This window comes from Notolabrus celidotus, chromosome 22, assembly GCF_009762535.1.
Source record: "Notolabrus celidotus isolate fNotCel1 chromosome 22, fNotCel1.pri, whole genome shotgun sequence".
Taxonomy (NCBI): Eukaryota; Metazoa; Chordata; class Actinopteri; order Labriformes; family Labridae; genus Notolabrus; species Notolabrus celidotus.
Window position 1 is genome coordinate 17,901,509 of NC_048293.1, and position 108,644 is coordinate 18,010,152.

The 108,644-nt window shown below is 39.8% G+C and overlaps 6 protein-coding genes across 10 annotated transcripts in view; all 6 read right to left on the reverse strand.

The window, feature by feature from the left end:
- Positions 1–3,061, reverse strand: part of gnmt (glycine N-methyltransferase) — a 7,367-nt gene extending 4,306 nt beyond the window's left edge. Inside the window, exons 1-3 of the mRNA XM_034674749.1 lie at positions 2,616–3,061; positions 269–396; positions 12–125 (exon numbers count right to left, since the gene is read on the reverse strand). Coding sequence (XP_034530640.1) covers positions 12–125; positions 269–396; positions 2,616–2,836 — 463 coding nt within the window. The 5' untranslated portion in view covers positions 2,837–3,061. The remainder of the gene's footprint in view (positions 1–11; positions 126–268; positions 397–2,615) is intronic.
- A 2,189-nt stretch (positions 3,062–5,250) lies between these two features.
- On the reverse strand, positions 5,251–7,184 carry LOC117806078 (thrombomodulin). Its single transcript, XM_034674748.1, has one exon. The coding sequence runs from the start codon at positions 7,168–7,170 to the stop codon at positions 5,878–5,880; it is 1,293 nt and encodes a 430-aa protein (XP_034530639.1). The 5' UTR covers positions 7,171–7,184; the 3' UTR covers positions 5,251–5,877.
- A 56-nt stretch (positions 7,185–7,240) lies between these two features.
- LOC117806076 (complement component C1q receptor) lies at positions 7,241–9,483 on the reverse strand. The gene has a single exon (XM_034674746.1). It carries the CDS (start codon positions 9,459–9,461, stop codon positions 7,674–7,676), a length of 1,788 nt encoding a protein of 595 aa, XP_034530637.1. The 5' UTR covers positions 9,462–9,483; the 3' UTR covers positions 7,241–7,673.
- Positions 9,484–11,522: 2,039 nt separating this feature from the next.
- On the reverse strand, positions 11,523–20,198 carry tpo (thyroid peroxidase). Its single transcript, XM_034674745.1, has 13 exons — positions 20,063–20,198; positions 18,640–18,721; positions 18,368–18,528; positions 18,122–18,251; positions 16,817–16,946; positions 16,196–16,399; positions 15,424–15,909; positions 14,458–14,716; positions 13,875–14,045; positions 13,010–13,247; positions 12,660–12,868; positions 12,392–12,565; positions 11,523–11,691 (listed from the first exon to the last, which is right to left on the reverse strand). The coding sequence occupies exons 1-13, from the start codon at positions 20,148–20,150 to the stop codon at positions 11,678–11,680; spliced, it is 2,346 nt and encodes a 781-aa protein (XP_034530636.1). The 5' UTR covers positions 20,151–20,198; the 3' UTR covers positions 11,523–11,677.
- A 1,820-nt stretch (positions 20,199–22,018) lies between these two features.
- Positions 22,019–36,323, reverse strand: sntg2 (syntrophin, gamma 2). Its single transcript, XM_034674747.1, has 17 exons — positions 35,973–36,323; positions 34,916–35,053; positions 34,745–34,801; positions 34,541–34,598; positions 33,842–33,885; positions 32,997–33,038; positions 32,027–32,114; positions 30,960–31,042; positions 28,171–28,295; positions 26,735–26,858; positions 25,721–25,759; positions 25,331–25,447; positions 24,748–24,819; positions 24,311–24,520; positions 23,634–23,726; positions 22,791–22,901; positions 22,019–22,576 (listed from the first exon to the last, which is right to left on the reverse strand). Exons 1-17 carry the CDS (start codon positions 36,090–36,092, stop codon positions 22,448–22,450), a joined length of 1,650 nt encoding a protein of 549 aa, XP_034530638.1. The 5' UTR covers positions 36,093–36,323; the 3' UTR covers positions 22,019–22,447.
- Positions 36,324–40,742: 4,419 nt separating this feature from the next.
- kiaa1109 (KIAA1109 ortholog) lies at positions 40,743–107,533 on the reverse strand. Of its 5 annotated transcripts, none has more exons than XM_034674619.1 (89): positions 107,383–107,533; positions 104,915–105,050; positions 103,342–103,458; positions 101,522–101,600; positions 101,365–101,429; positions 101,033–101,207; positions 100,798–100,879; positions 100,512–100,705; positions 99,727–99,806; positions 98,387–98,537; positions 97,916–98,072; positions 97,449–97,527; positions 95,595–95,686; positions 95,315–95,432; positions 95,038–95,193; positions 94,680–94,777; positions 94,371–94,555; positions 92,869–92,975; positions 92,430–92,662; positions 91,988–92,206; positions 91,108–91,245; positions 90,302–90,478; positions 89,820–89,948; positions 89,350–89,469; positions 88,853–89,184; positions 86,343–86,593; positions 85,814–86,054; positions 85,134–85,625; positions 83,837–84,104; positions 83,526–83,663; positions 83,175–83,245; positions 82,528–82,701; positions 81,851–81,971; positions 81,420–81,569; positions 80,714–80,841; positions 80,368–80,570; positions 79,795–79,995; positions 79,489–79,700; positions 78,981–79,132; positions 78,050–78,200; positions 77,738–77,890; positions 77,375–77,615; positions 77,002–77,150; positions 75,568–75,799; positions 75,036–75,197; positions 73,600–73,784; positions 73,093–73,268; positions 72,373–72,961; positions 71,226–71,424; positions 70,776–71,039; positions 70,164–70,257; positions 66,928–67,134; positions 66,104–66,339; positions 65,767–66,011; positions 65,550–65,655; positions 64,717–64,814; positions 64,341–64,529; positions 64,055–64,223; positions 63,531–63,742; positions 62,428–62,505; positions 61,305–61,503; positions 61,068–61,127; positions 60,264–60,490; positions 58,854–58,984; positions 58,600–58,723; positions 58,372–58,484; positions 57,287–57,377; positions 56,898–56,954; positions 54,966–55,069; positions 54,591–54,806; positions 53,396–53,576; positions 53,108–53,297; positions 52,657–52,818; positions 52,407–52,546; positions 51,919–52,114; positions 51,068–51,268; positions 49,597–49,773; positions 49,344–49,481; positions 48,856–49,098; positions 48,607–48,760; positions 47,183–47,340; positions 46,541–46,730; positions 46,176–46,393; positions 45,545–45,796; positions 45,205–45,408; positions 44,730–44,924; positions 43,995–44,129; positions 43,276–43,441; positions 40,743–41,690 (listed from the first exon to the last, which is right to left on the reverse strand). In XM_034674619.1, exons 2-89 carry the CDS (start codon positions 105,018–105,020, stop codon positions 41,474–41,476), a joined length of 15,165 nt encoding a protein of 5,054 aa, XP_034530510.1. In that variant the 5' UTR covers positions 105,021–105,050; positions 107,383–107,533; the 3' UTR covers positions 40,743–41,473. The 5 variants fall into 5 exon arrangements, with proteins under 5 accessions (XP_034530510.1, XP_034530506.1, XP_034530511.1 ...); XM_034674615.1 differs by having other exon boundaries at positions 54,966–55,234; XM_034674620.1 differs by lacking the exon at positions 56,898–56,954.
- Between the last annotated feature and the right edge of the window lie 1,111 nt (positions 107,534–108,644).

Here is a 108,644-nt window from a genome sequence, read left to right on the forward strand (position 1 = left end):
CTCCCCGTTACCTTTAAAGTCTGGTAAATGGGCAAATGAGTTGCCAAGGCAGATGACAGCATCAAAGCCAGCCCCAGGTTTCTGAATATCTTCCGATAATGTCAACCAGTTGGCTTCTTCAATCACTATGATGAGGAAACCAAGAAGAAAAGAGTTTGAAAAATGCCTGATGAACACTACAGAATATGACTTGACATTTGGTCTGAGAATACACAATTAACATGCCAGACATAACAGTTCAATCTCATCATGAAAAATGATGCCATACCCCACTGGTCAAAAGCTGTCTCTTTTCTCCTCTCCCATCTTGACTTCAGGGCGTACTTGAGCATTTTGTCGCTGGCATCCACACTCACCATGTTAAAGCCCTCCTCCACCAACATAATGGAGTCAACTCTAGAGAAGAAAAACATTCGTAATTACATAAGTGAACTTGAAACTGCCTCAGCTGATCACAAGTAGTATTTTGTACTCCAAGAAATTGAGACACACCTTTTTAAAGAGTTATGCCATCATGATCTTATTGTTAAGCAATCATAACAAACAAAATTGTTGTTTAAAGCAATAACCTGTCCAACAAGATTGTCTGGAGGGGAAATATTCAGATAATCCCTCCAAGTTGAGCTAGTCTGAACAAGGGTGTTTACGTGAAGAACACCTGAGGTGGTTCATGTGAACTAGGGATGGGTTTTGATTTCTGAATAGTTAGTTAATCTGTGACTTTTAATGTGAATGTCATTTTTTTTTCAACTGTTATAATCGGTGCCTGGTTGTGATGCTCTACAACCGCAAGACGTTGGTGTCTAAAACTCAATCCTGCAGCCGTCAGAGTCCTGTACTTAAGTTCTTTGACAATATAAATGCGATGACAAGTGAAACACTTCAAGGAAAACTAGCATATCTAGATCATATCTTTACCTATATGTAATAAGCATTTGTACAACAACTATGCACAGTCATAAGTCTCTTTCTCCCTCCTCATATATCTGTGTGTATGCAGGGTTTGGGGTGTTTGCTTGATAATCACTGAATGATTTTAGTGACTATCAAATAGTTTTCTTGCTAATAACGGTGACCATCCCTAATTCAGACATGAACATGAGCTTCCAGGCCTGTCATATTTGCCAACTCTTTGTTATTAACTCACCTTATCTCTTTAATGATTAATGCAATAAGAAGCAAATAATTTACAGGTATAAAAAGCTGGTTGATATTTGATGGCAAGTAGCTCTCAACTCACAGATAGCCTCACTGGAGAACATTAACCCAAGCCAAAACCTGATCTGACCTTAAGCTATTGACTTGTTTTGACACTCCTTGCAATTTAGTCTGTAACGCAAATTATAAGTATTACGTCCTACTAATGCTGAAAACTTAAGAGGGAATACAGGTGGGAAATTTAGTGTGAAATGAAATAAAGCAGTTGCAAATTATCACTAGTTAAAACCTGGTTAGTTCATGATGATTCACAACAGCAAAGAGGTGCATTTATAAAATAGAAAAAGTAACAGTTTCTCTTAGAGCATCTGATCCAACTGAGAGAGGAGCTTAAATTGTGGCTTGTGCATTCAGTTCTGGGGAAGATGTGTATTACTTTTAAGTAAAAAAACATAACAAGGAAAACAAAAGGTACAAAAAAGTTATCATCCACAAGGAGTGTTTATTCTTTAATCGTTATCTCATTTGCAGCATCTTCTACTCATTGCAAACAAATCTGATGACAGAACAACTGGAAAGCTTGGAATTGCTTGCATGTCTGGACAGCCAAAAATAGTGAGGCTATTTGTAACCTCATTCAACTTTCTACTGAGACATTCAATGCAACGGGGTTAGAGTCCATAGTGAATGATCACACCCCGGAGATTTGAAGCTTTACATTTACTTGTGAAAAACAAATAATTACAGAGTTCAGCCAGTGTCCTTGCTGCTCTGCCTGCATGGAGATAAACTATCAGCAGAGGTAAACAGATTGCAGGGAACCAGTCAAACCTACCCACAGCAACCCTGAACAAGCTTCATAACAAGCCCATACCTGATAAATCCAGTCAAGATTTGACACACCTGCACATAAAATTAGGCTGCTTCCATTTGGGGCTTTTAAAAAGCAAACATAATAAGTAGCTACCTTTTTATTTCACCATGGTCTCAGCAGTAGACTGCTGCTTAGGGCTGAAGCTGGCACAGGCGGTGCAACTTTGCACTTTCATTCATTACAAGCCAGACTAATCTGGGTTTTGTTCAGATTCCTCAATGTCAGCATTTTGAAATTTCGGGTTATCCAAACTAGGACTATTTATAAAGACATTATAACTTCATGTATAATGTAACCATTGTGACTGAAAATAACAGGACAGCTCCATGATCCATGTACGATTAGATTTCTAAATAATGCATAGCTCAATCAAGGAGAAGTAGATTAAATAATGCATCTATGAATGCGTAATGGCACTCTATAAACGTGGCAAAATTGGCACATTCATAACCTCTGATATGGAGCAGCTTTATCCACATAAATGAAGCTGATTGATTGCACACAGCAAATCAAATGAACAACAAGGAGAAGACGAGTTAATGATGTGTTCACTGCCACGCCAGCCCAAACATGGAACCATTACCCTGTTCCGCAAGCCACATCCAGGATGGACCGCGCCCCCTGCTCCTTCAGCAGAGACACCACCCAGCTCTTGTATTCCTGCGTCCTGCTCTGCGTGTCCCCGATGTACAGCTCCCAGACTTTGGCTGCCTTGCCGTCGGCATATTGATCAGGCAGACCCTCGGCGGCTACACCGAGAGAGCGGGTCCTAAACACGCTGTCGACCGACATGCTGCTGCTCATTTCCGGGGGAACTCTTCCTCTTAGCTCACCAAACAAACGTGAATTGAGTGAGTTTTCTAGAGATGTATATATCGCGCAGCTTCTTCCACAGGTGTTTGTTCACATGCTTCGGTAAAGTTGGGTTATCTATATGAGCAGGGAGGGGTGGTGGTGGTGGTGGTGGTGGCAAGGGGTGGGCAAACTTGTAACCAATGTCACTTTAGGATTTACTGACGCCTTCTTTCTGATAGGACCGGATAAAGGAAGACGCCCCTGCTTCCGTGTTTACCGTCTGCAGACGTCCCTGACGCCCCAAAAAAAATGTACTTGGTGCAAACTGGAAATATGGGGCCGGGGTGAGACCACAACGTAGACAGATATTTATACATGTGAGGCTGAACTCAGGGAATAAAACATAGGATGAAATGTCCCTTCTTGTCCCTGGATGATCTCCTCCCTTAAATGTGTAATTGCTCATTTTTTTTCTCAAGTAGCAGCTTTTATTTTTTTTGGGCAGCTGGTTGTTTGTGAAATATGTATGTAAAACTTGCATCAACAAGCCTAGGCTGAAAGCGATGGGTGGGGCTATTGTAAGTGTAATGCAAAAACTTGGCATCTTCATAGCACACTCTTAATGTTCAGGCCAGTGTGATGCAATTTTACTGATTATTAACATCATGAACCAAATCAGGACAGGATGCAGAAAATGAATAGATGAATTTTACTATTTTATAACCAGAGGTTGTCAGCCACTTAAACATTGTACAAGCATCCAAACCTTCATTGTTTTATACTATAAAGGGGAACTCCTCCTGTTGTGATTGGCTGAATATTTTCACAAGGGGCTTTAACAACTACCAAATGTTAGGTTATTTCTGCCAAAACCATATATACTGTGTGTATATATAGTGGGTGGTTCTTCAGCTTAAGTACATTTTAGATGTGGAAACTTATTGAAATACAACTCATCGTTTTACGAGAACACTGACCCTAACCCAGACACAACAATGCATAACTCTAATCTTTAAATATTAAACACATTTCCATTTATTTTTGATTATTAAGAAGTGTATTCCACCAGTCGGTCTACGTTCCAACCCTCACCTATGGTCATGAGCTGTGGGTCATGACCGAAAGGATAAGATCGCGGATACAAGCGGCTGAAATGAGTTTCCTGCGAAGGGTGTCTGGGCTCGGCCTTAGAGATAGGGTCAGGAGCTCGGACATCCGGAGGGAGCTCGGAGTAGAGCCGCTGCTCCTCCGCGTCGAAAGGAGTCAGCTGAGGTGGTTCGGGCATCTGATAAGGATGCCTCCCGGACGCCTCCCTTTAGAGGTGTTCCGGGCACGTCCAACTGGGAGAAGGCCCCGGGGTAGACCCAGAACGCGGTGGAGGGATTATATCTCCCGCCTGGTCTGGGAACGCCTCGGGATTCCCCAGGAGGAGCTGGAAAGTGTCGCCGGGGAGAGGGATGTCTGGGTCAATTTACTTGGACTGCTACCCTCGTGACCCGACCCCGGATAAGCGGAAGAAAATGGATGGATGGATGGGAAGTGTATTGTTAATGTAAATAAGGTGCTCAATGTGTATAAAACAGCATCAAATATAGGTTGATTATCTGTGTTTTTATTTCTGCCACCTTTTTAAGCCCAAATTGCTTTCTTGAAGATGCATGAGATGGTCAATGGTTGGAATATGGACACTTTGATAATCTGTTGTGTGCACAACCAAAGTGCTGAGTGCAGCAGATTATTACATTTAAAATCATTTTTTAAGGTATTTCAATTTAGACACATGATACAGAGTATGAAACTAAAATCTAAGAATGGTTGGTATCTCATGCAGCATAGCTAACTTAATGAATTAAAAACTTGATGGTGAAAATTGAAAACTTTACTGACTGACCTTTTATATTAGTTTAAGAAAGTAAAAGAGAAATTCTTTATTGATAAAACTTAACACCATGGCTCTTTTCCTTTCAGGTGTCCATTAACCCCTGGAAATGCAGCAGTAACTAAGCAGTAAGTCCCTCAGCATTTTTTAAATCACATGCAGACAAAAGCCTGATTTATGTTACTGATTTGATTATTTTTTCAACCAGCAAATAGTCTGTTTGGAAATGTATTTGCAGGGAACATGCATGTATGTCGATCAATCCCTCAATGTGACGCTTTTATGTAGAAAATATCAATTTTAAAAAGATTTGTTAGGAAATCATGAAGCCATGTGGGACTGAAATGTGTTTAAATGAACACCAGGGGGCACTATAAGGATAAGAATGATGAGAACAATAAATGTTATAAAATAAACAAATTTAAGATTAAATCCCAGTTTCTTGAGTAAACACAAAATGAGACATGAAACCACTTTGAATCAAAACACATATTTAGTACACAGTTCAGTATAAAAATATATATAAAAACACCAATGTCTTTAAAGAAAAATATATAGTTTTTTTTTTAGAAGTGTTTTACATTCACTTAGGTAACAGAAAGAAGTAACATTTTATAAGTTGGCATTTTTTTCAGGATTCTCCTTTTATGTGAAATGCTCTGCTTCATTTCTACTTAATGTTCATTGAGTGCTTATTGTGTATCTGACACATTTACTCATTCATTGGTTTTCAAATGAAACATGTCAAAGAAAAACTCATACAATGAGAATATTTGTAAATATATGACTACGTATCAACTCAACAAATAAACTCTCAGTTCAACATTCAACAAAAGCAACATGAGGTACTATCATTCAAGTAATTTAGCTTGTTCCATTTAAATGGAATTTGGACTTTGTTTTAAATGATGGATTTTCCTTTATTGCTGCTTCCAATCACACAAATAAGAAACTGCTTGACCCAGTCCTTCTACTTCAGTGAAACAGCTTGCTTCTGAATTATGTTATTAATAAAAAAATAATTAGTGTTACACCCGGACTTAAAAAATCAAGGATTTGCTATCATTTTGAGAAGCTTCCCTATGTAGAGTAGCCATCCAACAAATGTAACAGAACTACACAAATATCCCAAAATGTAAAATCTCAAGCAAACATAATTGTAAACTCATTTTTAACACTCAATATTGTCCACAGGAGCAGCAGATTGTTGCATGAAGTTTTGTTCTCTGCCTTTCTGCCACTTCACCACATAAAACCTTATGACAATTATTAACACAACTACAGCCAGAGCCAGGAAAATCCATATCCAGAGAAAACCACCAGCAGTAGAAGACTCCTTGAATGTGTTATTGTTTGCAGCCGGTTGTGCAGAACCTATTACAATAGGGGTTGTGACCATATAATTTTCACTGTGCACTACTTTGATACATCTGACTTCATCTTTAAGCACAAATCCTTCTGGACAGGAGCACACAAAGCTCCCGTAAGTGTTTTTACATCCTTTAGAACACCAATCCATCGAACATTCATCAATGTCCTCACAAACTTTATCAATAGCTATATAGCCATTAGGACAGAAGCATGCACTATCAGGGTTATGCTGACAGATTGCAGGACATGTGTGTTGAGAACAGTGCATTTTGCATTTCCGGGGGTTGACAGTGTCTGGGATATATCCCTTGAAACAAGAGCATTTGTATCCTCCTTTTACATCAGTGCATAAATGTTCACAAGGGCCAAGTGAGCAGCCTTTAGAGCTCTGGAAAACAATGGGATCTGTTAGTTTCTGAGCCTGGCATGCATCTTCGTACTTCATTTTGCACAGATATCCATCAGCTCTGTCAGTGCACAACCTCTCCGTCAACTTTTGATCATTTGAAAGAGACACGCAGTGTGAGGAGCAGACTTCAGAGCCGTCGTTCCAGTTGCAGAGGGATGGAATAAAGCTGCTTTGCATACTACCAGAGGTCCACTTATAACCTCTCAGTGGTGCTGATAGGTTGCTGCACGTGCCAGAAGGTAAATAGAGTCCAATCCAGAAGTTTCCATATAGTTCTTGACTCAAAGTGTGAAGGATGGTCTCATCTATCTTGGTCTGAAAGGTCATCAGTTCTCCATTCCTACCATGGCATGCTTCTTTGGCTGTTTTAAAATCCACCCTTTCATGGTTCAAAGTAACACAGTCACTCCCAGAACAAAAAGGTCTACAAGTGCCTCCCTGCTCCTGGCCAAATCCTGTCCTAACTGACAACAAAAAAATCATCCAAATAGTCATTGTGATTACCTTCACTGGCAAAAACACTGTCAGCTGTGAGCAGTTCTGGATGTGGTGACTTATAACGTCTGCTGAAAAAACTTGTGGAGGATGTAGGGTCTGTGGTGCCCTACTCCGGAAGCAACACCCCTCTGGACAATGACAAAGAAAGGAAGGAAACGAGATAAAGCTGGACTTCTTTTTTTCCATGGTTAGAGATACAATATTCACAAGTATACCAATAAATAACAAACACCTTCTTTGGAGTAAACCATTTATTTTCTTTTTAGTGTAAGCTAATAATACAGATGCCTATTGGTTTGACACGCACAATATTTACACCAGCATGAAATATGATGAACACAAAGTAAAATGTGATTGGAGGGGTTTGTTCTCTCAAACATTTTCTTTGGAAATGCTAGAAAGAAGGCACATTTGAATATTAAACTGTTTAACCCATATCAGAACATGAAAGAAAAAATTAGCTAAATCTCATATCAGTCCCCGATATCACCAGAACAGCCTAATTCTTTTAATGGCAAGGCCCATCAAATTAACTGCTTTGCTTGTACAATTTCTAATCCGCCTCTCTCCATATATACAGTATATATACATAATATCTGCATAAGACATGGCCTAACCCAGAGAAGTTGCATAACAACATAAACAAAGTTATAACACTTTGAAAACAGTCTTTTCTTATCACTGGCATGTCATAGGTCATCAGTCAAGATAGACTCGTATAGTTTCTCCAAACGCGGATCCAAACCAGAAGACACCCAACAATATCCGTCTGTAGTGGTGTTTTTCTTGACTTCTTTTTGTGAGTCCCTGCATCGAAACAGTGCGATGGCTATAGTTACTGCGACCAAAAGCAGCAGAGGAACGAGTGAACCGAGGACACAGATGATCACCCTGGAATAACCAGTCTTGGCAAAACTTGTCACCAATGCTGTGTTGTTGCTCTGCTGATCACCATCTGTGACATTCACAAGGGTTGGAAGTGTTGTGTAAGCATGAGGGGGCTGGTGTTGGAGCTCATCTGTGTCTCTGGTTAAAAAGTCTGTGATGTTCTCTCGTGTTCCCTCTTTGACTCTGTCGTCTGATGAAGCAGCTGATGTTTCTGTCACGTCTGGAGCACATATGGATCCATTGGTGTCCATGTGGAAGCCTTGCTGGCAGGTGCAGAAGAAGCTGCCTTCAGTGTTGACACATTGTTGATGACAGACATGACTGACACATTCATTTATGTCCACACATGAATAGCCATCCTCAGATAAAGTAAAGCCTTCGTTGCACTTGCATGAAAAGGATCCGATTCTGTTCAAGCAGATGTGTTCACATATTGGCTGCACACACTCATCAATATCACTACACTTACCCATGTCCATTTTATAACCATCTTTACACACACAGCTGTAGCTGCCATGAGTATTAATGCACAAATGATGCTCACAGATCTGTGACTGGCACTCATCTATGTCAGAGCAGTTGTGCTGGTTTACATCTAGTTTAAATCCATCTGGGCATTCGCAAGAATATCCAGACTCCCTAGTGACACACTGATGCTCACAGGTGTCAACGCTACACAAATCTTTCATCCTGCAAGTGAGTCCATCCTCATCCAGGTTGTAGCCTTCTTTGCAAATACAGCGTGCCTCATCTACATCCTGAGAGCATAGATGTTCACATCCACCATTGTTAACCGTGCAATATCGCTTTGCTGCTTTGCAATATGGACCGTGGGCCGTCCAGTCATAGATGTTGTCCTTCTCCATGCACACAGAGTAGTGAAACGACTGGTCACTACATTCAATTTGAGCATACGTTCCAAGAGGAAATAATTGCATTACACTTTTTTGTGGCTTGTCAGAGAATGGTGCTGTGTAATTTATCTGTCCAGGCCCCAACAGAGCTAACGGTTTACACATTCCTCTAAAATAAAACTTACATACATAAAAAGCAGAGCTTTTACAAGATCCATCAATCCATTTCAGTTGTGTCTGACCTAATGAAGTATAATGAGCTCTTACACATCTCTCCTCTGTGCAAGTGGTGACGGGTTCTTTAATCCAGTTGGAGTAGTGGGAATCCTTCTCCCCAGATACCCACTTAAATCCCCTGAGAGTCTCATCAGCTGACGAACAGTTCCCTCTGTACAGTTTTAATCCAATCCAAAATTTAATTGACCTGTCCTGATGTTGTCTTTTGATCTGTGAAAGAAGCAGCTGCAAAACATCGTCTTCTTCTCTCTCTCTGATGGACATCAAATAACCTCCATTGTGGATACAGCTCTGGCTAGCCGTCTCAAAGTTGGCCAAGTCCATATGCAGTGTGAAGCATGCATTAGAGCTGCACAGCGTCTCATGTTCAGCTCCAGATGAACCCTCAAAGCTTGTCATTAGCTGGAGCACAAAAACCCAAAACATAATTGCCCTCAGTATCTCCAAACGGTTCCTGGGAGTTTTGGGGTAAAATGAGTCCACTATGTGGTGGTCCATTCGTTGCCAAAAACAAGTGGTGTGAGTCTGAAACTTACATTCATACTCGTGTATCCTGTCTGGTATACAAACTGAGGACGGAAACCATGTTTAGTTGCAGTATGGGCCACCACCCTCCCCCACTGTGCTGACTGGTTCCGTTTTGGAATAGAAAACAATAGCAGACTCTGCTGTGTTTTGACTGCCTCTCCAGATGTCTCCAGCCTCAGTAGGTTCCAGGCATTTAAGAAGTAAACCACTGAGCCATTAATCTACTCAAAGTAAAAATAAGAAGTACTTTATTTGAAACTCAAAGTTACCAGTATGAACTTTAAGTCTTTCGAAATACTTTCATATTCCATATCTAACATTTTGGCCCTGTGTGCATTTTCATCAGGAAGCAGAGAGGTTATGGTGACCATGGAAAGGAATGCACTTGACCAAGCAGGAAACTTAGAGGTTGATGTTAAAAATACAGACCAGAGAGGGAACTTTGACCTTTAGCTAGATTGAGAAACAGAGGTATCATATTGCTGACCGCAAACTCTGATGTATGAAAGTTGACCTTCCTCAGTTAAAGCTGCTGTTGGTAGTCGTGATATAAATATCAGTTCAGAGAGAGATTTCGAATGTCAACACTACCCCTCCCCTCTCTGCTCCCGTGACCCCGCTCACATAAGATCACTGTGCGCGTTCTATGAGGAAGAAGTGGCTTCCTAGCCAATCAGGGCGACAGAGGGTCGGGGAGTAGCTCTGATTGGTCTGTGATAACGGGAACGAGAGGAATAAAAACATTGCTTGATACAAAGGCCTTGGAAAACACAGAGATTTAGCCATAATCTTAAATTACTTCACTTACACCGATGGGTATGACCTTTTCTCCAAACCCAGCAGAAAAAAAAGTGACGTTTTTTACACCATTCCTACCAACAGCAGCATTAAAGTTGAGGGTTTGCTCCTTTTGGTTTAAGTTTAAATATCCTTATCTCCAAGCAGTATTTAAGAGAGCTGTTAACTTGTCTTTTTCATTACCTTGCCTTCTTTGATCTGGTTGTTATCAACCATGATGCTGTCATGAATAAACCATTGGATAAAATTCCAGTCTGTTCCTCTCTGTGCCATTTATTGAAATCAAAAGGTAACATCTGCACTATCAAGTGTTGAATACTTACTTTTAACACATTGCTTATGGAGTTAAGGGAGTACGATGTGTCCTCAAAGCGATGTAATAGCAAATTTTCCCAAACTATTTATGTAATATAACAGTAACTAAACTTAACTGACTCCATGGCATCAACAGTCTGTGTTTAAGAATCCTTGATGTTTTGTTTTTCAGTGCTTAAAGCCCAGGGCACTCATGTTAATATAGGCATTTCCTGAGTTTGTTTAAACACAGGAAGGGCCACAAAAAGAATGACAGGAAATAGAGTGAGATACCCCTCCACCCTCACAAGTGCTTACATGGAACTAACTTGAAAGAACTCTTGAGATATTTACTTATTTTCAAAATCATCATATGAGATCCCGCCCTGAAAAACGAAAATTATATGAAAGTCTAACTCAGGGGTGCCAAAGCTATTCTGAACCAAGATCTACTTTCAAAGTTGCCACCCAGACAAGATCTACCAGTCCGGTTTAGGCACAGGAACAAACACACACTAACAAACAAACACATAAACACAACAGAGTGGGGAAGTGTTAGTACGCATGCTCAGCACATGCGTGAATATTTGTGTGATCGTTTCATAAAAGTCCAACATGCGTCAATGCCTCGTAAGTAGTACAAGCAGCCAGACTGCTGTTCTTTCTATATGTAGCATGTTCTTTTTTCTTTATGCAAAGCAGTCTGTGGATCTTCAGGATGCGGGAGAGCCAGGTTAGATTCATTATCTATTTTTATTATTTAATTTTGTAATCAAGTGATGCAGTATAGTACAGGACAAGTGAGAAATATGACTGCAGCAATACTACATGGGAGATGTGACTATAAATGTAAACACTTACAGAAACAAGCAGGAACTAATGACATAATACCCCAAAAATGACTTCAGTTAATCTGAAAGAATGAATGTCTTACAAATGTAAAAAGGGATATCAGGAATTTATTTTACATTTTAAATGTCTCCATGTTCGAAATAACAAGCACTTCCAATCAACAAATTCCTGAAATGTAACGTTTTTCTGTGCTTGGTTTTGAAACCGTGAAGCATTTCAGGACCTCCTGCACCGTCAAAGAATTAGGGATGACTCTCTGTAAAAGACAAAAGAAAAAAACAGGTTATTTTTGCATGGTATTGGGTTAATAGTTGTGTTCCTATCTTCACATCATAGTTATTTCATCTTTGAAGTCCATGACCTGGTTGTACACTTCACCCAATATCACGTCATAGGTTTCTCAGGGATTTAAGTTCTTCCTTGCCATGACACATAAAGAAGAACAAATATGTAGGGACAGGGGTGTCATAAAGCTACCTATAAAAAAAAACGTTTTTTTATGTCAAAGAAGTCATTAAGTATGGGATAATGTTAAAGCGAATCTTTAAAGATCCATATACCACCAGTGTTCTCCATATTCAGTGAAGTAGAACTACTTTTAAATTCAAAGTGCATCTAGCTTTATGCTTTTTGTTGTGGATGAGGTTTGAAAAAAATAATCTAATAAATTTACTCAGGATATAACTCCCTGGTAGCTGGTTTCAATTCAATAGAAGCTCAATAACTAATCAAAACATTTTCCCTTTTCCATAAAATTGCCATTAAATAGCACAGCATGCTCAGGAATAGATATGTGTAGGGCACATCTGTGAGTTATAGCCACAAGAATGTTAACCCTTCTAATTCTCAAAATGTGTTTGTTCCTACAATCAGGATTTTCAATTAGTCCCATTAAAATGGTGAGGAACTCTTTACAAACAAATATTTTGATACATATCCAAAAGACAATAATGTACCTGTACATTGTGGGGCTTGATCACTCCACCAACTCCCTTCACAAACTATAGCAGCGGAACCTCTTAACTTGAAGCCATGGTAACAGGAGTACAGAGCAACCAGTTTGCCAGGAAAAGAGGACAGAATAAAATCCCCGTTCTGTATCACCCTCGGAGAGCCGCACTGTCTCAAGTCTGCAATCGATTGATAAAAGTTCTTCAAGTTAATAAGTAGCTGAAATTCAAAGGCACGAGCCTCAATATCAGGACTACGGAGTCTCAAACCCACCTTGACTCCTCTCCTCTCTCCATGCTTCTAAGTTCATTGATGGTATATGCTCACATGGGAGGTAATCAAGGGGATATTTCCTGAACCTGAAAGAATCAGCGAGGACTTCCTTTAGGTTGCTGTTGTCACAGATGATCCGTGAGAGAGAGCCCTGTAGAAGCTCAGCCTTCTGTTGGTGGCTGAACATTCCTTCAGCCAGCCACCAAAACCTAGAAAAAAAGAGGATCTTTCACTTATTTCTTATGTTAAGTCTTTGCCAGCATACCAACAAATCTGTTTTCATTTTTGATCCTAGGTTATACCAATACTCATTTATGGATGTTTTTTAAATGTAGTAAATATGACTGTACCTATCTCCATCTCGAAGCGCTTTCATCTGCTTTCCTATCAGGCAAGCAAACAGAGGACCAGTTCTGGAGCCTGGCAACACAAGTTCAACAAGGCCTCCGAGCCAGACATCAATATTATCAGGATGTTTGTATATTTTCAGTATCTTCTGAGCAATTTTGTAATCACCTATAACTTCTGTGAAATCCTCCAGTGTTCTTATGGTTTTGAGTCCACAGAAGGCTCTCCAATTATTGTATCCTGAAAAATAACAACATTAGAGTATTACTTAAAAATAAACACATTGCCTTTTGGCTCTCATACCTAGAGTTATGCTGGGGCAACATTGAACTACTATACAGTGCATGTTAGTAGTTGAACTTAATTCAGCTTCAGCCACACAGCACTTGTGAACATTATTAGTGTGGGTGTGAAAACTGCAAGTCACAGATAGCTGTGTGCTTTTGTTTGTTTGATGTTACTTCTGGATGGCACCAGACAAGCTGTTTACTACTGTTACCACTCTTAATGCAAAAAGAGTTAGAAACATCATGCTAACTGTATTGTCCAGTGCATCATGGAAAAGAATAGAAGACCAAAGTTGATGGAGTGGAGTAAGGGATGTGGCTGTTTCTTTTTTCATGCATCCTTCTTTCTTGTCAAAACTCTCAGGGCAGAAGGCTTTGGCTAAGTTTGTCCATACAGAGTACCTGTAATCTGTATTCATGGACTTCATGCCCTAAAATGAGTGATTAGCTCCTTCAGAGACAACCTAGATGGAAACATGATCACAATGAACTGCCTAAGGGTAAGGATTTATTTTGATTTCATTGTCTCTGATTGGACTGGCTTTCTTCAAAGTTGCTTCTAGTCATTGACATTACTTACCAGGAAGAGCATGATCTCGTCCTCTTTGCAGGTTTAGTGATGCAAGGTCCATTTGCTGCTGCGTTTTAAGGACTACCAGCCTCTCTGTTAACTCCTCTGTCAACAGCTTGTCTGCACTTGCAGCTTGTGCTGGAATTCCAAGTGTACCCCTCAGAATTGGTTCAATTCCACCTGAGACAAAACCAATATTGATTACATTAAAGTAAATCTTTGAGACACAAAAATACTCCTCTCAGAGTAACAGGATAATGTTTTTGTTTCAATTCATTTTGTGGACAATTGGAGTTTAGCAAACAAAATGTCTAATTTTCACAACCAGTTAAAATGAACAAGAGCATGCTGCATATATCATGGATTAGGTATAACATATTGACACAAGCTTGCATTCTTCATAAATAAAAAAAAGCCTATGTGTTAGCCTTACTTACAGTAAGTTGAACTGCTTGAAACACACTGCTTAATGCAGAAGGCTTTCAATAATAAAATCTACTGACAATCTTTCTTAATTTTTTTACTGTGTATTTAGTGTGCATGCAGAATACTTTATTAGTTCTAATAGGAAACATCATTAGATTATACTAACCTTCTCTCACTATTCTCCATGGACTAAAGAAAGTATTGTGGAGTTTCAAGGTCGGGAAGTGCTCATGTTGCTGGAAGCTCTCATTAAGTCTCCTGACAACCGGACAGATGGTAGCGTGGCCAAACCTGAATGCAGCCGTGGCAAACACATTGGAGGCTGATGGGTCAGTATTTGGATCATATCCAAAATAGGGTCCGATGTAGTGTTCATAAGATGTTAAGCCAATGATTTTTGGAAGATAATCTCTCATGGTAATAATCTGAAAGTCAGAGATGAAAGGGGAGATGATTACACAAGCAGAATACATTTCTTAGATTAAAATCATAATCAGGTTTTCATCACAAGAGTTTGAATATGTCTGTAACTTGAAGGATTACAGCACATTATTCTTGGACATTATTGACATTCTCTTGTAGCTTAAAGGGATCCCTGCAGGGTTGATATGGGTATTTCTGTGTTATTCTTTAGATTTTGTATTTGGACCCTCACAGTTTACTGCAAAACCCCCATATGTCCTCATCTCTATTTATAAAGAGTTCTCAACCTGAATCTTAAAACATTTTTTACAAAAGTGCAACGACACAATGCAATCTGAAACATTGGAACCAGACACAGCGACCCATGTTACCAGGGCCACCCTTCCCTAAACTGAGAACACACAGTGTGAACAGGGTCCCATCAACCGTGGGGGACCTCATGGTTGTACTTGTTTTTATTACTTATCAGCAGTTGTCTCCAAAATTATAAATGTTACTAAAATAATGGAAATCAAGCATTTACCACACACAGATGTTACTTGTGCGTCATTGCTTCATTTGCCAAGTATTTAAAATAATTTATGACACAGTATTTATCAGTTTGTTTCTTTAAGCTGTTTTAATTCTGCTGTCTATGTCCTTCCTGTTTTTTTGTTTGTTTGTTATATATTTAGGCATACTGAAAGTATTTAACTAACGGGTCACATACCTGGTGCAGTGCACCGACAATCTTGCGGGTTTCTTGGTAGATAGTCTCTGGACTCCAGTGATTGTTAATGTGTTTCAACGCTTCTGCAATCCGATTGTGTTCCCTAAGCCACAAAGTATGTAAAGTAGTCAGGGGCAGACCCTCATTGACCCGAGTGTCTCCAGCACTGAAACACTCCACTCTATGTTCATCTGGGGCCTGGCGGCAAGGTGATGGTAGAGTGTCTACATATGGGAGGTAGGGTCTTCCTTTGACATCCCTGAAGTGGGTGTTAACAGCAAGTTTTCCGTTATGACCGGAAAGGTCACGAAGTTGGCTCTCCTGTTTTGGGGTGTTTCCATACACAACTGAAGCATCCATGAATGATGTGATGGAATTCATCTGTTGTCTCTGCAGAGCTTGTCTAATATCAGACCTGAAACTGACAAAGCAGGCTGGAACGGAGCGGAAAAATGGCATGCAGTCTTGTTCACCGGCCACACCTGTCTGTAGAGAAGAGAAAACTTTGTATTAGAAGCTTCACCAGCATGTTGAACTTCGTTTGAAGAGTAGTTGAATGTTTTTGGAGATTTGCTTTTTTGCTTTTGCAGTTAGGTGGTCCCTAAGGTCGTTCTTTGAGGTAAACTAAGCTGGTAGAGATCTTCTGATTTCACATTCAGGAAGAAAGCGACTACATGATTTTCCCAAAATGAGAAACACTTCATTTCATTAATCCAACACAGCAAGACTGCACAAGTAAGTCTGTAGCAAAGCCATTTTCTTCTTAGTTTACCTTTAGCATAGGAAAGCATGGATGCATATTTTCACACGTCTTTGAACAGTCCATGCCGGTCCAAAAGGATGAGCTGCTCGTGCTTTGAGGGGTGAAAGTTATATCATGGTCAATGTACTGGCCCCACTCCACCAGCATGTGAGAATAGAGCTCATCTTCCTGTTTAACGGAGCTCCTCAGTATTTTTATGCTGACCTCTCTTGGCTGTTGGAACAAGACGATTTGTTATTTTGGATTAAAATGAGAACAACATTTTACAACATGGAATTAATTTCCCCCAGCCATCTCTGTAATGATTTTTCACTTATAAGTCCACATGTTTATCATTAGGTAAATTGGTGCGTATAACAATGAAAGAAAGCTTTAACCATTTTATGAATTTCTACGCTATAGCTAGTTTATACTGTACTAAGTGCAAAAATTCAAAACGAAAATCTGTGCAAATATTCTTCAGAACCAAAGGCCTTGATATTCACATGTAGTAGAATTAAGAGTCATCCCTGACACACTTTGATGTTTTTATAATGCTTTTTTTTATCTGCTTGTAGTATGAGCAAGTATTGTTGCTTTTTCCCCCCACCAAGACTTTAGTGCCCATTGAACAAACAGTCTGTAGATTACCGGGGGAAGTTGGAACCCATTGTAAAGCCACCCTCTGTTCCAACCCTTAGGTTCTCTCTCTCCGTCTTCATATTCAGCTGGAAGCCATCTGACCAAAGGAGTGTTGGTTGCTCCCCAGAGAGGATTTTGCCTGTCAAAGAATCAAGAAGTGTGTCAAACTTGTGCAAAGCAGGATATACCCTTCTTAAAGAAAATACAATTTTTCCTCTCAAAGGTTAATTTGAGTTTTAAATACTAATGCTGCATCACTAATGTAACTAATGTTGTGTTGTCAGATGCAATAACATTGATTCACTAAAATACATCTTAAAAAGAAGATGTCATAGTCAAAATGTGTGACTTTTGCCACATTTATTTTCAAATGTGCGACACCTGCAAAGCTTTGAGAGCTGAAGAGGACACGGCAACGTTCTTGCAGAAGACTCATTTAAGCTAATTGAAGAAAGTAGATCTTCCTGGGAGTCCCTGAGCTCCCTTGTCTCGTAGGTTCCTGGTGTGGACCAGGGGACCAGGGGCTCCCAAATTTTTCGGCTTGCAACCCCCAAAATATAGGTTTCCTTGCGGCCCCCACTTTCCCTCGAAGTGATAAAATGTAGCTTCACACTTAATGTAGCTAGTCTGTGGAAAAGTAGCTACCTACATGCACATGTGGCTGTGTTTCCTGTGCTGTTATATATTAATTGCTGCTACTGATGCTTTTGTTATATTAACTGTAAACTAACCCTACTCTAACCTTAACCTTAGGAGTCATCTAAAGAAAGGCAGAAAACTAATGAAAAAATGTATCTGAAGGTTTATTTCTGAATGATTATTTTAAAACATATATATTTACAGTAATGGCAATATACAAAATTTTAGATTACTCATAGAAAATAAAAATCTTGTAACCCCTAATCAGTGTCTGGCGACCCCCAGGGGCTCCTGACCCCCACATTTGGAACCCCTGTGGAGGCAGACGACCTGCTTCGGACTTACCATTATCATTTCTCTCTTTCTGCATCTTCCTCTATCCCTCTAAAACTAAACCTGTGATTCTGGATCAAATCCATGACCAGCTTGCAGGTAAGGTGGACAACTAAGAGAACAACTAAGCAGAAAATTGCTTTTAGGAAATGTCTTCATTAGTGTATTTTTATTCACCTTAAATTGTTTCAATCATGTTTATGCAATAATCAAACTAAAATTATAAGTAGAGACAATTAGAGACTATCTACTTCAATTATTTCTTCTCAAACTATTCACAGTTACATTATAATAATAGGATCTTTGTTGTTTTTTTAAAAAGGTATGAATCAACTCTACTACCTGTTGTTGCAGAGGCCAGATATGGAGCGGTACTTGTTGAGATGACTGTGCTGGCAGATGGTTGGATGTGTCGCAGGAGGACATTTTGACAGCTCTGCAATCAGCTCTACATCCTCCCATGAGAGCAGTGCTGGCATGGTGAAACAGTGAAATTAATCAGAAACTCAACAGAATTTTATTTTGTCTCAGAGATCACATAAAACCTTTTTAGAATTTGATGTACAGGAAGAAAGAAAGCAATATTACCTGGCAGCATGGCAGCCCTTGGATCTCTTTGTTTGGCTCTGTTCTTTAAGACATGTAGAGTCGTTTGAAAGATCTCTGCCGCTTGAGAGAGCTCCAGAGTCTCTGGCTCAGTTTGCCGAAGGAATGTAAACCCATTTTTTGAAGACGTTGATGTGCTTCGCCTGCGTACAAAAGTATCCACACAAAGGAAAATGTTGGTATCCTCTGTCCTCTTTTGGACATGTACTGTTGTTATCAAAAGAAGAAGCAGGTTATCTGTAATAATGTGTTACCGTTGTCTTGAGTTGGCCAAAGCTGCATGTACTGTTTGACGGCTTTCTTGATATGAGAGGAGCAGTTCCCCAACAATTGTGGCTGGAAGACAAACAGTGTAGGATCATAACACAACAACAGAAAAATGAAGTTATCATCTGTATGGAATGTGGAATAGACTCAACACATGTATTGTATTTGCTTGGACCAGTTTTTTCCACAAGCAGGTCATTTTATACTTTATTCCTCTCTGTACTATTTAAAGACTTTATATTTTTTAGTCTTTGATTTGCATTTTACATTCACTGCAGCTAATATTAACTCTAATATATTACATTTGAAAATCTATCACAAATATGACACATTGTAATTTATTAAAACAATAATCTTCAGTCCTTTCTGCTTTTGAGGCCATATCAGAAGCTTCGGGTGATAGAAAAAGAACAAAGTACATTTGATGAAGCATCAAGTACAATTATAAACTATAACATTTAACACTTAATGTTTCCAGATTGTTACTTAATACTTCAACTGCACCTCATTTCAGAGTCAAATATCATGCTTTCTATCATCTACAACAGTCAGAAGCACTTTGATAATTTGCAGATATATTATATATAATTCAAAGCTAATGAAAAATAATGACATGATGATATTATAACAAAATATTTTGTGAGATAACACATTGAAAAATAAGTTTACCAGCCGTGTATACAATAATTCAACATTCAATTGGTTTTTTTAATGCATCAAAAAATACAAATATACAATATAATATAATTTTATGAATGTTCTTGGACATGGAAATGGAAATGGATATTTTTCTCTTTTAATACTATTTTGTATTTTTATGCTTAAATTTTTTAAATCTACACCTATAAATACAATTAGAATTCAGGAATTTGTCATGTTTTTCTTTTTTTATACAACAGCCCTAAAATTTTTTCTACCTTTGCAAAATTTAAACACCTGAAAGCCTTTTCCACCACTGCAGGATGTTAAAATCTATGAGTTATTAGTTGATTAAAAATTATTTTATTCATCTCTGCTGACCTTAGTCCAGTCCACCTGACTCTTAGGTTGATCTCAACTGTCCTAAGCTTCATTATCTCCACCTTAAGAGTAACAATGATGAATTTGACCTGCATCAGTAATATTAATCTGATGATTTGATGAATCACAAAGACCATTTGATGCAGTTTTATCCCTCTTTTTTTAATAATAGTACATCTTTGATTTTATATAATGAAATATTAGATTTTTAATGAAGAATACTTTCTTGTCTATATTTCGATGATTTTATCTTTCTTTCTCTCAGTTCAATAAAGTGAATAATTGCATTTATATTTAATTAAAATAAGGTTGTTTGAGTATAAGCTCTTTTTTGCAGCACTTCATCTGTTTTATGAAATAATTAAGTATAAGAAAAAAAGATTTACTCACAGTTAAAATGTCTGGCTTCATAATTTGGAAATCTTGGAATAATAAGAAGAAGCAAAACAAGAAACAAATCATTGAAACAACGAGTCATTTTGTCAAAACTACTCTCACTGCTCAGAATGAAATCCTGTGTGAACTGTCAAACCTGTCCATGTGTATTAAGATAAAGCAGGAAGCCCATTTATAAGGTCAAGTAACCCAGCTCACACTTCAGTATCTCAAAGATTCTCAGGGTTTCTCTTATCCTCAGTTGACTGATTATTTTCCTTCCCCGCCCTCAGTTGTGGACAACCATTGGATGTTTAGGAGATCTCTGAAACTTGAGGACACAACTACAGGAAAGAACAAATAGATAACACTCATAAAGTGCATTGGCAAATCTTGCTTGTATTAAATGATGTAGCCACTTTCTCTTGTAGTCCACTCAGGGATGTAAACTGACTATTTTTTAATACATTTTTATTTTTAAGTTATATTTTTTGGAGGGCTTTTTCACATTCAATGGACAGGACAGCTGAAGAAAGACAGGAAATGTGAGGAGTGGAGAAAGAGGGGAAGACATGCAGCAAATAATCATGGCCTGAAGATGATCCTCCGACTGCTCCACAGCATAAAATACTTGCAAAATGATGAATGGTTAGGTGATGTATTAGACAAACTGTTGGTGTGATCATTTGTCAATTTGAACTGATGCACAGCTGACATATTCTTACATTCATATGATTCATCATTGCTGAAGCCAATCATGCCTTACTTAGATAAGACATACATTTTAATACACCATGTACATTTCAGTACATCATGACTGCTAGTGTTTTGACTGCATGCATGACATTGTCGAAAGCTTGATCAAAGACAATGAGTTCCAGCTTACTGAAATAATATTTTGTCACTTATTTTACATTCTAGAGCGTGGTTGATATTAACTGTAGTTGTAAAACAACTTTAAAACATTTTTGCAGACAACTGTACTACAAGTAGGGCTAGTGAGTGATCCTTTTAAGCCAGTTACATTAGCCCCCTTTTTAATTTTATTTTACCACAGTTTTGGGCCACTTACTCAAAGTGTCTCTAAAAGCTGTCTGATTTGGTGATTTTGCAGACAGCATGTAGCAAAAGAGTATGTGGGCTTGAAATCCCTCTTAAGCCTCAAGTTCTCCTTAAGGAATAGTTCAGGAAAAAAAGAAGACGGCATCATCAGCCGTTATTAAACTCTCCATGGGCTCATTATGGTTTTAAGGCTTCTTCCCTGAACATATTGGGAAACTTTAGGATGCAGACTCTGGATATGTGAGAAAGGCCATGGCAGCAGTCTTGTTGATACGCAAGAATCTTCTTTTACTTTGCATTCAGGGTCCAATGCCACCAGTGGAGTCGACTCGGAAGGTCACAGCCCACTGATAGTTGGAAAGTGTGCTTGAAATTCATGCTTGACATGTTTCTGATGCAACCTCATGATGCTACGTGTGTGTGTGTGTGTGTGTGTGTGTGTGTGTGTGTGTGTGTGTGTGTTTACAGCAGTCAGCAGTGATTGCTATAACGGTTCATAGAACATTTCAGTTAAAGCTCTCTGCACTCTTGTCGTCACTCAGTCTGGTTGAATCTTGACAGAGAATATAGTAAATGACACAAAAAAACACACAAAAAAGAAAGAACTCTTTCAGATGCTGCTCTGAGCTTGGTCATACAAAGACTACACACTACAAAGAGTTCTCTAAATTATAGCTGTATATAACACAACAATATAGCAAAGACAGTGCTGTGGTCCAATGTAAGTGCAAAGTCTGCTATATTTTTCCTAAAGTGAAAGTAGCAGACCTAATTTCAGTTCCTGTCTGTACTGACTGAAACAGGGGTAAATATTTTTCCCTGGCTCTGCCTAAAGATAACAAAATAGGCCAAAAAGCACATATAAAGCTTAAAGTCAGTTTTACTCATACAAAAAAAACAGAGACAAACTTTGAAAACTGATGGTTTTATGACTTTTTATGAGTCTGTCATGGTTAAAACAACAATCAAGAAAATGATCTTGTCTGTTCATAAACAAACCACTGATAACTCTTTCAATAAGAGGGTTATGAGTTCATATAAGTTAATTTTCCAAGTAACACATGGGGGCTAGGTCAGACTTTAAAGATTTAGACAAGAAAGAACTTTAGAAAAGTATCTGAACATACCCAGAAATCAATTTAAATTGTTTTTTATTCTACCATTTACAAAAGGAGTAATTTATACTTTGTGAAACTCTACTCATTTTTTTCTTAATACAAATACTCGTTCAGCAGTTGATAGAAAAATATCAAAAACAGGAAATACACATCCTTTAGTAAAGTGCACAAAATACTGCTGATTTGCCGCATGTGCATCTGAGGTTGAGGGAGAGTCTTTTCAACCGTTCATGTTTTTTCCAGGGAAGGTCTGACTGCCAGTACAGAGACGGTCCATGGAGGCCACTTTGGCAGCGATAAAAGAATGTATACAGTGAAGGACGGCTGTTAGATTAGCAAACTCTAGTTCCTGAAAAACACAAGTCAAGGACAGAATTAGCTAGAACAGGATTTGAACACAGTCAACACAAGTACTCTGGAGAGGATATTACTCACGAGACAATGAAATAAATGAAGGGACAATCAAATCAGTGCTTGATGTAGCTGATGAAAACGATCTCCACAGAAAGTCTGCGCCATTGAAGTTTTTATGTTATTATGTGAAATATGAATAATTGCATTACCTTCATATCTATTTGCTTGCTTTCAGCGTTCTGGAAAAGGAGTTTTACTCTGGTTTTTCCATCGTCAGAGGATCCTTTAAGTTGAGAGAACTTATATTGCCACAGTATGGTCTACAAAGGAAGGCAAAAAAAGCACAACATTTTAAGTCCGTGTCCTATTACAGAGAGCGCTAATTTTTGTAAACAACAGTAAAGACTGTACATTAGTATGTAGTGCTTTATCTGGTCTTCTGACACAGCATGTCAGACTCTCCCATTCTTACACTAATGGCAGAGGCTGCTACATGAAGTGCCCATCAGACCAAACAAAGGCTGGACACTAATATATAAGGAGGAGTGTGTGTTCACCATTTTAATTTCATCCACAGGTCTGTAGTTATTCCAACACTCATAATTAGTGCTCTGCCAGCTTTTTAAAATGTTGCTTGCTGACATCAGTCTGATTACATGCACACGAATGCTTAGCTCATAGGTGGTAGCTTGAACTTCAATGATATTTTAATGTAGTTTGACACTAAGTACATATTACTTTTGACTTGCAACTGAGACATCTGAGTTTTTTAAAGTGACGTGCCATTCTAAAGCATAGTGGTGCTGTTTTCCATCATGGGAGCAGCAGAAAGCAGGAAGACATCAGACTGTAAGGGGCAAAATAATGTTTAACAAAAATACTGCATTCATTTTGAAACATAATTACATTGCCATAATCTCAAAATGTACCTTTAATGCAAAATGAATAATGATGATATACTGTGTATTAATAACGGAATGTCCGACTGCATTCCTAGAAAGCAGTTTGGGTTGAAAGCACAGATTCAGGATCTCAACACGGTAATACCTCACCTTTGAAGTATTCTCTGAGCAGGTGAATCCTGATCCAAAGTCTATGTTGAAGCAAAGCAAATGACCCTGGCTGCTGCACATGTAGCTCTTAGACTGTTGAGAGGTAATTATACATTATACATTAAAACAAGTTACTTGTAATTATTGCTAAACTGTATGTTCAGTAAGGTGGCCGAGAAGGGCAGACGATCTGCAACTGACGAGCAATCCACAGAGAGGTTTAGGAACATCCATTTGATCTGTATCAATGTTGACTATTGAGATCATTGAGTTGAATAACAAGTCAGTGAGAGGAGGAAAAAAAAACGTGCTCTTGTTGAATTTCAGAAAATGCAGTAAGCAATCTAATCAGCACAAACAGTTAAATAAAGGTCACAGTGACTCTTGTTGATCTAGGACAATTTAGATAAATACACAGAGCATGTACAGACATGCAGAGTACATGTATTTTTGTTAAAGGTTACACAAAGATTATACAGTTATTCTTGATGAATAAAACTACATGGTGTTCCACATTTGTCAAAGTGTAAAGCTATGAGAATAAAGTCACATATTTACGAGAGTAATGTTGACATCTGGTCCCAGGTTGGTCCTAAAGAACACACTACAATAGATCTACAATAAATAGAAACAGTTTTACATTTTAGTGTGACATGTCGTATGACTGGAATACTCACTTGTATTCGCTGCACCTCCAATAAGCCTGCTCTTTGGAAGGACTTCTCCCATATAGCGAGGTCTCTGGCCAGCTCGACCCTGAAGGTGTGGCTCTGGCCGTGGCCGACCAGAATACTGAAGCACAGAGACTCGTCGTCCTGTTGCTCTGGTGAATGCTCAAGCCCCAAGTAGAGCCTCGCCTGGAGCCAGCAGTCCTCAACCATCCACAGCTGAAACACAACATTTGAACTATTACACGCTGTCCCTCCACTTTTTTATGATTTACTCAGGGGGTTGAGTTTAAATCAGGACAGTCGCCCCTGGTCTAAAGAGGTTAAGCAGGCTCAGCGACACTCTTTTCCAGAAAGATGAGGTAAAAACTATCGATGTATTCTGCAGGTAGAACTCAAATGTTGAACATCTTCATTGCCCATCACAGCAGCGCACTTTGACATACCTTGTGGACTTTGAAAAAAACCTCATAGAGGTTATAAGTTGTTTCAGCTTGTCCCCAGTCAGCAACACTGACCTGAGGGAAAAAACATGATGTTAGACACAGAAACTAGGTATCAAAACAAGCTTTTTCACTTGTTTGCTAGATCCAGTATCAAAATGAAGCATTGTGGTTCAGGAAAACATCCCCTATGTAACGTATTGAGTGTGACGTAACCTAAAGTAACTGGACATAACATAACGATATGAAACGAAAGAAAACTTGTTGTATTTAATAATATATGCAAACTAGATATATGATTTACTCATTTCACAGGTAATAATCTCAAAATATAAGTACTGGCATTGGTATACACAAGCTCATTATACTTAGCTCAAAGAACATATTAAATGTCCTTATGCTGATTGGCTGCAACTGCATTTCTGTCTCCAATTATTCAAATATATCTCAAGCAAGCCCTTCTCACATGAAAATGCATGGCTCAAATTAGCTTATAAAAGATTTATCAATTTATTTTCAAGCTTAAGATACATTTCAATATAAAATGTGTATATATAAATAAATGAATAATATGATCAAGGATTACCGGAGGTCTTCTGAAGATATGAAAATATGGTCCTCTCAGTGCCAGGAACTTGAATGCTAAGGTGTTCCCAGCAGTGCAACCCTCTTGGCTTTCATTTGCCCAGCCCATGTGAACAATCTGCAGAAACATTAACATTCACTTTACACATTATACATACATATATGCATATATTAAAGCTTGTTGAGTCACAATCGGTAACTTATTTACACCTGATATTGATTTATTCTGTAAAAACAGGAGATGAACGAGAGGTTCCTAATATCGTATGTGAATGAGTTTAGTTTCATCTACAAATGAGAGCGGGCCGCTCTGAATAATGCCCCTCACGCCCCCTCATACAATGTGACTTTTGTGCTTGCTGACACATAGAGTTAGGCCAGAGTTACACACCTGATCATCAGATGAGCAGCATTTATTGATGAGTTTGATCTATAAGAGGAAAAAGCAAACAAAGAGTTATATTTAAAATAACTCACAAATCATACATGTTATCGTCTTTGATGAACATTTCTTTTTCTATATATATTCTTGATGAAATTCTTGTACTGTACACCTTTTTGTTTGCTGCTGTAACTCCATGAATTTCCCCGTTGTGGGACGAATAAATGAGTATCTTATCTTATCACAAATAAGAACCAGTGGCACCTAGTCAGCATATCAGAGGTCAGCTCCTGTCCTCCCTGCAAACTAGAGGTAAATTGTCACCTGATATTCTTCTTCCATTAGTCACTGACAAGCTGCTCTATTCCCTCTGTTTAGCGCTTCCTACAAATGGCATCAAATGATTCTCCAGCATGCCAGATGATAGTCTTCACTTTAAAACACACGACATCCCAAGGGTGTCACAAAGTCCATCAAACAGAAGTTCTGCTCTCTGCCATGGCCAGTCACACACCATCTCTTTAATGAGGTGCTGCAGGCATGAATTAAATCAAACATTTTAAAAAGGTAGCTGTGCGATCAACAGGCATGGACCTATGGTATCTCTTTAACCTAGACAAAAAGCCATCAAGTCATCAGAGAGATAGTGAGAGTAAAAAATAGACGGACATTAGAGAAAGAAGTGCACATAAGAGAGCCTTTTTAGTCAGCAGGGTGAGAGACCTGCCGCTGAGACTTAATGAGAGGTTGTCAGGCAGGATCTAATACCAAACCACTCTGTAGTCTGTGACCACGAACATCAAACTTGACAACTTTGTATAATGACTTTGGTGGAGAATAATTCACTGGCTGAAATTGCGTTGTGGTTCTGTTTCCTCAATCTGTCTGTTTGATTGATCAACCCAAGGTTAAAATGTTTATACATTTTAAAAAGATGACATAGAAGTTCAGTAAGATTTCAAATGATCAAAGTTTTTCATTTACTTCTCATTTTCAGACTTTAAAGCGTAGAGGTGGACTTACATTCTCATGCGTCAAGTCACTGATGTTTGTAGTTATTGCCTGGATCCAGTCCGTGCTTTCTGCCGCAGAACAAAACTGAAGAATATTGGCTTCATCCAAGGTGGAGACTTCAAAACAGTTAGACCTGAAGGAGCAGAGAAGTTAAATTTAGACAGAAGCAATGCTGAATACTGAAAGCAAAACTGTCAAGACAGTCGTGGTTCCTCATTAACTTGACAGTTATTTACACCTAATTATAACAGTACCCTCAAAGCAGACTCTCTGGGGAGTGAATGCTGATCTTGCTTGACAACAAATTGACAATAATTAGATAATCATATAATTTGTGTAGCGCGGTTGCAGCTATTGTATACATCTAAAATCCCAAGATGAAAAGCAGGGCTTAGCTAATGGCACTTATTAAATTTAAACATGGACAGATGCACTGTGTTTATGACAGCGGGGGAAAGTGTGTGTTTAAAGTCATTTGGCTATGTTTTAAACCACATCTCTCTCAAATGAAAAGAAAGTCACAATAACTCCAGAAAAAACTGTGACAATGTTTAAAAGAATAGAGCCGATTCAGCAGATGCTGCAAAGAAGAAAGCTGTGGTGTGTCAACAGCTCCAGGAGGGCAGAGCTTCAAAGAGCACAATCTCTAAGGAGGAGTTATACTGGAAGACTTACAATGCTTAACACAAACATTCATTGGCACAGTGTTCCGGGCTACAACAGGCTAAATCATCAGGACCAGCCTAGTGGTTAGTGACAGTACAACACAGTGCAGTAAAACTAAGGATGATGCCAGTCTGGTTTCAAGTAAGCGTTATTATACCTGAGCAAAGTTTAAAAGGTCTTCATTCTTTTGCATACCTTTTGATTTAAAGTTGTATTTTTAATGGACCTTTAATGGATAGGACAGCTGAAAATAGACATGAAACATGGGGAGTAGAGAGAGGGGGACATGCAGTAAATGGTCGAGACTGGAATCGAACCTGCGACCTCTGCAACAAGGGCTATAGCCTCTGGGCGCCCTTGGACCGCTAGGCCAACGGTCAGAGGCGACACTCGTATTGAAGTAAACTATTGGCTTTGTATTTAACGGGCTGCAAGTTGCTTTTTTGCATTCCAATGTGGAACATTTTCTTTTGTTTGCTGACTCTGGAAAATAAAATTCTTTCTAAATATTTAAAGAATTAAGTGAATAAGATTTAAATGTTGCCACTCTGCTGAGTTACCAGTTTTTGTGATTCTTATACCAGAAGACAAAATCAAATGAATCTAAAAGTACTTTAAGCCAATGTCTCATAGCTGTGTTGACCTGTTCAGCCACTATGTGCAAAGATAGACGCACTGACATCCGTCCATGTGAATGATAATGACTTGCAGAGCTGACAGCTATGTTCAGTGAACTGTGCACTTCAGAGGTGAGACGGATCACTTTGGATTACTCTTACCTTAATTCATCTGTGCCAGCTTTGTATCTGGAGACTCTGGCCATCAACAAGGGCAGTGAGATCGCATCCAGCCAGCGCTTCTCATACATTGGTTCATTAGCTGGGGGTAGAGGAGGTGATGGAGCCTGCGTGAAATATACATGTACATAAGGATTAGCTGTCTGCTGTTAAAGTCCTGGCTATAACAGAGGGTCTAGTTGCAGCACTTGGGAGATGTATAAACATAGATTTGCTTTCTTTAACCAGGTTATAGACAGCTGCACAATACAAGGACCCATTTTGAAGCTGCTAATCCTGAGCAAATGACACAAAGAGAAACTGAGTACATCTTGAAGGACATGCTTGGGTGCATTGTTGCTGTTTGCACATATCCCATCACTGTTAGACCTTGGAAAGAGAGTTATCCATTACTTCAGTCTTTAAAAATACTTGACATAGTTTGTATTAATAGAAGATATATCTATCTATAATATATCCAGAAACGTGTAAGTTGCTACCTGCTCTCCCTGAAGCTTTCTTTGAATTATATTTGTATAACAACAAATACGTGATGCCATATATACGTCTTAGTGTCACTGACAATCATACACCCACTGGATGTTGAGTGTCCTATGGTGGAAATGTGAAAATTAAAGATTCAACAGGGATGTTTTGTCTGTGTTATTTAGGCCTACAGGGAGCTTTGCAAAGCGGTCAGCTGGCAAAGTGATTAGACAAGCAAGACAGACAAACTACACATGTGACCCAGAACAAAGCTTCAGCATCATATTTATTGGCAACACCGAGTAAAAGATCACTGCATCCTTGAAGAAGAACAGTGAGCTCTTTACAGCTAGATCATTGCCGGTTCCTTTCACTCCTTAGTTGTCTTACTTCTCATGTGGAAAAAACTACTGGAAACTCAAAGTGAACACTTTAACAGGACAGAAGACTTTGATGCATTTTCATTTCACTTTAAGGGGAACTAGTGTGTCAGTATTTTTTTTAGAGAGACATGACCTAAAGGTGGAGGATCAAGTGTTGAATGAACTAATCAGACAGTTACCCCTAAACTGTAACAATCAGTGACCATAGACAGTGTTGGAGCTCAGGCTACTTTCTGTTTTTTTCACGTGAGCATCAGAAACTCAGATGAGCTTTGAGTCAGTGAAGAGGAAAAAAAGACTCAGATACAAAATGATTCATGGGATGAAAGTCTTGGTTACATACACACTTTTCCTTTAAATGCACATACAGTTTAAAGATAATGAATGCTCAGATTAACCCCTTATTAATAATTCTGGGAATATCAGTGGATTTAAGGAAGGCAAGGCAAGGCAAGGCAGCTTTATTTGTATAGCGCATTTCATACACGAGGGCAACTCAATGGGCTTTACATTAAAACATTAAAAGCATTGGAGACATTCAGACAAGCATAAAAGAACATAATTAAAATGACAAATATGATAAAACAGAAAAGAAAAGAAAAGGAAAATTAGAAATATATTAAAAATTACATTACATTTTTAATTTAAAGTGGGTTAAAATGAGCTAAGATAGGAAGGCAGTGGCAAATAAAAAGTCTTAATCTTTGATTTAAAAGAGGTGAGAGTCGGAGCAGACCTTCAGCTTTCAGGGAGTTTGTTCCAGATATGTGGTGCATAATGACTAAACGCTGCTTCACCATGTTTCGTTCTGACTCTTGGGACTGAAAGCAGACCAGTACCTGATGACCTCAGAGGTCGAGGTGGTTCATAAAGTAGTAGCAGATCAGCCTAAACCATTCATGCTTTATAAACCATCAGCAGGATTTTAAAGTCTATTCTCTGACAGACAGGAAGCCAGTGTAGGGATCTAAGAACTGGAGTGATGTGGTCTACTTTTTTGGTCCTTGTTAGGACTCGAGCAGCAGCATTCTGTATGAGCTGCAGTCGTCTGATGGACTTTTTAGGGAGTCCTGCAAAGACCCCGTTACAGTAGTCTAGTCTGCTAAAGATAAATGCATGGACGAGTTTTTCTGCATCCTGCTGAGACATGAGTCCTTTAATCCTTGATATATTCTTAAGGTGATAATAGGCGGACTTTGTAATTGTCTTAATGTGGCTGCTGAAATTAAGGTCTGAGTCTATGATTACACCAAGGTTTCTGGCTTGGTTTGAACATTTCATCATTGCAGATTGGAGCTGAGCAGTAACCTTTAACCTTTCTTCCTTGGCTCCAAAAACAATCATTACAGTTCTTCCTTTGTTTAACTGAAGAAAGTTCTGGCTCGTCCAGTCATTGATTTGTTCAATGCATTTACTCAGTGTTTGTATGGGACCATAATCCCCTGGTGATATGGTGATGTAAATGTGTGTGTCATCTGCATAGCTATGGTATTTTATTTTGTTGTTACAAAATAAAATACCACTCATAAGAAGCTACGACTGTCTCAACAGCGCCTTCTGGGATATGGATTACCATTGCATGGGAACGTATTCTACTATTTTGGAAACATTTGAAAATGTTTCTCTAATGTTCCAGTGGATGGATTACAATTTTCAGTGTTATGATTGTTTTTACAAGTTTTGCATTACTTTATCAACCGTAGATGTACGTTATCAATATACTGATTTGATGTATTCAGTATTTATGTGATTTTTTTTTCAAATGTTATCCCCATGTCCCTGAGACTGTCTTTAAGAAAAGAGGCAAGGCAATGTTGTTTTGTTAAATTGTGATTTGATGTCTGAATGTAGACAGCAAAGATCCAGGTACTGATCGGAAAACAAATCCACATGATGCATTTGTTGAATGGATTATTTACTTACTGTGTTGTTTCCGTTTCCATTTAAGTGGAGGCCAATGAGTGGAGAGGACGCCTGGCTGTGATCAGAAGACGGACCAGGAGAACCTGAAAGATAAGGAACGGCTTTTCTTTTACATGAAAAGGTTTAGAGAAATAACTGTTCAAATGATTCAAACATAATAATGTGTGTAATACTCATGATTTTCGATAATAATTAATATTAAGAGCAGCAGTTATGCAGATAAAAACTGTACAAATTGCAGGAAACTTGACTTCATTCTGCTGCTTTGTCTGAAATCCCTGACTGGATCATTGACAGCATCCAAATTAGAACAAATGTCGTCCTTTGATACAATATTAGCTCGGTAGAGAACCGCTTCAGCCCTCTCCTGTTTGTGATTCGCACCGTGAAACAAAGGATGGCTCATCTGCTGAAGAAGATAATAAAACAAGATAAAAGACATAGTACCCTTAATGCATTCCTTTTAAAAAAACATTTATATTGTTTAAAAGAAGCTTCAGATATGTCCAGTCTGGCTGCAGTCAGAGGATGTTCCACAGTCTGAGGGCTTGAACTGCAAAGGCCTGATCCTGAATTTGGAATCTAAATTCAGTGATAAATACTTAAACATCCATCTATAGGTAAAAATGGAGTATAACATTCATGTTTCACTGTGAGATTATCACAAGGAAACAAATGTTTTTGTACATTTTTGAACTTTAGGGAGGAAGTCTAAAACAATTTCCCTCCCTATTGTTCCTGACCTGACCTTCTTCTTCACCTCATTCCCCACCTTTTGCTGGCCCCATACGGAGGATTTCAGTTTCTGCCTTAAGCTGATAAGGGTCACAACAGGACCAGGGTGTTGCAGCTCTTGTGTTTCTCTAGCCTTAATGTTTGCCTCAGGCAACCAAGCATGCCCAGCTTTTACTATGGAATCAACAATAGTCGATCAAGCTGCATCTGAGTGAGGACTTGGATCTATGAATCTGGTTCAGTTCTTTATTTCAAAGGTGAAAATGTTTGATTTTTCAGTGAAATAAAGTAGATTGTGATTTGCCAGAGAGTCAAAACTATAAGACTCTTACCGAGAGGCAATTTTAGAAAAGATGGAACTTCTCGCAGGAACCGCACAGTGATGGTGACCTCATCTCCTGCAGAGCGCAGGAGATGAACCTTGAGATTGAGATAGAGAGAAAGAAGTACCATGAGCCGTGCAGCATGATAAAATGTAATCTCATATAAATGAAACAAGTCACATTCTTCTAAAGCTTAGCAGCTAAAATATCACCAAAGATTGTTGAAGAGGAAGAAATTAAAAGTTAAAGGCTCATAAGTGACCTAATCATTAACGGCAGAACTTAAAGCTCCGTCCATTTTTGCGGTCCCCCTGTGGACAATGTGTCACCTTTTATCTCTGTGATGATTTTGTCCTGTTCTTGTGTAAGTTGTGTTTTCTGACAGAAAATCGTATCCTTCTTTTAAGAGCCAAATGAAGCAAATCTTTGCTGTGGAAAAAAGACAAGTCTTTTTTTTCAGCATGCTGTCAATCATCTAGTCTGATGCCTATCCTATCATAGTAACTTTAGCATTAATATTACAATGTAAAATGTGTTAATCTTTATTACTAATGGTCTCGTTTACTTTTGTTTGTCATGAAAAAAGGAGCTTTAAAGGCCTTAATTTTTCTACAGTCACAACTGACACAAAAGAGCAACAACATTGTGAATATCTGATTATCTGGTGTCTATCTGATATATGATACAACCATATAGATGTCAGTCATAGTTCTAAAGAGACTTGTAAGGTTAGGCCGATAATTCCTGTGAATCTTGAAAAAAAGAAACCTGAGACTATCCTCTCCAACATGCTGTGACAGCCCTTGTAATTTAGGCTTGAACGTCTGTTTGTGCAGTGAAAGTGACATCATGAGAAGCTCTGAGTTTTTTATTCTGAAGGGAAACTTCTCATCATGTGCTGAGCTCCAGAGGTGAACATATTGAACACCTGTTGGGGGAATAAGCTTTACAACATTTCATAACAATTAGACATACTTACAACTTCTTTATGAGTACAAGGCTCTACATTTATGCCATTGACCTAAAGAAACCAACAGAGACAGAAGAAATGGAAGCATGTAAATATATTATAGAAAAAAATAGTTTTCTATGAAATCTACATATTTAATCACTTAGCATTACTTAGGAAAATAAAATAAATAATTCCAAATAAATTAAAAATACAAAGAAACATCAAGATGCAAATGGACCACATCACTAATGCACAAAAAACGACCACAAAGTGAACCCAACACAAAATCCCACAAAGCAAACACAAAGACAGGTAAAAGTTAAAAATGCCAGCAGTCTTTAGTAAGAGCAGCAGAAATATCTCAAGATAAATGCTTTACTTTGCAGTGGGACCATTCAAATGTCATGAAAAATACAAAATAATAATAATACATCCAAGGAGGAGCATTAGCAATTTAATTCTTAATATATTCCTTCTGATGAGAAAGTTAATATTGTTTGACTTCACAATGAATCCAATATATCTCGCTGTACAGCTCCTCTAATAAACTTGACATTTTTTTATTAACTTAACATCAGTACACACAAGTAGATGATCTTTGATTTTCTTTTTTAAATGAATTATTTTTTTGTTAATGACCTCAGACTTATCCTACCACAACATATGAAAATAAGGGATTGAAATCATGTTGTTCAAACTGTATTGTTGCTGCTGTATTCCTACAATGGTGTTCTTCCTAATTCCTTCATGAAATTACATTCTGCTAAAACACAAATGTTAAAATTAAGATGCAAGAAAGTTGTCAATCCTGGCAGTGACCTGATTTGATCACAAAGCATATAAGCTAAGAATTAACAAATTAATGAACCGACCTGCAACACAGCGTCCCCAACGAATAGCTTCCCAGTCTGATCAGCTGCAGGGGTCAGACGTCAAGAGTCAGAGGTTAAGTATTTATGGAAAGTATGTGATTATATCATAATTGGTTATTTTCAGTGTCTCCACCTAATCTCTGCAATACCCCAAAGCTCAGAGAGAGAACAGAGGAAAGCATGACATTTTGAAACTCACTAATTTGGGTAAAAATATAAACTCATTTTCAGGGGCAAGAGAGAAATCAATGAAGGCTCTCGTGAGAAGAGTAAAGCTCTGTGAAGAGAGCCCTTGAAGTCCCCAGGGACATGAAGACATGAGTCTCTCATTTCTGAAAGGCATTAAGAGGGATGTAGGCAAAAAGACAAGTAACATGGAACATTTTCACTCACATCACACTAACAAAAGACTTACATATTGTCATTTTTTAAAACAATTTTAATGACAAACATGAGTTAAGTGTTTTCTCACCATCTAGAAAGTTTTAATCCAATCTCCTTGAAAGAAAGGTAAACTGCATGAGAGAGCTTTCCTCTGAGTTTCTCTTTATTTGATTAAGTGCTTATTTATCTGGGAAAACAATCTTTTTAAAATTCCGCCAACACTTCTTTAAGGAACTTGGTAAATGGCATTTCATGCTGCAATCAAAACATTTTCCAAATACCACACAGCAGTAGGAACATAAATACTTTTCTTACCGATTTGATCTTTAAAAATCTTTGAAATAACTACAGGCACGTTGTGCTCTGCACCCCCCTGAAAAACAAGAGATAGAAAAAAACAGTGTTGAAAGTCTGTCATGAAATTTACTGGAAACCTGCTTCCTCAAAGAGTCATCCCTGCAACCCAGAGCCTTTTCATATCCACTTTATTCTCCCCACAATCCATACTTATCTGCTTACTTTGATGCTTATGCCCAGACCGCCGCTCGCCTGTCTCCTCAGTACAACAGTTCTGTGCTTTAGAAAGTGTGAGTTTGTCAACGGTGAACAGAAATCATGAACATTGAAGCAGTATTTGGAAGTTATGCAGAATGAATAACAAGACAGTCTTGAGTCCTCCGGCACACTTACATTAACATGAGGTTCACCTCCGCTCGTGCAGACCACATCCAGCTTCTGAATAATTAAAACCTCTCTGGTCAGTTTCAGGCAGACATCATAGGTGTTGTTGGTCTCCTCGTTGTACAGTAAAGCAATTCCAGATTTTGTCTGTTAGAGTTCAGAGGAACATTCACATCATACAAAGCAAACAAATATGAATACAATGAAAATTTTAATCCTCTTGTCTTAATGATTAGATTAGATTAGATTAGATTAGATTAGATTAGATTAGATTAGATTAGATTAGATTAGATTAGATTAGATTAGATTAGAAAAACTTTAATGTCCTCCAAGAGGCAATTTGTGGTACAGCACAGCTTAAAGAACACAACATGAAAGGTACATCAGACACACACAACAAAATGATCCAAACAACCCATAGTAGCTGTTTCTCTGCAGTTGGATTGAGTGAACTTCTGGGTCTCTTTTTTTGTATGTTGAAATAATGAAATATAAGGATTACACTCATTTACACAGCCTAAAATTATATTCAGGTTGCATTGCAAGAATATTTGCATGATGTGACAGTATGCTGGTAAGTGTACCCAAGTTTAGGCCTACTTAAAAGATATTTTGGATTAATGAAAATCATTATGTGAGAAAATGCACATTGGTGTGTTACACATCAGATCCCCTTTTCAAACCACCAGCGCCACAACATATGGAAAGATACCTGTAAGCTTGATGTAAACCTTTCTGGACATGCGTAATGTAGAATCATGACGATAGATATCATTGCGCAATTCATTAGAAGTTATGTGCAACATTATTTCAAGTGCAATCAGCATTTTTCTCTTAGCCTTTGAGGTAACGTGCAGCAACCCTGTGAATCCTAAAACACATCCAAACGCATGCCATGTGTCGATTATAGTCCAAATGAGTCGTTTATGGAGACTGGAGATCCCCCAGAACATCACATAACAAAACGTCAGTGACGCGCGCTCTCGGAGATCTCCTTGGAACATAACAAACAGATCATCTACAATCCGTGTATTCAATTTTAATCCAAATGAATATTTTTACTTGCCGAAGTTGCAATCAGAAGGCTGTCGGGTCGCTCGATCAGCTCAGCTGGATGTCTCTTGGATTCATTCATTTCCCATGAAGCCGCTGTCTCTGTCTGCTGGCTGAGAGTTCCTCCAGTCATTCAGCCTTCAATAGACTGCGGTCAACGAGAGCAGAGGGCTGAGACACAACAGCTTTAAAATGCTGTCTGTGTGCTCTGCAATTATAACAATGTTGCTTGCTGAAAAACCAAATTAGAATGAACCATCTCTGCACGCAGCTCAGCACACACCGGCTCTTCCTCTGCTGCTCATCTGCCTCAACACTTCCTCGACGTCAAACTACTGGACATCCACCGTTCAGTACTATAGGCTGTTATTACAATCCTGAATGCTTATCAGTGAGTCATCCTTATAAGTCGTGCATATATTTTTTAATTTGCAACAATCAGGAACATATGTAATAGATTCAGTGCTGCCTCTTGCACAACAATCAACACTAAACTCCATTAACCCTCCAGTCCTTCATCTCTGCTCCACGTGCAGTCCCCTAACCTCCCTGAGCATGTAAACACACTACATTATGGACATGGGAGTTCTTTTTGATCTAGGCATGATGTGTCAGATATGACTTTGCAAGCCAGACTGAAACACCCAAGTGCAAACAGAGATACTGGATGTATTTACATTTGATCCTGATACCTTCTAAAGACAATTTGCTGCACAATACTGCAATTTAAATAGAATTAAATCCACTAATAAAGGTTAACCCTCCTGTTATGTTCGTTTCCAAGGGACAGCAATTATGCTCCTGGGTCAACTTGACCCAAGGCATATTTATTGATTTAAAAGTATCAGAACCCCCAAATAATCCAAATTTAATTGTTCTTAAATGTCATTATTAACTCCATTAATAACCATTTAAATCAATATTTAGTGCAATGGTGTTCTTTAATTTAATTCTCAGAGATCATAGTTCAAAGTGGATAATTCAGTTGTTTTAAAAATAAATAAAATTAATGTTAAAACTTATTTTGTGTACATTGGAAAGTGATTGGGGTGAAATATGTAACACAGTTGCAAAGAAACATTTAGTATTTGACACTTCTCAAATTTAATTTCCCCCCTGGGGATCAATAAAGTACCTTTCTTTTCTTCTTCTGACTTCTTTTAGCCTCCACTTTGAATGCAGGGTCAAATTGATCAACGAACAGTATCTATGTAATATAAACATGCAGGGGGGGGGGGGGGGGGGGGGGGGGGTTGCAAATGTGTGTGATGATGTTGTTCACGCCAATTAAGCCAAGCAGAAGAATTTTCATAGCGAAAAAATACTTTTAACATTTTTTAAAAATGGGTCAATTTGACCCGCAACCTAACAGGAGGGGTAATGCACAGAGAGATTATATAACTCCTGGTAAACCTTGGCTAGAAAATAGCCACAATTCTGACTCTGCAATATTAGAAAAAGAGTGTTTGAGTTGTGTGTGTGTTCTGGTTTCAGTATTTCTGGGTGAAGAGGGTCAGGGTCAGCTGCTGTAAGATTAATACAAGCACAGATTTTATTTCTAGCTGTCAAAATTCATTACAAATGCCTCAGGTGAAAGCATTAAGTGATGCAGCATGGCCTCCGATCATGAGGGTTGATATTTGCTGAAAGAATCATTTGGAGGAAAAAGTCTCTCCATTGGAAGATTGAGGGTTAGATCCAAGGCCCTGCTGTGCTGTGCACATTTTCAAGTGTCCTTTGGCTAGACGCTCTTTGTATGAATGGTACTTTATAAATAAACTTGCCTAGACGCTTAACTCAGATCTGCCCCTGCTGGTGGTTATGGCAGCCATGTGTGAATGGGTTAATGTTATGTTTAAGTGCCTTGAGTGGTCAGAAGACTAGAGAAGGTGCTAAACACAGTCCATTAACCAATTACCATAAAATAAATGCATTGTAGTGGTATGTTTGGACATTTGTGTTGCAGGCAGAGTACAAATCCTAAACTATGTCCAGCCCAGGCCTGCAGAAGCAAAGACTTGAATTTACTGGATTTCCCCACCTGACACTGGTGTAATCTCACTGCAGATTGCACAGAAATGCCCCCCCCCCATCCTCACCCCAAGGGCTACCAAACCAGCATGCTCTTCTTTATCAGCCACAACCCCATCAATAATACTAAGTCAGGGTATTGTACGAAAACAGGTACAAAGTTCACGGTCATAGGACACCACATACAGAGAAGTGTATGTGATGTCAGAGAATTGCATTACGTAATTAAACTTTGTGTTAACAAAGCCAGCTTTCTATGAAGAAGATTGCAAAGTGTTTTCAAGGTTTTCTTACAAAAGCCTTCAGTCTGATGTATCCACTTATTAATAGATTTAAATTCTCAGAAAAGAAAATCACATTAAAATAAAATACTGCTGCTGTTAAATAAAGTTTCATTTGAATTCATAGACACTAAGCATGTCTGCTGTTTCTTACAGTATTTCTCAATCTCTAAAACACTGCCCCCTCATAATTATAACACAGATTAAGCACATTAGTGATGTGTCATGATCAAAAGCTGCGGCTCTGAGAGACGATGCTTTAAAGTGAATCAGAAGAGCCGGCTCGCATTGAGAGAGAGCCGGCTCCCAGTTTTTTCCTGCTTAGCTCTCACAGTGCTCAGCCCCAGCTCTGCTCACAGCAGAACTTTGTTTTGATTGGTCAGCATGGCGGCCATGTGGCCAATCACATGTGAGGATATAGGATACAGGTGATGGAGGGGAGGCTGTGTATCGTGGCTTCATCTGTTCCTTAAGAGAGAGTCTTCTTGAAGACCGGGCAAATACTCACTGAGAGGAGAAATCGGATCAGCCCATCCAAGCTGAGGCATCAGATTTTTCTCAATGCCAACCTGAGGACATTAATAATGTTTGCTTGAGTTGGTTCTGGTTCTGTTTGCTTGAGGTTGGTTCTGGTTCTGTTTAATTGAGTTCGGTTCTGGTTCGGTTCTGGTTCACTTCTGTTTTGGTTCTGGTTCGGTTCTGGTTCGATTCTGGTGCGGTTCTGGTTCGGTTCTGGTACGGTTCGCGGACCCCCAGGGGTCCCAGGACCCCACTTTGAGAACAACTGAGCTAGAGTACGGTAATTGAGCTCTCAGCCTGCAGAGAAAGTTGTGAGGCACAGACCCCCAAGCTCTCTGCCCAACTCCACTGGTTGCACTATAACTTAAATATAAGACTCTTTGAATCAAAAGAGCACTCTACAAGGTTAATGTACCATAAAACATAAACAATATACCCCTGTTTTCTGTGAATGCATGATTATGAAGTGAAGGAGAAAAGATGTGAAAAAAGTTGTTCAGTGTCGCTGTCTTTTCCAGCACAGCGTGAACTCAACTTTCAATGAATGGGGATGTGTTTTGTTAATAGGGTCAGGTCGCACGCAGCCATGTTGGAATAATTTTCCAGGACTATATGTGATTTTCCAGGACATTTTACTTTTTCTCCCATTTTCCAGGTGTTTTCCAGTACTGGAAAACTGGTCAACTGTTTTCCAGGCTTTCCAGGACGCTAGGGAACCCTGCCTATTGTCTGAACCAAACTCTTAGCGGCCTGAACCCATGTATTGAATCAGTCTCTCTTTTGGCAAAACCATCAGCACTTTTCACCTGTTAGACACAACTTGCAAACACATTCTCACTCACTAAAACACATGTTGCACTGTGATGCACTGTGATGCATAATGGTAAGCACAGGTAGCAAAAGTTAAACACATTTGAAGCATAGGTGTCACAGCTTAGACACAACTGACCACACTGGTGGCTAATAATGCATTTTATTTATAGGCGCCTTTCTTGGCACTCAAGGTCACCTTACAACATTAAAAACAGTATAAGTCAGTTCAGAGAGCACTGGTTGTTGAAGGTTGTACAATGGACAGAAATAATCTAAGAGGCAGAGGAAGAGTGTGTGTAAGAGGTGGTCGAAAAAGACAAAGAACAGTAATTTCTGATGAAATCCAAGCTACTGTGATAGACCATGTTCTTCTCATTTATATTTGTTTACTTTATTTTTACTATATAGAGGAGACACATTCATTTAGCCTAATGTGAACAATAAACACCATTTCTACAGCTTTATGTCCTGAGCGTTGTGTTTTCAGTTTTTTTATGTAGTGTGTAATGACTGCTCAGTATTGTTATCAATGTTGATTGACTTGGGGTATGATCTGACAACATTGTTTGGTTTTGCAGGAAGAGTCAGAGGTTTGGTGAATGTTGTTTGAAAATTGAGTTTTGTGCTTCTAGTGTTGAGAAAAGCGTGGGGGATGTCAAGAAATGTGTTTTAGCAATTGAGAAATACTGTAAAGAAATCTCTTTTTCTCATGGTTGAAAAATGAGCAGCAAAAGCCAACATTTAAAAAATGTCAATTTGAACACAAAGCAATACATGAACTGAAAATAAGAAATCAAAAAGCTGTGGTATCACACTGTAAATTTGGGGACTCAAAATAAAATAAAAGTAGTAAAACTTACCGGACAGGGTCTTAGTTGAATGTTTCTGTTGAAGGTGAGGGTTGAAAACAATATGGCATCACACAGAATGTAACCAATAAGCAGTCGTATTTGGACCCTCACCTATGGTACACAGACTTTGTAACTTTAGCTTTATGTTCAGTTATACATTTAAAAACTAGGACCATTCAGAGCTGAGGAATCATTTCCATTAGGAGGCTAAACTACTAAATTAACAATCCCCTTCTAAAACATTCAGTTTTAAAAATCAAAATCAAAATACCACACATGCTTCTGTAATTAAATGTCAATATTTTTTATTAAGTTAGGAAATCAGCACATTTACAAAACTTAATTATATACACTGGCTCTACAGAATGGATTAAAAAGAAAAACAAATGTAAGCTTGACACACCAAGCTGATACATATTACAGACTTTGCATTTCACATATTCATAAATAGTAATGCAGGTTAAAATTCTAATTACAACTCATATCATCCGCCTGACTCAGTGGTTGATGTGCTGTAACCTCCCAGTGTTCATTTGTTCACATTAAAAAAAATCAAGAAGAGTCACAGAACTGCTCTGACAGATCTCAGAACTACACTATAAAATACATAAAGCATTTCTACCATGTGTTCCATGGGAAACAAAGAAAGGCAATGGTTTGAAAAAAATCATTTCTCATGAAATACTGGTAAGCCTTAAAATAAACTTTCAAGCGGTTTCAGTAAGGTAATTTACAACAGGTAAAGGGGGCGGGGTTTACCATTAAAGCAGTCAAATAATTCTAAAACGTGTTACTTTGTTCAAAATATACAGATAATAACATCGGTGCAAAATGCTTCCATCAGAGCTGCTTGTGGCTTGGACTACAGTAAACAACCATGCTGAATTTTACAAGGTAGTAGGAAAAATATGTATGTGTGGCAAATAAGATGTACAGTTTCAGCCATGGTACTACAAGAATCCAGTGTTTGACTGTAGGGAACGTATGCACAGCTTTGAATACAGTGGTATGAGTGTTCCTTAGTGTTCCTCCTTATCTCTGCCTTTCTTTTCTTTCTCGTCCTGCAGGGCTGTGCCCAGCTTCTTGATCAGCACTGACAAGACCTTGTCCAGAGGGTCCATCACACCCCTCTGCAGCCATTTGGGAATCGTAGTCCTGGCGTGGTGGAAGCCCAGTTTCTGCAAGATGTAGTCTACTCCCACTGGGTCAATCTTTCGTCCAGTCCAGGAGATAAGCCTGAAAGAAGAGGGAATAGGCAGTTTTAGGTATAGTCAGTTATGCCTCAATTCAAATGTTGGCGGCAAATTCTCAGCCCCCACAGTCCACAAGCCAATGTGGTCTTGAGCAAGACACTAAACCACAAAGTTTTCCTGGTGACATTGTAAGCAGTGTGATTGCATATGAATGGACTTAGGTAATACAGATGGTCCTCTTTGATAGCATCCTCTGCCATCAGTGTATGATTGTGGTGTGAACTGGTTATAACGATGCACAGTGTATAAGTGCTCTAAGTGGTTAGAAAGACTAGAAAAGGGCCTGGTAAGTACAAGTCCAATAACTATTACTGTCACTACTCTTTTCAGATAGTGGTATTGATACTTAAAAAAGTGACCTCCTGAATGAACTGCTAACTGCATAGCTGTTGCACACTAAACCTTAAAGGATAATGACAGGAATACATTAACACAAGTGACTACACTTAAGAAGTATAGCCATACTCTGAACTTTTGTGTCCACACCGGAGCTAGAAATGATTATTCACACTTTTGTGTCATCTCAGCTGGATTACTGTAACTCCTTCTCACATGTCTTAGCAATGCTTCCCTGAACCGCCCACAAGTGGTCCAAAATGCTGCTAATCTGTTCACAAAATCATCTAAAAGGTCTCATGTTACTGCGATCCTCATATATTTGCACTGTTGTGTACAGAGCGCTCAGTGGTCAGGCTCCAGTCTATATTAGGGAGCTGCTGAAGCAGTACAACTCCAGCAGGACTCTGAGGTCCTCTGATCAGGGTTTATTGGCTGTGCCTTTTACCAGGTTAAAAACTTTAGGAGACTGCTTCCCAAGTTGTTGGTCCTAAACTCTGGAACAGTCTCCCTCTGGAACTCAGAACTGTGGACACTGTTGACATGTTTAAAAAGCAGTTGAAGACCTATCTGTTTAGACTTGCCTTTGTTTAATCTTTCTGTTTTTATGTCATGTTTTTAGATTTACTGCAATCTCTGTTTTGCCTTTTAACGTTTGTTCTTTTGTTGTTGTTGTAAAGCACCTTGTGACCTCTGTTCCTGAGAGGTGCTGTATAAATAAATCATACTTACTTACACATGTGAAAAAACAGCTTTAATTAGACAAATGTGCTTTGTTTGTTAGTTTTCCTTAAGACTGCAGAAAAATGCATTTCATGCTATTTTACTTTAAATAATAAATAGTAATGAATAAATAAACACTAAGGCAAAGAATAACAAGCTACTATCACTTGTAATAGACAAACATTTTAACAAGTTTAATTCAATTATTTAATTTATTTATTGTGGTAAAATAACCTTAATCTTATAATATTAAATCCTGATCTCTGACAGTCTTGAATGTGTTTGGATTTATGTGCTTGTTCCATGAGAAGCTAATCAAATGCAATAAGACCACTGCGTCATAAGGCCTCACACAGAAACCCAAGTGCTCTCCTCTATTCCCTCGTCTGCCTGTTTTGAATAAACATTATTCATGACCGAGCTCTGTGGCTACGTTTCCCTGCGTCATACGAGCGATTATGCGCCTGGAAACTCTACAAACGCCTGCAGTGCGATGAAGCACAGCTGACCTGAGAGTCGGCTCCAAGTGCCAGGTATTGCACATGAACTCCCTCCAGTCCACGGTGGTGTAGTTGATGCCGTCATCCTTGTCCTTGTCTGTGGAGCTGTCGTCATGTAGGGCTGTGGGACTCTTCTGGCCCGGACGAGCCATGTACATCCGAGGAGCGAAGAGGGCTGGGGACACGAGGGAAGTAAGACAGCGATGACGTTGTTTCTCAGACTCTACTGCTCTGATTGTTCCTCGTTAAACAATCTTCAACAACATTCAAGACTAAAAACATAAAATAATATTCATGTGATCACAGCTGACTCTTTGATATGATTCAAGTAGATTCACATCGACAAACCTGTGTACCATAAATCCTTAGGATTAAACAAACGGATGACAATCTTATTACTAATATGCCTTAAATTACAATAGAGTCTATTAAAATGCTGCCTCCATTGTGCTCTCTAACTTAAACTACAATAGAGTCTATTAAAATGCTGCCTCCATTGTGCTCTCTAACCCCCCAACTGTGTGCGAAAATAAGTCACAGCTTCCTGCCTTTCTTTCTGCTTTCAAAATGTGCACGTCATTCAGATTCTGTTGAAGATGACTCGGATTTATTACAAGAAGTGTGGAAGTCCAAAATTCTCAAAATATTGTTAAATTACTCTTTAAATGACAAAGTGAAAAGTGTAAAGGGTAAAAGAGGTAAAAGAAAAGTGTTGTGATGATAAAAACCTTTCTCCTTCTCCTTTAGATAAGCAGACACCAAGTCATGAAGAAACATGATGAGCTCGGCGTCCATGGTGACACAGATGTGGTCTGTGAACTCTGTCACCACACTGCACTCCACTTTGGGCTTGCTGTTGGAGTCTGAAACACATGAAATCAAAGTTATTCACTTAAAAAAATGTGCTAATGATAAAGGGTTGTACTCCTCACAAATTTCCAACTTGTCAAAGCCTGGCCCCTGCATTACTCATATCCCAATTCAACCCTTGGAGCTGTGTTATTCTGTTGGCCTCAGCTTCAACTTTATTGTGCAGCCAGGTAAAAAAAAAAGTAACAGAGACAAAAGCACATGGATTTGGACAGTTTGTTGGCCTTAGAGATCAAAAATAAGAATAAAGAGTGAACCTAAAATTGCTGCTTAGAGCGTAGGAGCTCAAGTTCTCCACACAGAGGATGAATATGAAACTAGAGAGATCTGAAGCCTGATAGATTCTTCTACAGTTTACCACGAGTCTGTAATGAAGTACCACAACCTGGATGACTGAGGGCCTTTACACATGAGTCGACATGATTGTACTGAGGTAGTCAGGGTTAAAAACTGACATACTTACTGACAGTTTTGATAAAAGATAAAAGTCTGATCTTAAAAACAGCATCAGAAAATCCTCAGGTAATGCTGTATTGCCCTGTTGTGTCCGTATGTGCCTTAAAGTTTCAGTTTTTCCTAGAATCAGGTCCTACCTGTCAAACTGGGCTCCTCAGGATCTTGTACGTGGATGGACTTGAAATCCAGCTGCATTCTTGGAAGAGCAAAGATTGTCTCGGTTTCATGGTTATAGCTGGAGGAGCTGCGGAAGCTGCTCAGCAGACTGGAGGTTTTGGCTGCTGCTCCGCTCTCTTGGTTGTTGGCTTCGACGTTCCTGAGCAGGTTCAACTCTGTAACAAGAGAAAAGACATGTCAAGGCTCTTTTGACTTTAAGGTAACATTCACACGTCTCATGCTTTAATAAAAACTACCTGCGTTCATTTTGCATTTAAGAAAACTTTGGTATTATTATAACATTTTCTGGTTTCATTAGATCTGACTTTCCTTACAAACAGATTTTTAAAATTCAGGATGAATGCATCTCAGGTATCAGTTGTGAGCTATGGTGGGTTTAAAGTGAAGTACGGAGATGAAAAAATGAAAGATTTACAAAGGCTAAAATGTGATTACCTTCATTCCTCATGGCAGTGACGTAGTTGAACCATTCTTTAACTGTGGCCACTCCATGTGGGGGGTTTTCGTGCCGCCGCCGGGTTATTTTAGTTATGGTGGCCATTGGGCTTTCGAGTGCGCCGCAGGGTTTGGTCACCATTGTGTTATGACCAAGATGGAAATCCAGTGTTTGAACGATGTAGGTAGAATCATCTTTGGAGCCTGGATGTGACAGAAATAGAACTCAGTTATCAAAGAAGGATTATAGTGCCTCAGTGTTTACACACAGATCTGGACACTATGTGATAGACATTTCACTGTAATTATAAAATAGTTCCTGAAATTAATAGAGTCTCACCATCCTCCCAGATCTTTTGAGCCTCTGTCCAGAAGGCGATGTTGGGCTCTTCCAGGTGGAAGAGAGCCCACGACTTGGAGCGAAAGTTAGGTCCATGGAAGCAGGCCAGGGTCATGTGATTGCCATGGAGGCTCATTGAGCCACCAAGCTGCACAGCGTCCTCAGGCAAAGGCATCTGGAAGAGGGAGATGTGGCAGCCGGCAATTACCTTCAGCACCCCGGGCCAGTGTCGGTGATGGGCTGCATCCATGTCTGTGTGACAAAGACAATCAAGAGACACAATATAAGCAGAAGTCAGGGAGGGGGGTGTGGGCAAGAATACAAAATAAAAACATTCCACATGGAACATGAAGTGTGTTGCTGATGGTTGTTTATTATCCTTACATAGTTTCAAATCTGTGTAAATGTAAACATATTGAGTTTGTGGTTTGTGCTAAATCTGCATGTTGATTACATTCAGTTTTTGAACCTCACCCCACTGTTTGAAAGTGCTGTACACATGCATCCTGTTGGAATTACTGAACATTTCAGTTCCTGTAATCAGCATGTCTGTCTGAGACACTGCTGTGCTCACCTCATCATGCCAGTCTGCACTGTTTTACCCAACACAATAAAAAAAAGGGATGCTTACAAAGCTCTGCAGATCCTTTCTCAGCGTTGATGACGGGGGTTTTAGGGGGTAGGTATGGGCCTGGGCCCCAGGTGGAGAGGGCCCGCTTGCTGGTGTCGAATTGCTGCGTGAAAAACTCCTGCAGCTTCATGCCGATCTTGATGAGGTCTGGTGTGGTTGAGCGCGAAATGATTACCTGAAAAATATCCCACTGCAAGTCTCCATGGACAAAGATCTCACTGGGAGTAAAGAGGAAGCAGACATGGAAACAGAAAAGGTGAGAAATGAGAAGACTGGAGCTTAAAAATATTGTGGAGAGCATAAATGAGAGTAGGAAATGTGTTTGGAGGATTGTGCTACAAGATTCTGATGACGTGTATTCACACCTTTTTTCTGATATGCTTGTGTCAACAGTGCACAAGTTGACCTTCCATTCGTCCTGCAGCTGCAGATCAGCATTGCTGAAAACTCCCATCAGAATGCTGGAGCCCATGTAGTCCACACGGGCCTCTGTTGAACCCATGGTGATCTGGATCTTATGGCTGGGTTGCTGGTTAGGGTGTTCAGAGATGTGGGCTGAGAAACAAACATGAATTAATTTATGTGAGGAGTTTCTTCTGTACAGTTTCAAATCCAAATCCAACTTACAGCATTGCAAGTTTTAAACCATGCTCTTTATAATACAAGCGTGTGTGCTGCATGTTATGTGGCATTAAGTTGCAACTTATCAAATAAATGTCTTTCAAACTAGAGTCAATGAATGATGTCATGTCATATATGTTACATGATACAAATAAGCTTTTGCAAATACTAAATACAATATATAAATTAAATATTTACTCATACAGTAAAAACAAAAGGTGAGAGTATTTATAAGTGTCAACAATGCACAGCTCCCATCAGTGTGTGACAACACTTGAGTCTTGCTCTGATACACATCCACAGTTTACATGCCGCTAGGACTCAAGCTGCTAATGAGGAGTGAAAAAACACCCAGTGTCTGAAAAGTTGATGCTTTGTTTACTTACAGACCATCTCCAGGGTGTTCACATCTATATTGCCACCCACCACCCCGCCTTTGGAGTCCAGCTTGGAGCGGCCAAGGCCGACAGACATGCTGATCTCTCGGTCCCGGTTGCTTCCCACAGACAATCTGCCCTGACTCTTCAGCCCGCTGGTCGTCCAGCTGCAGAGGTAAACACAAGAGTGAGTTCCCCCTGAACGCTGCTGAATAATGCAGAGGTGCTCTCTATGAAACATAAATGACTCGCATTGGGAGAACTTCCCTAGAATAAACAGACCAGCCAATCTACTGCACTATATGTGATGGATCAACTTTTTAGGGTTTGACTTTATGATCTTTAGACAAACAGATTCAGCATGATTGAATTTGCCTTAATATAAGATGAGTACAATAATTGAACGATCAGTAGCAGGAGGTAAAAGTGCAAATTGCTGCAAGATGATCTATTAATACAAGAGAGTGGGACTACTCACAGGAAGTCTTAAAGGAATTAGGACTTGTGGTAACATTTTCTAAATTGATATAAATTCTTTGTGACAGCCAAAATATTCACTCCAAACAAATGGCTTAACATCAGATCATTTCCAAATAAACAAGGGCAACCGCCAGGGCCGCTGCAAATTCAGTGATACTGAAACAGTGAAAATTCAGGCGCTCCTTTGTGCCCACTGCCATCAGACTGTGAAACAGTAATGGAGGCCACATACTGCACCACGCTGACCACATGGACAGATTCATACCATCCCTGCATCGTCTATCACACTCCATCATCTCATCCTGTACTGACTCTCTGGCTGCTGATGACATTATTATAATGCATATTACATTATATTATGTAATTATTAATATTACATTATATTATGTCATACTACATTATTATTGTTTACTGCAACTGATCATGGTTATATTATAGAGTACTTTTAACTCTTCTCTTATCTTCATACAGTCATATTATATACCCATATTTATTTATTATATTGCTTAATCTGTCATAACCAACCATAATCACACCATGTCAACCTGTCACTACTGAATCTTTTATTTCTAATACTGCCTGTAATTATTACCAATATTCAAACCATTTGTATATATCTTAAATGTGTATTCTTTAATTTATCTATTTTTATTTTTACTTATTTAAACTTATTCTTGATTGTACTTATGTCTGGGTTGCTGCAACGACTGAATTTCCCCATGGGGGTCAATAAAGTAATATCTTATCTTAATTAAATTGACCCCTTAAATCTGAATCCATTTGTCTAAGGTTCATTTTGAAATACGTCTTACATAAAGTTACAAACTTAAAACATCAGCTTATTTCCCATAAACAGCCATTATATATTTCATACATAGAATTGAAATGTAACATATTTTATGAGATGAGTATTAAGTATCAACATTAAAGGTGCGCACACTCTGATAACTTACGTGTTATTCCCCATGACGTTGCTCATGTTCATTTGCACGGTGAGTTGTTTCAGGTTGATGGCGAACACCACCAGCGTCTCCCACGGTGAACCCTGCTGACCGGCTGCCTTACCGTTCTTACTGAAGGATGGAGTGGAGGTTTTTGTCACCGAATCTAGACGAGAATGAGTCAAGATTATGTAAAGGCCAGTCAAGGACAGTAATACTTTGTGCGCTGTTCCTCTAAAAATGTCAACAGTGTTTCTATACCTCTTCTAGGAGCGGAGGAATCTGACACACTCCTGGTGCGTCCAGGTGCAGGGGACTTGAGGTGGCCCAAGTTGCTTGGAGACATGTTGCTCCCAGTAGAGTGCTCTGAGAAGACGTTGGGGGATTGAGGCATGTTATGCCCTGTGCTTCCATCCCAGGTCCTCCAGTAAGCTTTGCGGCTAGACTCCGGTGACAGATGCTGAGTGACGTTCTCGGCGGAGTCAGGGGTTGCAGGGCCGGACGCTGAAGACAGGGACAAGGTGAGAGATGTAAGAGAAGGACATTCTTTGAAATGTTTACACAGAGTAAATATGATATGTTGACTGATGGAGGGTCAGCCAGATGGGATATGAAGAAGATTACAAGCTAAACATGTCGAGATGAATAACCAGAAAAGTGCTGACTTTGAAAATTTCAACACAACAGCAAAGTGATAAAAGCACACCATACTTTTTTTACCCTAACACAATGGGAGATCAAAAAGTCACCTGGCAGGTTGATTGTCTGATCTCCCAAGAAGAGACGCCGAGCGATACTTCGGCGGTACCAGGCTCTTGGGAAGGCAAGGATCTCACTTAGTCGCCTCATGTCATACTTGAACGAGGCTGAGCCAATGTCGCACACAGCTAAAGGAGAGAATGGTACATTTGATTATACGTGAGACACAACTTTGAAAGATTCTACAGTGCAAGTTTACAGAAGTCTTCTACAGAAGTGTGTCCCTCTGGGTTGATAATGTACCTGAGATGTTGATGAGGGTGGTGTCCATTTTACCACCTTTCAGAGGAATGAAGCTTTCAATGAAGGTGGGGCCTCCACTCCGCCTCATTCTTGATAAGCTGACCTTCACAAACTCCAAGTTGATACTCAGAGAGTCTTTTCTCCCTGTGACTGAAGAAGGCTCTTCATCCACAGTACCTTAACAAACAAATAAGAGAGAACACTCAACACTCTGCAGCAAATGGCGTTATACAACCCCAATTCCTAAAAAGTTGGGACACTGAGTAAATTGTTAAGTAAAACAGAATTTCATGATTTACCAATAATTTAAGCTCTCTATATTTTTTTAAGTTATATTTTGGGCCTTTTTGCCTTTATTGATAGTACAGCTGAAGAGAGACAGGAAATGTGGGGAAGACATGCAGGAAACGGTCGCAGCCGGGAGTCTAACCGGTGACCTCTGCGACGAGGACTATGGCCTCTGTATGTGAGGCGCTTAGACCACTAGGCCACCAGCACCCCATTTAAGCTTGATATTGAATTGAAAATAGCGCAAAGACAAGAAATCAAATGATGACCTCTTCTTTTGACAGCACTCTGTAAATGTTTGAGAACAGAGGAGACCAGTTTCTGAAGTTTTTTTAAAGTGAAATGCCGCCTTACTCCTGATAGATATACGAATTCAGCTGCTCAACAGTTTGGGGTCCCCTTTGTTGTATTTTTAATTTCATAAGCGCCAACATGGTTTCAAAAGGTGACAAGTCGGACAACACCTGGACTCTTCTATTACAGAGCCATGCTGCTGTACAACCAGAATGGGGTTTTCCATTGCCAGGTGGGCATTTATGCATCCCCATACCATCACACATACTGGCTTTTAAACTGAGCTGATAACAAGCCAGGTGGTCTCTCATCTCTTAAGAGAGGAGGACACATCAAAATTTGATTAATCAGACCACAGGCCAGTGGTCTTCCACTTCGCTTCAGGCCAACTTATATGTGTTTGAGAAGTGGCCTGTGTTTCTGGATCTCATTTATACATGTTTTTCTCTTTGCATAGTACAGTCTTAACCTGCCTTTGAGGATGTGGTGAGGATCTCTGTTCACAGGCGGTGGTTTTTGGAAGTGATTTTGAGCCCATGCAATGGTTTCCATTACATTGTCATGTCTGTTTATAATGCAGTGCTGCTTGAGGGCCCAAAGATCATGACTATCCAGTATTGGTTTTCAGGATGATTGGTCTCACATGGTTGAACTATTTGCTCACGCAGTTTCATATTAATCATCAGATTTGAACACTTTTCACAGCCTCTCTCATTTTTTGGGAATTAGGGTTGTACTATACTTGTATCAGCATTACCGTTATGTTGAATCTTTTTTAACTACAGTTGAAGAAGCCATTTCTGGCAGTAAGGTTAGAAATGATCAGTTTCATGTGACACTGCAGCTCTCTTAAGCACAGCAAGCTATTACAAGTTAAACCCCTCCATACCTAAGGGGCCTGGGCCTGGAGGCAGGCCTGTGACAGCAGATTTCTGCTTCCCTGCGCCATAGGGGTGGAAGACATAGAGGGAGAAGTCAGACATGCAGGCAGTGAAGCTGAGGCCTGAGGAGTTGCTGGCAGGCGCGCTTAGGTCTGACTGGCTGCTGCTGTGGCGGCTCCTGCCTAGAGGGCTCCCCAGCAATGGTGATGCTGAGAGAAGGCAGAGAAACACAGATGAGTTAGGACAGGCAGTCACATACACTTATCGTATGTACTTGGCATTACTTGTCTAAAATATGACTCCACTATTAACAAGTCTCCAATCAAAAGTATGTGCGACACAAGTGTCTAAATCATATATTTAGAATAGGGAGGAGGAAGTTAATAAGAAGAGGAGGGTTCCAAATGAAGTGTCATCTCATAAGTAAATGCAACAGGGAGGAGAAGTGAGTCATCTCATTATCAGACGATGCTCCTCCAGCTCCAGTGTTTGAAAGACGAGAGAGACGCTGCATTAATGACGTTCATCTAACATTCAATTCTTTTGTGTTGAAGCAAACTATAAAGTAACCGTGAATGTGCCTGTGCATAAATAACAATATGATCTGAGATGCACTACAAAAAGCAGAAAGAAAGCATTGTTCAAAACGTACATGGTCTAAAGAACAATAATTACACTGGAGAGCAAAGTAATGAATTAAAGCAAGCTGTGAGCACCATTAAGGCCCGCCAGGCACAGACGTGAAGTGACAGCTGATACATCGCTGTGTTTGACAGACTTTGAAACAGACTGACTGCATGAATTTGTTTCCCCTGATAATATCTGAGGATAATTCTTTCATCAGTGATGCTCTACAGACCTTTACTGGGAGGAACTTTGGGAACATGTTGCCCTGGCGGAGTGGAGGAGGGAGGATGAGATCCTTCAGTGGGGTGGGGTCCTGTTGGGGTCTCCAATTCACCACGGTTAGAGGAAAAGACCAAGTCTAAAGAAGGGAGTTTGAGCATGCACTCCACCCGGGACATCGGCAGGCAGCTGAAGCGGATCTGAGAGGGCTTGAAACATAACAGATAATTGATGATTGAGTCGAAGTGCTTACTTGGTGTTTATTTGTATAAGGCAAATAAACTGGTGCCACACATTAAAGCATTTATATCTCATTATAATGGAGGGTGTGCAACTGTGGCTTTCCAATTTTATACATAGCAAAGAGGGGCTGAGGGGAAAATTAAATGTTGACAAGTATAAGAAACAGTTTTTTTTTGCTAATTTTAATTTTAATTAAATTTTTGTTTTTTCCAGAAAGGCTTCTTTCACCCAATAATAGGCTTTATTCATTGTGATTACCTGAACTCTGACGTAGACGACTACATCAACAGGGAAAGAAGAGTAGGCTGATGTGGAAGAGGAAACAAGGGAGGTGGTGGATTCCTCCAGCTGCTCCACAGTATCAAACTGACCCATGTCCTCCTCCTGGGAAGCCACAGCTAATGGGAGTATACAGAAATAACACAAGCTTAGCTGAGATGCAGGGCAGCGAGAGGACAGGTCCTCTGACAAGGGGATCCATAAAATGTGTGCACTGCAAAAAGCAAACCTGAATAATTCCGATCCACTGGAGTAATAGGAATGGTCTCTAGTGCTTTCTCCAAGAAGTCCAGAAGACAAGGGCTGATGACCATTTCCTCTGGTAGAGTCTGGAGGGCCACCCAGGCATAAAGCTTGGCTGTCTTCACTCCTCCACTTCCCTTGCCTTTGGCTGCAAAGACACATGTGAGTTTAAGTCATTTTCAGCCTGGACGATACGTCAACAACATTTAAAAAAAATAAAACTCTTTTTAAAAGTTGATATCTGAATCGGCATGTTCCGGTTTGATGAAAGGGTCCCTCTGGATTCATGCCTCAAATTTAAGGATGAAGTCACATGCATTTGATTCAGTGGGTCCCCGTGTGGATGTAAATCATCAGATCAGAAAGGTGGAGCGCTCTAGTGACGGTGTTTACGGATGGTGCAAGGGCATGCAATTAAATAAGGGAATGCTCAGTACCTGATGGAATAGGTGGGGGTGGGGGAGGTAGGAGCGAGTTAGTCTTGGTTTGGACAGCATTGGGAGGGTTGGGAGGACCACTATCTTTCATACCATACAGCTTGGACTCTTTGGAAAGAGTGCGAGGGAGAGAGGATCCACGAGAGGCATTGGGGGACTCCGTCTTCAGTGTCTTGGAGTTATAGTGCAACTGAAGGACAGGATAGAAAATAATTAATCATTGAAGAAAAATATGCCCTATGTACATTTTTTGAGAGATACATTTTGGATAATAACAAAGAAGCTAACCTTGACGTCTACTCCTGGAATGTAAAAGACTGTGGTTTCCATGTCATTGGATTTGGTTTGCAAGGTTGAGGGACACTTCTTCCCAGCCAGGAGGTGGGTGGTGGAGGTGTAGGTGGGCTGCAGCTTCTTTTTCTTGGGAGGAGACTCCTGGTCCAGACTCTTGAGACTGCGCTCACAGCTCCTGCAGGGGGAAATCACAGCAAATCACTCACTGGATTTCATCATGTAGCGTCTGGTTCAACTCTCTAAAACTTGTACATGTTGGGATTTGGTGCAAGTAAAAGTGTGCTGCAATCCTTGTATCTTTACGACCTTTTTAAGCAAAAGAACAGTCATAATGGTTACAAATTATTGTGTTTTGAACTCATCAAGAAATGACGGTGCAAATTCTATGTGATCCACCTGAATCGTGTTATTTCCTTCTGCCACTAGGGGGCGCTTTGATCTTGAAATACTGCTGCATGAATATGTTTAGGCCTGGGCCCCCTTAACTTATATGTCAGGTTTGGGAAAAGTTCAAGCATGTATGGCTGAGATAAAACTACTTCGTGTTTTTGGGTGAAACAGCCAACTTTACAGCTGGCCACAGCTACGCATTTTGACTTTTTTTTTAACAGACGACATAGGATTTCTCATTGTTCAGGTCTTTTCTATCTGTATGCAGCAGGCTGGATTGTTAATGTATAAGGTGTTAACCCTCAAAAGAACCCTAAAAATGGCCAGGAACTAGTGGGTTTTGCCATTTTTTTCAAAATGGTGGACTTCCTTTCAACATTTCATCATAACGTCAAAAAACGTATTTCGAAGTGTTGGTGAGAAAGGTATGTTAACCAAAATTCATCTTTATGGGTGAAACTCCCCTGAGTGGCTGTCCTTTTGATAACTGCAGGGGGACGAAATTTAAGCAATTTTTCATCCTTGTTTTTTTTGTAGATCCAAATTATCACTTCTCGGCAGGCCTGATGCACCAGCAAAATTTCAAGACTTTTTGGGCACATTTAGACCTTTTAAAGTCCAGCAAAATACATAGATAGATTATAGGAATAATCTTAGGAATTACAATTACGCCATAGCACACTCAGTCCTGAAAATGATTGAGAGCAGGAGGTAGCAGGAAATGTGAGTCCGAACTAACTCAATAATTCTGTTTTCTCTACAGGTGTTGTCAGAATAGGGAATGTGTCTTTCTTCTTACCTCCTGAGGGAAACGTCCTCATGCTCTGGCTGCTGAGTGGTGGGGTGAAGGACACATTTCCCGCTGTCAATCTCCACACGCACATCAAGCTCAAAGTCAATGTTTCTTTCAGTTGCTGGGCCACTGAAGCCGCGGCTGGCAGGTGTGCTGGGCCAGCGCTCACTGAAAAGCTGACTCACAGCAGAAAACCCTGAGGGCTTCCTGTGAGGTGGTTGGCTATGGAAGAGAGAAGTAAGGGGTTGTGAATGCTTAAAATTGCCAAGTTGTATTTATAGTAGAAAACCTTCAAAAAAAAGCCTAATGGTGTTGCCTTTCATTAAACATTCATCACAAAAGTGCTTGGCTTAAGAAAAGCAAAACAGAGGGCTGACTCACATAGGCCTTCGGTAGCTTGGCGGTCTTTCCCGTTCAAACTCGTCGTCCTTTTCGGAGTCTTCTGACGAGGAAGAGGTCAGGTCATCACGCCTCATGTCGTCGTGCTGGAAGGGAATTATGGGTGAAAAGACAGCTGGGGTAACGGGGGCACTGAATGCTGAGTGCTCCCCATCGAACACAGATGGTGAATGAAGATGATGGTGATGATGAATATGGGATGGCTCGTCGATGGAGACTGACAACAGGTCCCCCTCTGTCTCCTCTGGAAACTTCAGAGAAGGACAAAGAGTCAAACTCACATGGGGGAAAGTCTTCACAAAGCTTTTTTTTTTAAGTAGCAGAGAAACAGATAGTGTTCCGTCTGTTGGACTATGTTTTTTAAAAATGTATTTAAGATGCATCATCTCTGCTTAAACGCTGAAATGACTTTCTCTGAATAGACGTCTACTTTAATGTCCAATGACAGAACACTACCAGTTACAGCTGCTCTCAGAGTAGCGAAGAGGTCATGCACTTTCTGTGAGGGAAAGTAAAAGAGAGACAGTGAGACAAGAATGAAGATGAGGATGATGACTCACGCCCGAAGGAGGAAAGGTATAAAATACTCCCAAGAGTCTGACAACAGAACAGTTCCCAGGACAGACCCAAAATATCAAAGTCTATTACCCTTCGAGACGGCTGGAAAAGAGCCTGATTCTCGACATATCCCAGAGACAGATGAAGTCAGAAAGTGTTTGCTGCCTGTGGCTGAAACTAATCAAAACCTAAGTCTTGTTCAAGGGTCTGCATTTGTCAGTTTTTCCCACTGACTAACAGTTGTATGTTTTAGGTAACAGTCTTTTCTGACATACAAGTCAGCAGCTAATAAACACACTAAATTCAGTTGCAAAAAATGAAAATCGGCCTCTGTTGAAGATCTCTAGCCTCTCAAGTATCTAACCTCAGTGTCCATGCACTGATCAGAGTGGGCATGGATGCTATGTTAATGAGGCTCTGTGCTGATTGGCTGCCTAAAAGTTGTCTGATATGAAAGGGTGCAGACCATCGCAGAGACCAATGTGGAGTGTAAATATGTAGAAAACTGGGCCTACGATATGTGATATGTTAAATTATGTGGGTTTATGATTCCAAACACTCAACACATCGTTATTCTGTAACGAAGAATGCTTAAGTTTGAACAATTGACCACGGGCGACAAACTTGCACTCTGTTATATAAAAGTAGAGCCACTTAGAAGGTACGATTTAATTCGAGGACTTATTTTCAGACTAAAAATCATACACCACAATATTACACATCAAATGACCATTAAAGATTAATTCATGATAATAAATTCAAGCAAAGTTTTTATTAAATCAGATGCTGTTTGCAGCCAAAAACTTCAGCTGAAGACCTTCAGACTGAGGTTCAGAAGCCAATCATGCAGTTGTTAGAAATCAGTGAATATATTAATGTTGAAGAAAAGTTGATTTGGATTTCTATGCCGTATCAAGACAGGATGAGAATATGCAACTTTGTTATTCTATCAACGACATACCTACAATAACTTGTTTTTACTGATGAGTCTCTCACAAGCCAGACAGATCCCTCTCCTGCAGATCTGAATGATGGATGATCTAGTGTTTTTTCTGAGTAATGATAGACTGTAAAACATTTATCTGAATTTGGTTCTGTTTATATCCACTCAGAAATCAAATTATAATGAAGCGCTAAAATACTTCATTGCAGAACATCGTCCTTGAATACACCACTCTCTTAAAAGCTGGAGCTGTATGCATAAAATTGTAGCTCATAATTCATCATCCTGTTTTGATTGCATATTGAAATTTCATCAGCAAAGTTATTGTGATCACAGAGTTGAAGAAACTGAAGCGTTTGTTGGTGCTGGTTAGGAGTTTTAATTTGTTGTAGTTGATTTTTTCCATCATATACCTTGAATACTCCTGGACTGACAGGTGTTTGTGCTGAGTCCAAGGCCAGATTATTTATCTTCAATTAAACAAAGAAGTCATTCAGAAAAAAAACGTCTAAAATGGAAACACAAACTCCATGAGGATAACTGTCCCTCTTTGTAGGACATCTGTGAAACCAATGTTCAGATCATATACTGTACTGGATGGACAACAAATCACATGACACACATGGAATGATGATGGATGAGACGGTGATCTTCAAATAGTCAGCATTAAACAGCGCAAAACTAAAAGGAACTACTTGACAATGCTGATTTGGTTAGAACACATTTGACTAGTAACAGTGAAATATAATTCTGGTAAGGCTAAAACAGATTGTCAGTACGAAGATGTTAGAAATAAGTTTACCGTTTCCTGGATGTTAAACGTGACCCTGGGTCCTGGAGAGGCTGCATCCATACGCATATCTGGTACATCTTCCATATCTCCAATCCTGGAACTTAAGTCACAGGAATGTGGACATACTGAATTACATATACACATACAAATACTTAAAGGTATGACATCATAAACTTCCCTAATATGTGGGGTGGATTTCAGGAAATACCGATACAGATCACTTCTTTATCAAAGCCATAACTGTTATCAGATTCATTTGTGGAAAATCTGCTCCAAAGTTTTTGTTTTTCTGTTGCCTAAGGTCCTTAAGTGCGTCAAGAGCTACATTCCATCCACCCATCTTCCTCCGCTTATACGAGTCCGGGTTGAGGGGGCAGCAGTCTCAGCAGGGAAGCCCAGAGCCTCCTCTCCCCGGCCACTTCCATCAGCTCTTCTGGGAGGATACCGAGGCGTTCCCAGGCCAGCTGAGAGATATAATCTCACCAGTGTGTCCTGGGTCTTCCCTGTGGCCTCCTCCCAGGCAGACATGCCCGAAACACCTCATCTTGTTCTTTCGGTCACTACCCACAGCTCGTCACCATAGCTGAGGGTTGGAACGTAGATTGACTGGTAAATCGAGAGCTTTGCCTTCTGGCTCAGCTCTCTCTTCACCACAACAGACGGGTACAGCGTCCGCATCACTGCAGACGCCGTCTGTCAATCTTGCGCTCCCTCATCCCCTCACTCGTGAACAAGACCCCAAGATACTCAAATTCCTCCGCCTGGCTTTAAAGACTCTCCTTCGACCTGGAGTGGGCAAGCCACCCTTTTCCGACTGAGCACCATGGCTGCTTCACACTCTACATCATCCACATTATCATTACTAATTTAATTATGGGATACCTGCTTAATTACTATAAATAAAAAAGGGCACTTTTGACTCCTCTGTGTTACGTTCTAATTAATGTGAAATATGTTAACAACACATGTAGCATAAACAGCAGAGGAGTCAGAAGAAGGCTGTGTGGTCTTGTTTGTTTACAGTAAATACTGGACGAGTCACCCTCAACAGGATCATTTCCATAATAAATGGATAACTCCTGCATTATATGTACCTCTGTCTGTCCATCCTTTTCAGCGGGGGTCGGCCTGCTGCAGCAGAAATGCTTTTGGAGCGGTTGTAGCTTGGTTTGTAACCGAGACCCCACTTATCCTTCAGAGAGGCCGCCTGAAAAGAAACAAGATTAGATTAAATAAGAGGCATTCAAATATCTGAACGTTAATTCAAGATCAATGTTATCTCAAAATTGGCAGTTTCCAAGCTTCTTTGGTCCATCACTCACCCTCATGCTGGAACGCCGTAGTTTCTTTCTGACGTCTCTCCTGATGTCATTGACAGCCACAGACTCGAGCTGCTGATACCGCTGGATCTCCTGGTTGATGGTGCCTTCACTGGCCCCTAATTTCCTGAAGATAAGAATAGTGGATGTTGATAGTTTTAACAATACAGCAATGGAATGTAAATGGTTTCAGTCATGAAAGCTCTTCTTACATCACATCATACAGAATCCGAGTAGTGAGTGGGCAAGAATCTTACTTGAGATCATCGATGACCTTGGCCTGTTCATTCAGCTCTCTGATGTCCACGACTCTCTTAGTGAACTTTCTTCCACGCGCATCAATTACTTGGTTCCCTAACGCCATCTGCCTTTTGAAGTCAATGGTTTCCTGTTGGACCAAAGCAGTTATAACTTCCAAACACATTTCACCTTGTAAATCTGATGACCAGGTGAAAAAAATCCCAGTTAGTCATGAAAAATGTTATTTTTGAGAAGAATTTCCACCAGTTAGTTGTTGAAAACAAAATGCATCCCTTCCCAAACCTCAGATTTTCTGTGTTATATTGAAATCTAGGATTACATGAAAATTAGTTCTGTTTGTCACTCTACACACCAGGTATTATAAACCACAAAATGTCACACAACAGGAGACTCCGCCACCACCATCATCACCATCACCGCTGAACTCAAAGCTATATTCCCACAGGGAGTTGGGTAACACTCATTGATTTCATTTCACCCATCATTGAAGCTTAATAAGGAGGGTAGTGAAAGCAAATGCCAAGCAGATGCTCTGTTTCCCCCCAACATGCTAGAGTTAAAGCATCAGCGTTGCTCAGCGTTTTGAAATCCACAACCTTCATCCGCTAACTGCAGGTGACTGAGATGCAATGCCACCATGCCAATGGTTCTGTCAGCCCAAAGAAGAGTTTGACATTATAGGGGGCTACATACACAGGCCCAGGAAAGAGGTCTTTGGGCCCTGGGATTGCCTGTTCTTGGGCGAGGTGATGCACAGTTTAAGTAGTCGGCTGGGACAGACACACTCTGAGGCCTGGGGCTCAGGCCCAGGATGTGGTTTACCAGACGCTTCCTTAAGGTCAGTCGAGGGCTATACTCTGGACTCTGAAAACAATGTTATGGACATATTGATGGGCAACTTGAATCAGATGTTACTTTCTGAAGACTTAAGGTAAGCCAGGTTTATATATATATTATAGGTTGCAAGGTAACCTGCAAAAACTTTGCACACACCTCTTCATTGAATCAGAAATGCTCACTGAAGAGGTGCTGGTAGGCTGATTTTGGCATAACTAGTCAAACGGCAAGCTGTTTCAAAATTTTCAGTCTTCATGTTAATCAAACTGATTTCTCGCTATGGCCTTTAATACAGAGGATATATAAAGTACAAGAGTGACATTGATCTTCCCTTCTAACCTTCAGCATGACAGCACATGAGCACCAGTTCAACAGGTGCAGTTCACTGTGTACACTGCATTTTTCTTCTGTAACTTCAGAGTTTGAAATAGTTAATGTCATTAGTATTTTTAACATTACAAAGTTTCAGAACCACTTATTGAGAATGTGATAATAAGACAATTAACAAGCAGACAACATCAAATAAAGAGCAGAGATATGGGAGTCATAATTCTGCATTTAAGACGTACCATGTGGATGGTAGGTGACATGGTGTCGGTTTCATCCTCATCTGAGAGGTCTGCCATGTTGACTGAGTTAAGGTCAGCGATGTCATCTACATCCTCCTCCCCCGTCAGTGACGTTAGTGTGTTACCCAGCGCATTGAGGCGCTTGCCGATGTTTGGATCCATGTGCACATCGATACCACACATTTTCCAGAGCACGTTCAGAGTCCAGGTACCGGCACTGCTGCTTTCTGCTTTTAGGAGGCAGAAGACAGGATGGAGAGGAGAGGGAAGAAAGGCAGAGGATTAGGACAACGATATCACAACATGAGTGTTGTAGTGACTACCAAGACGCAGAGATTGGGCCAAGTAAAGTGTCTGACATGCTAAAAGCAAAAATCACTGGTGTACAAAAAAGTAAGTTTAAACTTTTATTAACAAAAAATGATAATCAACTCATGATGAAGTGTACAAACAGATGATTAAAGTGACCAAAAGAAAATAGTGGTCAACAAAAAGTACAGTGACCCAGCTCACCCCCTCTCTCTACCTCCAAACAAAAGAAAACAGGTGGCCTAAATGAACAAAATATCCCTGCCCCTAACACATGACCCGTAAATAACCCAATTAATGGACCCCACGATAAACCATATCGTAAACAAACAACAAAAAATAACACCACAAAAAATATACAAACAATATCCTACCCTAAACCTCAAAATAAGATACAATAAACACTCAAATCCTTCATGTTTTTAAACGATTATTGTGCAGCTACATGAGGGGATTCATGCTTTGATGTTAGAGCAATTAGTCAACAAGACTTGCCTGCAGAGGGCTGCCCTGTAGTCCTGGAACATACTTCATATGTACCGTCAGGGACTACACCTAAACACAGAACACACACGAGAGAAAAGCAATTATTTCAGACACCCAGAGCAAAGACAACAAAGAAGAATTCTCTTTGACTCTTAACTCAATCACTTCTATCAGCCCTTATAAAAGCTGACAGGCTTAAAACAAATATGTGAGAGCATTCATGCTTCAGTATGACATGTTACTCACAAGCATTCATGACCATATCTCCTCGAATCTCAGGCTTCCAGTCATCCCAGGAAGTCTCAAAGCCCTCGGCAAAGCGGATGCAGAAATTCTTGAAGTGGCCTTTGCTTACCAGAGACTCAGAGGAGCAGGCTGTGATCAGAGTGCTCTCGATGGTCAGGACCATAGCAGATCCAGTGTCAAAGTCTATGCTGTGGTTGGCCTGGCAGGGGGAGGGGGGTGGGGGGGGATCAGGGAGAGGGGTTATGCAGGTCTCAAATATGGATGAAGTAAAAGGAAAAAGAGCCCTCCTCCACTTGTTTGGAAAAAGGCAGAGTTAGCTTGTAACACTTCATTCAACAGCTCTGTCAGTGAACTCAAATCATGAAATGTAGTTTTCAGGTCATTTTAAATGGATAATGATATGCCAAGTTACTGGTCCAGACTTAGGAGCCTGCATTAAAATCCACAAATACACCAATGAGTGAAATGTTACTGAGCTGTTTGTTTGTTAGTTTTTGATTACAGGATTTGAAAAGAAAGATCATTAATGTCAATTTCTTGATTATCTCTGAACAGGTCCCAGGATTAAAGTTTAGTCATCATCCCCATCATAGCTGGAGGAAGGTAAAATATTGATTACCTTCGAACTGACCGCTATGACTCAACAAAATTAGACCTCCTTTTCCCATCAGTAACAGATATTTCAGGTAATTTTGAAGGTTTCTGTGTTTTGTCCTTCAAAAGCATACAGGGCCTATCAAGCACACCACGGCACTATGTGATTAGACCTCATACTGTGTGTGTCGTACTTTTTCATTATCATGCAGCCTCTGAAAGACCAGCTTGAAAAATGTCCTCATGTCCATGTTAGCAGCAGATGAGCAATGCTTTGAACATAAACTGGCATAACCTCTTTTTAGTGTAAGCAAATACATACCAAACACCTCAGACACCAGTTCAAGCTTCATTAGTTGTTATGCCAGCTTAGTGAGGGAATGTGTTTGCTTTAAAGTAACAGTGCCAACTGTTTGTTTTTGTAAGAACACTTTTAAAGCAGTGTTTTTGTGTCATCAAACGTACTGATCAAAGTAAGTCATTATACCACAACAAGCCATCAACACAGATGTAATAAATTGTAGGTTACTTTTCGGGCACTTTTATGTCGGCCTACTGATGTGCTGGCCCCAGCTTCAGAGTTGGTGCCCTCCGTAACTGGTCCTCTCTATGGAAATAAGGGTGAAATTACAGCTAGTATATCCTGACACCATGGACATACGTTAGGTATAACAAGACAACTGATATGGACCATTCATTTATATCCAGAGTTTCCCCTTTAAATGTTTAATTCTGTGGGGTAAATTATGTTAATCCTTATGAAAACAATCAATCAATAACGTTAGTAATGTTTCTAATGTTAACAGAAAGAAAAAAATCACACCTGATAATCTCTTAGAAAGCTGTGACTACGTCTACTGTACAGTTAGGATAAAGAAGTGTTACAGATCAGTGTTGTCACTTAAATACAATCCCACATTACCTGCTCCATGTTTGTGCATCGAATCAGTGCTAGATTGCCTAGTGTACATTAAAGTGCATATTGAAGTTGTAATTGAGGGGCATAAAAGTATGTGGTAGGGCAGACTAATGCACTGTCTCCTCCCTAAAAGCTTTACTATGGGGAAAACTGGTACCTGAATAAATAACAGAGCAATGTTTTTTTGATAAATCAAGATTGCAGATGTGTTTTAAGGCGTTTGATGAAATGAAAATTTGCAAGGGAAAAATGCTTGTGGATAAAATGTTATGTTTGCTTTCTCTATCTTTCAAAGAGGAGTTGATGAAAATTTTTGCAATTTGACAAAATATGCTTTTAAAATGCTTCTCATGTTTCTTTTAAATCACTAAAAAACCTGCTTCTGTTTCAGGAGGGGAAAAACCCTCAAAAAATGTTTAGCTAATTGCATCTGGTATGCTAAACACAACACATTTGTAAACCACGATCTCCATGTAGAGTTGTGACACATGTTTTTAATAATTATTGTTTATTCAATGCCATCCAAGAAGCTAAAAGTGTCTGCAGCTCTCTACTGACATTGTTTTAAATGAGTGTAAACTCCAGTTCTATGTAATTACTTTATATGAATAAACATAATGTCTCTTTTAAATATTAATAGCATCAACTACTTTGACCTTAGAAACCAAGATCCATAGAAGTCCAGAAGTCCCAAACAAAGCAAAGCAGGTTACCTGGGATGTGTTGGTGATGGGTAGGCAGATGCCCAGGTCGTTGACTGTCAGTTGCAAGAAGAGGGTGCTGAAGGCCTGGGCAGAGGTCTGTTGAATGCCTGGCAGCTTGTCCACCACCTCTTTGGTGGCCATGTGGATGTCCTTATTGAGGGCCAAGCGCTGCTCATTCCAGTTGTCATACGCTGCTTTGTAGTTCAGCCAGAAGAGCACAGCTGCAGGAGAACAGACAGGGAGGATAGAGAACTCAAGATTAGATCCTGAATGTTCAATACTAAAGATTGAGATTTTGATGTTGAACTTTGTTGTTTTTGAAAATCCTGCTCTTGAACTGATCTGTGTAGTGTAAGTCGATTACTTGAAGGAGTCCTAATACAACATCTTGAAGTTCATGCAGTGTTGATAGTATTTTCAGATTAAGACTGGTGAAACCACTTGGAGGTAAATCAACTGAGTAAGGATGTTTGTAAAGACACACAGGTCAATGTCTGATCTTGGATGTGATGCAGCACAAAAGGAAACAGAACCTCTGTCGAATGCCACAGGCTGGGCAAAAACGATCGGCCTGTTGAGTGTGATAAGGACAGCCTCCTTATCTGAGGAACCACTGATCTCCTCCTGCAGAGCATTCCTCAGGCCAATCCGAGTACGGAAGTACGCCACCTGGTGGAAATCAGAGCCAGCCTCCTCATACACCTGTAAGAGAGAGAGAAAGCAGCAGGTAAAATAGAAACCAGTCTAACAAAAGAGTGTGGCTCTTCATTATGTTAATTACAAATTAGAACCTGAGGGTTCCTATTTCATGATCTCTACCTGGTGCTTCACGATTTGTCCAAGAGCCAAGTTGAGATCGACTTGACATTTGCCAAACAGTTTTAAGTAACTGCTACTGCCACCAGGCTGAGCCTTGCACTGGATCCTGTTGGACAGCTCCAGCTCGATCAGGCCCGTCTCGAAGCGCACAGCTCGCATTGAAGGAGTGGTGGCTGTCATCTGGATTCCCTAGTTTCAAGAAAATAGAAAACAGATGCTTAATCAAAACTCAGAGTATGATAAAACAAAGGAGACAACCCCTCTGATTCTTTTAAAAAAACAGAGTACAGACCTTAATAACCCAGTTGCTAGAGAAACTGTCTGAAAGAGGAGTTGCTTTGGATCTCAATGCTCAAAGAAACTGAACATGGCTTACCTTGAACATGAGACTGAGAGAATAAAGCAGTATTTTTGGCTTGTCTGCATCTGTTGAGGTGTCGTGCTCATTCCACAGCGGTATGGGTTGTTCTCCTCCTGCATGGAGATAGAGTGAACAAGTCAGACTCACAAGATCATAGGTTCTGTTGCTCAATTTTGATGTGTGATGCATTTTGGCCAAGTGACACAACTTAAGAGACCTCTCCCTGGTGTGCAGAGTTATTATACACTATTCTTTTGTATCTTTACTCTAAAACAGGGAATCAAATATCCAGGTATATAGCTGTATTTCTGTTGGGAAATCACACTGATCAAGCTTAGTTCAGTAAACAAACTGCTATCAATACTCTTGTACAAATGAACATGGCTGGATTTGTGCCAGTGCCTCAGGTATTTGCTTGTATAGAAAACCATTTGTATATAGTGACTTCAGCATTATGTGTAAGCTACAGAAAGCTGTGGGGATCACTCAGAAATTTAAGATTAGATTAACTGTATTGATCTGTGCAGAAACTGCACACTTAGCAGCAATGGAGAGGATCTAGATGCTGGATTTAACCATCTTTTTTATTAATTTACTTTATGCTTTTAGGTTATGTATTCATTTATTTATAGGGTATCTTTTTTAACTTGTTATTTTTTTTGTACGCTGCTGGACCCGAGTAACATTTTTCGTTCCTTCATATTTTTTACATGATTGAATGAATACAAAGTGAACCTCAAACCATGAGATTAGTTCAGTGTGACAGATATGTATCAAGTTTGTGTTTAAAAAAAGTTTGTATTTATTTTGGTAAGTCTGCAAAAAGATCCATAGCATATATACAGTACCTGAGACCTTCTGAATGACCTCATTGACCTCCTTCATGAAAACCTTCTGCAGGAAGACCAGGTGGTTGAGGAGGTCTGTGGTCAGGTTGTGCTCAAAGGAACCAATCTGCACAATAAGGAGAACAAGGAAGGGCAAATCAAAATCAACAAAGGCTGCTCTATTTATCCAGCATGGGGCTTATCAAGCTTTCATTTTAAGCTTTCAGGAGCATCTTACCTCAGCTACACAGCGCAAGTAGTTGCCTTGGAGGTAGTTCCCTTGCTTTGCTGGAAAGTCATCTTGTGCCCAGCCCTGGTCTGAGTGGCTCTCATGCTCCTCCATGATGTACTCCCCTGACATGGTGACTGGTGGCAGGGTGAGGCTAGCTGATGGTGGCATGGTGGACATGTCCACCGGGGACACCTTTGACTGGAAGCAAAGCTTGTGGTTTGGCAACTCGAAGGTGAAACTGGTTTGTGCCCCTTCAGAGAATAAAAGCATCATTGTTATGAGTTTGATATCAATTCTAAGAAGACAAGTTTGCATCAACTTGGAAGTCTATAAAAGAACAAACCTGTCATGCCGTGGCTCTTCACACGACCCATTTTGTACTCAGCTTTTAGTGAGGGCAGCAGAGCAGCCCCGATGGTGATACCATCCATCATAGCGCTGAACTTCAGGACAATGGGCTTCTTCTCCAGGCCTTCAGGGAGCTGGGGGAACTCATTGGCTTCTACTGGGGTCTGATTGATGCTGGATGCCTTTTCTGAGGGTTGCGGAGTGGGAGTGTCCTCTCTGTTAGGAGGCTGACTGTGAAGGGAGAAATCAAAAAACATTCACTTTGAGTTTATTGGCTCATGATCTACAATGGTGATCACTTAGACATGTAAGGGTGCTGCTCTTTGAAGTAACTGTTGCCTGATCTTGGGCTGGCTTTCACTTCCTCAGATTTCAGTCCCAAAATTCACAGGATAAACAGTGTAGAACAGAAGCACTATACTCCCCTTCCTCTGCTTTTATTTGGTTATTTTTTAGTTAAATATTTATTAAACTTTATTTAGTGTTGGCATAAATATGCAGAGCTTCGCAGATAGCGGCTCACAAAGTTGCGAACATTAGATTATAGAGAAGTTGTTTAATATCCGCAGCTCTCAAACAACTTGATAAATGTATTAACATAAATCAGAGTGAAGCAGACCACATGCAGACTTTGAAAGTGTTTAACTGGCAACAGTGTGGATATGCTGCAGCTCCCTTAAACATGTGATGAAAGCACTTTGAGGAGAAAGTTATAGGTGTTGTAGTCAGATTTAGTCAGGATTTACAATCTAATTTTAGAGTCCTTTTACTTTGAAAGGCTGTAAACAAGACTTCCTTTGAAAGATGATGTGCACTCACATGTTCGAAGGCTGCCGGATGAGGTCAGAGATCTGTTTGGAAAGCTGGTGGGAGCTGCGGACCATCATGCTGTGCAAAGTAGCAGGGTGCTGGGGAATATTGATCAGGATGGCGCCCACTTTGAAAACAGCTGCGTTGTTGGTCTTCAGTCCTCGCTGTGCACTGTACAGAGCCTGGGACTTTGCAATGTTGCATTTGACTACCGTTCTGAAACATAAGAGCAAACTCCAGTGAGCAACAGCAGTGTGTTATCTTCAAGGTGATGTGGACTTATGAATGGATAGACAGGTGAAATTACCAGGAGGACATCATACAGTGAAACACCATGCAGGTTCAGGAGAGCATTCAGATTTTTGGGCACAGGTCAACAATCATAACCGTGAGAAATGTGCCACTATGAATGAATGAATGAGAGAAGGATTTGTACTTTATGGCAGGTGAATGGTGTTTTCTGCCTTGTAGAAAATATAACATGACATTCATTTTAAGACGGCTTAGGAAATGCTGACATAAAATGCTGAGATATCAGACTGTTTGTAAAATTATTCGGTACAGATACATCTATATTGAACTGCATCGTGTCATTGTTGGGGGTGGGGCTCTGTGAGTTCATACACAGGGAACGCTCAGATTTTCAGCTCTGATGCTAACGCGAACAAACTGGCATGTCCTAAATTGAGTCGTTACTGTCAATTGACAAAGAATAGGACATAAATAAACCAAACAGAGCAGGATTGGATTGTTTTTCGTACAATATAAAAGACTGGACGAATGGTCTCAGACAGATCCTATACAACAAGGTTTCCAAACGTTTCAGCCCGCGCCCTCCAAAATATAGATGCCAAAGACCCGCAACCCCCACTGTCCCTCAAAGTGATTTAATGTGGCTTCATTTAGCTGGTCTGGAGAAAATGGGCCTACCTATATGAGCATGTGTGTGTTTCCTGTGCTGTTATGAATTAACTTACTGCTACTGATGCTTTTGATAATTAACTGTTCACTAACCCTAAACTTAAGGAGTCACCTGGCAAAAGGAAGGCAGAAAACTCATTACATTTCCTATTTTCAAGGTTTTATTTCAAGTTTAGCTACTATTTTTGTCGATATCTTTTACTATAATGGATAAAAATTACTATTTTAAGACAACTTTAAAAGAAAAACATTCTGGAAGACTTCTAATGACCCTCCAGGAGGTCCCGACCCCCACTTTGGGAAACCCTGCTATACAACATTTGCTAATCAGCTGATAAGTGATAATTTCACATTTTCCAGAGATTTCATAAATTAAACTTAACATACTTTCATTAATACAAAATAGATCAGCATGTTTCAGTGATTCTCTGCACCTAACGATTATTAGTATTTTTGAGGTGCTGTATCATGCAGGGATTTATACACCGAGCAGCCTCAAAAAATATGTCATGTAGTTCACTTGCCTGACTTGGTGACCTTTGAATAATCATACACTGTTTGGATAAGGTTAATATAACATTAAAGTTACTTAAGTGCTGACTACAGACATTCATATGTTTGGATTTTGGTCCCACAGGGGACCGAGCTCAACACCCCCCCCGATTGCTTGCAGCCAGTGTTCTCCTACATGACTCTTGGCTTTGGTTGGGTATTTTTAGGTTATTTATTGTGGAGAAGGTCATTTCACAGCTCTTCTGCATTGTGGCTGGTGGTTTGTTTTCCTCGTAGCACCAACCTGATATGACGTTTTCTTGGATGCCGACTGTATCTATTTATTCAAACTCTAAATACATTTAAAAACAACCAAGACAGACTTAGATTTCAACATGAAAAACGAATGGTCACATGAAGGTATCTGTAACCACTGAAGTAGCTTTAAATACACAAAAAATGAGAGCACTGATGAATCCTTCACTAAAAACACTTGAATGAATCAGACAAATGAAGGATGAACAATCAGGGCACGTGTTTCTGATTAACTGATGATATGAGCCCTAAATGATAACAATAACATACAGAAACTCTTGTTTAGCTGTGCTGGTAGGAGATGTTGGGAAATCCTCCAGTCTATGCAAGTAGTTAGAAGAGAAAGACAAAGAATATCAAGAGAAGAAAGTGTGAAAGTTCGTCGGCACAGCAGGATCAAAACAGTTTTGCAAACAGAAGAATACTGACAAGCTCGTTTGAGTGACATTTTGGTCAGCTCTGTAGGATAAAAAACTGTGCTTTTGTTTTTGTTTCGGACACAGAAGTAGAGAACATGATGAAAAGGCTGAGACTGATGAGCCATCAAGGATACATTTAAAGTTGAAAGCATACTGTTGAACAACTTATTCTGCTTTCATGGCAGGCAGGATGATCAAACTGTGTCCTAAGTTATTTGCCCTAGAATCTGTTGATAAGCACTCAATCACTATCTTTCTTTCACAGTTATAGAAAGAGTAAAATTTCTAGAGTGGCAATCATTTCTAAATAAACCTGTAGGGGAAGGAGGGCGTGATACATCAGTAACAACTCTTAAGTGCAAAGTTATCTCGAGCATATACAAAAATAAACACTTGTGTGCAGCTCAGAGCTCACAGTATGAAAACATGATTAGGCATCAGTATTGTAATTACAGTGGATGCACCAGTTTAATAAAACAGTATGAAAAAGCTTCTTGATTAAGTGGCAGTAGAAGGTCAGTATTGAATGAAAAGCGTGCAGATACATCAGCCTGTCTGAGTGCACGACTACAAGACTCATAACCTGAGTAGGATGATTGTGTTTAGAGAAGAAGATTGCAGTAAAAACAAAGACTGCTGCTGCTGGAGTTAGTGATCGACTCTCACTCAGTGAGAGTTTAAACTCAGGCATCTTTCAGCTATACCTATACATGATAGCATTTAAGTTTAAGTTCTGTTTCTTTGTTCTTTTTTTTCTCTTCACTTACATTTTTTTATGTAAGTGAGAATCTGAAAAAGCAAAAACATTCTATCCAAGTTGAACAAACATTCAACTGAGGAGTTCTATATCTTGAGCAAGTAAACAAAAAATATTGAATTACAAGAACAGTTATACACACATTTTTTTTCAAATCATTAGTTACTCATTTTTAAATTTACATTTCAATCAATAAGCCATTAGGTTAAGTTCTTTTCTGCTTCTTAAATTGAACTTTGATTTTTAAGATTTTCTCTCAAGATAACTTTTTAAAAAATTTTTTAATATCATCCTCTAAACAGCTCCCTTATTATCAGAAGTTGAAATAAATCGGTACGTACTGGATGTCAGGTGTTATTCCCTCCAGGAGAACAATGTTTACCCCTCCTATGTGAGCCGATGCACATGTCTCAGTCATTTTCTGGTGCAGGATATCTGTGGAGAAATACAATTTAATAGCATGAAATATTAACCAAGGAAAGCTTTGTGACTTTTTCCTTCCATTTTTTTCTTTTACTTTTTTTTTAACCTGACATTAAATGTAAAGGAATTTATGCATAAAAAAATTGTTTCTGCAAAGGTGAGGGTGAAGGGATGTAATATCATATTGTTAGTGAACATGCAGTAGGTAATGGTACTTTCAAAGTGTCAAAGATTGCATATGTTTTAAATAAAATAAAATATAAAATATTCGTCTAAAGATGTCTTTTTAATTTTCCTTTTTTTAAAATGTTGTTTATTTATTTTTATTGATTGTACAGCACTTTGGTCAGCTTCTGCTATGTTTTTAAATGTGCTTTATAAATAAATTTGGACTTGACTTGATTCTGGCTGATCTGAGACAAGTTGAGAGGTCAAACATATCATATTGAATTAAAAGAAAATAACCATTAGCTAATTGAATGAATAGAGCAATAAGTCAATAAAACCAATAAATATCCTTTTAGCTTCACCTTTCATCTTCTCCTTCAGGGTGAAACTACCATGGATCTTCTTCAGCTCCGCCTCCATGGTCAGCCCTCCGATGTCAGCCTCCAGGTGGGTACGGTTGACCATGCCTATGCCAAATACTATGAGCGTGACGTGCTGGGGTTCAGAGCTCACCAGGCTCCGCCTTCGCCCCCCTGCACCCAGTAGTTTGTTGGGGGTGGTTTGATCCTGCTGCTCATTCTCAAAGATGACTTTACAGACTGGCTCTGCAGGTCTGAGTCCACCGTCTACAGGAAAAAAAGTTTGATTATCATAAGGTGTAGCCATAGCTTTCAGGAAAATCATATGTGGAAGAAAGTTGAAAAGGGCAAAAGTGCAGAGAAAGTAAAAAGTGGTAAAGCAGAGAGAAATGACGGGGTGGGATAAAGGCAGGAAAATTAGGAACTGAGCGTCTGCTGGAGGCTGATTCCCACCTGAAAGGCAGTTCTCTGGGGAGCTTTTCTCCAGGATTCCAGTGGGATCAGAGATGAGGGAGTAGAAATTGAGCAGCTTGTACATGTTCTGCCAACATTCGGCTGATGGCTCACTCTGCTCTGACACTGTGATGGAGTCGGAGTCATCCATCTGGATAGCCATGTGGTCTGCCACATCACGGGAGCCCTTTCTCGACACCTGCAGACGTGACACAACATTTCTTGTTACGAGAAGCACAAACGTTAAAACGTGCATCAAAACCAAGCTGGCAACTATTTTCTGTTTTGATTATCATGCTGTTTACCGTTAGACTAAAACTTAAGCTTGTACTCTGTCAAGACAATAACGAGTAATTATATAAACTGCAGTACACAGGAAAGTTAGCTTCCCTCCCCATGACACAGTTAGCTTGGAGTGAGATAGCACTTAAGGGTAATCACAATGTTTGTGTATGAATGTTTTCACATCCTGGCTGCAACACTGGCTACAGTAAACTCTGATTAATAGAAGCATGAAATCGTTCTCTAGTTTCCCGATTTTAAAGGAAAAATGTCAAAACGCAGAATCAAAGAGAACTCTGTTAGCCTCACGTCGAAAAAGAATAACTTTCCTGCTGATTACTATAAGATAGACAGGTTTTAATGGTTCATAATTTACACATTTCTCAGTTTTGGCTGAGCATTTTCAATTGATCATCACTTTAGACGTTGCTACCAAGTGAGTGTGCTGCTTCAATTTTGAGAATTTAATTCAATCTACCAGCACCCTCTAGGGTTAAAGTTAAAAAATGACAGTTTTGGAATTAAGTTTATGATTGAATGAGAGTTTATTGATTAGAAATGTGCCTCAAGTGAGTGTCTTAATTTAAGGAAGCAGGTACTGGCTTTTGAAAAATGTATCTAAAAGAGCATTGTCGCCTTCAGAAGGTAAAACTGTCTGCTTCAAGCGCTTAAAATTTGAAATACTTTGCATTTGAAATACTTTGCAATGGGTCCCCAATTGATTTGTATACATTCCTGAATCAACACCTGTGGACCTTTTTTGAGTGTTTTATGCAGCTGAGCTTTCAAGTTACCACATTCTTATGAACAAAGGCTGTTTCACTCTTGATTCAAATTAGAAACCAGCGGTTTGACTGTTTGTTACCTTAGATGTGCGTCGTTCTGAACGTCCAAGAGAGCTGCGTCCTCGAGGTTCTCTTCGCCCCAATGTGTCCATTCCAGCTGGAGGTCCATTAGGGGGAATACCCCCAGAAACGCCTGCACCAGCTGCTCCTCCCCCTGCACCCAACCCTCTCTTACTCTTTAAGGTTTGGGTGCCACTGCGTCCGGCTCCGTTGAGGCTGCCTCGTGAACTGCGGCTGAAGTCCGAGGACCTGAAGTGACGGTACGGTCGAGCCTTGAAGGTGGGTGTGGGAGAAGCTGATCCGGCAGTGTAGCGGCTCAGCTTGATATCAGTCTGCGTGGCCTTGATGTCATCGATCATGGTGCTGAACTGGTGGATGAGGCGCACCAGGGCCATGTCAACACGCTGGCTGATAGCCTGGCAAGCTGTGGTGAAATCACAGTGGAATGTGTTGTAGTGGCGGCGGTTGAGGTCGTGAAAGGAGAGTGGAGCTGCGGTGGGGCCCTGTGGAGCGCTGGTTGACTTCTCCATCACTACTGCATTCAGGCTGAATGTCTCAATCAGCAGTGCTGGCTTGAACTCCAACGGAGGGACGTTCACCATGCCTTGCCTAAAGACAGAGTGATAGACATGTATTAAGAAGATGTTCTGTACTTCTGCTGAAAGTGGATTCCAGCTAAAACACATTTACAAGGAACAGAACTTTCAAATTCCTTTCTGTTTGATCAAGAAGCATTTTACCTCCGGGATCTTTTGTTTTTCCGCTCTTTGGAGGTATCAGAGTCGACGATGTCTGCTCGGAGGCACTCGAGGTTGCCAGAAAAAGACAGATGCTCTCCGAAGTACATCTTGTAACTAAGAGGAGTGGTGTCCTGGGCCTGAATGCCTGTGTAGCTTAGCAAAGGCTTAAAAACAACCTGAGGATGGAAAACAGACATCATGGTACAAAAGTTAGACTAGTTATCTTCAGTTTTTAAATGAAATGAAAAGAAATGATGTTTTATCTGAGCAGTGGTTCTTTAAGATAGCTTTCAATGCAGGCAGAGGGACATGTAATCTTAAGACATTCATTCAGATGCATCGTTTCTAATCCTGACAGAACATTTGATGGCACTTTAGTAGTATGTATTCTTAACTATTCAACCGTATGAGCACAACTAACACCACATTTATCTCAAGGTCTGCCGGAAAGCCAAGTTAAACTTTAAACAGAGACACAACATTTGCAGACTGGTGTATTCACAGCACCTGAGCATCTGCCAGCTGAACGGCAGCCGGACACTGGTTCCCTTCCTCGATGTCAGCCATGTCGTCCTGGCTGGTGCTGTGCTGGGAGTGCTGGGAGTGGGTGCCATCCAGGGTATTTTGGTCACTGGAGAGCACTGTGTTGAAGTCAGAGGCTGAGGGGATTGTGGGTAGGTTACAAGTCCCACCTAAGGATGTGGAAGAGAGGTTTAGAAGGAAACATGTGGTTTTAAAACCAGTGGTCACACAAACTGTGTTTTCTAGTCAGGTTCAGACCTGAGCAGAGGAGCAGCTCACTGGCTGCCTGATGCTACTGAGCGAGTTGATCGCCTTAGGGGGATTACCTAACAATTCCATCTCCTCATAATGAAGATGTTTGTGGGAATTAAATAAAAGGTAACAGCCAGATTACAGAGGATGTTGTGCACAATTTGGAACTTTAATAAGCCACATCACATTCCCTGCTTAGGAAAAGAAAATGTTGTCATTAAGTACTCTGTCATAGCAGATGATTAGATAACACCAACGCTTATCAACATGGGCACAAATCTAGCCTTTTAGACATCACTCTCTACCACTATTGAGGGATGATGTCACAAATGCTAACTAAAGCTGTTTGTAACTGAAAAGATGAGAGGGAGTCAAGGGGAATAGAGGGTGGGGAGGAGCGCTATGAGGGATTGGTAACATTTCAGGTTGCTCATCTTCACTTCCATGTGTGGCAGAAAGGTGACAGAGACAAAACACAGCTCTATGCACCGACAACACAGAAATGCAGAAAGCACATTACATTTTCTATTTTCAAGGTTTTATTTCAAGGTTAGCTACTATTGTTGGCGATATTCTTTACTATAAAGGGTAAAATGTACTATTTCTAGATAACTTTAAAAAGAAAAACATTCTGGAAGACATCCCACAACCCCCCATTTATGTCTTGCGACCCCCCAGGAGGTCCCGACAGACACTTTTGGAACCCCTGGTCTACAGGATAGACTGACACAGAGTAAGGTGTAACTGTTTGACTAACTAAAGGGAGCTACTTAGTTCACCAACAACACTGAGTCACAATCCCTGACCTCCTTCTGGACTGTTAACTGTTGGTAGTGGTTGGTAGTTGTAGTGGTTGACAGGAGAATCCAGCGACTCTAGCAAAATAGCAACATTATGAGGACATTAACGATAAATCCTTTTTATTTAATGAATGGTTAAGGTGTTAACTATCTAAATAATTTCTAATAGTGCTATCACAAAACATCACATTAAAAAAAGAAAGAGAGCACTGTGCTATCAAAATTCACAGAAGTGTGTTCATAAAACTAACTTGAACCCTCACTGACATCGTCGTAGTTTTCTGAAAATAAAGAAGATTACTTTTGACTTTTACACTCCGACAAATAGACAGCATTTCTGCTACGCCAACCTTGAGCTCATAGATTTACCTGTCTGGAGACTGTTGTGCTGGGAGCGGTTCACAGGGGAGTCCATAGCCCCACCCCCTGTCCTGTTGCCAACAGCGTTTGACATCCAGTTGTAAAAGCTGACGGAGGAGGGCTCGGACAGCAGCGGGTGCTCAGTCAACATGTCTGTACCTAAGCTGTTTCCTGAGTGGAGATGAAAGAAATGAAAAGAACATTACATCATGGAAAAGAAATACAACTAGACATCACAAAGATGCTGACTGCTGCTCGTGGATAACTTTTATCTTGCATCATAAAAGGTAGATGAACTTTATGTTAACTTTAATGAGTCAAATAAATGATGACACTCTGACTCTGTAACTTTATAAGGAGGGATGTGCGAGTCTGTCTTTTTTATTCACACTGTCGAACAGTAGAGGTCGACCTTGCTGCATGAATGAAAAAGCCTTTCACCTGAAGTTAAAATCCTAAAAATACTGAATTCATTGTTTTCCAGAAGCTTCCACACACTGTGTTAAGCATCAGCACAGCTCAGTAGCTCAGGTGTAATTACCTGTGCGAGTGAGGGAGCTGGTCTTCGCAGCAGCTGTTGCAGACGGCTCATTCCTCTGAGGCATGCTCTCCAGCAGGTTGTGCAGACTGCGGAAGCTGCCAGTCAGATTGCTCAGGAGGCTTTCCTTCCTGGGGCTGTCCTTGGCCGGCAGGCCTGCACGACTAACATGGGCTGGTGAGTCAGCTGCTGTGTCGCCACTGGTGTAGCTCAGAGACTGGTATGGATGGGAGCCCTGGGTAAGACAAATGTACAGATTAGGGATGTAAATTTCAAGTATTTTCCATGATCGATCTTTGGAAATTTTAACGCTCAATTATCGATTAAAAAAAATGTAAACGTTCTCCATGTCACAAACGATGCCAAATGCGTTTTTTCCCTTGAATCAAATTTTCCTCCACGACACAATGTTTATAACTGCCGGTATTGAATAAGTATGGATCGTATTAAGTTGCTCAAAATGTTAAACTGAATATCAACATTAGGAGCAGGCTCATAATCTCCATGGAGATACAGTCATAAAAGTGAAGGCTCAGACTTCAACAAGAGAACTGAACAGAAACATATTTCAGACTCAGTGTCCAGTTTTCTGTCTACTTGTTTTCATTGAGAAAAATAAGCATGTGAATGCAGTCAGGTATCAGCCGGGAGCGCAACTGGGTCATAATCAGTCTGGTGGCGGAGAAAAAAAGCGCTCTTGGAGACCTGTCACTCAGCCACAGCCCCCAGCTGAGCATTTCCGCTGTACGCAACACCTTCGGTCAGCTGATTCACATGAAACATGCTTTAAACTTAAAACACCTCCCTGATAGCTAAACGAAATATGAGACCACATGATGTTTGTTCCATGTGACAGAAAATCAAAACAAAATAATGTGTTTGAGTAAGTTCTTAATCAATACTCGATAATTATTGACATCCCTAGTCCAGATTACTTAGAGGAGGTCTTGTTCTGGCCTCAATCAACCCTGGGATGGTAAAACAGCCACGTGTTACTCTTTTATTTGACAGAGGGATAGAAAAGAAAAATGTCAACTGCCAGCTCAGCTCTGATCCTTTTTGGCTTTTCAACAGTGGCATCACCCTCTCCCAAAAGCCAGGGCACTTGTGTCTGCTTTGAAATGTTACCTTCCCTTTTCCCTGTTTTATTGCTGTTATAATTCAAACATTATCTTTCAGTTTTATAGACCACTGGCTGACAGAAACAGTGTGCTTGTTTGGTGTTCAAGTGGCAAAGCTTTTAAATTAGTGTTTTGGGGTTTCATGTGTGGCTTTTGAGTACATTACTGTTCATGTGCACAAGGTAAAAGACTGTACTACAAATAACACATCACCTTTTTTCCCTATTAGCTTACAATATAATAATTTCCCTTTGAAAAGAGTAAAATAACTCTTGTGCACATAAAAACAATGATACATAAAATCTTAAAGTTGTACCTTTATTCTGAGTGCAGACTCGTTGTGTGTGTGGGACTTCGACAGCTTCCTCATGATCTCCACGCCACTAACAGGACCGGTGTTTGCTTCTTTAGGCGGCGGGCGGCTGCATGCTCCCTCCAGCAACATGGTATGTTCACTCACTGTGGCTTCACAATAATTGGATAAAATAAAACTCCAAGAAGAACAATATGACTTCTACAATAGTAAAATAAATACATATACCACATAGATACAGCCTGTGTTTACTACCATAAATCTCAAGCTGATGAGTGGTTACAGTTTATTTATGAATGAGCAAACACTGAAAGTAGAGGTTAGGAGATTCATGGTCATAGTGCTGGTCAAAATACTGAAAACTGTAAGTTCCCACCTGCGTCAAACTCAAACTCAGCTCCATCGGCACTGGTGTCACTCTGCAGGGCGGCGCCGTTGTCCAAGCCAAGCATGGTCTCTCCCAGGGTCTGCTGAGGCTCCTTGGGTTTAGTGAGCTGATTTGGTCTCATGATACCAATAGCTTTGAAGCCCTGAGTAACAACAATGAATTTCATCCACTGTCTAGCCAAAGCAACCAGACCCTTTTTAAGAGTCACGAGTGCTGGGACCCCGTCATTCTGAGAGGAAAGGGAGAACAGGACAGAAATGATTCAGTGCGGTGGGTACATTGAAGCAGCAATTGACCTATGAAGAAACATATCGACATGATAAAGAAGCAATTCAGAGGCTTCATACTGACCATGGTAGCCTCCTCTATAACGGAGTAGTCAGCCTGTTGCAGATAACGGTGAAGGATGTTACAGAGCATACAGGAGGGATTCTCAAACAGGTACCGAGCTCGTTTAGTCACACGGTTGTACTTGCTTCGGATGGGGATGTGGATGCTCTTTTTCTGTTGAGGAACAACAAAAACAGCAGAAAGGAAAATTTAAACTAGTGCACGGAAAATCAAGTGAAACTCGATGGCAAGCTGAAGAATCTTTTACATTCAGTAGATGATGAATAATAAGCCTGCTTTGATACAATTCTAAGCCATTAATTCATTGTTTACCTCTAGAGCTTCTGTCATGATGCAGCCCATGACAGCGCACACTCGCAGCGTGCCCTCCATGTCCAGTTTGCGCAGAGAAGATTTTAACTGGTCAATGGGAACCAACCAGGCTCCAATAGCAGGCGTGGCTGTGCTCAACAGATTCAGCTGCCTGTAGAGACAGAGTCAGAGGATCATGTATCATCTTTACTTATACTATATGCTCCTGTATGTTCTTCCTGTTGAACACAACTGTAGTCTTTGAAGAAATTTGTGATGTCAGTTCTTGAGTAGTTCTACATAAATACGTGTATTTGTATCTTCATGGTGTCATGAACTTTAGTCCTGTTTTCTCTCACAATTACTTAGTTCTGCATGGCACTCTAAAAACATGCAGCATTAGAATAGCAGAGTTAAGATTTAACTCAGAACACACCCTGCTGTTTCATCAGTTTGACGCCCTGTGAGGCTGACAGGTCTGCAACAGCAGCAAAGTTAAAGTTTAAAACCCTCTCATATATCTTTACCATTCATATTTATTATTGACCAGTAAGATTAGAGTACAGGAACATCTGGTTGCTTTTCATTCAAAAATGTGTGCTTGATTGAACCTGCCGTAGAGAGTATAAATATGGCAGAGGAATTAAACCCAATGTAGAAAGCCATAATGTTTTAAAGTCAAAGGATGCTCCTCTGTTTGTTACTTTGAACAACTCAGGAGTGTGTAAAATAATTCATGTGAAAATGAAGTGTATTTGGAAAGCTGTTGGAGACGACAGCTTGCCTCAGTGTTTGTTGCTTTGTGAGTCTCTACAATGTAGGTGGTATGCACACAGTTAGCATGATTGAGATAAGAGTTATGACAGTCTTATTCAAGGGAAAAGAAACAGAATTTCACATGAGCTATGATATTACAAATTTAAGACGTCCATATATATCAGCAGAGTCATACCTTGAGAACGCCTGTGACGGGGAGCGCACATTAGTGGGAGCAGCAAAACTGAACCAGATCTCTCTGATGGTCAGTTTCATGCTGCTAGAGTCTGGAGGAGGCGGCATGAGGGGAAGGTCTTTCTTCAGGTCGTCTGACTCCACCCCTTCGTCCTATACAGCAAGGTTTAACAGGTGGATGAAACAGACAGGTGAGAATGACTTAAAGTACAGAGCTAATGCTTTGTCTTGAGCCACAACACATCTTTAAATGACAGTATTGAATCTTCTTCTGCTCACTCTTAGCTTAACCTGCTTCATCTTATTACTTCTAATACATGTAACCATGAAATCTAAAATAAACTTCAAGAACCAATTTTGTGAGCAATAGAGGAATTGGACTCTCAAACACTAATAATAGGCACTTTTGTGTGCTTTCTTAAAGAAAAGCATAAACATAAAAGTAGATACTGATGAATAGTGCAATTTTTAGCAAACAGAAGCAAAGAGAGCATTTTTAAGAAAGTCACCTGATCATCAGAGTCTGAGTGTTCATTGGCATCAGAGGTAGGGCTGATTGTGTCGTTAGGCAGGTTGTCATCAGAGACATCTGTGCTGTATCCACTTCCTGTCTGCGAGCCTGTTGAACCATTGGATTTAGACATCCCTGTCTTCCCCCCAGTGTCTGAGCGCCCCATCACACCGAATGCATTGTAAAGAATGGCTCCTGACTGACGGCCTCCTGCAACACACAGTGTAATACAGTCACTAATCTGCACAAAGACATACTAAATCCCGTTAGTCACAACTCATGTTCTGAATTTGGGATGCTTTACCTTTCACTGTGAGGTTTTCGATGCCACATTCAAACATTATCCAGCCCCATTTCTCAAGAGAGGCAGTCGAACGGCCAAGATCCCCCGCTGTGGCCTGAGCATCTGTTTCATCCACCAGTGAAAACTCCTCCATCTCCTCCAAGCCGAACAGCACTTTGGACTTCTCAAACGGTATTGCTGTGATGGAACATGTTCCAATGTCTATAGAAGAAGAAAAATCAATGCAAGGTATAAACATTAAACTGTGTTATTAATTCCAGTTCCAAACCACTTGTTTTTATCACCATTTTACAGAGACTCCCAACTCTAGAGGACTTGAGGTATAAGAAGTAGATAGAAAAGTATGAATTAAGCAAACTGATCTCAAGAGGAACATTTCAAATAATGTCATATCAAATAAAGTGCACAGCAAAAGGGTCAAAGTCAAACTGCTTTGTTCTGAAGGTGAAGTGAGGGCACTTTGAATGATTTCTAATGAAGCTTTGTATTCTCTAAAGCATTCAAACAAGTGTTGTATAAAGGGTCAGTGAACCACTTTGCAAAGGAGTCAAACAGAGCTTCTTGCAAACCTACCCGTGGAGTCGAGGCCTCGCAGCTGGCTGTGGATACGGTGGATGTTGAGCCTGGCAGCAATCTCTTTGCCCTTCTCGATGCCAGCATTAGAGCGGAGTGAGCCAGAAGACTGGGGCTGCATCTTGGTTGCTGAGGCATACTTCTCCAACAAGACTGAGGGTCGACCATGTTCTGTGGTGTTTGGTGTCTCCTCGACAATACCCCTGAAAGGAAAAAAAGATGTACGATTTGGCAGCTGATGTGGATTCAGATAAATTAACATTGTTGATTATGTGGCTGTAAATATGGCCAGAAAAACAAATTCACACACCCACTACCACTATGAAATCAATATTTAAGGCCATACCTGTTCATTCTGAACTGGGTTGCAATTCTGTCAAAGCACAGTGCCACAAGAGACACATGTGTTACACACTTAGTGGAGCAAGACGGTGACCCCTCCTCTACAGAAGCCTGCAGCAGGCAAAGATTTATCTGCAAAGGAGACAAAACATAACAAAACATAAAGATTGGATGACCAAACGTAACTACATGCTACTGTGTCGTTAAAAACTGTATCTAAAAATGACTTAATACAGTCCTGATGCTGTGTACATAAATAAAAGCCATCCTCAGAACAAGCTCTTTAAAAAGACAGATAATTGCTCCACAGGGAGGGAAATTAAATAAAAGATTAGTCATACTGAGTGTGAGGCTATTTTTCTCAAAAGGAGATGTTTTTTGTACTTCTCTACATAAACATATTCGGAGGGCAACAGAAAAATCTATAATGCACTACCTACTAATGAGTAACATTGATCATGCATACAGTAAAACTATGAGTCTACAAACTCTGATTTCAATTCAGAGAAATTAGTAAAGAGAGAATGAATGGTTTAGATAAAAGAGGCTAAGATTTAGAGATGCATAACTCATTAACATTATTCTACACAATACCGAACCCAATCATTGTTCAAATGTCAAGAGATCTTCATGATGCTGTGCCTTCTCTTGAATCTCTCAGCCAGGTCGTAGGACCACTGGCTTCTCATTATTGAGGTCACAGGTCTTACTTTGGGAATGGAGACGTTGGCTTGGAGGCCCTTGATTTTCACATTATCTGGTTTGATGGACAGGTCTGTCTGGCCGTGGGAGATGTTGAGGGAGCCAGGAGTCGTGCCCTCAGTCTTGGACAGCTTGTGCTCCTGCTTTCCAGCTTGGCTCTGAGTGGATCAGGATCCAAAAGAGTGAGATGTTAGTCATTTGGCCGCAGTGTTGATTTTTAATTGGAGGGCTGATTTAAATAAACACATGGCATTTAGAAAAAAAAAAAAATCACTATTACACACTACTACGAGAAGTACAGCCCTTTCTTTGGTTCTTCTTTAGTTTGAATCAACTTGTATCCACTTGATTCAGCCAAACAGATTACTAAGCTGCAAATCAAAACTTAATTTTAACCTCTAGAGCTATATGTGCCTGTTCTGAGCTTTGTTGAACCTACAGACTCGGTGACAGTGGACTTGCTGATTTGGTACGATTCGTTGAGGACTTTCCCATGCAGGTCATCCAGAATGGCTGCAGGATGACGGATACTGGCGAAGTGGACCATGGATTCAATATACCTAGAGAGATCAGACAGACACAGCTGTAATGAAACTACAACAAAGAGACATGGTGATACGTTTATGCGGTGTTTCGCTGCACTTTTAAAACGAAAAGACTTAACAAAACCACACAAATCTCCATTCTTACGTCTGATAAATTGATTATGACGTTGCTTGAAGGCTAGACATTCTTAAAACAACCATTTCCTAATTGTACTGTGCGAGAGCAAAATGCTTGTACTATGATTGTAACCCAGTACTGTCAGCCTCTGGCAAATTTAAAAATTACCCTCATAGACATCCATGACTGAAGGCAGACAGTGTCTCTAAAGCAACTCTAAAGCAATGTCAGTAGAATTTTAGATCCAAGATACAGAGTGTAGAATATGCGCTGGTTAAGAATGTGTTCAGAGAGAAAGACTTGGTTTAAAAAAAAAAGATTATTAAGAGAAAACACAGAAGGGAGACTTGGTCTATAATACTAAATAAAATAAAAATAAGGAGACAAACTCTGCAAGATCAGGACACAGTTATTGCAAACAGAGGTTAAACCAACATTTAGAATGGTTACTACCTGTCCAAGGATTCAGCTACAAGAGGTGTGAGCACCACATTGATGGCTCCCTTGACCTCAACAATGGCGGTAGTCCTGGTCTGAGCAAGGGGCTGCTCCAGAGTCCAGTCCTCTGTGGTTGTATCGTCATCTGTGTTCTCCATGGCTCTTTTATCCAGTGGGGTGTACGGTGTGCTGTAGAGAAAAAGAGAGACAATTTCTAACTTCCTTACATGAACTCTAACGAGCTTAAGATACATCACCAGAACTACTATACTATATATTTGCAGTAAATCCACATGTTGAAGTCTGAGCCTTCACTTTTATGACTGTATGTCCGCGGAGATTATGAGCCTGCTCCACATGTTGATATTCAGTGTGTTTAACATTTTGAACACCTCAATATGATCTGAGCTATTCAGTACTGTCAGTTATATACATTGTGTCGTGAAGGAAAAATGTAATTCTGGGGAAAAGGCGCATTTGGCATTGTTTTAGACATGGAAAACTTTTACGCTTTTTAAAAATGATCAATCAATAAATGATGGTTAACGTTTCCAAAGATCGATCACAGATAATACTTGAAATTTACAATCCTAACATATATATACTCTAATTTGACGGACAGAAAGATACATGGATACAAAGATAAAGGTATTACACACTACCTGTTGCTTTCTCCCATTAGCTGGACTCCTCTATCCAACAAAGAGCTAGCAGAGAGGCCCTGCTTCATCACCTGCATGTCAAGAAACAAGTTACACCACAAGACGGGTCAGACATGCACTATTAGATCTTTAAAACAGCAAATATTAGAATAAGATTCAAGAATATAACTAAAGCCTGTCTGAATGTCTCCAATGCTTTTAGTGTTTTAATGTAAAGCACATTGAGTTGCCCTCGTGTATGAAATGCGCTATACAAATAAAGCTGCCTTGCCTTGCCTTGCCTAAAGCATCCTATGTTAAAGGGGCAGATAAACTTGTTTCATGCATGACAGTTAGCTATCAGTCAAAAACCTTAAAGCTGGGGACAGAGAGTTGGTCGAAAGAGGCCGAGCTCTCTTCGCTGGTGGGTGTGTCCAAATCTAGGGGCCGGTGCAGAGAAGACTTGGAGGTCCTCTTGTTGGTGGGCTGTTTCACAGACCAGTTTGAGACCTGAAAACAGTAAGAGAAATAGTGTTTTAATTGAATCCAAAAAAAGAAAGAACAAGGAATAAAGCACAGTTTTATTCTTAGAATCAAACATATTATAGCGTGATTATAACCAAAATGTGGAGCAAATCAACATGCTGTATCTGCATCAGATAAAACTATTTGAAAGCCTTTGCCTGGTATTGAGCTAGGTAGCTCTGGTAGCATGCCATAACATGGGGCTGCCGTGTTACAGGGCCTGGTTCAGCAGTCTTCTCTGCTTCCACTGAGCTCTCTTCCTCAGCCAGGGCAGACACGAAGGAGGCCTGGGATGTGTGACTGGGCAGAGGGTGAGGCGGCAGTGGAGGCAGCGGGGGCAGAGGTAGAGGACGTGGCTCAGTGATAAGCTCTCCGTTGAGCATGTAGGTAAGAGGACCCTCAACACTGTGGTAGATGGAGCTCCGGCTGGGGAGAGAAGTATTGGGTGTATTCAGTTATTTACAGATAAAGGCAGAACTCTTAGTACTTCTTGTCTGTACAAAGATCTGTGCTCTACAGGATCATTTTTATGTCATCCTGAAACTTTTTATGAGACTAGAATAAATTGATTACTTGCGTGTTGTGTTAAAGTTGTATCAATCAACACAATGCTGAAATCGATGTGCAAACATTTGGGGTAATAGAAAATTGTCACACTGTTTCAAAACAAGAAAAAAATCCAATTTGCAAAACCCCAGCTGTAAGTGGCTGCCTATAGATCAAACATCTCATTTGCTGCAGCCCTTCTCACAACAATATTTCTGCTTCTATGATCAAATCAGTCACAAATGAAAGCTGCATCGTGTTCAGCATTTGGGAAGTTCCTTATCACAATGAAACGCAAAAATTGATGAGTATTAAACCTAAAAATGTCTGACTACTGTTATTGTATTTTTGTGTGATGTACTATTTTACACTGTCTAAGATGTCATCATGATGTAATATGATGCCTGTTTTTTATAATCCAGAATGAAGCTAAGAGTTCAGAGTCCTTGCTTAAAGAAACTCCAATTCATTGCTTTTGCTTTTAACTCCTGAAACTTTGAAAAATCTAAATATCTATTCCATTGCTGTAGTTTTATTTCAGAAGTTCTTGGAAGAATCACAGTCCTAAATGTAAATGGTACATCAAAAGTCCTACAGAATGGCCCTTTAACATTACTTAAAAGGGTAACACTTGAAGCAATCTGGCAAGGTCAGAACTTGCTCGACTAGTCATTAATTCATCTGCTCATCCAGATGAGAAACGAGAGAGTCTTTGATGTTACTGTGAGTAGTCTCTCTCCCCGTCTGACTCTACCATCACCTTAATCCCATGCTCAGCCTTGTACTTCATCTGACCAACCACCCAGCCTTCTCTCAAACTTTGAAACCCTTTTAAAACTTTCTTGAGACTTGCTAAATCTAGCGCCACTTGCATGATGTTTCATTTTGAAATATATATTATGAACTGACCTATAGCTCTCCATGTGATACGGAGGCTGCTGTGGCTGCTGCATCTGCTGCCTCCTCTTCTTCTTGCGCCCCGGGTATGTCCCCGGACCCTCATCAGCACTACTTATGGGCTCAAAGTCCTCCGCAGCAGAGAAGTAGGCTTCGCTGTCAGCCACAGACATGCTGGAGTCGGCAGAGCGGTACTGGTGGAAGGTGTTGGAGTCAGCTGAGGGCGTGAAGGGAAAAGAGCCGTAGCTCCTACGCTGACGCGGTGAATCCAGGACGTTCTCATCGCTACGGGAAACCTCGCTGCTGAACTGGACACCGCCTGACAGCACCGGTGGAGGCTTATCGGTGAAGACGGCAGCTGACAAGCTCTTGGTGCTGCCAAGTCGGCCTGAGTGAACTGAGGACTGGCGCTTGAGAGGAGAGCAGAGGGGGGAGCGCACTGAAGAGCGGTCCTGGGAGCTGTTGGGGGAGACGGGGGAGACCTCTGGGACATCACCTAGGGTGCTTCACAGAGAGGGAGAAACATAACATTTGTAAGTCCTTATTGGCTGACTAAGGATATTAGAATTACATCATTTACATATTTCCTGGTATGCTGAATTCTATTTGTCCTTCAACTTGTAATATGGCACACAATGATTCAGTAAATACATCCAGATAATGCTCCAAGCATAACTTTGGAAATGACTTACTCAGCAGGACTTTTGCCATTCATTGGAAACAAGCGTTCCTCTGTGCTCGGTGAGGGAGAGTCCCTTTCTCCGGCCAGCAGGGGCAACGCAGCACTGGAGGAACTATTTTCTTCAGAGGAGGAGGCTGAGCTGTGGGAGCGTTGGGGCACCTGGAGACTGAGGTGTTGCTGACCACGTCTCTCGGGCAATTCAGGAGGCAGGCACGGCGAGTGTGTGTCTGTTTTTAATCCTACAACTCTCCCTAAGAGAAAACGTGATTGATTACTGAATAGTCATACAAGATAGAGATATAAAACTAATTTAATTACATTTAAACTAAATAAATTTTTAGAAAATGAACAACTAGATAAACAAAATATGTATAACACACACCAAATGGTCTTGCAACAGAAGAGCAGATGCTCCTTTAGTCATAAATAATGCATTTTGGATTTTAAAAAGTCTTAATTTTTCTTAGGATTCAGAAAAAAACCCTAAAGCAACTCTTGGGGAAATAAGAACATTTAATTTAATCTTTGCTAATCCATACCATCGACTTTGGGTGTTTCCTTGGTGATAATCCACTCCCCTGGCTGCAGCAAAGACTGTCCATAGGACATGTCTGACTCCGTGCTGGAAGAGGAAAATGCGGACGAGGAAGAGGGTGTGAGCTCTTCAAGTTTAAAGAAGTCCAGGCCCACGTTGGTGCCTCCGAAGAACCTGCAGCCTCCGAGACAGCCGCAGCGGTTCCTGCTGCGCTTGTTGCGAATGCTTGCCTCTTCTGGCCACAGGAACCAAAGTCTGGGAGGAAGAGGGTACAGAGAGAGATGATCATTAATGTATGCACAGTAGATGGCAGGATCAAACGAATAAAAGCAGACAGGTTTTGTGGTTGCTGTCCAGTCTTGCAGACATGTCAGGTACTTAAATTAAATATTGCACTGGTCTGTTTCTTTTTTGACATAAGAACATGAGGGCTGTCAAAAGATTATGTTATTTTTTATTAATAAATCATAGAGAATATAAAATGAAAAAAAAAATCAAAGAACACTGAACATAAAACCATCAAAAGCTGCCCTGTAATCCTGATGGAAACAGAAGACAACATTATTTTGTTTTTCTCCCCACTGTTTTATCCCTGACAACAATGCCTTTAATTCTAGTGGACTATTATCAGTGGAATGACTGCCCCTGCTTTCTTCCAGTCCAATACCTGTCGCGAGTTAAGGTCTATACACACCCTCTGCAGAGAAACAAACACACACAGAGGCATGCTCAAGTAGAAGAAACCATTAGGGTGTGACGCCTTCAGTTCAATACAAACCTCTGCCAAGGGTCTGATGTCATATAGTACCACAACTCTATTGTTTTCATAGCCTGTATTATTAACTACAATCAAAAGCCTTGCTTGGCATACCTGTCAATCAAGACAGTCCATGCAACACATACAGGAGGGGGCTGTGGCTCAATGGTAGAGTCAGCTGTCTCTGCAGGCTTTAATTATAACTTTATTAAATCTATTATCACAGCAGTTGGTCCTCTTGCCAGCTGTTGCATAATCATAATGCATCATCATTTTAAATAAGTGAAAATCCACTTTAGTCCAACCTGAACCTATGATCGCTATCTTAGGGATAGTCAGAGATAAAAATAAGAACCTGACTGGAACTCATCTCAGAATAACAAAATTTGTAACTTTGTTAGCTTTGAGCTGGACTCATTGGTTGAGAGATGTGATGCAACACCTTAGACTTGAAAAACTGAGATTCACAATCCATAACTCCTCGAATAAGTTTGAGAAAACATGGAAACCTTTTATGGATTACATTAGAGTCAAGCTTGATACCCCACTAAGCTGAAAGTAACTCCATAAAAGATCAGTCATACCCATATAAAAATCATAATCTGCTGCCGCCATTATAGCCCAACACTTCACTTTTGATATACTAACTTCATTATTGTTTTTCAGTTTAATTTTTCACAACTGCCAATGTGTTGTAGTTTGTTTGCTTGTTTTTTGTCTGTAAAGTCAACAATGTTTGAATGTCCTGTATGCTTTCTAAGAAGAAAATTATCAATAAAAATATATTTTAAAAAAAAGAAAATCCACTTTTTTTATCTCTTTACAAGCTGTACATTTCCTGACTGCATCAGTGACTCATTACACATATAGAGCTGTAATGCAGCAAGTGAGTCATTCCTGCTTTGTAGAGGAATTCCAGCAAACTGTATTTCAACTCTACACCTCCAGGAGACCATAACAACACTGGGTAGCTCGTTAAATAACAGACTTCTTCACCCGCGGTGTCTCACGGAGAGATATCGCAGGTCTTTTCTTCCTGCAGTGGTCAGACTATATATATAGATATATATAGATATATATATCTATATATATATGTGTATATAGATATATATATATATATATCTATATACACACATATATATATATATATCTATATATATGTGTGTATATATATCTATATATATCTATATATATCTATATATATATATATACATATATATATATATATATATATACATACATATATACATATATACATATATATATATATATCTTTAATTTTAATTGTTAATAACTTTTTTAATAATTTATATTTTATAGGCTCTTGTTTGCTTTACATTTTTTTGCACTGTCTACTTTGCTACTGTGACACTTGAATTTCCTCGTTGTGGGATGAGTAAAGGATATCTTATCTTATCTTATCTTACACAGTGCCACCACTTATGGCTGCTGTTCCCTGTAAGCAAATGCACAGATGAAGTCAAGGCAAACAAAAGTGGCTGACAATACAGAGACAAAACTAGACACCCTGCATGCACACACACACACACACACACACACACACACACACACACACACACACACACACACACACACACACACACACACACACACACACACACACACCACACACACACACACACACACACACACACACACACACACACACACACACACACACACACACACACACACACACACACACAAAGAAAGAGAAGTAATTTGGGAAGTAAAGAACATATGACTGTGTTTTTTACCTTTTGGTTTGAGCATCGTGTAGCTCCAGAAAATGCCTCTGGACTTCACACTTAGCTGGGTGGTCAGCAGCCAGGGCAATGTCTGCTGTAATGAGGTTCAGGCTGACTGAGCCTGCCTCAAGCCAGACCGAGCGTCGTAGCAGAGGGGGCTGACCCAGACCTAATGGCTGACCCAGACCCTGACCCTGTCCAGCTGGCTGCAGCCTGGTTGCCTCGCTGTGCTGCTGCTGCTCGATGTACTGCCGGATGTTTACGTCCTGCACCACAGCGCTGATGCCCTCCCCCACCGCCTGGTTGTGCAGGTTACAGTTTGCAACTCGAATGTTAGCCGTCTGAAAGAAGAGAATGGAATCTTTACACCACCATAATTTACCTAAATAAATAAACAACAAATTCACAGCACATTCATGAAGCTACTTTGAGTTTAATAAGTTATTTTTAAGTGAAGCAAGTTCCATTTAATGCGACCCACACATTTTTGGGTTGGAGCTAATTACCTTGACGTTGGCGGCACAGCCATGCTCCACGATGAAGAGGTCGACTCCATCCATCGCCAGGCGTGTCATGGTGTACTTCAGCTCCTCTGATGTGCGACAGTGACCTGGGAGGCAGCTCATCTAAAAGACAACAGTCATATGCAGAAGCTTTCAGTGACAGAAAGGAAGGTTTCACTAATTAAGTCTGGCTTTGCTTTACATACCACCCCATAGCCTGTGGCCACTGCTACTGAAACTAATGAGGGCTCTTAAGCAGAGGTTTTAAAAATATCCTTATTAGTATTCTCACACAAACAAGCATTTTGTGAAACAGACTTTTCATTTAAAGTATCCTTAACCATAACAAGTGAATTTAGAAGCTCCCAGTTGGTAGTTCAGACACACAAAAGCAGCAAATCTACAGCATTTACAAATAGTGAGGCTCAGACCTTTCCTTTTTCTGTATTTCACAGTGAACAGCCTGTTTGTACCTTGGCATCGCAGATACGACGGTCAGCGCCGTGCTGGCAGATGACAGAGGGTTTGGGTTGCTCTAGCTGGAACTCTCTGGACACCCCGTGGAAAAGGAAAGTCTCTGCCCACTCTATGATGCTGGCCACCTAACAGTCACAGTCACATGAAGACACGTTTCTACTTCAAGATGTTCTAATATACAACTGGTGTAATATATAAAAAAACAAAGTAAAATGATTGAAGTCACTGTGTGGATTGAAAAAGCACAAGAAACCCCCCCAAAAATAATTCTATAAAATATAAAAACCATCTAGAGATAGCACATTATTTTTAACTTTCAAGAACATTCCCCACAATGTTTTTGCAGGACTACCTCAGGAAAGTATTATTTGGTATTGTTGGTTTCTGGTGGTCCAAGCAAATTGATGATATTTTTAACCTGTATGTCTTTTTCTTGCTTTAAATAGCCTTTCCAATCAAACACAAAAGGCACACACACCTGTGGCACAGTGACCCTGCCAGTGAGCCCTCCAGCCTGCATGTCAATGAGCCAGGCGTACTCCAGGGTGTCCGTGCCAAGAGGGAGACCCTGAGCAGAGAACATGGCATGGGCTCTCATCTGCAGGCCAGAGAGACTTAGGTGGCCGTCTCTCAACACCCCGTCTGCAGTTGGACGCTGTGAGGGAAAAAAGACATTTGAACCTCATACAGACATATTCCTTTTAATCACTGCTTTGCAAGATGTGAACAAAAAGAGTAACAGAACTAAGAGATCTTCAGCTACAGTGGAATTCATTCCTGCACATTTCAGAAAAAAGGGCTTGTTATCTCACTAAAGGAGAAAGACGAAAGCTACAATTTCTTTGACAGGGATTAGGGAAAAATATTCACTACATGCAACAAAATAGATCCAGCTCACCGCCAAAGCATGGAAATTCTGTGTGGTAAATTAATGCAATATGCAAGTGCTTATGCAAACAAGGCTAGTGAAAAGCATGTTTTACATAATGCAACACTGACCTGTTAGCTTTATTCACATTTTCTAAAGACTGAATCATTCTTCAGTTAACACATAACAGAGGAGCTGTTGTGTGTTCTTTGTTGCGCCTTGTGAGATGTGCCACACAGTAGAAGGTTGCTTTAATCTATTCAACTGTCTTGCTTTAGATTTTGAATCAGAATGTAAATAAAGTTTCAACAGCTCTCTGAAGCATTTTTCTTCAGATCAAATCTTCATCATTTAAAAGCCTGCACTGTATGGAGTCAATATAAGCAGGATACGTCAAGCATTGAGTAGTTCCTGACCTGATAGTTGTCACTGACAAAGATGTGGATGGGAGACAGGAGCAGCTGGAGCATGGTCTCTTTGTAACCCTTTTTCATCTCAAAACAGAGTCGCTCCAAGTAGCCGGATGGACCTTCAGGACCCTCGCTGCTGCAGTGCTGGAAACAAAAACAAAAGTCAGAGGAAGCTTGGACACATTAATGAAGCTGTTCTCACTAACAATAACACATATCAACTCAAAAAGCATGGCTCGTATGTTGAAACAAAAAACATGGTTTCTTGCAGACCATGTCACTGTATAAATAATGGACGTAGTATCAGTGACGTCACCCATCTGTTTCTGTAGCACTGTTTTGAAGCCAATCATCGGCGGGAGCCATATTGGAAATGCTGAACTCAACCTAACTTCTGTTGAGGTAAAGAGGCGGGCTTTGAGCCTCCTAGCCAACAGACACAGTGTTCCTGCCTGTCAATCAAGTCAGCTGTGCCTCTCATAATGGAAAACTTGTAATCTTAGTATCTTCGAAAAAACCATGTTAGCAAAAATTCAAACCCTGTACAGTGTGTGCCGATCGAGAAATGAGCTTTCCAGACTACACTCATTTTTTGTACCAGGCTGTAAACATGTTTATTTCTGCTGTAAAGAACGTCTTTTTTGAATTGGTGTGTATGTGGTTTCCGGTACTTCCGGAGCCAGCCTCCAGCAGACACTCGATGAACTGCAGTTTTTCACACTTCCGGCTTCAATTCTCGCGGCCGGAGGTTGCCAATTGGTAACAACAAAGGACAAAAATCTAAATCTGTGTCCACTTTGAGCACTAATTAAAATGTAGATTATTACTATCACTCCTTTCTTCATAAAGAACACCTTTAAACAAAATTTGCTGTAATCATTTTTACCATGGGTAATCTGCCGTGGACTTTGTAGAGGTTGATGTACACGGTAATGTCCCATGGGCGCAGGTCCAGGGGATGGATGTCTGAGTTGACTCTCTGTTCACTGCCCTCCATTCCCAGAGGAGACCAACCCAGACCTGAGGAGGTGGAGGTGGACAACACGGGGCTGGAAACTGCCTCCTCAAAGTCTGTGTACATGTCATCCTCACCAAAGTAGTTTTCCTGTGGAAAGAGAGGAAATAAAGGGGAGACAGCTGATTTACACACTGAGACTTCTTCTAGTTTGATGTCATCATTTCTTTCTTTAAATCCCTATTTTTCATTTATTATTAAACCTCTCATTACACTTAAAAGGGAAAACAGCAATACTTGATGAATGATTAAAAAGATGTTAGCAAAAGTCTATGTTTTCTTGTATTATTATCCAACTTGAGGATTTTCACACCTTGATGGAGATGAGTGCACGGAGCAGAGACCCATAAAGAATGATCTGAGAGTCTGGGGACATCTCCATCTCCACATGAAGTTTATCTGGAGGGAGCTCTGAGGGATCAGTGGATGCCCGGCTGTGCGCTGTTGAGGCTGATGTACCGGTGTAGCGGGGCTGTGCTTTATGAGGTCCAGAGGTGTGTTCTGGGGGGCGCAGGGCTGACAGCATGGATTCTTCCATCTCTGACACTTCAGACACAAATCATAGGCCAGTCAGACAACAGCATGCAAACAGGTTGGTTAGACACAGATAAGGTGACTGAACTCTGGGTGTTTGTAGGCAGGAGGGAGGATTATTATGATTATTATTAGATCCTCTACACCTTAAAGCCTTTTGTCTCAGTGTTGGCTTTAGTGAGAAACACAATGAAATGACACTAAAGTAGTGAGCTTACATGACTGTTTGAGCTGCTCATCAGCCTTCTGGGGATATATGGGGTGCCAGGTGTAGTCGATGATGAGCAAGAAGTTGGGAACACTCCAGCAATCCACCCAGCCAGCTCTGAAGGAGGTCAGGAAAAAAAAAACATGTTCAGCTCACAGTCATAATGCTGACTTTATCATCATTTCGAATGGATTTTCCAGTGCATCGTTTGCTTTATGACCCCTTCTCTTCAAGGACATTCAGTAGAGGTTGAAGACAGCAAACGGGTCACGCCTGATTACGCTGCCACACTGAGTGCAGCGGCCCAGACAGAATTCAATCACAAAGCCCCGGGGAGTCAGCAGGTCTCTCATGGAGCGACATCAGTAGAGTCTGGACTGGGACTACATGTTACAAATTACATGGATGTTAAGATATACTACACAGAGTGCACATTGCATGAGCTACCCCACTAGCAAAGGTTCACTGACAGTTTGTTTGACCTTACACTGACCTCGAGGGGGTTTCTAACAATGTAGAAATAGACTATAGAGACTATAGAAATGAGGGATGACACAGCAGCTCTGAAACAATACAGCAGAAAGATATAGGGCTCCTCCTGCTGACTGGCTACAGTTTAGATAGTATCTCACACCTAATCTGTGTAAACAGTTGGGACATAGGTCAAAAATATAAATATGCTTTGAAGAGATATTTCCCACCCATGGTTTCTGTCATTATTGCTCATTTTCATCATGCGGATTTATGTCCAAACATTTATTCTTTTCTGAGAAATTTGGCTTGAACTACTTGTTCGATGCTAAAAATTGAGTACAATGCCTCGCTTAACATCTCTGTGGATATATGAGGTGCTGAGATCACTAAATAAGCAGATTAGAAGAGGATCAGCATGAAACAATCAAATACACACAAGAGCAACTGAACTTAAGGGATCTTAACTGTTCTATTTATTAGCTCAAGGTGTGTTTTGGTCAACGAAGGGGCAGGACATTAATGCTGTAACTCCAGGAGCCGATCCTTATTGTACAAGATGCCAGCGCTCATAGCATGGGGGTATTTGGCATCACTTTTGAAAGGAGGTGAGGGCATGTTGTCTATCTTTTTATATGATAATTGGTAGAAATCAATGCCGTTTTTTAATATTAACAAAAATAATTGAAGACGTGGAATCTACAACAGTTCCATGTATTATAAGGGGTCTAAATGGAAACAGGCCTGTTAGACATCACTGAGGACGTTGAATAGAAATCTACCCAGAGCACGGTTTAAAAATAGCCAGATCGAACAGGCTGTTACCTTTCTCTCAAAACCTGCAGAGGTATCAACTACGGCACAAACAAAGCACAAAAAATAAAGTTAAAAGCTACATTTACTTTATCTCACCGCCTCCTACCTTTGCAACATTTCCTTTTTACCTCATCATCGATTTGAGTCTGTGTTACAATGATGAAAAATCCTGCTCTTGTTAACACACACACAACAACAGAGAAATAATTCCCAGGTTGGACTCACTCTGCATTGGTTATGTTCCTCCAGCGGGACTTTGTAGGCTTGGGAGGGGGAGCGCCTTGGTTTTCCCCCGGCATGAACATGTCTGGGGGCAGCTTTACATTCTGGTAGTTTTTGGCGAGGGTGAGGTGGGGGTAGCGGCTGGGATGGCACTCTGGCAGGGACAATCGCATATCTGTATCCTCTGCCTGAATACGAAGCAAAAACACATGAATGAATCCTCATGTTTTCATAGTTGGTGTCACAGATACTAACAGAATCTAATCTTAACATTAACTTTTGGATCGTAGAGCATGTTCTTAAAGCACTCACCTTTAAAGTGAAGCGTGTATGGCAGGTAGTTGGAACAAACTCATTGAAAGGCAAAGTGAACTCGATATTGAGCGTCTCACCGCATGCCGCCAGGTACACTGTAGAAGATCAATAATGCAACTGATTAGTCTCCCCGCTTTGCTGTTACACAGAGTTCATACTGTACAATATATCAAGATTTAATAGAGTTACATTGTAGTATTCCAGCTTCAATTGCCAAAGAGGCATTAAGTTATTGTCTGTCTTTCTGAAGGGATTTGAAGAAATCTATTGTAGATATTTGGAGCCTTTAGTACAAATAATAAAACTCTTGATACGCCTGACATGGACATTTTCAGGGTGTTTTCAGCTTTCTCACCATTTTCCTGCTGCTTAGTGGAACAGTCAATCCAGTTGTGCTGGTTTGCCGCCCAGATCATCTCAAACTGGTGGAAAAGGACTTTGAACGTCCAGGAGTAGGGGACAAAGGAGTAGATGTCTGGGGCACTATCACTTGCCCAGTCCTGGATCAGATCTAAAAAGGACAAAAGGAAAAGCATTTAAGAGAAAGTTATGGAGGTCTTTCAGTTAGTTTTATGTACTGTAGTGCTAAAATACAAATGCTGTCATTGTGCGTTGTTTGCTCATCGACTCACCAGTGAAGAAGTTTTTTTGTGCATAGATGAAATGGTAGGTGGCTTTGTAAACTTCAATCTCACACTGCCATGACTGAGGCATGTTCCACACTCGAGGGTAGCTAGCTATGACATGAAACTGAAACAGCAAAATACATCATAGTTAAGCCAAAGCACAATCAAAGAACATGCATGCTTGGCCTTGAATCCTAAGCTAAATAGAAATTAATTACAGCACATTTTTAAAATGTTGGCTCAAAATTCAGCTTTCAAGCTTATCAGATAACGTCCTTCTACTTACAGCAAGCATCTCAGCTTCAAGAAGAGTCCTGTACAGCATGCTACTTGTGGTGTCCACATGAAGCAGTTGGCCTTTGATAGTGGGAGAGTAGCCTTAGGGCAAAAGGAGGAGACAGAAAAGGAGGGCCATCAATTCTTAAAAGCCTCAGCTGGGGCTACGATTTCTTCAAAAATGTAATTTATCAAGAAAGGCCTCAGAAGCTACTTATGTTAACTACATTCCCTGGGACAGAGGAGAGCATTGACTGATGACTGAAGAAATATATCAGCTCAGTGTGATACATTATTTCACTTTCTTCTGTTACAGATTCAAGTGATTGTGATCTAAAGTTTCAAGGAACCCTCCTCACATTGTTTCTACATGATGTTATAATTATGACAACAATTCCAGCACAATTTGTATTTGACATTTTTCCCAGCCAGAAAGGGTGTTTGCTGTAGTCTCGAGAGATAAGAATTATGGGAAAAATTAATATGCAAGTTATTTATTGAATAAGAAAATCTGAGGCCCTATCCACAAATATGTTGATACTTTTGAAAACGATGTTATAACGTGGTGTGAGGGTTGAATGAATATGAATAGATTTTAATCATCCGATCCATACACAGTTTAAAGAACACTGTTTAAAACTGCTGCTTGCCCAAGAAAATGCTCAAAACACATCATAGACTGTATAATAAATGCACGTAGTATCTGTGACGCCAGCCAGCACTGTTTTGAAGCAACCTAAAAACCTAAAATGTCCAAGCTAGTGTGAGGTAGAGAGGCGGGACTTTAGCCTATTCGCTAACAGCTACAGTGTGCCCGCCTGTCAATCAAGTCAGCCATGCCCTTATTTCGGCAAAACATGTTTAATATCTTTAAAAAAAACGAATTATTATAAATTTCAACCTCTGTACTGTGTGCCCATTGAGAAATCAGCTATATTAGTGCTTTTTTGTACCAGGCTGTAAATATGATTATTATTGCTGCAAAGATCATCTTTTTTGAATGGGTGTGTATGTTGTTTCCGGTGTTTCTGCAGCCAGCCTCAAGTGGACGCTCAAGGAACTGCAGTTTTTAGCATTTCCGCATGGGCTTCATATTTTAAGACCGGAGGTTGCTGCTTGATTAACATGCGAACGATGTTCTTCTATGGTGTTTGATGTGACAGACTGATTACACATTATTGCCAACTTCTGGCCTAGCATGCTTATGCAGGCATTTCTAACAATTTCTGTGTGATTGTGTGGACAGTTAAATATTTTAAAACACCTCTGGTGTGAACAGGATTATTTTGGTAAAACTAAGAGAAAAATAATATGTTTAGAAATATCTGTGTACGAGTGAACCGTAGCATTAATTTATAAAATTGTCTCATCACTATCACCACTCCCTCTGTCTCTTATTCTCTTCTATCCCTCTTTCCAGACCCAACTGGGTCGAGGCAGATGGCTGTCTAACATGAGTCTGGTTCTGCTCAAGGTTTCTGCCTGTTAAAAGGAAGTTTTTCCTCGCCACTGTAACTAGCTAAATACTGCGAGGTGCAATGCTCATGGTTGATTAAGGTGGGGTAAGACTGAGTTTAAAGTTTAAAGTTTGCTGTGATTTGGTGCTATACAAATAAAGATTGATTGATTGATTGGAAATCCCACTTATAAATAAATAATTGATATTGACAAAGAAATAATATGATAAAATGTCATATCGAATACATGTTTTGTGTTTGATTTGACATTCTTTATCTAAAGTATGTGTTCTTGATGACTTCTGGGTAAATGTTGCCGATGACGTGAACTTCTATGAGCACAGAATGTGTTGAATCGATCTCATTGCTGAATATTTGAACAACTGGTCTTTGAAACACACACTTACCATTCTCTCCTACAGTCATGGGGATGTTGACTTCCAGGTAAGAGCCTGCTCCTACATTCATATGAATAGCATTGGTTTCCTAGCAACAGGGATGAAGACAGAGTATGAGATAGAAAAGAGCAAAGCAAAAATCATACAGTGTAAAATAATTAGAGGGGGCCTCAAAAATAAAATTCCTCACATCAGAACAAATATTTGTGTAAAAGAAGTAATAAAATGTAAATCTTCCCGGACTCCATTTTTATTCTAAACACATCTGTGTTGATATTTAGCATTCACTCCACAAACCAAGCTCTTTAAAAATCCTTGCACGACTCAAGGATAAATATTTGAAGAAGCATTGAAAATGAACCAACATCTGGTGACAAATGACAACAAAGACGAAAGGAGCGGTAAGAACAATACAAAAGGTCATAGGGTGATGGGAACAGAAGAGAAAGAAGAACTAGAGTGTGCTGAAGAGGTACCCTGTTTTTGGTAAAAAGCAGATCAATGGTTGCGTCAGCGATGATGTTCATGCGGAGCTCAAAGGCCTGGATCTGTCTGGGTTTTCCCGGCTCGGAAACTTCGGTCACTTTCATGGACTGGTAGTCGGCCGGGAGGAAGAACTTCCACAGGCAGTCCCTGAGAGAGGTGAGAGTTCATGTAAATGTTAGAATGTGTCAGGAGTGCCAATCTCTTAATCTTTAGAGGTATGGAGCTGATGCCATGACTCTTGCTTGGTCAGAAAAGCACTCATTAACAAATAGTTCCTTGCAACTGTGTCGACAACATTTCATTGTATGATTTATGTATGAATATTTGCTGAGGGAGACGCACCTTTGGACCTAACTTGAATGAAACACAAAATGAACTGTGGCAAGATTTATGAGTGACTTAAAGCTGCTTTTTTTTTGTAAAGACAGCGTTTGTAAGACTTTTGATTGATCACTTCTTACCTCTGACGATCTGCCCAAGGGCCGTAGTTGAAGTCAGTCCCTTTTCCGCAGACAATGTCCAGACCCCAACATGGAGGCAGGTCCTGAAGCTTATCGTCCTCGCTGCACGTCTCTGCCTCCTCCACACCCTCTTGCTCCATGGGCACCAGACCTAAATATGCACACAAGTAGAATTCAAGCCCAAGGCCCTGACGATAAATATTTAATGCAAACACACAACTGTATGAAAAGCTTTGAAGTCTTCAAACTATTCCAGTGAAGCTTCCCAAAAGCATCAAGCAAAGGTGGAAATTACTGCGAGCAATGAAATATAAAAGGGTTGGGATTCAGATAGAGAGGCTGATGTGTGTGACAGGGTAACAATAACCAAAATAAAATAATACAAATACAAATTTAAAAAAAAGAATTATAATAATAATAATAATAATAAAAAATAATAATAATAATAATAATAATAATTTTATTTACAGAGAGCTTCTCAAAAAAAGGTTATAAAGTGTTTTACATGGGCAGCAAAATAAAACAAGCAGGTCATAAATCACACAAAGCAAGATCAAGAAATAAAAGATATTTAAAAAGGCAAACAATTATTTGTAAAATATACTTTTAAAAGGGTTAAACTCAAGTAAAAAAATAAAACAAAATTCAGGTAAAATAAGGAAAGACTGTGCCGTCAAATTATGTCGAAAGAAGGGAATTTAAAAGAGATTACTGACTCAGACCTGTTTGCTCCATAATTTCGGACCCCTCACTGCAAACGCTGTCCACTTTTATTTTCTTTTTAGGCATTTGGAATATAACCTCTTCTATTTGTTTGAACTTATAGCCCTTTTAAATTATTATTGTATTGCTATATCAATTAATGATATAAGTCTAAAAAAAGAAAAGAAAGATATATCACTGGAAAGGGACGTCTCGCCTATCATGAGTGTGAGAAGATAAAACAAGGACTTTTTAAGCTTATTTAAAAATTGAGTTCAACGATGAGTTGGGTATCTATCAATGACAACATTTATAAACTGTAGCTTATACTTTTGTTGGTAGTGCAGGTGTGTTTTACTCACTTAGCATATTATTTTAGAACACATGTCAGACACAAAGCCAGTACATGTGTCACCACCTAATATTTTGGTCAGGAGAAAGGTAAGAGTTAGGTTTGGACAGTGGTGAGGGGAGCGGTTTAGGGTCATCTTATAGGACATGGAGGTCTACCTAACGCCATAAGCATCGACCAAACTAAAAATGTGCATGTGTGTGTGTGTGTGTGTGTGTGTGTGTGTGTGTGTGTGTGTGTGTGTGTGTGTGTGTGTGTGTGTGTTTTTGTGTGGGCATAAGCATACCGGGTTCATCCTGGTAGTAGTAGATGTCAACATCGTTGGACTGCATTACGACAAAGCCTTCGCCCATCAGTCTGGGAGGTCTAGATGAAGCCACACAATCACACTTTAGAGGTCAGATACTAACAACATGCAAGAAACTTCTACAGCCTGTTCTTAAAACTTTTTGAAGGGTCACAGCAGTTAGGTAAGTCCCATAAAGTTTCCAGACAACTTTATAAAATGCATTAAACTGCAGGCAACATTAAAGTTCTGTCCTGGCAAGAAAACACTCTCAGTTTGATCAGTCTTCCTCTTACACATTTTGCCTTCATCTAAGTGGATCAGTTTTAGTATGACTTTAGGACAAGTCAAGGACTTAATCACTGATGGCTTTTCCAGAGGCTACTTTTGCCAAGTTTTTAAAAGGGACTTCTCATTCTCTGTGGGTTAATGTTGTTATACTCTCAATGTCAATTCAATCAACTTAAAATGCAGGAAATGGTTGATGTGTCTTCTTTTTAATGACGCAGCAGAATAAAGCTGCCAAGTGTCAAATTTGAAAGGACAAAAGGAATGTCTTATTCAAGCTTTTGCCATCTCCTCTGGTAACTTTGCCAGTGTCAATATAGTCAATTTAATACATCCGTTAAATGCAGGAAAAATACCAACATTTTATGAGCAAAATACTACAGAATTCAAATAAAAGTAATCAAGCTTTTTTCACAAAGCATCAAATTTCATTTTTACAAACAATTTGAGAGACAAGGCGTAAACAAATTGAATAAATTGTCATTTAGTGAACTTACTCATCATTCTGCATGCCCAGGTAGCGTGGACTGGGAACCAGCATAACACGCACATTCTCCAGTGAGCCTTTGACTATGTGCATGTACTGGTCTAGGTGGCTGGAGGGAGGCTTGGTAGCGTACGTCAAGAAGGCGTCCTCGAAGTTCAAGCATAAAGTTTGAGGGAGGTGGTGATTCCCAAATGCCAAACGACCCTACAGGACACGGACAGACACGATGAAGGAACACGGCCTCCACATCTTAAAAAGCTTTCTTTTTCTTTTTAAAGAAGTAATTTTTTACTCACAGTGCTGATGTTAACTTTGATGACAGGAATGAGGGAGCGCCACGATGTCGAGGGGTCTGGAGTCTCTGATTTGATGGTCACACTTTATAAGAAGTAGAAGACATTCAGAAAACTAAGAACAATACTCATTATTAATTTGAGCTATTCTTGACAAACTTCAAATTCATAAATATCCCCAGCAGTGTCACTCCAAACATTGAATACAAGGAATTGTTTTATGCTGCCTCAGTAGCACCTTTCAAGGGTTTTGTCTCTCTCCTCTCGCCCCCTCTCTTCATCTTTTTTGGGCGTTAGGAGAGTGGGATCCAGTCCAAAGGTCTCCTGCAGTCGGGCGTAGAGGTCGGTCCGGTTGTACACATGAAATTCAAAGCCATTTACGGTCACGTAAAGCCTGGTCTCTGCCTTGGGGTCTGAGAACACGACAAAGACAGGACACTCAGAGCCCAGGGTGTCATTTGCTTTTATGACTGGTGTATTTTAAAGGGATGTTGACAGTAAAACATTGGAGAGCTTTACAACTCTGGAAACCACATAAGGAAGTTCAATGAAGCTGCCAAATGCACCCACCATGCTGTTTCTGTTTTGGGTTGTACATTTTCCACCAACGAAATATGAGGAAGCCATCTTGTATCCTGTACAACAAAAACATAAACTAATCAGTAAACAAGCTTCGAGTCAATACAGGTGCTGAGAAGAAGCAAACAAACTGTATGTGTCAGGTTACCTGATGGACATGTCTTGGTTGATGAAGAAGACATCTCTGAACATGACTTTCCCTGACAGCACAGAGAAGGAGAAGGAGCCTGTGGAGGAGCAGTGACATTGTGTCAGGCCCAGAAAAGTTTTTGTATCACCTTGTTTCATTCTTAATATTGAAAAATATAAGTCTAAATCAGGATCTAACTGTGAACAAGTATCGTCCAGGTTATCTCTTTCAACTGTATGCTAAGAGCAGTTTAACATAATCATCTTGATTCAAACTCATGTTTGTTGTTTTTTACCTTCCCTCTGACTGGCCAAAGAAAGGATTTGCAACTTATGGGGCGCCCTTTGTAAAGTTGTACACACTGAAAAAAACTGCTACAATTCTCCACATTCAGCTCCAAAACTCCATAAAAATGTAGTGTGAATTTTTAAAAGTCACTTTAAAAAAAAATCACATTTAGAGTAATATTTGTGATTTTCTCCAATTTAATTTTGTTGTGAAAAATATATGAAATTACAATCACTGTTAAATCCAAATGCTAAATATAAATGTTAAATCTAATTATAAATTTTAAATGTCAAATCTAAATTTGAAATGTCAAATATAAATGTTAAATGTAAATCTAAATGTTAAATCTAAATGTTAAATGTCAAATCTAAATGTTAAATTTAAATATAAATGTTAAATATTAAATATAAATGTTAAATGTTAAATACAGATGTTGATTGTTAAATATAAATGTTAAATATAAATGTTAAATGTTGCTCTGCGATCCTAAATATTTAGCTCATAAGCAAATTCACACCGCCACCTAACAGGAGTACCAATATAAAAGCTTTATAAGGCGATACAGAAAATAGCAACAATGCATTGTCCGTACCATAGACTGTCAGCACTGTCTCTGACTGTTTTGAAATCTCTTCACTCTACATTTTTATGATGTTTTGGAGCTAAATGTGGAGAATTGTAGCTGTTATTTTCAGTGTGTACAACTTTACAAACGGCGCCCCATAGCAACTAAGCTAACTCAAAAACGTACATGTAATTCATGCAAGAATGTTTATTGGTTTATTGGACCCTTACCTGACAATAAAAAGACACACCTTCATGAATGTTCAAACTTGATCAAAACATCAAAAATGGTGTCTGGGGAAGTTAATCCAAAACTGTGCTATGTGCTACAAATGTTCAGCTCTGGTGTTTCTGCTTATTCATAAAAGTGTGTGGGCTTAGAACACGCTTTAAAAATACCACGTCTGGAAACACACAATTATTTAAAAAAAGAAAAAAAGAAAAGAAAAACAATGAACGCATCAAAAACAGGAAACAGCTCTGTGAGACAGATAAACATGCACACTCATGACTAGAGAAGAAGCATTACAACAAGCCATGCCTGTCATATGGAAACGTAATGCTGCTTTTGTAATCAACCATGCACTTCCTATTTATTCATATTCAGTCAGCTGCAAGTCTTTGTAAATTAACTGCTTTAACTTTATCAAACACTAATAGAACATCTATGCAAATGTAACTACAAAGTAACCATCACTATGAGTATGCTCAGGATTCTTGTTTAGTTTAATGTTTGGTGCTCCTCTCTCTGTCAAAGAAACCTAAATGGACACTTAAAAGCATGACCTAACGGTGCTGGATAAAATTAGTAACGGGTCATTTCCATAAAGGCATGACAGAGAACTGAATCTGCTGAAGGCCGCGAAGAAAAGAAGCTGGCTATCATGAAATATTCAGCAGACTGTGTGAACGCCTTGAACACACGTCTTTGGCAGGGCTCTTTCTTTCTATTCATCACTGTGTAACAGAGCTTCTGATCCACACACCAATATGAATGTAGCCATCCTTGTAAAGCCTGTTGATGATGAGGGTGAGGATGAGGCCGATGTTGCGGGAGTTGTAATAAGTTAAGTAGATTATCCATCCGCAGGAGAGAATGGTGGCTGAAAGGCAAAAGCACAACACAGAAACACAGTCAGGTTTGTTAATGCAAGGAAATACATGAGACATTAAATACAACAAAGCTTCAAGACTTTCTGTTGTTTTAAATAGTTTGTCCACATCAGTGATATAAGTTGAGAACTTTTTTTAAATATTTGATCACTGATGTATATATTTTGTGGATTTTTAAAAAATCAAATTTGTGAATTATAGATGCAAATTGCCTTGTTTATTATAAGGTCAACCAACCATAATTGATCATTAGAGTTTCACTGTTCCATTGAGGCATTTGTTTAGATTTAGAATTATTGTTCAGCCTGTAGAAGATGAAGTCATACAACATGAATGGCCTCATTATGTGGCCAGAGCAACTTAGTTAACCTACTAAGAGCTGCTCCTGGACTTGGGAATATCTGAGAGAGGTATCATTTTTCACTTTAGTTGAATTAAATCAAATTATACTATAAAGGCAATCAGCTTGATAAAGGATATTCAGTAATGTGTTTAAATGTGTTTTTGGAAAAATCAACAAAATGTACTATATTCAAGATAAATTGAATTTTTGTTCTGAAGTGAAATAGTAGTTCTAAGCAAACAAACTAAGTAACACAATTAAGAGTTACACAGAGGGGTACCGTAAATCACAAACAAACACACACCAAACCAATGAGAGGGACAGCTAAGGACATTATTTCCTTCACAAGTGTTTATAAACTCTGATATTATTACTTCTACAAAAAGTAATTTTTTGAGCCAAACATGGCAATAAATGTTGATTTACACTACCAGTCAAAAGTTTGGAAACAGCTTCTCATTCAAGGGTTTGTATTTATTTCAATTATTTGAAACACTGTAAATTAATACAGAAGACATTTAAACTATGAAAGAACATATATGGAATTATTTAATGAACAAAAAAGTGTTACACAAACCAGAATATGTTTTATATTTTAGATTCTGTAAAGTAGCCCCCTTTTCCCTTCATGGCAGCTTTGCACACTCTTGGTATTCCCTCAGTCTGCTTCATGAAGTGGTCTCCTGGAATGGTTTCTAATGAACATGAGTCTTGTCAAGAGTTCATTTGTAAAATTACTTGCCTTCTTAATGTGTTTGAGACCATCAGTTGTGTTGTTCAGAGGTAGGGTTAGTACACAATGGATAGCCCTATTTGACTACTGTTGTAATCTATATTATGGCAAAACCATATAAAACCATGTCTTCAGTGTTAATCTACAATTTCCAAAAAAATTAAAATCAATAAAACCATTGCATGAGAAGGTGTGTCCAAACTTTTGACGGGTAATATAAAAAATGAAAGTAGTAAATTGTATTCAACATAATCAGGGCCAAAATAAACCGAGCACAGCTAAAGGCTCCAGTTCTGACAGGTACGTACTATGTGGCAGGTTAAGTCAAGTCCAAAGAATGTATTCTACCATGCAGACACAGATCACTCACCAACGAGGAGCCAGATGAAGTTGGAGTTGTGTTTGGTAAGGAAGTCATCGAGGTCAACAAAGCTGGGGAATGTGCTTTCATTGTTTTTGGCAGCATGCCCATCCATGGCTACAGACTCTCAGGATGATGTTTAAAACTGCAACGATAAAAATGTCACAGTTAAACACGACTGTATGCATTTCACACTGTTATACATGCCCTTCCATTGTATTTGGAGCTGAAAAAGAATGGAGAGACTACATGCAACTATATCTAATTAGATCTATAAAGCTTTTTAATTATGAACCCTTATTCAATATTTTCACAAGCTGTGGTTCAAACAAGTGACAGTAAAAAGGACAATAACAGAACATTCCCAAATCTTCTGACAGCTGATTCAAGTCTTATAAATTATTCTATTTAAGAAAAAGTTCAATCAGAACATGTTTTAAGAGGGCTGATTTATATGCAAAAACTTTCTCTGTGTATAAAAATGTTAATTAGTTGTTTTGCAAAGGTAAATTTACAAGAATTAAAACACTGTCTCAATGAAAGCTGTATGCACACAGATCATTAATTACATTGTATGTCATATTATTATGGATTCAAAGGAAAGATATAATTTTTAATACTATGTACAACATTATACTTAGTAGAACTATGAATATCAACCAACAGTCGTCATCAACTGTTATTTATATAGCGCCAAATCACAACAAGTGTTATCTCAAGACGCTTTTCAAACAGAGCAGGTCTGGACTGGACTCTATGTTATGTACCCTGTCTTTAAAGAAGCTGATCCCACAGCCCATTAAAGAAAATTCCTGCAACACATAACACCTCATGTGATCTTTACCAGCTGTATGTGTAGCTATTTGGTACGTCAGGAGGATATAGTCCACGGCTGCTGAAGAGGTCTTTGTTTCTACAGAATGGATTATATTATTCGGTTTGTGTCAGGTGGCTGATGGGACGTTAGGTGTATGCTGGGCCTGCTCATGGCTGCGGCCATGCTTCTAGGTCAAAAGCATGAATTCTGCTACACACATACACACACATGCACACAAACACACAAAAACAAATCCTCATCTAATCCACCAGAAATGATGTCTGCTGTGACACTGTGACAAAATGAAACCCAGAGCTCTCTCCAACAACAAACAGGATATTACACAGTGTCTTTCCGACTGACACAAGACAACATATGTGACGAGCTGTTGAACATGACAGTCTGTGATCACAGGAGATCTGCACATGCTGCAGCAGACGTGAAAACTATATAACTAACCAGTTTGATTCAGTTCGAGAGAGCCGAACTGAAAATACACAAATAAAAAAGACAGCCACGTAAACTTCACCTTGATGCAAACTGATTTTTTGTAAAGCTCTGTGTGTTTCTGTTTCACACTCGCCGTCATTTTATCAATCTGAGCAGATCAGTTATCCTCTAGAGTTTCGAATTTCCATACTTCATGAATTGAGACATGCACACAGATTATGCTGCTGTTCCAGAAAGATGAGTGCAAGCCTGACAGTGACTCACAAGTTACCTGTAAGACAAGTTTTCGGATCCAGCTTGTCAACGTGAGCGCCCTCCTATCTGATTTAAGGAAGCAACCGAGCTCTTGTCATGGACACTTTACACACCAGAGATTAAACAGTGCACCCATCAACAAGCATCATGTGGACATTTGAAGGACATATTTATATGATCACAGAGGACGTTTCAGGGGGCAGTGAAACACATTTTACCATCACTGCTTGATTATGCACTTGCGCAACTTTGCAGGTTATTACAAAAATGACCTGTTTTCCTGTGAGACTGGCAACTGAGACAAAAGTACACCTCACCAACATTTAAGAGACAAAAAGCATCAATTCAAATGACTTTAGGAATTAAAAGTGGGATTTGTATACTAGTGTTTTATGAAGATGTCTGGCAGTATCTAATAGTTAACTTTAGTGGGATCATACCTAACCTTAGACTATGAAAATGGATAATTGATGGGTGTTTGACTGCCTTTAGCTTTGTTTTCTTCCACAACCTGCAGATATTAACTCGACACAGCTTTCCACATTTAACACAGCACTCAGCTGAGTTGAGGTTTAATGTGCCCAAGCTGCAAAATCAACTTGACCTCAGATGAAATTTGAAAATCAGAGCCAAACCTGAGCTTTACTACACACCACAGCTAACGTTAGCTAATCCCATGTCTTCATGTATTTCCTGAGCGTTATCCTCAGCACTACATAGATGCTTGTCACCGACAGTGTTTCATTTTGCCCGTTTTAACGTCCCTATAGCGGCTGCTTAACTGTCCGGCACAGCCAGACAGACGTTGTGGATCCTGGATAAAACAGTTATTAAGCTAACCGCTAAATTAATAACGTTAGCAGTGTTAGCTAGCGAGGTAATGACAGAAGGCCGCACCCAATAACTTATGTTCTGTCGACATGCAAAAACAAGTCATAGTATAATTGTAAAGTACCTCAATGTCCGCAATAAAGCATGTAGTTTCATCTTTGATCCGGTAATCGAGGAGTAGGTGTCCTTTCGTCGTGTCAGACATGGGTACAGCTAGCATCTTCTGTTGATTATTTACCTGGCAGACAGCCAGCTAACATCTCTTCCGGGTCTGTGGAGAACGGTCACAAAATGGACCAATGGGAAAACGGGAAGTCGAATACTGACCAATCAGAGGAAAGCGTAAGCGAAACCACAAGCACAGTTGATGGTTCATCCGTCCAATCACAGTGAATGTTTTTGGTAAAGTGGGAGTGTTTTAAAAACAGAAGCAATATGATTCAGACATATGTAAATATATATTTCTGAATTGTTTACATATACACTACTAGTCAAAAGTTTGGAAACACCTTCTCATTCAAGGGTTTGTATTTATTTCAATTATTTGAAACACTGTAAATTAATACAGAAGACATTTAAACTATGAAAGAACATATATGGAATTATTTCATTAACAAGAAAGTGTTAAACAAACCAGAATATGTTTTAAATTTTAGATTCTGTAAAGTAGCCCCCTTTTTCCTCCATGACAGCTTTGCACACTCTTGGTATTCTCTCAGTCTGCTTCATGAAGTGGTCTCCTGAAATGGTTTCTAATTAACATAAGCCTTGTCAAGAGTTCATTTGTGGAATTACTTGCCTTCTTAATGTGTTTAAGAACATCAGTTGTGTTGTTCAGAGGTAGGGTTAGTACACATTGGATAGCTCAATTTGACTGCTGTTTTAATCCAGATTATGGCAAAACCAGATTATTTCATAGTTTTGATGTCTTCAGTATTAATCTACAATGTTGAAAATGATTAAATTAAATAAAAACCATTGCATGACAAGGTGTGTCCAAACTTTTGACCGGTAGTGTAGTCTACATATATAGTGAGGAAATTTAGGAATAATCAGCATGCCCTCCTTCAATATATTACAGATGGAAACGTATCACCAATAACTATAGGACATTGATAACCCTCTTTACAGTGACATTAATTTGTCTTGATGGAAGGAAGAGACTAGGAAATCGTCATGCATCTATTTTTGTCATCCCCTCCTTTGTTTCTTTTAGTATATTTAGTTTCTTCTGTTATTCTTGTAGCTTGTTTTATTACTTTTAAAGTGAGGTTGAATCTGTAATATTGAGTGTTTCACTGCGGGCTCCACAATAATAAAAAATACAATTTAAACATGTAGGTGGTTTTGTTTATTCAGACTGCTTTTAAAATTGCTCAAATTTGT

Excerpts from the sequence above, each read along its gene's own strand:
- sntg2 (XM_034674747.1), bottom strand. The coding sequence starts at position 36,092 with ATGACTGGAGGAACTCTCAGCCAGCAGACAGAGACAGCGGCTTCATGG. Across the intron at positions 34,599-34,744 it reads GTCTGGGCATAAGCATCAAA|GGGGGTGCAGAGCACAACGT; the intron begins GTAAGCAGATAA and ends CTTGTTTTTCAG. Across the intron at positions 26,859-28,170 it reads GCTGGCACAGATGAATTAAG|GTCTAACTGTTTTGAAGTCT; the intron begins GTAAGAGTAATC and ends CTGCTCCTTCAG.
- kiaa1109 (XM_034674615.1), bottom strand. The coding sequence starts at position 105,020 with ATGGATGGGCATGCTGCCAAAAACAATGAAAGCACATTCCCCAGCTTT. Across the intron at positions 98,073-98,386 it reads CCTTGGGCAGATCGTCAGAG|GGACTGCCTGTGGAAGTTCT; the intron begins GTAAGAAGTGAT and ends CACCTCTCTCAG. Across the intron at positions 49,482-49,596 it reads CACCCTCATCAACATCTCAG|CTGTGTGCGACATTGGCTCA; the intron begins GTACATTATCAA and ends TCTCTCCTTTAG.
- LOC117806078 (XM_034674748.1), bottom strand. The coding sequence starts at position 7,170 with ATGGAAAAAAAGAAGTCCAGCTTTATCTCGTTTCCTTCCTTTCTTTGT.
- tpo (XM_034674745.1), bottom strand. The coding sequence starts at position 20,150 with ATGACTCGTTGTTTCAATGATTTGTTTCTTGTTTTGCTTCTTCTTATT. Across the intron at positions 15,910-16,195 it reads CATGCTTTCCTATGCTAAAG|ACAGGTGTGGCCGGTGAACA; the intron begins GTAAACTAAGAA and ends TCTTCTCTACAG. Across the intron at positions 14,046-14,457 it reads ATGGAGAATAGTGAGAGAAG|GTGGAATTGAACCAATTCTG; the intron begins GTTAGTATAATC and ends GTTTTGTCTCAG.
- LOC117806076 (XM_034674746.1), bottom strand. The coding sequence starts at position 9,461 with ATGGACCACCACATAGTGGACTCATTTTACCCCAAAACTCCCAGGAAC.